General features: G+C 37.5%; 8 protein-coding genes, 1 long non-coding RNA gene and 1 pseudogene across 18 annotated transcripts in view; 2 read left to right on the top strand and 8 right to left on the bottom strand.

Moving 5' to 3' along the window:
• Nucleotides 1–9041: 9041 nt before the first annotated feature.
• On the top strand, nt 9042–15717 carry LOC130733022 (uncharacterized). 7 transcript variants are annotated; one of them, XR_009017283.1, is made up of 8 exons: nt 9042–9776; nt 11200–11365; nt 12582–12716; nt 12835–12885; nt 13000–13849; nt 14365–14589; nt 15029–15117; nt 15225–15717. It is a non-coding gene; the product is annotated as an uncharacterized LOC130733022 (long non-coding RNA). The 7 variants fall into 7 exon arrangements; XR_009017285.1 differs by having other exon boundaries at nt 9047–9776; nt 12582–12885; nt 13000–13299; nt 13764–13849; nt 14456–14589; XR_009017279.1 differs by having other exon boundaries at nt 9049–9776; nt 12582–12885; nt 13000–13299; nt 13764–13849.
• A 40622-nt stretch (nt 15718–56339) lies between these two features.
• LOC130732984 (probable protein phosphatase 2C 10) lies at nt 56340–59654 on the bottom strand. 4 transcript variants are annotated; one of them, XM_057585013.1, is made up of 6 exons: nt 59493–59654; nt 59219–59357; nt 58358–58597; nt 57779–58055; nt 56954–57108; nt 56340–56860 (listed from the first exon to the last, which is right to left on the bottom strand). In XM_057585013.1, the coding sequence occupies exons 2-6, from the start codon at nt 59255–59257 to the stop codon at nt 56720–56722; spliced, it is 852 nt and encodes a 283-aa protein (XP_057440996.1). In that variant the 5' UTR covers nt 59258–59357; nt 59493–59654; the 3' UTR covers nt 56340–56719. The 4 variants fall into 4 exon arrangements, with proteins under 4 accessions (XP_057440996.1, XP_057441000.1, XP_057440999.1 ...); XM_057585017.1 differs by having other exon boundaries at nt 59527–59646; XM_057585016.1 differs by lacking the exon at nt 59493–59654 and having other exon boundaries at nt 59219–59474.
• A 10626-nt stretch (nt 59655–70280) lies between these two features.
• LOC130732968 (uncharacterized) lies at nt 70281–94557 on the bottom strand. Its single transcript, XM_057584993.1, has 4 exons — nt 94451–94557; nt 94220–94319; nt 93534–93585; nt 70281–72421 (listed from the first exon to the last, which is right to left on the bottom strand). Exon 4 carries the CDS (start codon nt 72416–72418, stop codon nt 71744–71746), a length of 675 nt encoding a protein of 224 aa, XP_057440976.1. The 5' UTR covers nt 72419–72421; nt 93534–93585; nt 94220–94319; nt 94451–94557; the 3' UTR covers nt 70281–71743.
• On the bottom strand, nt 72428–77137 carry LOC130732959 (uncharacterized). Its single transcript, XM_057584985.1, has 3 exons — nt 73075–77137; nt 72675–72983; nt 72428–72596 (listed from the first exon to the last, which is right to left on the bottom strand). The coding sequence occupies exons 1-3, from the start codon at nt 74055–74057 to the stop codon at nt 72527–72529; spliced, it is 1362 nt and encodes a 453-aa protein (XP_057440968.1). The 5' UTR covers nt 74058–77137; the 3' UTR covers nt 72428–72526.
• Nucleotides 94558–99013: 4456 nt separating the features above from the next.
• Nucleotides 99014–100825, bottom strand: LOC130739975 (uncharacterized). Its single transcript, XM_057592453.1, has 6 exons — nt 100779–100825; nt 100541–100673; nt 100253–100407; nt 99998–100115; nt 99699–99896; nt 99014–99577 (listed from the first exon to the last, which is right to left on the bottom strand). The coding sequence occupies exons 1-6, from the start codon at nt 100823–100825 to the stop codon at nt 99176–99178; spliced, it is 1053 nt and encodes a 350-aa protein (XP_057448436.1). The 3' UTR covers nt 99014–99175.
• On the bottom strand, nt 100547–110999 carry LOC130739969 (uncharacterized; annotated as a pseudogene).
• A 3755-nt stretch (nt 111000–114754) lies between these two features.
• On the bottom strand, nt 114755–117441 carry LOC130739961 (uncharacterized). The gene is made up of 10 exons (XM_057592440.1): nt 117283–117441; nt 116857–117166; nt 116621–116717; nt 116405–116526; nt 116227–116311; nt 115986–116115; nt 115722–115876; nt 115502–115619; nt 115182–115373; nt 114755–115054 (listed from the first exon to the last, which is right to left on the bottom strand). The coding sequence occupies exons 1-10, from the start codon at nt 117439–117441 to the stop codon at nt 114755–114757; spliced, it is 1668 nt and encodes a 555-aa protein (XP_057448423.1).
• A 5442-nt stretch (nt 117442–122883) lies between these two features.
• On the bottom strand, nt 122884–126031 carry LOC130739952 (uncharacterized). Its single transcript, XM_057592430.1, has 10 exons — nt 126016–126031; nt 125509–125672; nt 125159–125426; nt 124928–125024; nt 124700–124817; nt 124417–124592; nt 124184–124319; nt 123950–124104; nt 123449–123852; nt 122884–123325 (listed from the first exon to the last, which is right to left on the bottom strand). The coding sequence occupies exons 1-9, from the start codon at nt 126029–126031 to the stop codon at nt 123663–123665; spliced, it is 1320 nt and encodes a 439-aa protein (XP_057448413.1). The 3' UTR covers nt 122884–123325; nt 123449–123662.
• Nucleotides 126032–126435: 404 nt separating this feature from the next.
• LOC130732909 (uncharacterized) lies at nt 126436–129538 on the top strand. Its single transcript, XM_057584921.1, has 2 exons — nt 126436–126711; nt 129239–129538. The coding sequence occupies exons 1-2, from the start codon at nt 126522–126524 to the stop codon at nt 129289–129291; spliced, it is 243 nt and encodes an 80-aa protein (XP_057440904.1). The 5' UTR covers nt 126436–126521; the 3' UTR covers nt 129292–129538.
• A 13722-nt stretch (nt 129539–143260) lies between these two features.
• Nucleotides 143261–144179, bottom strand: part of LOC130739946 (uncharacterized) — a 5190-nt gene continuing 4271 nt past the window's right edge. Inside the window, exon 2 of the mRNA XM_057592421.1 lies at nt 143261–143560. Coding sequence (XP_057448404.1) covers nt 143261–143560 — 300 coding nt within the window. The remainder of the gene's footprint in view (nt 143561–144179) is intronic.

The following is a 144179-nucleotide window of genomic DNA, read 5'->3' as shown; positions in this document are numbered from 1 at the left end:
TACTTTTTGCATCGAATGTCGGAATGGAAAACTTCCTTCTGAAGAAAGATTGAAATCATCAAGAGAAATGGGTGTACGCGTGTAGAATCTTCATTTGAAGCTCTGAATAGAAAAAGTCTTCATTGGCGAGAAATTCTAGGGTTTTGAAATACCAGGGATTCGGTTTCGGCAAACTTCCGATGATTGGAATCGGACGTTCGTAGATCCTAGAGTTTCGCCTCGAAACGATTGTGATATATGGAAAAAGAGAAGTTCTAACATTTCTCTGAAGATTTTTGGAATTAACTTCCGTCGTGCCTAAAAGTGAAAATTAGCTATATACTAGGGTTTCTGACCTAGGTTTAAGCGTATAACGATCGTACTATAACTTTTATCGATCATGATGTAATCCTTTGACTTTTCCTGAACTTTCTCCTTCATAAATTTATTTCATTTGGTAAACTCTAGTTCAGGTTTCCCTTCACAATACATCAACCCTAATCGTAAATGGAAATCTCTTCCACTGATCCTAAGTTTAAAATCTTGGGTCTTACATTAACTAAGGGCATTCATGTAAAAAATTAAGTTAACAAACAAATTAGAATTTACAGTCTAACTATAAAAAATATGAAAAATGTTTATGACTCATGAACCAAGACTCAGTTAAGGAGAGAGTTATAAACCTAGCTATTTTATTATCAAGATGAACATTCATAATATAATAAGTCATCCCTATTTTATAGAGGTGTCTAATCCTAAATACATGGATTTAGAATTGATCATACAAACATAATCTGCCCATAAAAGTGGATTGGTCACCTAAGCCTGTAAAAACATATATCGCTATTATGAGATAAATAATACATGAATCGCTAACATGACGTAAGAAATACATAAATAGTGTGAGACCACCCATATATGGAATAGGGTGATTGAGTTATAATTAATGGTTCGCCACATGTGAGATAGCTCGCGTGATAAGGATTTGCTCGCCAAGTAAACGGGGTCACACGCCAGGTAGTAAGACCGCTCGCCTGGTAGTGCTAGAGTCGTCCAATTAACCAAAAAAATGTAAATATGAATTTCATTGTTCATATAAATTAAAGAAAAATCTAGGAAGTATGAATTAAGAAAGAGATAATTCAGTTATAGTTACTCTGTGAAAATATTGAAAAACATGTTGCACTTTCTATGTGTTAAGGAACATCTAAAACAACACAAACCAACAAAAGATCAAAATTTTACAAAGAGAAAGCAACAATACTCATAATAGTGAAATAGGAAGATGAAGATTTTGGATGTGAAATGCGAAAGTAAAATATAAAAAGAGCACATAGCCTTTTTCCTTCAAAGAAACTCACCTCTCCTTCCATCTCACAAATGCATTCTTTCCAACCTTGTCTCTCAATGTATCAGACCTTTCATTGAAAGCGTCAAAACATCCATCAAGTTCTCCAGAGGAAATATTTTATTTTTGGCACGGATAAAAAATAAAAAATATACAGATGGATGGGGTGGATATATATATTTTTTTAATGCAGATTTAAAATTGAATATGTATTCAAGTTAAGAGAAAACAAAATCTTGCATATTTAATATTGAATATGTATTCAAAGTTAAGAAAAAACAAAATCTTGCATAAAATATTAAATAACAAAATTTGTATATTTTTTATTGGTATGATATGAGGGTGACACATTTTTTTAATGCAGATTTAATATTGAATATGTATTCAAAGTTAAGGAAAAACAAAATCTTGAATATTTAATATTGAATAACAAAATTTGTAAATTTTTTATTGGGATGATATGAGGGTGACACGTGACAAAAAATTCTAGAAAAAAACCTTTCTTTTAGTATATTATATAGAATATAAAATAGATAGATGAGTCAGATAAGAGTTTTAAAAAGGTTTTTAAAAATTAAATTTACTTAATAAACTCGATTCAAAAAGTTGTTTTAAAAAACACAATTGAATTTCACTTCTTGCATCCATGTGGTATTTCAATGATCATGTTGTGTGGAAGGGAAGAAACGCGTTGGAGTAGATGGTGGGATATTTTTGTAAAAAAAATTGAAAAATGTTAGCAACGCTATCTTTAACCACTGTCTTTCTAACGTTCTTTCATTGATTAGTTGAAATTCATGTGAGGTTAACTAAAAATATGACCTACATAAATTACAAATAATTAATAAGAGAGTGTTTAAAAGTAAGTGTTGCTAACAGTCATTTTTAAAAAGAATGGCAAGATTGGAAGTGAGGGTGGTGAGAATAGGAGTAATGATATATACACACCTCATTTTCAAAACACTTCATTTTCACATTTTTTTATTTCTATCTCTCTCCTCTTATCATCTATCACATCTAATATTTTCTCTCTCTTACTTTTCCTTTTCTTCCTATCTCTCTCTTCATTCCACCTCTCTCCACCTCAGAGAGAGGTGTGGAGATAACATTATTGTGAGAATAGGAACTCCTCATTTTTTTGGTTGTCACATATAATATTTTTTATTTTATTTTTTTGGTCAATCATATAATATTTTTTAAGAAACTCATAAGTATTGGTCTCTAGGCCGTACTTTAGCCAAGTCCAAATATTGACCCAGAATCCATCTATCGCAAATAATGTTTTGGGCTGCAAGAATAACGTATAAAATAATTGAGGTGTGCACACCATATAAAATTACTAGTGTAAATGTTTAGTCTGGCCTAATCAATTTACAGCACCATGTTTTTTGACTTTTTCTCATAAACGCACAGTACTAGCGATTTTCACTTCGTGCAGATGCATTATGAGCTTTATATATCTGTAAGTTTAGGGGATCGAATAGATCCTCTAATATTAAATTTTCCGGTGTGTTTTCTCAAGTTAAAAATTGTGTTTATCTCAGGTTAAAAAAAAAAATTGTGTTTATCTATGTATTCAAAAATACTTTGAGCGTTCCACCTGCAATTAGTTAATGGGTTAAGCACCGCGGAAATTCACCAACTTGGTAACCAAAGGGGTGTTGGCGAAGGAGAACGTCAACGGCTATCGATTATTTCCTAGTTTCGATTTTGTTGAGGAAGCGGAGTATGATAATATCTGTCAGCCATGGCAGGGTTGTCTAGTTGTCAAACTGCTAGGCAAGCATATCGGCTATACTGCCTTGTGTGATAAGCCGCGTGCGCTTTGGAGACCTACAGGAGGTATGGAGGTGTTCTATCCAAGAACATAGAATAGGGGTATAGTACCCAAAGTGTGAGGAAAGTGATGTGAATGCTTAGAGAGAGAGGTTCTAACCGCTAGAGAGAGAAAGAGTAACTGATTTTCAATCTTGTTATGTCACAAATGAGCTAAGAGTCCCTTACATTTGGTAACCGTCCCCTATTTATAGGTGTCGAGTTGGGCTTGGCACCTCTAGTGTACCTTAATGGGCCAGTTGGGCCTCGGGGAGGGAGGCCCAAGTCTCAGGTGCGCCCTCGCCTGAGGCCAGCGCTCTTGGGCGAGGGACCCTGGGGTCTCGCCCAGACCACAAGTTCAAAAGACACCGAGCTCGAAGCATGAGAGCTAAGTGTGTCTTTAAGCAGGAAAACTAGGGCGAAGGCCATAAGAAACTAATCAACGCTAAATCCTAAAGCCTAAAAACGAAGATCAATGGCCAACACGGCTTGGTGAGTAAAGCTTTTAAAATCTACATCTCAAACTTTTGTTGTGCTCCTCTTCTCTAGGCGGTCTGAGTCCACAAGTGAGCTTGTGGCGATGGCATTTGGTCATCTCGCCCCACCATAGCTATGCGCGTGCTCTGAATCGTGACATTTTGACATGGGTCGAGCCTTCGCCACGCGTCGTGCCCTGAAGTGGTGCTAGGGTCAGAGAATCCACCGAATCCCAACTGCTATCTTTGAAAAGTCCTTTCGAATCACGGTAAAGCCTGACAATTTGAATTCAAACCAATCAGCTTCAACCGTTGTAACTTTTCATTTAATGCGTTGCCTTCGTTTCCCGAAATCCGCACCACAGTCCCTTAAGTAATCATTCCACCTTTGTCATGATAAGGCACGATTCCCCAACCGTTTCTTATATCAACTTTTAAATTCTCCTTCCTTCTCTTGCTTACCGCTTCTGGAATCCTAACACTTTGCTGATGTAACACCCCGGTTTCTCAACTGAGGAGTCACATTAGTAACCTAACAAAGTCTAAGGACTATTTCGTAATCCTAAGATAACACAGTAAATTTTTTTCCTTTTCAAAACAACTAAACACAGTTTAATACATAACAGTCTTAATTAAACAACTCGTTCCCGACATATAGTAATAGTGTCTTACAATAGCATAAGTAAGTTTCCAAAATAAGTGCGCACACTTAAACAGTGGCGAAAACAGGATTTTTGTAACAGAGTTTTCAGATAGCGAAGAAGACTCAAAACATAAACTACTAAGAGGAAACTATATAGCTTCTTCCATCCTTGCTCCGCCAGTTACTATCCCTTCTCCATCTCAGCATGGCTAAGCATCGCCAGAAGGCTCTTCATCGCCTAATAGCGTTAAGCGCCCAAATAACAAGTAGCAAATAGAAAGGGTTAACTCCATGCAACTACCACATATAAAGGAGAAAATCATGCTATTCAAATTTAATTACCTAGCATGGTAAATAAACGAGCGGACGAGAGGAGTTGGAGGTAGGTCCGTCTCGCCCTGATAGGTTGAATGCTCAGGAACGTGATCCGGCGGGGAAGCAACTGTACCTTCAGGGGCGGGATGTATGATGGCGTTTTCCTGAGGTGCAGACGAGATAGCCACCTCGCCCTCTGGGTCTTTTGGAGTAGCGATGGCGTCGCCAGACACGGGTTTCTTGGTTCTCTGGGATTTCTTTTGAGCGAGGGGCCAAGGGCCTCGCCGTCAGCATCTGAAGCCGCAGTACGTCTCCTCTTGCCCCTGTTAACGTTGAACTCAGGGGGAAATTGGACAACCTTGGCAACAAGAGCGCTCTTCAGTTCGGCTTTGGTGAACTTCATTTCTTTTGAAAAGGGAAAGCAAAACTTTGGCAAAATTAAAGGAAAAATGGCAGAATATATGTCGAACGACATAAGGGGGAAGCAGGAAAGGACTCGTGGCAAGAAGAGATCGTGACCTAAGAACTGAGGAAGGGTGTTTTCACGAGCAGCCTTCAGCAGTTGGGAGCATTCAAGGATGGGGACTTTGGCGAAGAAGCTGAGGGTGATTTTGTCTTCGTCTCTCAGCAATGCCTCTGACGTTTTGGGAACATCATGGGGGGCCTTGGTCCAATAAAAAGGGAAGCGGGCGGTCCTGTCCCGCAAGGTGAATACCTCAGGATACGAGGGACAGACCACTACCTGGAAGTACCGGTGAGAAAATATGTCTTTTGCGCTACTCTTGTAAGGGTGAAGACGTTGGCGCCTGGCGCGGGATTTCAGAGAAACCTTACCGTGGGACCGCAAAGACTTAGGTTCCACGACGTAGAAGTAGAAGAAGTGGGTGATTGAGGGCTCAAGGCCAACCGCGTCGCAGAGCATTTCGAAACACCTCGCAAAGGCCCAGGTGTTCGAGTGAAGTTGACACGGGGCGACGTTGACCTCCTTCATTACTTGGCAGAGGAACGACGAGAACGGGAATTTTATTCCGAGATCGAGGTGCAGGTATTCATAGACATAGAAGAAGTGAGACCTCTTATTTTTCGCAGCGTCTTCGATCCCTTGGTTTTGCCACAGACGGTATTTGCTCTTACAACCGCTGGCGCAGAGGATAGACTCAAGGGGCTTCTCGAAGCAAAGCCCACCGGCCCGACGAGCGAAGTCGGCGACAGATTCGTCAGTAGTATGTTCAGAGGGCTGACGGATGGCCTCTTGAGTAGGGCTATCAGAAACAGATTGGGGAACGGTGGCGAATACTTTGAACCAGAAGGCCTTAGCCGCCTCCTCGTCAAGGGGGATTCCATTGGTGGGAGGGGGTCAACCGGAGTCGCTCGTGCCGGGGTGGCGCTCCGGGTGGAGTTTCTAGCGTGACGCTTGGGCGGCGGAGCGGGGAAAATTAGAGGGAATGAAAAGCAGTGGTGCTAGAGCGACGGTTTTCTGAGAAGTTTTTGGGAGAAAAGTAAGGATGCAAAGAGTGGAGGTTTCGAAAGTGGTAGATGGTAGAGGAACATGGTTTTTATAGGAAGGGGGTGATTGTTGGAAGGAGACGCGTGTAAATCTCCTGTGGATAGTTGGTTGAAATCGTGGGAAAGTAGTGAAGAATCATGCCCCATAATGACGAAAAGAAATGATTACTTTGGGGAAGGACGCAGATTTTTGGGAAGAGCGAACGACGCATTAAATGAGCTGCAGCGGTTGATTGGCTTAAATCTAGAGGGACATGCTTTATCATGATTTGAGGGGACGTTTTGAGAGCAGCGGTTGAGATTCTGAAGATTCGTTGACCTTTGCAATTCAACCAACACATCATGTGTGACCCCCACGTGCCAGGACACCAAACTAACGGACGCTCGCCAACGCTAAATGGCGAGCAGGCTTGTCTTCGTCGCCACAAGTGCACCTGTGGACTTGAAGAAATTTGTAAAGGAAAATTTGTATTTACTTCACACCATGTTGGTGACCTACTATATTCCTCAGTAGACTTAACTTAGGCTAGCTTCTATTAATGTTTGTACCTTCATTCTTAAAGACACACTTAGTTCTCATGCTTCGAGTTCGGTGTCTTGTGGACTTGTGGACTGGGCGAGTCCCCTAGAGGGTCACGCCCAGGGCCGCCCGCCTCGTGGCGGTCACACAGGCTCATAGTTGGGCCTCCCCCGCAAGGCCCAACTGGCACAATAGGGGTAATTAAACTCGCATGGCCCAACCCCTAGCCTATAAATAGGGAACAACTACCACATGTAAGAGATTCTTAGCTCATTTTGCTCAATAACAAACTCTAAATTCAGTTATTTTCTCTCTCTAAGCGGTTACACTCTCTCTAGGCAGTTACGCATTTCCCTCTCTAGATTGTCTCTCTTATTGCAATCCCTTCACTCTAGGTATTATATCCAATCTCTTTGTTCTTGGCTAGAACAGGGGAAAACAAGGATTGGCTCCACCACTCCAACTCACGGGGAGTTAGATCTGTGAAAGCTGTGCCGAAGATCAAATAATCTCTTAATGAAATAATAATTAATATAAAATCATTCATGTGACTCTTTTACTAGATAATTTAAGCTTTTAAGATAACCGATTGTTTGACAAATGAGTTGATTTATTGTGAGCGTGCAAGAGATAAAAGAAAGAAAATAAAATATAGTTCTTTGGTCAGATAAAATATGCTCAATGTTACGATGGTAATAGACTCATACCCCCCAATTTATGTTTTGACTATTGAATCTTATGATTGCCAATTACACGTTTCAAGTTGCCAAACTGGAGAGAATTGTTGATGACGAGATCACAGTTTATCCCGAACACACAACTTGGAATTACAAAGAGAAGGACCAGTAAATGATTACATGTAAAGTTGTAGGGATTGGATCAGACGAAATTTTACTGAAAATTGAACCAATCCAAATCACAAATACTCTTAAACATTTACAACTCTTAATAGTACAAGTTAAAAAAAGAAGCATAACTGATGTGGTGTGTGTTTGTAATTACAAACGTTCAAATTGGGAAAAAAAAAACTATCGCTCCAATGACATAAGGAATATGGATTAACTAAAAGCACATTCAAACAACTTTGGAATATGCAATGACAAAAATATAATCACACTCATATTCATGTCATTGGAGTGAACTTATATCTATCAATGATGAGGTTTATCATTATTTAATCTTAATACACGGGAAGTCACGCGTTGTAGTATCTAGTTGTGCTAATCAATGACATAACTTATCAACTATATCAATATGAAGAAAAGGGATCAATAAATGATTACATGATAAAATCGAACGGGTTGGATCAGTTGAAATTTTACCTGAAAATCGAACTAATCCAAACCACAAATACAACTCCTAATTGTACAAGTCAAAAAGGAAGAATAACTGATATGGTATATGTTTATAATTACGTACGTTCAAGTTAACAGAATCACATTCTCTTATATGATATAAGGGATATGGATTGGCCAAAAGCACATTCAAACAGCCTCGGAATGTACGATAACATAAATAGAAACACACTCGTATTCATGTGCCTGGAGAGAATTTTTATGTTATCAATGATTAGGTTTATGTCGTTATTTAATCTTAATATATGAGCAGTCGAGCACTATAATAGCTAGTTGTGTTCATCAATGGCTTGCGTTATCAACTATATCAATACGAAGATAAAGGATCAATACATGATTACAAGATAAAACCGAAGGGATTGGATCGATCATGTGAGATGTTACCTGAAAATCGAATCACACGCAATCACTCCTAAACTTATATGACTCCTATTAGTACAAGTCAATCAGGAAGAGTGCCTGATAGTGTGTGTTTGTAATTATGTATGTTCAAGTTGATCAAAACACATTTGTTCCAATAACACATGCAAGATATATGAATTAGTTAAAAACACATTCAAACTATATTGAAATGTTGATGATGACAGAAATACAAAAACACATATTCAAGTGATGGAGAGAATTTATGTTATACTCTCTTCGTTCCTAAATATAAGACCTATTCCAAAAAATGACGCTTATTAAGAAAACATGTAAATGTATTAATTGTTGTATTTATTGGTTTTATTAAAAGTTAAATAATTTTCCTTTTTACCCTTGATTTGTATTCGGTAGCATCTTGAAACTATGAAAGCTCAATAAATGCAAGGTGAATAAATGGAAAATAATAATAAATGTTTCTCAGACTTTGTAAGAGGTTTTATATAAAGGAACACCAATTTTTTTTATTTTAGGTCTTATAAATAGAAACGGATAGAGTAAATGATTAAGTTTATGTCGTTATTTAAACTCAATACTTGAACAGTCCAGCACTATACTAGCTAGCTAGTTGTGCTTTAATGAAATGCCTTATCAACTATCAACAAGAAGAGAAGGGATCAAATATTGATAATGATCCTTCCTCATATGATATGAATTATCTTCTATCCTACAATTGAAGGTTTTCAGATCACTGTTCATGTACTATCTTTTTTTTTGTTACGGGAGAGGAGTGGGTTGGGCCTATTGAGTTATATGGTGGCCCCTTTCACTGCTATTCTTCACCTTCTCTTCTTTCTCTTCCCGTAGGCAAGCGTCAGCTGCTTACTTGCCGTCCCTTTGATTCAACGTGTTGCTGAGATCATAGCCTAATTTCTTGGATAGCTTGCTGCTTTCCTTTCACCTACTTCATCATCCTCTTGAAGTAGCTACCTCTGTTAGTAGCCCAGTTCACGACAGCATCAAAGGTTTCTGCCTCTATCCTTCCTCTTCCCCTAGCACTGTTCACGCGTCATCTTCCTCCTCACGTAGGCACTGTTCACGCGGCAGATCTAGGGTCCATAGCGTAGGCACTTATGCCACAGAGCAGAGACAAGATCTTTGTCTTCCTCTGACTGCCTATGCTCTGTTCCTTTAACCGTACCTCTGTAGCTAGGGTAGCGTGAGGGTTCTGCAATCGATGCTCAATTTCCAACTGGATCCAACTGGCGTGATTTGATGCATGCCTAAATTTATGCTTATAAATTGATCACTTTCTGATCTCATACGCTGCTCACCTGCTTGTGGTACTTCTTCGTGAAGGGCTCCCTCTTTCTGGTCTAAAGCAAGTGTTGTTTCTGCTTTCTGCTTTCTGGTCTAAAGCAAGAGAGGTCATTGCATGTTAATTCTTCACCAAGAACAGGTTTGTGCTCATGACCTCTGCTTTGGTTTGTTTTGATTATGCTTAAATGTCATTTTGGATAGGTTTGATAATATACATGTTATTTGGTATTTTATTTTGCTGAATGTCATTATTTTGAAATTTGGTTTGGTATGATAGTATATCTCATTTGAAATCTGAAATTTTACTTTGTCATGTTAGTTATTAAGAGCATGTACATGTTTTCATTTTCTTCATAGTGAAAGTATGCTGGTAACTCATTAAAACTAAGGGTGTGTTTGGTTCTAAGGAAGGGGGGGGGGGGGATTTTAGTGGAGGGGAGGGATTTTATATGTTATCATGTTTGGTTAAGAGAAGGGGAAGGGAGAGGAATTAATCCATTTTTTATTTGGTTCCAAAGGGGAGGGGAGGAATTTTAAAACATATTTACATTTAACCCCATATGGTGTCATCTTCCTACCACTGGCATTGAATACCACTGGTGTCGTGTCCTTCAAAATTGGGCATCACAATTACTACTAGCAAAGCAAAGAACCCTATCAAATGGTGAATTTAAACTTGCAGAAGACATGTATATATATATTTTTTCTTTGTATAAATGACATAGAAAGAAAGGGAAGACTAATCAGATGATCACATTTTCATCCTACATTTGCATAAATTAGGACTCAGGAGAATGGTTTATAATTTTGATGCAGCACATTTTGAAACATAACCCTGTTTTGGAATACTTCAATCACTTTTCTTTAGTAACTAAACACCACAAGGTGGGTTGGTGAAGGAGCTAGAATAAGCCACCAGCTGGTATCTTTTGGGCTTTAAATTTCAGTCAAGATTGTTCCTAGATTTTGTATTTCAATTTAATCAATATAATGAAAGAGGTTATCACTTAGAAACATCATGGTACCTTCTACATAGAGCTGCGATTTGAAGGCTATAGAGGTACCTTCTACTTCCCAAAGCCAGCTGTTAGTTATGCTTTACAGGTTGTGTCTATATTGTATAGCAGCCTCCTAACTCATCCTATCAGACATGTATGGTTATAAATTGAACAACTTAGTGTGAGGATCTTCATATGTTCCTTCATAATCGATTTATCCATTTTCTTCTGCACTATCCATCTTTGTTCTCCACTATTCAGTGAATCATTGTGATGGCGGAATCAGGTGGACATACGAATCCTATAAAGAGTCTTTGTCTGGGAAAAATACTTTGAGAACCAGGCTTAGAGTTCTTCGGATGTGGGAAATTCGTCCAGTGAGTGAACCACTGAGTCCATATTCCCTGCACATTGTTCTATTTTATGCTGAGGGTTTGAATGAAAAATCAATCTTTATCCATCTCACATCATTCCTTAATCAGTATTCCTTATAGCTTTTCGATAGATGTGTGTAGCTTTGTGTGGATTTGTATCTAATTGCATTTACTTGTGTTTACCTCTTAGTTGTTGCCAACAGCAACTAAAATCTGATGTTCTCCTTGGTGGGGATTCAAATGCAGTTGGGGAGTTATCCAGTAACCCAAAGTTTGACAGTGTCAGCCGTTAAAGAACACTCTAATCAGTTGTTGAATCATCATTCTCAGAGATTGGATCCAATAGACTAGCTTACGTAAGTTTCTCATTTTTCTAGGCAAATTTTTTCTTTTTTTTGTTTCTTTGATATAATAGTATGTAGAAGGAATATAGGGAGTACAATCCATGATGGCTTATGGAATAATTGCACCTGCAACTAAATGAGTAATTGTAGAAGAAAATAAAGCAGAAAGGAATAATGATCTCTAAAGCAAGTAAAACTTCTAAAGAACACAAGTGAAATGGATTGGTCTGAGAAATGTGGTCTCAAGGCTGTGCACTATCCTGAATTTTGAAGATGCCATGATTTATTCCAAGCTACAAACATAATATAATGCTTGCACATGCAGTAGCATGTCAAACATTTGGCCTGGATATTTTGCAATCAGGAACATTGAAATATTATAATGATTCTTTTTCTTTTTAAAATCATGTTTAGAGAAACTTTATAGTGTGTGCTTCTTGCCTTTGGCTGGTGGTGGTGATAATTTGTTGATCATATAATGACATTCATGTACCATGGATTATATTAGATATGATTGGCTTAGTGAGTAAACAACATATCCATCTCACGAATTTAACTCTGCAAGATCTTTGTGTCATGTCCTCAATTCTTTATTCTTTTTTTGGATTTTACAATCTTTAATCATGTAGAATCTTCTCAACTATTTGATATGCATGTTCATATGGTTTTGATTATTGAAAAGGTTATAATATGTAATTGTGATTTATCACCCAAAATGGGTTATTTTAATACTGATATCATTTAATGGGGTTTGATTTGCTGGTTTAGAAAAGAATTTTCTTCTTAGATGTTAGTGTGAGGACTCACAGTAACACTGGAGAGGAATTTACAGAGCATAGTCCCCTAGAGTGAAATAGTTAAGTTAAATTTTCTAAATTAACTATCAAGTGTAATTATTTGAACCTCATTAGTTTACATTGGTGTTTGACTTTAGGCATGTGTGCAGCTTGAAATCGTAAATTAGCTAGGTGGAAATGTGGGAATTAGGAACAACCAGTACCAGCAATAAATTTATGAACTGTGTTTGAGATTTTTTTTTTCATAAGATGAAATATATGTGACTTTTAGATTCTAAATGAGAAAATGAGAATGGGCATAGCCTATTTATAAGCAATGCATTGCGGATAATTGGGAATAAATCCATATACTTACTGTTGTAGCAATCTTCCCTACCCCATCAGTGTTCTATGATGTAGGGAATAGGTTATTATGTTTTTGCCTAATTCAGTTTCAGGTGAAGACATCAACTGTAATTGCTGGCCCGATTCCCAGTTGAAGGTTCTGGAAGCTTCAACCTCCCCTGCCGGCTAGATTGGAAACCTACGTCGTCCTCAAAAAACCAGCTGGGAAATTTGCTTTACAGGTTGGTTCATAATTTCTTGGGTAGCTTATAGCCTTGACTGGCACCTACTTCATAATCCGCTGAGAGCTAATGATGTCAAACTTCTATAAATTGGTCATCTTCCTTCCTGTTCTCCCAGAGGAAGGTATATTTTGTTTCAATGGTAAAGGGTAAAAAGCTTCAGAGTAAGGTAATTGTTATGTTCCAAATTGCTTGCTCATTTCCTTTATCCTCACCCCTTCCATATTTCCATTCTATATTCTTGCTCAATGTTTATAACCTAATTGCTTTGGTTTTCGTCCAGATGAAGAACAAATAGAAGCTAGGACTGAGTAAAATAGTGATTAAAAGAGCCTTCAGCTGTTGGCTTCAGCTACCTCCAGCCACAAAGTGTGCCAAAGAAGGAACAGAGGCAGGAGCTGAATCGAAACCAGGGTCCAAGTCACTAATTTGGTGTTGTTTACTTCTCACAACAGAAGAGGAAAGTTCCTGATGCATCAGACCCTCTTCACAACCGTTGAGTCATGGCTTGATGATTTTGTTTGCCTATTAGTTAAGCGAGAAGGAGCCAAAGTTGGAAACTGGGATGTTAAATTCCGTAGAGGTACTGTTAAAATTCTTTGAAGCATTTTGCCAACCATGGTTGGATGTTATGAGGGTGTGGGAAGCTGTTTTATTCAAAATACAATTAGGCCAATATTTGCTACTGTTCACATGTTTGGATCAGCTTATTATTTCACAGAATCAATTATGGCACGCAGAAGCTTCTCCCCGTAATTTACTCTGATTTAGATTCAATGGTAGAAGGATTTCTAAACATGTTATTAGGCGGTTGATCAGTTAGAAACCCCCACCCCCATATACTGTATTGTGCTGTAATCTATACATGATATGTAATTATAGCCATTTATTCAGTTTTCTACTTATAACATGTTTGGACTTTGAATCAACTTATTATTCATCAGAATTAAGAACACCGGTTCAGTAAAGAATTCAATACATTTTTCATGAGAACATCTTCTATTATATACTTTAGTTTAAACCCACCCTATTGACATGATCTCATAGAGCTTAACGCGACTGGATCCGAGCACGAATGGCAATCGTGAAGTCAGTTTTTCTATTTTTCTGTCCAATGGGTGATGTTGTAAAAGGTAAATCCCTACCACTGGATTTTCCTTGAATCATTGAGCTGTTTGGTTTTATTTACAAATTCAAATGGTAGTTATTTGCTAGATTTTATAAGTATGTTATTTACTTAGTGTTTCTTCTAGAACTCCATCTTTGAAATAATCATGGATAAGCTTATTTAAGTTCAACCACATCCAAATTACACTAAATACCTTTAATTTGCAAAATTGAATCACTAGCTGTGATTTTGATAACTAATATGGTTGCTTCTAACATGTCAAGTTTTCTGAAAAATGAGAATATTTTGGGGTTGAACCTTCATTAGTTAACATTCATGATTTCGTGATGTTCATTTTCTATATATGCATATCAAATTACATTTAAAACATTCTTCTAAAATCCTAAGAAAATCAAGTGAGGAGGTATCAACAAAACAAGATAAAACTGATGGATTAGCAGCCTGTAGGTGAAAAACTAAAGCATGTTGTTCCATTATTTCATGGTTTTGATAAGCTGCCTGAACTTGAGCTTTCTGCAGATGCAGAAGACCTGTGCTAATTTCTAAGTTCGAATGTGTATGGATGAAAAGGTGTGTCCACTAAATAATCATTCTCCACTTCTTCTACCAGATTTACCTAATGATGGTTCCTGGGAACAGACGAGAGGTTTTTGTAGCTTATCTACTTAATGGGAAATGAAAGATGAGAAAGGGGCATTATCATATGTTGAGTAGAGCTTTTGGATAGATGAGACACATATCAAGGTAACCAATGAATGTTTCTTTTACGGATGCTTTGGACATGAAGAAAATGTGTGGGATTCTATCTTTTCATTGTTGTGCAGAAATAGAGATAACATGTAGATCTTGTGTAGAAATAGAAATATATGAATTATCTGAAGTAAAAGCTTTTCATTATCATTCTTATAGATTTACATTTTCAGATCTTGATCTTCTTACTTGAAGAGAAGATCAAGATATCTAATGGGAAAACCTTAGACACTATTGGTGTGGATACTCAATTACTGCAAGTATGTAAATATTTATTTATTCATAAAAATTTTGCTATGTTTTTTGAACTTATCATCAGATATCATTAAGGCATTTGTTCATAGCCACTTTTACTTTGTCCTAGCAGTGCTATAGACTATAGAGTATAGACTTTAGTATCTTTCACTTATTTGTTTCTTTTCTGATGCTGAAGGACTCTGTCTTAAGGGCCTCATTAAGTGGAAACAGAAACAATCAATTGCATTTGCTGATTAGAACATTAGAAGAAAACAGTAGTAAATGGTATGGGATCAAACTTTCTCTTCCAACCCAATTTTCTCAAAATCTAACAGGATTATTTCAATTTCATCTATGGTAATAAAAGTAATTCCAGCTGTTGGTAACTGTAGGCGCATTGTTGTTGGAACTTGGAAACCAACCACTTACCATCTGTGGAGAGAATAAGGAGAAAATGAAGAAAAAGCAAGTTTGTGAACTGTATTTAGTAACTTTCGAATTGTGTAAATTCAGAGGATAGAAAGGATGTGCTAGGAGTTTATTTAGGACAAATGAGTAGATATGTTGATACAAAGCCTGAAAACAAGAATGGACAAGCCGACAAGTAAAGGAACAACACTATGAAGGATGGAGAAAACAACACTTACTTTTAAAGAACTTTTCTTTTAAATTTTTTTTTTACATTTGCACTTTATAGTTTCTATAAATTTATCCTTTAAATTCTAGAAAAGAGAAAATTAGCATGTCTTAAGTAAACTGGATCATCTCCATGAAAATCCCGTGCAGTTTTACCTTTTTTTTTCCTATTCTGTACGGGTGACATGCTGGTCTAGATGTTGTAGAAGAACAATTGTTTGATGATATTGATTGTCAAGGTGTTGTGAAGGATTTTGAGTAAGGGTGATGTCTAAGGTCTATCTGGATCATCAGCTATATTAAAAGATATTTTTTGGGTCATTTATTGGTGAGCACAATCATTCTGATTCATTTCCTGCACTCATTTCCTGTTGTGTTAAAAAAATGTACATTTTGAAGGAGGGTTCGAGCAGATCCAGGCAGCACTCCAAATAGGTCACTCCCATGCCCTCTATTTACTCTTCTCAAATACTTTCGCTGGATTACAATTACCACCCTTGAAAATACCATCACCCTTGAAATTATCTAATTAATTATGGAAGAACACAACTCACAGTTTCACCTGCTGAATTAAAAACCAAATTCAACCACCCACTGTCCACAATTTTTCATCACCCATCGTTGAAACTTGAAATTGTTCTTGAACAATTCAAATCAAATCTAAAAATTCATTTAACACATGCTTATTTGGTTCTAGGTCCTGCATTGAAAAAATGAAAGGGATGCATTTGACAAAGTAATTCATCAATTACAGGTGCTTCGCTGTGGTTTTGCAACTGCAGCAAAAAAAAAAACCACAACCCCCATAGCTACCCCAATGAGCCACAAGTAGCCCCATGAATTAACCTTCTACTTCAAACCCAAACCTCCCAAATACACCCATAACAGTAACCATCCAGATCTCCAAATCCCATATCCACCATCCTAGATTGAAACCCAACAACTCCAGCACCTGCAAACCCAGAAAATAACCAGAAGAAACCCAGAAAAATCAACAACAGAACACATCCACGGAGTGCATCTGGTTCCATGAGGGGTCATACCTAGGGTAGAGCCGCAGAGGGGCGGCTGGACTGGTGGACGATGGTGGCGTGGCGTGGTGGTGGCCGGTGGTGATGCGTCGTGTCGTGCGTGTTTGAATCTTGATGACCTAGTGAGAATGCGAGAGAGTGAGGGCGTGGTGAGCGTGAATCGTGAGAGGGTGAGAGCGTGAGTCTGTGAGTGTGTGTGAGAGAGAGGAGTAAGTTGGGGTCTGGGTGCAAATTAAATTTCTCAGGGGGTTCAAAAAAAAAACATAACAGGGGGTAAGTAGAATTTTTCTTTTTTTCAGGGGGTTCATCTGAACCCCCTGACTTGGCTGTGGGTCCGCCCCTGGAGAAGTGTATTACTAATAACTTTCATGAGAATGACGTGGGGGCAAGTGACCCTTCCACACCCAAAGTAGATCCGTTCCAGGTGATAATCTATCACTTTCACCACTTCTTTTAAGGTATATTTATCCAATTATTTTCATCAATTTATTTATCAATTTGAAATACATATTGGTATTACATATGTATACTTTAATACCCCAAAATACTCATTCAAGCTTTCTTTCAGCCCTTATATCATGTATAACCCCTTTCCTCACCACAAAACATCTGAACAAATATTTAATTCTTCACATCATTACTTTCATAAACCAACAAAAGTGTCATTCACATAACATCACATGTATGCATCATTATGCCATGAACATCATTGAAATTCTCTTCTGAAACTTGATGCCACGCATACCACCTCTTCACCATCTGGATTCATCGTTCCATAGCATTTAAATCCCCACATTATTCCTTCCACAAAATAACAAAATATTCATCATAACAAATATGAATGAATAGTAAAATTACTATTCACCATCATCATTATGCAAAGTAAAACTGAAACATTTTCTGCAACTCTGCACATCTCCGGCTCATGAATGAGCATCAGGCCTGCTCAGAAATTATGAGTTAATCACATTGCATGAAACTCCATTGGTGATGCAACATGTTTAAGGAGATAATTTCGATTCCTTGCTTAATCACTCTTGGCTCTATAAATTCATGAATTCTAAAGCTCCAGGGGTCTTAGGACACTAACCTTAACCTTAGACTCAGAAACGTGAGTGAGCCCTCAGTCCTCTCAAATTAAAGAATTGAAGCTTCAAAACTTCTCCTCTTCGATTCTCCCTTTTTCTCTCGTCCAAATCACTCCAAATCTGTTCCATTGTCTTTCTGGAAGTCCATAGTGTAATTCTGGGAGAAATGTGAGCGGTTCTGAGCAAGAAATCGTGAGGAAGCTAGAAGAAGATTCAAAATCTCCGGCGAATCTGCCCAGATTCCGACGAGAGTAAGTGACCTGTATCTGTCCTTTTCTCCCTCCTCCGATCGACCCACACCGCAAGACAACCACCATTCTCTTCCTGGAAGGGAGACGCATCAGACCATGCTCCTAGGTCCCTCAAAAACCATGAAAGACGCATCTCCGGTCATTTTCTCCGGCAAGCTTCTCGCTGGAAAAATTGTAGAATCATTTTCTGGTTCGTTTTAGCCATTCCAAACGTATTTTTAAGCTCTTTTTTAGCATTTAGGACATGAACAACGAATTTTTAGCGCCTGGGCATATCATTTTCGAACTGAACTAGGAAACTAACATACATGCCAAGTTTATCAAGTTCTGTAGCTTTCTGGACAGCTAGGAATAACCTGTGAGGTGTTCCTGATCATTAGAAATGGTATTAGGAAGGTTTTAGGGTCTGAAAGTTGAAGAGAAGGCATGGAAAGGAAAGTCTTGATTTTCTCTTATATGGCTTCCATGGGAATGACCCTTAAGGTGCTGAACAGCACGTGTTTGGCCCTGTACTTGCTGGATTAGGCTTCATGAAAAGAAATCAGACCTGAAAGTAAGAAGGAATAAGTTAGGCCTAACCTTTTGTATATAAAATTTCACTTTATTGCCATAATGAACACTAATCATGGTAGATTAATGGAGAAAATGGTTAGTTAATAGATTAGAATAGTTTGAATGTTGCTATGGCCATAATCAGATTCATAATGGAAAAGAAAAGTGCTAATTGTTGCTAATCATAATTTATTAGGGTTAATATAACTAATCAAGGATTAATTAAACTTAATTAAGTTAATTGATAATAAATAGTGCTAAAACCTAATCATGTAAGGGCTAAGTTAGATGAGATAATTAGATGATAGTAGACAAAAGAGTTAAGTAAAGGATTAGAAATATGCTTAATTGGGATTATTAGAGGATTGATCAAGGTAAAAGGCTAATGTTAATGTAATGATTACTTAAGTGTTAATGAAGTTAGATAATGAAGTAAGTAAGGAAATGGCAACTTAAGTAGACCATAATTAGTAAAGGAAATAGAATAGTTTAGTACAAGGAAAATGAATTAGGATATAACAACTAGTTTGTGTAAATGGCTAATGTAACCTAAATGTAGTTAACTATGTTGATTGGAAGTTTACTAAAGTACATAATTCAACCTAGATGACTGAGAATAATAAGAGGACATGAATAAAGTGTCTATATGAAGTAGTTAAAGGAACCTTAGGATAATCAACTAAAGTAGATAATTAAAGAAAAGTCACTTAATAAGTGCATATGCATATAGAACAAGTAGGAGCAAGACATAACTCAAGTAACATATGTGACATTGTATGAGTAGTGCTATAACATCATAAATCATTGCAGAATGAATGACTGTACGAGAACTTAATCAAGGAGATCGTCATTAGGCATCATAAAGGAAATGAAACCAAAACGAGGAACCTCCGAGCTTATATTCAATTGCATTGGATATCGAGGTCAGCGGAAGACTGAGTTTACCTGCATTATAAGGGCTTGAGTGTGGCTTTAGTGCATACTTTGGTTATGTGTTTGGTTGGATTATATGCTGATTGAATTGATTGTCTGATATATGCATGACTTGAATGAATGATTGCTATGATTGTTTGAATAACATGCTTAATGAATGTATATCTGATATGCCGTATGATAATACTGATTGTAATAAGCATGAATGAAGAAATGTCTGACTTGTTTGCACTGGATGTGCATGATTGTAATTTTGCACTATTTAGAAGGGGATTATATGTACATTATGGGATATAGTGGTACTTTAGGCAATAAAGCCTTTGACTTTGACCTTGGAAGAGATTGTGAAAGTGTGGCATAGTGATAGCCTAAGTCGAGGGAATTATTATAGTTTGAGCTCACAAGAATGGACGCTTATGCAACCTAAAAAGGTTTCTTTTGAAATAGTAGTTGTGGTCTTCAAGAGATTCCCATTTGAAATGTTAGGTAGACTTGATAAAACCCCGAAGAATAGGTTTACTCTTTTTGGTTATCGTTTTGGTTTGGAAAATGTTTCAATAAAGGTAAAAGTTGATGCATAGATGGACCCTCAATGATAATGCTTAGAGTTACCACGTACCAGGGACTAGTTGTCGACGTGAGTGAGGCATGATGTGGAATGGGACGCATCATGTGTCACAATAGAGTCGAGGACTAGCACCAAAAGGTGTGTCTCGTACCTCTCCAGGTTTTGAGGTACTAACCTTCCAGGGTGACGACTGAGTCTGAGGGGTATGTGTATGGAATTCATCTTAGTTATGAATATCCTTGAATGATAAAGAAGAAATAAGGGGGCGTATGTATTACATATGAAAACACAAGGAGCAATAAGGAGTAGGAAGGTGATGTCACTACCACTAGAGAGAGTGGGAATACAGAGACGCTAGTGGTGGCCTTGTTCAGAGATGAATAGGCCCGGGATTTACATGGTGGCACACCTCTGTTGTCGGTTACGACGTGGATTCATGAGGTCGGGCTGACAAGAAGTTTTAGGCAAAGAGTAGATTCGTGTATTTCTGTCGGAAAAGATACTAAGCGATCATTGTCCAGTAAAGAGTGGATTCTAAGGAGTGTCCATGTTCCCGAGACGACCTTCTGAAGCTAAAAGCTTCGGGCCCTAAAACACACATATGCATCCTACATAACTTAAAAAGGTCAGGCGAGAGACCCTCTTATCCCATGAAGCAATGGGGAAGAAGTCTGACTGAAGGAATGAGTAACAAGATGGTAAACACCTATACTGGATCATATTGTTTGTGTTTGATAACTTGCTTGAGATGATGATATAGTAAGTATGATATAATATTGTTGATATAATTGAATATGTGATAAGCTCATAATTGATGCACTTTATGTGTGTCTTTCTAAGCTTCATGATACACTTTTTTGTGCTTAATTGTTATGACTTAGCCATGTTCTGACCATTAGTGCTTAATTGGATTATTCATAGAAAAATGCTTAATTCTTTCTTTTTAGTTTTTATGACCCTTTGCACTAGAACATGTTTAATATGGAGCTAAAAATACCCAAATAGGGAGAATAATATGTCGTTGGAAAGATAACTCGAAGCCCTACAATGTTCATGTCTAGCACAATTCGATAGTCAGCCTCAAAATTGGTCAGAATTGCCTTGCAACGTTTCTATCGCTAATCCTGTGAGTCTGAAACAGTCTGCACTAAAATGACCATATCTTGGGCTACTGAACTCCGAATTAGGATCCGATTGAAGGTCCGGGAAGCTGACTTAAAGATATATAACTCTCAAGTTTACCTTGATTGAAGATTCAGACTTCTTGTGGGATCCGAGAATGCCTGATTGTTAAGCAACTTACTCATTTTTGTGGGCCCGATTTTGTGAAGATTTAGAAAAGATTTAGATAACAAGGATTGTTACTTGGAGAAGTTTATTTATTAGTATAAATAAGTGAGGTTTAAGCATTTGTTAGACCACACACCACAACACACCACAACACATCAACTCACCACCACACCACACCACACCACACCACCTAGGGGTGTTCGCGGTTCAGTTTGGACCGGTTTTAGGTGAAATCGAAAACCGATCCAATCAAAATTCATTGGTTCGGTTTCGATCGATTGTTAGCAAAAAAAATTCCAAAACCGAATCGAACCGATCCGATGATGAACGGTTTGGATCGGTTCGGTTCATTGGTTTCATAATTTTTTTTTGGTAAATATCATTTTCAAAACTTTAAATATATAGCAAATGTTGGTAAATCCGCAAGTGTACGAATCCACCCGGTTTTAATTATCGAACCACAGGGATTGTGAGTGAGTGAATCCAGCTTAAGCCTTGAGTTTGAAGGTTTGTTTTATTGAGATGATGAAACGTCGAAGTAGTAAAAAGGGAAAATAAACATAAACTCAGAAAAGAACATGCTTTGGATCCTTGCTCAACTAGCCAATTTAAGCACATCATTCTAAGCACATGAACTCATGGATCTGTCCTATTTGTTCTAGCCTAATCGACCATCTATCGATGCCTCGCATAGATGATCCTCTCAAGTCAAAAGATAGGCTCAATTTCTTGACAACCCAAACATTTACTAAAGGCACTAAGCATGCAATTCAGGCCAACAAACTTCAACCCTTCCTCTATTCCTAGTAGCAAGCATAGAAGGGGTAATCCTAAATTGGTTCTCTAATCTATAACAAACTTCCGTTCTGATTATAGAAAAGCATAAAGCAAGCATGCATACAAGCTTAGATTGATATTCAGAAAATGAGATTCAAGGAAAGAAGAAGATCATGTGGGAAAGAACTTAACTTAAACATGAAAAGTCTTACATGAAAACCAAAGCATAAGAAGAGAGATTAGCCAAGCATGGTAAGAACCTGAATTACAAGCTTGGAAGCCTTCTCTCACTCTCCTAGATGTTCCTCTCCTTCTAAACTTATGTAAAAATGGAATTGATACAAAAGAAAATGACTAGAATCCTATTTATAGGCAAAAAAACACGAGTTTGGATTGTTTCGGGCGCTCAGGCGCCAATAAAGCATGCTCAGCAATTAGCATGCTCAGGCGCCAATTCTAGCTCCAGAAACAATAACTCTAGCTTCAATTGGCGCCTAGGCGCCAATGGAGCATGCCTAGGCGCCAATGCACACTAGAAAACCTTTTAATCTTCTTTTTTACTCTTCTTTAAGCCTCCCTTTAATTCTCCAAGCCTCTTGACCTTCCCTCTTCAGCTGATTCAACCTGAAACCTTGATGAACAAGCTTGGAAAATATCTAAAAACATAAAGGTCAGTTTTGCACAAAGGCCCTCAAAACAAGTGGAACTTTCAATAACCTCTTAAACTAACCTAAAATGAAACTAAAGTCCTCATAAAACTATGAAATTACCTAAATGAAGAAAAAACACAAATAAAGATAAAAATGCATGATAATGCATGAAACACTACATGAGACTCAACAAAAAGACTCGAAAGAAGAAAATAAATGATCCTAAAAACAAGACTAAATCACGGTCATCAGCAAACACATATGATTCACAACTTAACAATGCATAAAAATGGCAAATCAACAACTCAATCATAGTTTAATCACAAATCCATAATTCATAATCAACAACTCAATCATAGTTTAATCACAAATTCATAATTCATAATCAACAACTCAAGTACTTAACAATGTAGAAATGCTAAAATTAGTGTTTAATTTTACTACCATTACAAATTAATAATAGAAAACAAAACATAATATGTCTAACAAACATAAAAAATATTACATTAACAATAATTCTTCAAAACATCATTTCTTTAATAATTACATATATATATTTAAATATTTTATAAATAAATATATATCATCGGTTCGGTTCACCGGTTCATTGGTTTTCAATTTTTCAAACCGTGAACCGAACCAATCTTCATTGGTTTTTATCGGTTTGGATCGGTTTTCAACCGAATAACAACATAAACCATCCGGTTGCTTTGGTTCAGTTCGGTTCGTCGGTTTCATTGGATCGATCCGATCCGATGAACACCCCTAACACCACCTCACCTCACCTCACCTCACCACCTTCTATCTCTCCCTCTTTTCTAGTACGAGTTATTAAACTCCCTAGTTAGTCTTAGGATTTTTAATATTCTCGTGTTTACAAACTTGAGATTCTGTTCTTAATGCAAATTCCTTCTTTATTAATTTTCTTCATCTCTATTTCTGATCTAGGGTTTGCTTACTTATGTAGTTTTAGAAATAAGAGTTGATGCATGTTCGCTTAGTACATGTTAGTTCGTAACTGTTTCTTAATCGCTTAGTTTAGGAAACTGTGAATTAATTTTCGCTTAGTTAATTAATTCTCAAGAATTAGAGAATTAATAAGGAAGAATTAATCTTTTGTAACCAATGAAGGTTTGTTGCACTTGAATGTTATAATCCGATGACTAACGCTTTCTCTCTTATCTGAATTAAATCTCTTTAAATTTATTTTTGCTTACTTTGCAATCAAATCAATTAAACCCCCTTTTTAATTTCTTTGTGTTACTCTAATATCAATTATTACTTCACTGAGTCCTCTGAGATCGATCATGGTGTTCACCACCTTATACTGCACTTAAAAGCAAAAATAGTTTGACACGCATCACGACAGTGCGTTCGTCAATATGAATTGTGTTTGGTCGACCGATATGTAACTCGGGTCAGTGCTACTGACACATTCATGTTCTTATATTATTGGTAGCTCACTCCCTCTAGTGGCTAACATTTTCAGGTAAAAGATAGAGATGAGCTTAGATCAAGTTGGTTGCTGTTTGCCGAAGCTATTAAGCCATGGTAGCTATCAATGGTTAGGGAGATAGGACTTAGTGAAGAAGCAGAGTTAAATGTAAGGATGTAGACTTAGGTTTCAGAGTGTTTCAGGATTGACGTTGTCTACTTGATTTTGAAGTTTAAAAAGGGATTATGATATTCCGCCTTAATCCCGATAATAAGTTGAGATGAGGTTTGAAAGTTTGATGTACTTAAGGAAGTTAGTCAAAAAAAAAAAAACTAGTGTCGTCTTCTTTCCGCTCTTTGAGTTGAAGTCGCTCAGGAAGGGGGAAGAGGATGTCACACCTTGCAGCTAACTTCACATTTCACTTTCCAACTCCAAACTTGAACTTCAACTGCTTTGGAGTAATTTCTTCACATTTAACTTTGTTCTTCCAACTTAACTTGTCATATCTTGTCCTGAGGATGAACAAAGAGAATAAAAAAGAAAAACAAAGATGTCACAAACCAATAGAGAAAGTGCAAAACATAGCACAATGAACATTTAGATTCAAGCATGCCAATCTTGCTAGTTTTGCTAATAAGACTTGGGTAATTGAAGCATCTATTATAATATAGGAATTGTGAAGTGCGCAATATAGCACTGCCACCTCATCATTTATATTTCTTGCAACGGTGTCAAACTCAGTATTTTTGTTGATATGTCACCATGTATTCTTCTCAAATCACGTAAATCTCACAAATCATCTATGTCCATCCCTCCCTATCAGACTTCATTCTCTTTCAGTTCTATGAAACGTTCCTATCTAAAAAATTATGCAGTTAAGCGTTACAGTACAACCATCTATATTCCAAACTTCAGTTTTTCCTTCTTATTCATTCTACTTACTAACTGTTACATCTACACCAAACTCAATTCTGCTCCCAACTTTATATTTTCATTTTATTCAATTCCTTCATTTTATTTAGGCTTAATTGCACTTTTGATCCCTTAAGTATCATGATTGTGCGATTTCAATCCCTAATCTTCAAAACGAGCGATTTTAATCCTAAAATTTTCAATTTGTGCAAATCAGGTCCCTCCGTCTGATTTCCGTCAAATAGATAACGGAAACGGCTGAGATGACATTTTTATTAAGAAAAAATTATTAATTTTATTCCACATAAGCATTAATTTTTTTACCCTTTTTTTTCCATCCATCTCCTTCTTCTTCAGCTGATAAAAAAATCTCTTTCTTCTTCAAGCTTCATCAATCCCTCCTCTCCTTCATCTTCACCAACTTCCTCTTCAACCACAAAAGCCCCAAACTCAACCCCTCCTCCTCTCCTCCCTCCCCCCCTCTTCACCACTGCAAAATCCAGAAGCAGAATAATACAGAAGACCCAAAACCCAAAAAACGTTTTCCTGAGTGAAAAAACCTAGAATGAAAAAAATCCAGAAATACAACTTCAACCCAGATCCCTCCTCTTCCCTAATCCCTCCTCATCTCTGCCCAGAATTGATCTTACTCCTCCCTCGACAGCAGAACCACCACCACGACACCATCTCCTCAGCGAGAACCCCCAACCTCCGAGCACCATCGCCGATGAGGTCGACCTCTCCATGTTCGCCGCGGGCCAGAGAGCACATCCCGTTGGCAACCACCGCGCCATCGGTCACCAAGCCTCAACCCAGATCTGCATCGCACTGCCTCAAGGCCACTGTAGCCCGACCATCGCTCTGCACCGTGAACCACACCATGAGGGACTTGTCGTGGAGGATCTTAGGCCGGATCTGGTGGATCTTGGGACCATCGTTTCCCATGTTCTCACCCCTTTCCATTGGCTACAGAGCCTTAGTCCTCACAAGAGGTTGCAGCCTTGGAATTGGGAATTTTAGGGTTTTTTAGGTGAGAGGGAGGGAGAAGATGAAGAAGAACGGTGGTGGTGGGGTTGATTTGTGGATTTTGGGGTTTTTTTTACAGTATTTAATTTTAAGTTTTTATATATGTTTTAATTTTCTTTTTATTTATTTATTACTTACATGGCATTCAAGTGGAGCCCAATGTCAGATCCACATCATTTAATGAGTGACACATATGCAATTTCCGTTATCTATTTGACGGAAGTCAGACGGAGGGACCTGATTTGCACAAATTGAAAATTTTAGGATTCAAATCGCTCGTTTTGAAGATCAGGGATTGAAATCGCTCAATCATGATACTTAAGGGATCAAAAGTGCAATTAAGCCTTTTATTTATATTCTATATGCTTCCACCAATCTAAAGCAGTTTTCTTACTACCATCTATTCATAATCATCACTACTTCCTTACCATAAATGATCTCTGTAACATCCCACACTCTAACCAATCAGGTGATGACCGTTAGTCGATGAATTAACCCTACAACACTACAAGAAATTTTCCATATACCAACGGCGGAAAACTGTAAGTAAAGAGTTAAAAACAGTAGGTATAGACCCAAAAACTTTTACCGACGGACAATTCATTTCGTAGACTTTGAGTCGCTATACCTACGAGAACAATTCTGTCGGTATAACTTTTAGCTACGGTTAAGCATCCGTAGGTACATACTTTAAGATATACCTACGCTTTTTTACCATTGGTATAAGCATTAGCAGGGACCCACAAATTCTCAATACCAACAGTTTAATTGCCAATGTTATAGGCTTTAGTGACGGTTCTATTTTCATTACAATAGAACTTTAAGATATACCAACAGACACTAACTGTCAGTATAAGGTATACTAGAGATACATAATTTTCCTATAGCCACGGTTTCAGTGTCGTTACTACAGAGTTTAGTAACAGTTTTGAAATTAAGATATACCAACGAAAATTAACTGTCAGTATAAAGTATACAACATATACATAATTTTTCTATATTCACGGTTTTGAAATACCCACGATTTATTTTATATTTTAATAACTCATTTTAAATTGCAATAATCACAATTATAGCTTTATTATTATGGGATTCAGTGGCCCTGTTGTTTTCAGAAGATAAAAGCACTAATACAATTGCATCTCACATTAAAAATTGGAAGATCATAACATGAAGTGAGACATTAAAATGGTTGTTATACATAACCATATCACATAAAAATTATCATTGTCTTGGAAATATCACAATACAACATAATGGATCATCACCGCCAAAAAGTACCATAGTAATATAAAGTACGCACATAAGTAGCTTTTCAATCAAAGATGCATCTGCCTCTTTTGTACATTTGCACGTCGTGGACCCATATCAAGCGCAAAAACATGGAGATAACATGTGTAAAATTTCACAGAAACATGGTGAATGAAATATGGGAGGGCAGTGCACAAAAACTTGGATATGTGCACCAAACCCACAAAAATGAGCTAACAAGATTTCTAAAGAACTCAATGAGGCTATTCAATTGAACAAAAAATTATTTTCTTCAATAAGGTCAATCAAACACTCACTCTGTTCCTATTTCAATTTCCTTTCAAGCATTGATGCGAAATTGTAAACCAGTGTAGGCTTTTAGTTAATCGTACAAGCCATAACACCAAACATTATTGCAGAGGTAAATAAAATTGTGATTCCCAAAGATAGCACTTTCTGATTACTTCTACTCAAATTAGATATAGAATAAAAGTGAAAGAGAGACAAGAAAATGGAAATAGAAAACTTGTATGACTTTCAAACTAAGATAGATAAGTTAGTACTTCCAAATAGAAAAATATGGCACACAAATATGGTGCAAATTTTAAAAAAACAAAGTATAGCATTAACTCTTGTATTCACCATGGCATGTTATAGCTAAGACATACAAACTTTGAGTTAGTTTTACCATTCTAACTTTAGCTACAATCATATCAATTATAGGAAACAGAAACTCTGGCAGGTAACAGAAACTCATATCAAATCAATATCACAAAATAGTATACTAATGAAATAAATAATCTGTAGGTATATGTAATATATACCCACAAATTTAAATCTGTCCCTAAAACAAATAGTGACGAATTAAAATATTGGTTAGTATAAAATGTTTATAGCCATGGTTTCAATTTCTTCAATCTATAGTCTAGTTAGATATATCATATCTATAACCACGGTCAATATTAATACTCACACTTTTCATCGTACAAGCGGTGATGGTTGTCGCAAACAAGAAGAGTCGCGCGCACAGAGGTGAAGGAGTCGCACGATCACATAGATTGAGAAGAAGGAACACTGCACGCACAAAATGGAAGAGTGGTGATCGTTGGTGGTGGAGTACCTGGTTTGGTGATGGATCAATCGAGTGCTAGGCTCAGCGTTTCAGCAAAGAGATAGTAAAGATTTTTTCCTTTGAGCATATTATAATTTTTTAATGAAAAATTAGCCTTTACCAAAATAAAAGACGCTCAATTGTATATGCTGAAGGGGGGTCGAGGCTTAGTGGTGGTCTTTGGTGGTGATGTACCTGGTTTGGTGATGGATGAATCGAGTGTTAGGTTTTGTGTTTCAACAGAGAGATGGTAAATGATTTTTTTTTTTCCTTTGAACATTTTATAAGTTTTTAATGAAAAATAAACCTTTGCCAAAATAAAATGCTCTAAATTGTGAAAATTTTGGCGGCCATGATTTAGCGACGACACAAGAATTCGTCAGCAAATGAAACCTATAGCCATGGTAAACAACTTTCTATTGGTATATAATGTCAATACCCACATACTTTATATCTATGACTATATAATATAGTGACGAAACCTATATTTGTAGGTATAGGTAATATACACCCACAACTTTTAAATTTGTCGCTAAAAGATATAGTGAGAAAATAAATGTCAGTTGGTATATAATGTCTTTACCCATTGTTTATGTTTCGTCACTAATGGTTTTACCTACCGTAATATCCATCCGTAGGTATACAATACCTAGAGCCACGGTTGCAAATGTTTCTATCAGTAAAAAATGTCTATACCCACATGCTTTATATCCATGACTATATAATATAGTGACAAAACCTACATATGTAGGTATAGGTAATATATACCCACAACTTTTAAATTTGTCGCTAAAAGATATAGTGACAAAATAAGATGTATGTTGGTATATAATGCCTTTACCTATAGTTTATGTTTCGTCACTAATGGTTTTAGTTATAGTAATATCCATTCGTAGGTGTATAATACCTATAGCCACGGTTACAAATGTTTCTATCGGTAAAGAATGTTTATACCCACGGTTTTCCTTAGTGTCACTAAAAATATCCGTTGGTATATGACAAATTTCTTGTAGTGGAACTAGGAATGAACTAGGATTATGACTCTAACTAAACCTGAGGGAGTATAAATATCTATATATATATATATATATATATATATATATATATATATATATATGATGCAACGATAAAACGTCGGTGTGACGATTAGATCGAACCGACAATCAAAAGTACCAAAGACATGGTCGTCATGACTCCCATTTAGATGAGTAACTCAAGTAGATGAGGATAGGAAGCTACTGTGATCGAATCTCTTGACAGTAGAAATACACTGTCTCAGATCGATCGATAGTCGGACCAACGAACCAAAACCCTAGTATACAATGTGTGTTAGTATCAAGCATTCAGAGGGGAAATATACTACTACTAGGAAACCCTTAATAATCAGAAATGATGAAGCATAGTAACCAATTTGTCCCGACTTGAAGACAAAATAAAATAATTGGCCAACCGGTGCCCTAGGTTACTATTCATCCATGATGACACACTACTATTCATCAATAGTAAGCACCATGATGACTTATAGTTCCCATAAACCCCTCCTGAATGATGCTTGGACGTGCTCAGACCTGGAGCAGCTTCTGGAGCCTTGTGATAATTAGGTTGCATGCAATTTCATAGGTGGTGCAACTTGGTTAAGCTCTTAATCTTGATTTGCTTAATTCAGCCACATACAGCTTATAAAATGGTACCATTTGAACCCTCTAAGCCTCAAGCATTCCATCCCAACACTTAGTTTCCTCAAATAGTGCCCAGAGAGCCCAGAGTGAGTGAGAGACCGAGAAGAGCTTCACAAGCTTCTTCTCTTCGATTCTCTTCATACAAGGAGAATTGGAGTGTAATTTTTGGTCCAATGAGTACCTGAGAGGGTGAGGATTCGATCTGGGTTAGTTTCGTGAAGCTTTGAGCTATAAAACCCAAAACCGAGAGCAACCTGCAACTTCGGCGAGCATTCCCCAGAATCCGGCGAGAGTTCCGACCTGTAACTCGACTTTCCTCGCACTCCAGACCTCCATAGCAGCACCCATTAGTACCAAACTCATCACCATAACCTGTAGACCAAGTTCCAGTGCCCAGAACACCACGACTGTTACGATTTGAACAACTCCGGTCGTCTTCTCCGGCGAACTCTGTCTTCTCCGGCGAAGTGAGTTTATGCAACTCGCTTATTTTAGCTCGTTTTCGATTCAAAACTTACCCTTAAGCATGATAGAGCATTTTTAGGTAGCTTTAGACTAGTTTTGAGCCTCGAATCATCATGAATTAATGGAACCAATATTTGAATTTTCAAACTCGAGCATGCTATCGGGTTGAGCTTTAGGCCTCGAATTAGAGTGTCAAATTGATTAGTTTATGCTTCTGGAACATGGTAGAGCCTTCAAGGATAGGTAGAAACGGTGATAGAGCTCTGAGGTGAAAACCCCCAATTTCACCTCTCGGCCGATTAAAAAATTGGCAAATTGAGGTAGTTACATTTCTTAGATGCTTCTGAAAATGGTTTAGTTGAACTCAGAACGTGGAAACCTTTAGGAATAAAGTATTAGAAGTTAATTTTAGCTTAGTTTGTGAATTTCTTTATTTCCAAGTAAGCTTTAGCTTAATGAAGTTTTGATTAAGTGAGATTAAGCTGGATTTTTCATAATCTGACCTTAGGAGACTAATCTGAAGTTATTAAGGACTCTAGGATGATCAAAGGAAGGCCTAATAATATTGACCAGAACCTTAGGAATTAGAAATGAACTTAGAAAGTAACTAAGTATAGTTAAGCTAGAATAATTAGTTTAATTAAGTGATTCTAAACCTGATTATGGGATAGAATTATTAGAGAAAAAAAATGAGTAAGGTTCAGAAGTCAGTAACTTAGGTTATAGATAAGAGGTTAGATTAGTAACTTAATGGATAAATAGCTTTTAGCAAGAAAATGGCCTAAGTTGCACACTAAGTTAGAAAATTTAGAATTGATTATGGATTTAAGTAGATGAATAAAAAGGGCATGATCAGGTCAACAAAGGAAATGGACTAAGTCTAAGAGTATAAGGGTAGTAAAAAGAAAATGAAATAGCTCATAAGTAGATTGATGCTTTAACTTCATAGATTTATAATAACTCGACCATAATCCATGATGCAGAGAGTGAAGACTCAGGCTCTCGAGATCAAAAAACCATTGAGTCACAGGTAAGGGGAGTTGGACAAGACCTTGTCTTGGTACTTGACGGATAAGTAACCGTTAAAGCGAAAGTAGACATATTATTATTTACTCGTTTGTTGCAAATTCTGTTGGATTATATGTTTGATGAAGTGATACTCAATGTTGCTTGTGATTCATGTTGTGAATTGCTTGTGGATGTTGCATTGCTGCATTACTAGAAAGGAGATGAAGTATATCATGGGATATGGTGATACTTAGGGAATCGGCCTAATGGCTCGGATAAAAAGAAATTGTCTTATGACCATGTAAAAATATTAAACATTTGAGGTAGGAGGGTATAGGGAAATAATTCACCGGCTGAATGTGTTATTGTTACTTAATTTTGACAACTTGACCTACCCAACACATGTTAGGAATTACCTTAGGGAGATAGATAATATTAATTATAAAATGGAATTAATAGATGATAGGTGACAACCTCCTTATCAAATCAATTATGAAAATTACATAACCATTACCGGGACGAATAAGTATTTCCTGCCTTAAAACCCAACTGCTTGATCCCCATGGATCTCACCTCTGATCACATTGAGGTGTACTTACTTGAAGAGTAAGGTACAAATGATTGTTTCTAGTCAGCTAGAAACTATTAAGAAGAATAAGGGGGCGATGGATGATATTTGTAAACAAACTCTCGGAGCGACAAGGAGTAGGAAAGTGCTGTCACTACCACTAATGAGAGTGGGAATACAGAGATGCCAATGGTGGTCTTGTTCAGAGATGAATAGACCCCGGACTTACACAGCGGTACACCTCTCATGTCCGTCCCGGCAGGACCCCTGAGGTCGGGGTTGGCATGAAGTTTAAGGCAAAGAGTTGAGTTGTGTATTTCTGTCTGTGAGCTACTGAGCGATCATGTCCGGTAAAAAGTGGAATGTAAGGAGTGTCCATGTTCCCGAGACGACTTTCCGAAGATTAAAGAAGCCAAGGCTTCGGGCCCTATAAAAACATACTCATCACATGATAAATAAAATAAAAAGGTTGGCGATGAACTCACCATTTCGCAAAGAAGTAGTGAGAGGTCAACTCGAAAGACGAAGGTATAGGCGATGGAACCTCATACTATGTGTGATATTGTGTGTGCTTGTTAACATGCTTGTATTTAGTAGTATGTTATCTTGAACTTTATCGTTTATTTGTTTGACATGTAGCATGCGCAAAGTCGCGTTTGACTCACCCTTGCATTATTTTTACCATAAAGCATATCACAGGTTAGACGATGAGTCTCTCTCCAGTGCTCGCCATTCACGCTGACTTTCCATCCCGTGCTGGCTGGTACCTTGAACCCAACACCGGGTTCTGCTTTTACACTGGACTGACTATGTTATGGTGCAGGGTACCTGGATTTGAAGAGCTTGGCTATCCGGTGACTATCCCTCTCATGTTTTCATTCTACATGCCGAGGCATGCCAGGAGATTCCGACCATCCGTTCCCGATCCACCGCCTCAGACCGGAGTAGGCCTTGATCCGTGTGTTGGTGTGGACCCCGTGCCCGAGGGGGAGCCATATCGACCAGTGCCGATCCCAGTCAGGAGCCCGCAAGAACTCTTTGCGCCCGGTCAAGCATCTCGAGAGTCAGTAGGTTCTCTGCCCCGGAGGACTGCACCATGCCTCAAGACCACAACCATGAAGAGGTTGCGATCACCGAGTTTTTCCAGGGATGCCCAAATCTATAGACAGCGATTCGTGAAGCCCGATGGGTTGGGAGAGAGAGTACCTATGCTAGTGTCGGAGGAGGGAAGCAGCGGAGACATGTAGGAGGATCCTGAGGAGGAGGAGATTGGGGGATGAAGTCGTCTGGTCCGATGATAGTTCGTATCAGTGTCTTAATTAATTATGTTTTTATTTGATGATGCCTTGTGGGTATATCTTCACTTGAACACTCTATTCATTTATGTCATTTGAACTCTGTAGTGGCCTAGGCCACGCATGTTTTGTGTGTGATGCTTTGTTTATTGCTAACTTGCTTGTCTTAGGTACACGGTCATCCATCTGAAAAGGTTAGAGGGGAACTCTTCGACTGTGAAAAGTCGTAGTGGTCTATGAGTCGACACATAATTAGGAATAGTAACACCAACACAAAAAAAAAAAATTGGGTCCTCGTTCACAAGTGATAGGAGTTGGATGAAGACATCACTTGTGAAAGAGGGACGCCACAATCTCATAATTTAATAGAAAAGCAAGATGAGTCAAATGAAACAGTTGTGACAAGGTGAAGGAAGCAAGTGACAAATGTCGTCGTAACACTCAGTGCTCCTCTATCTCAGACGGTAAGTTGACCTACTCTTTGTCTCATTTCCCATTCTCTATTTGGTTTTCTAAGAAAAATAGAAAATAAAATTATGACTTTGATCAATTTTGCATCTATGTTTTTTACCCAATTAATTTAAGACATATCCCACTTGATTGAGCTTTCTAATCCCCATAGTTGGAACATAAGCAAGTTCCAAGCTTTCTTTTCTATATGTCAGCACAAAGACTGTATTGGTAGAAACTGTACCAAGAAAATCAAGTGTCAGTATATTTCTAAATCCCAATCAGACTATACTATTTACAAAAATAGATATATGTTTATAATTTATTTGTGGAGGGAGAAGAGGACAGGTTAAGGATAAAAAAAATATTTTATAAGCGGTCATCACAAAAAAAGACATGCAATCTATTCCGGTTCTATGGTCATATATCAGTTATTTCCTATAGTCAATTCTTTTGACATGAACAAAAATAGTTGCAAGAAGACCAATCTTCCAAGATTCAACAATTTGTTCTTCATCAAAAGTGGGAAACCACACTTAAATTCATCAAATAGCCCCAACTTTGTTGTTATCAAATTTGCTAGGGCCACGATCTCTTCCTGGATAGTCTTTTTCTAATATTACTCCCTCGGACTGGAGTATGTACTCAAATGCATTGTTTATCAACCCACCATTATAGTCTAAGTCACAGGCTTCATCTCATAAAATTCCTTCCACTATTATGGAGTGCCTTGCTTATAACCCTTTGATTTTGACTAACTGAACTCCTATTTAAATTGATAATAAGAACTTAGATGGAAGTATTTGATAGATGATATGTATATTTAGCTATTCATTCACAGTTTTGCTAGGGGAAAAATGTGAAAAAAAAACTAAATTGTTTTCACCAAATCCAATAAAATAATTCCTATAAAGAAATGATTCATGATTTGGTCCAAATAATAGAAAGATTGTTTATGAAACAAAATTATTTAACACCTAATGGACCACCAATTCACTAAATTATTTTATTTTAAAATTATTAGATGTTAATATATAGCTTTTAAATATAGAAAAAACCATGAAATCATTTTCCCATGCGCATTGCACTGGTTTGAGTCTAGTAATATATAAATTCTGATGCTCGTATTGTAACACTGACAACACAACTTTTCTTTCTTACTCCTTGCTTGTCACATCAGATTTTTAAATGACGTGTCAACTCAGCTCCAGTACTCTTAATGATGTGATTCCTAACTCATTTAATTTAGTTATCTCTAATTGATCTTTGCCCCCCACATTCTGACATGTCATATTATTATTATTATTATTATTATTATTATTATTATTATTATTATTATTATTATTATTTCTCAACAATCTTACAAAGTCATTATATGTCCACGCATTGCGTGTGTCATATTTTAGTAATTTCTTAACAGAAATTACCAATGACCAAAGATCTGTCGGTATTAAGCTCCTCGGTAGTATTTACCAATAGTGTTTGAAAAGTGGTCGGTATTTTAGCATTGGTCATAGTCGTTTCTATATGACATTTGTTGTTCCTTTGTTTGGTTGTCTGCATTTTAGCTAAGTATGTGTGTGCCAACTTATCGGACCCGATGTTGTAACAACTTGCCTATGACATTTGTCCCTCAGTATCTGTTGTTAGTTGGTTATTTGGTTATCTGTGAAGCTTTGTTTTTCAAGTTAGGTTTTGCTGGAAGCTTCTGTGCGCCGTCAAGGGATATTCCTTGTGTAATCAAACCCGATTCAAGGGGGCTTGATTTGGAGCGATTTATGGAAGTTGGAATCTGCTTATTTACGAGGATCTGAAGCAGATTTGTTACTCGGTTGTTTTCAATTAACAACTTCCTGATTTGTGTATGGACTGTGTGCTCTTTCAAGCCCAATGAAGACAAGGCCTGGAAGACTATATATGAAGACTCAAGACCTAGTCTCGGGACAGAGAACATATTATCATATTAGGGTTTTCATCGAGTTCATACTGTTTTGTACTCTTAGCAGCTTTATGCAGTAGTTGTGAGCTAAGGGTGAGTGTCTTTCTGTGTGATCTTGAGATCTGTCTTTGTAACTCATACTTGAGTTCAATCACTGTGGCAGTGATTGTGAGAGAGAGTGAGAGGAGTTCTCATACTTAGGGGGAGATGTAACACCTCATTTTCCGATTAGTAGAATACTTATTAATTTATTTTAATTATTATTAGGTTATATAGTGATTTGAATAAATAAGTGATTCTACTATATAATAAAGTGATTAAGTGATTTTATTAGATAATTAAGTGAGTAGTTGGGAGTGAGGCCCATTATAAGACTATTTTAGGGTTAGGAGTGAAATAGAAAGAGAGAAATCAGAATTTGAGAATTGGAGGAGTTAACAGAGCAGAAGAAAAGAAGCGTGAAAGAGAGAAGGGGAGAAAAGAGAAGAAAACCTAGAATTTGATCCTCAAGAGGTAAGGGTTTGAATTCATGTTCTTTGGATTGATATGATAGTGGATAATGATAGAAAGCCTGATTTAGGAACCCTAGGATGCAGTATTTTCTAAACTGAAGGTGGATAGTTGAATTTAGGGTTATAAATTGTGGGTGCAAGAGAGGGGGTAGCGCACCGCGCATGGGGCTGCAGAAATTTACGAGCTCTTGAACCCTATTTTGAGCTGTGTTAATGACTGAATTTGAAGAAGTAGTCTTCATAAAAGTTGTAGCCCTTTCTGTTATAAAACGTTTCCCGCTGGTTTCACATCATTCCGACATCTGTAGCTCGAGTTATATGCGTTTTAGTGAGGATAGGTTAAGCTGTCTCGTTTCTCACGAACTGGTCTTAGTGTTAGATTTTTCCTGAATTTTGTACTTCGAATTTAGAGTTAACAATTTACAGGGATTTACAAAACGTGTATAGAAAACCATGATAAAAATATTGGATTTTTCTGAGTGTATTTGAGGTATTTAAAAATTCACCTAGGTTGCTGTGCAGTTTATAACCGTTTTGAATAAAATGAGTCATTTTAGGTGCAAATGTTGTTTTCGAAAAAAGATATGGTGCGCGCGCGTGGTGATGCGCAAGGCGCGGTGGTGCGCGGACATGGCGAGGGTTGCGCGCGAGGGAGGTAGCGCATGTAGGTAGTGGTGCGAGCAGTAGCGCGCGCATGAGGGGAATTGTGTGGGGACATGACGAGTTTTTGGGGAAAATTAGGAAGAATCAAGTTTTTGTATAATAGTTGCAGAACCTGTTATATATGAATTATATTTAATTTACATCTGTTTAATAGTTCATTATATGGTGTTATTTCTGAATTGATGTTATGTGTTAAGTTGTTAAGTTATTGTGATTGCAAGTTGTGTGATTGATAACATGTAAGTGTGTGTTTTGTGAAATTGGAGATGATGTGAATTGTTGAGCTGGTATGAATATGCTAAAATAATTAAGACTTGGAGATGGTCTGAATATGTATATGTTAGTTGAGTTTTGCACAATACACTGCATAGTAGTCAAGATGCAATGTTTGCTAGTTCTCGTGGAGGCTAGTGACTTGTCCCAAAACTGGAGTGGTTTTGAAGCCTAGAGCGAGGGCTTTATTGGTGGTTATCTGTCTGGAGTGGACGCTGTGATACCGCTAAGGATAACAACTTTGGTACCAAAGACATTTGCACGGGTCTCACTTGAGTCATATTTGTTATTGTAAAATTGCTATGTTAGGCCTTAAAGAGTTGTTGATGCTAATTAATGATAATTATGATATTTTTTGAGATTTGATGTTGTGGTAATTGGTGACAATAATATTTGATTAGTTGATGCTATGAATTATGGAGTATTGTCATAACTGTGAGATTGATTGATTATATTAAATTACATAATTTATTATTTGTTAGTGAAGTGTGAAGAATTTATGTGGAACATAAATAAGCTTTTACATTATTTATTATTATCTTTATCCATATGATATGAGTTCTCACCCTTCTGTTGGAATGATGTTCTATGCGACATCGCTCAGGTACCGAGGATAGTGGAGCTTCTCGCAAGGGTTAGTCGGAGGAGCTAGTCTTTTATAGGTGGTTTAGTTATGGGAGTCATGCTCTGTTATGTAACACGGGGAAACATTTAGTATTTTACCTGGATGTTAAGAGTTATTTCATGTACTCTTTTTATTTATTCTTGGATTATCTTTTATTTTGGAGTTGAAAAATAAATTCGCTGTGCTATGCATAAGATGTTATGACACTAAAGTTGGACATTTCTATATTTATTATGAGCATGATAGGTGTTTTGATTTATGTTTCCGGAGAATAAGTGTGACACCCTCTGTGTTATGCATTTTACTCTGATTTAAGCTATAATATTTATGCGGGGTTTATAGGGTGTTACAGGAGACCTAAGTAATATTCCACGGGTAGAGATAGGTATAAAAGGTATGTGAGACCTTTTATGTACAATTTCTCTATAATAGTGGATTATCTCTCTTGGGTGAAAACCCTCCAGACGTAGGTGATATTGCACCGAACTGGGTTCACAATTTCCTGTGTCTTTTAATTGTTGTTCAGTTGTTATCTTGTTGCATTATTTACTGAGTTGTTCATATTGTTATACAAGATGTCTTAGACATCTAGTAGAACATCTGAGTTACAGTTGCCAGAATTACAACATCAACAGTTGCGAAGTTACCAACCACACAGATCATTAGTAATATGTCGATTCAGACGAAAAAAATAAAACCATGGATGAAAGTGCTTCTTTGGTCGAAAAATTTTAATTTTTAATTTCTTGCGCTCTTCATTAAGGAAAATGTTGTGGGGCACGATCTTGGGCCTCGTGCACCACGCACGAAGCACTTTCTGGCGGTTTTAAACCGCCAGAAACCATAGCTTTTCCTTTTTTTTTTGACAGTTGTAATTTTGTGGCGGTTCAAAACCGCCACTAAATGACTCTCGTGCACCAGTCGTACCTGTTTTGTCGTACCATATAGCATTGCTCCTTCATTAATAGAACTCATTTATAGTTTAGTAAAAATTACCCATATTATTAAATAATATAATATTTATGTAAGACCTTTGACTCGATTTCCATATTTAGTCCTTTTATGAATCAATATAATAATATCAACTATATCCAAAATTAGAAAAATAAAATATTGAACGCTAAAATTATTTAATCAAAATTATAATTATTAATTATTATTCAATAAAAATATATCAATAATATATAAGTTATTTTTTACATATATTTATCACATTAATTATAAATAACAATTCAAAATATTTAGACACTTCTAGATTTTCTTAGAGTCTAGATATTCTAATTCAAGAATGATAACCTGCATGTTTATATAACACATTTAAAATGTATGTTTACATAACAAACATATAATACATGTTTACTATCTATATATGTGTTTATCGATATAATCTACAAATATTCATAACATTTAGTAAAATTAATATATGACAAATTACATTATATTTTCTTTTTCTAAAAATTCTTATTAATTAATTAAGTTTTTTTAAACAATGTATTTTTTTTGTGTAACCAAAAAACAATTTATATTTATGTACTTTGAAAAAGTTAGTTAGTTGCATGATTTATTGTTAGTTCTATTTTTATGTCAGCTTTTAATTATTAGCAAATACTATCAGTATTGATACAATTACTATTTTAACTTACCATTTTATAACTCTTTGCATTTCATTTATGTTTTAAAATATATATTATTTTACTGGAAAAAAAATTATTATATGTCGCGCAACGCGGGGGTCTAACATCTAATTAGTAATGAACCTTTCTTTATATTATGTAGAGTACTAACTATATGTTAAAAATGCAGTGAAAATTGAACATACCTTATCTATAACTAACATGGATGAATGCCTCTTCTACATCTCCACCATACTCAACAACATAAATTTTACTTCTCAACTAATTTAGAATTATAACAAAGACTAATATGAATTTGTAGCTCATCTTTACACCATCTTAAGTTTGTCTACAATGTAATCATTAAGGCAAAACAACAAGTATTAATTGACCATAACATTTCTTTTTCACAATGTTATGCATAAAGAGAATATAATGAAACCATGTTCCTTTTCCCTGAAACATTAATAAGAAAACAAGCACAAGCAAAATCAAAATTCAGAACTTTCCAACAACAACATGAGCAAAAATAATAAAACCATAAAAGATAATTTCCCGTGGTAAAGCTCTTAGTCCCATCTCTGGGATAATTACGAGTGATAAAGCTCTTTATAGAATCCACCATTTTTTCATTAACACTTGGGTGCAGATTATGTTGTTTGTCTAGTAGAATGTCGACTAGCAACTATCGTTGGTATAAATGAAGGAACAGAGGCGCAGGCTGAACTTGTACATCAACAGAACTAGAAGTAGTCTGGTAAGGGAAAACTTGCTCATGGAACAAAACATTTCTGGAAAACTACAATCTGTCTGGAAAACAAATCAAGCCCTTTGTGCCATGTTTATATCCTAGAAAAACACATCTTTGTGCTCTAAGATAAAATTTAGTCCTATGTGATTTAAGACTAGAAGCTCAGCAAAGACAACGAAATACTCTGAGACCCTTGTAATCAGCTGAGTTTCCATACAACAAATCACATGGAATCTGAAAGTTTAAAGTTGATGAGGCTACTCTATTAATGAGAAAAACAGCATGTAAAACAACATACCCCAAAATTTTTATGGAAAGTGTGACTGAAACAAGAGTGCTCTTGCTACATTGAGTATGTGATGATGCTTCCTTTCCACCCTACCATTTTTTTTTGGTGTCTCTCTACGACTTGTTTGGTGAAGAATTCATTTGCTAGAGTAGAATTTGTCCATAGAAAACTCCATTCCATTATTAGTTCTTAGCATTTCTACTTGCTTGTCAAACTGAGTTTCTGTCATATTGATAAAATTCCGAATCAATTGTTGGGTCTCAGACTTATGCTTCATAAGGTGTACCCATGTGATCCTGCTATAGTTATCTACTCTGGCTAAATAGAATCTGTGACCATGAATTGTGTTAGTAGAATAAGGACTCCAGATATAAAGATGTAACAAAGCAAACGGTTCTGCAGCTCTATTTACACTATCAGCGTACGATAGATGTATTTGTTGGGATAAGTGACAAATGTCACAACAATCAATTACATGAGTAGAAATGTAAGGAGATTTAGCATTCAGATTTTGAGACCTTTTACTGAAAGGTGCCCCATTCACTTACTATGGCGTGATTGTTTGTAGAGAATTATTCACTTGTGAGCTATGAAGCACAGATTCTAACACCGGCACCCGGATACGACACGACACCGGTACAACAATACGGCTAAAATCCAAAAAACAAAACACAGAGACACCACACACACACACACACACACATATATATATATATATATATATATATATTGATATTTTTTTATGAAGCTCATGTCATAAAGCTTAGAAAATTGTTTTGATATTTTCTTTGTAAAAATGCTAATTGTCTACAAAAAGAGTTAATATATATATATATTGGTTTTTACTCCTTTATTGATCATTATCATTTAAAATGTCTTTGACTCTCGTTCTTTAAGTGATAAATTAGGAATTTCTTCAAAGCTTCACTCTTAAAAATAATATGTTTTTTTAAGAATACAAGTGTCCTCGAGGTGTCTAGTCAAGAAGATGTGTCGGCTCAAGTGTCCTAGCCGCAAAAAAAACTTTTTTGAATCAGACACCGTAAGGAAGTGTCTGACACGTGTCTTGTAGGTGTCGTACGAGTGTCAGTGTCATGTCGGTGTCCGACATCGGGACACGCCATATGTGAGAGGTGTATGTGCTTCATATCTTGTGACTCGATTCTGGAATAACAGCTCACAAATCGCAATCGCAGGTGGAATGACAAATCCCAATCACAGATGAAATCACAAATCAGAATTGCAGATTGAATCACAAATTGCAATCACAGATGGAAATGCAAATCGGAAATCGTAGATGATGTCGCAGCAGAAGGTAGCATAACCCCAATAGTGCTTTGATACCATATCAGAGATGACAGAGAAAAGAGGAAAAGTAAAAAGCCAGTAGCTTCTTCATGAAGGAGAAGTAATTAACTATTTATTGCCCAGCTTGTGTAATATGTCTCTAATACTAAGCTAGTATTTAATTCTGTTATTCAACTCTAACAGCTAAGTAAGTATCTAATAAGTGTTCATGGCAGAAGAGTGAATGTTAAAAAGTACTAATATTTAATATTTATCATCACAATTTTCAGTACTTTTCAAATTTATGAGATTCTATACTTTTTCTCTTGTAACCAAAAAGTTTATGAGATTCTCTGTCATTAGTACTTTTCAAAATTTTCAATTACAAAAGAGATACCCCTCCGTTCCTTTTTATAAGAGCTAAAAAAAAATTTTGGTTACAGGAGGAAAATTTTAAGAGCCAAATTGAAATGCATGTTGGTTCTTTTTATAAGAACCAACTTAAAGTTTGTAGTGCATTAATTATTTTTTGACAAACTTACCCTCATTTAATTGGATTTTCTTTCTCTTTCCACTATACAACACATTAATGATCAATACAAATTTTAAGGCTTAATTGTACTTTTGCTGCTTGAACTATCATGATTGTGTGATTTCATTTATCTTCTTCTCCACTCACGAGTTTGAACCTGAAATGAACAAAAACCAAATTATGATATTCGAAGCTAGAAGCTCAAGCGTTGATAGATCCACTTAATCTTTAAAAACTTGGCAAAAGATAAATGAATTATGCAATAGAAGAAAAAGCAAAAGATATAGTGAAAGAGCATTCACCACATGGGATTTTGATCAAACTTGAAGTGTCAATGACCAAATCTACTTGAAACCAAATAAGAAGCAAAAATAAAGGTAAGAAAACCGGGAAAAAAAAGTATGGAGCAAAGGGGTACTTATACATGTATGGAATAACCGTGAAGTAGGCTGCTACTCTGTGCACGATGGTTACCAGTGGCTTCATCGTCACCATGAGACGTTGAATGATGATCGGGAGTGGATGTGGATCTGGAAATTACCTGTGCTTGAGAAAGTTCATTCCTTCACCTGGTTGACAATTCATGAAGCTCTTCCAGTAAATGTGAATAAGCTTAAATGTCACCTTGCTACTTCTGCTGTAACACCCCGATTTCCGGGTGTCACTTTAGTAATCAAAAATAAACTTTACGCGGAAAACAGGTAATTTTTTTTCGTTTGATTCCTTTTAAATAAAGCAATAGAAAATAAAGACATAACCCAACCACTAAACTAACCAATATACATCAAATATAGACATGTACAACCTCAGCTGCACTTCCACGTCACGCGCACTCGCAGTGACTCCAAAGTAGTGTGCTCGCAGGCAAATATATACAGATCCCAGAAGTGTGAGTAAAAAGTTTTAAGTACAGTCATCCAATGAGAAAGTCGGCCCCAAGATGGCCTCAGCACAAGACCCCTATAGTCCGACAGACTCTCTGTGATCCTCAGCAAGAGAACCACACAAAAAGCCATGCGTCGGGAACCTACCCTGTCCCAAAAGTAAGACGAATCAGAGCTCTACACAAAATATGACTCCTGCCTAAACCTACCCTCCCATTACTACTCACATATCCGAGTCCACAGCGAACTGAAGACGGCAAGTTGAAGCTCAGCTCCATGCGTCGTAGAACTCCCTCCGTCAGACGTCCACGCTCGTCAGTACGGTCCTCCAACTCAACCCTGATCCCCCCCGAGGGAGAGACCATCGAAACCCAAACCACCGTCGACATCTGGCAGCAGGCCGACCGCCCAAACACAAACATGAAACCAAAGCCAAGGCGCTAGGGTCAACTCACGGAATAGAGTAGATATACAAACAACATGTGATAAGGGGGTATATATATATGTTTATAGAATTATATATATACATTCCTAGCATGTTATTGGCTCTAACAATAATTCAGTAATGCAAACAGCACACAATTCCAATCAGGATGAATGTATGCGTGAAATGCAATTCAATATGATCCGGATAATTGTGACGCGTTCCCGTTCGCCACAAGTGAAGCATTCCTGTAACACTCCGATTTCGGTGGCGTCACTTTAGTAACCAAAAAGAAATGAATGCGGAAAAACGTGAATATATTTTTGTTTCGATAATAGAACCAAAGACTGAAAGAAACAAACTCCCAACAAAAGATAACAGAACTAATGTACAATAATAATTACAGCCCCCGCTGTGAGTAGCAACCTCGTCACGAGTAACCTCCAGTGACGGAAAGTAGAAAAGTGTAACGACCGTAGGCAATATATACAGACTAAAGTAAAGGTGAAGTGTCCGCAACACAAACCTCAACAACGAGAATGAGTTAGCCCAATCGGCCTAAAACAAGACCTCCAAGTCCAACCAACTCTCTGTGATCCCCGTAAAGAACCACACAAAAAGCTATAGGCGGGAAACTACCCTGTCCCCAAAGAAACAAATGATGTTCAGAGCTAAGACTCTACTCCTACACTAATCCTATCTCGAGAGCTCACACCAGCACTAAAACCTACATGCTAGCATGATCGTCGTCCGAATCTGAATCCAGAAACGACCTAGTCTATGTACACCATCCGTCCTCCTCTCGCGACCGCGATGCGCTCCTGTTCCAGCATCTCAACCCTAGTTCCCCCCGAAGGGTGAACCATCGTGAACCAGCCCGCCAAAGACATCTGACAAAGGGCGTAGTCCGCCAAAGCACACACAGAAGACGCGAGGGTCAACTCCAAAGAATTATGTAAGTAATATCACCAATAGATACAAATAAGAGAATAGCCACTTAGGCTTATAGTTATAGATAACATCCTAGGGTTGCATATTCCACAATGAATATAAACGACAGTAATGACAGATAGCATGCATCAAGTAGGATTAACAAATATCAAACACACTCAGCAACTAAGTTAGTATGCATGTTGCATGAAATGCAAATGACGGTTAACCCAGTTAACTAAATGCATTCCGGAAAAAGGATGGGCATCAACGGATCAGCCCTAACACCAGCCACGGTGGGACCATTTCGGCTCGCGTGCCTCTTACACCACACAAAGGTAGCCAGATCAGCAGTGAACCCGAAGGTCTGCCATTTCGGTCTGCTACTAAGAGTCGCCTAATAGCGCTCTTACGCGGAAATCCGGGTCTTATGACCATTTTGGAATCCACCGAGGTCCGAAGTTCGTCTCGTGTTAATACCTCAAAATGTATGCATGAATGCAAAGTGATTAGCCAAACAACGTCTCCGACCTCACTCGACACGTCGCCACGTGTTCTAGCTAACTTATTGTCTCTAACAGCATACCCTAAGGTAAAAGTCGATTCTGCGACAAAATACAATTAATCATAAAATGAGTGCAACCACTCACGATAACTCTTCGAGTCATCAATGCTCCCACGAAGTCTCACGCTTCAGTGGAGTCTTATACAATCACGAAGTCTCACGCTTCAGTGAAGTTTTATGCTTTCACAAGGTCTCACGCCTCAGTGAATTTACACACTTGCACGAAGTCTCACGCTTCAATGAAGTTTCATGCTATTCACGAGGTCTCACGCCTCAGTGAAGATCCATGCCTTCCACGAGGTCTCACGCCTCAGTGAAGATTCACGCATTCACAAGGTCTCACGCCTCAGTGAAGCTTCTCGGCTCATCCCTTGGATGGCTAAACAAACTGCTCAAAGAGCGAAGGAGTATCAACATACTCAGAACTTACAAATTTTCTCAACACTTGGATCTGACGACACTTCTCGTTTTCCAAAAACTAAGATTTGACTCCTAAGCTTTCCTTCGAGATTATTATCATTATTAAAAGATTTAAAGGTTGTTTAATGTCTTATGCGTTTTTTTCTTACAAAATAGTTTCCACTTTGTCTTATCGCAAATCTTATAAGTTCTCGGGATCTCCTAATCCCAAATGACTCCAGAGAATGTCTCGATCCATGAAAAACCATAACAAGGCCCGAATCTCATTCGTCCTATCAAACTTTCCCCAAAATCTCAAAATAAAATCGGCATGACCTGCCCGCTATTCTCACTACTCAGAATCACAGATATCAGTGCAAGGACATAATTAAATCAGCACAATCAACAAACATGTCATATATCAACACATTCTAGAATAATCACGTAGCACTTAGCATATAAAGCATGCATCACACATCCTAAATTACCCACTTAGCACGTACCATGTAATTCAATCTCAAAAGCAATTAGTAGATGAATCATCTACATTGTCAGCCGAAGCCTCAGAAAACATTTTTCCAGTCAAACACAAACAAGTGCGGAAACAGTAAATCAAGTCGAAGTATCGACACCTAAGCATTAACTAAGGATTCAGTGAGTAGCCCTCACTTGTAGATTCTCCAGGGTGATCTTCGAAAGTTCCTTCACAATCAATGCCTTGCTCTTCAGGAAATTCCTCAAAAGCACCTTTAGAGCAAAACCACAGAAATCAATCACAATGAATCAGAAACTCAGCAAACAATACTCACTAAGGTTACACGAAGTAGTATATACTCCGAGGTACGATAATCTAGCGCGAAAGGACAAGTTTTCGAAAAAGAAATTTTCCTCCTCCTCCTCTATAGCTCTCGGCCACTATTGGTAATTAGGTGGCTCGATTTTTCTTCGATCAAACTTGGTTCCTATGCTATCATTAGTCGTAACTAAGGGTATTCTAAACTCGGAAAAATTATCGGATCAAAAACTGTCGTAGGGGTATTTTGGTCAATATTTTTAGCTCAGAATTTCAAAACTGAAATTTCAAAAAGCAAATTGGATGGGGACGTCACCAACGACGTTTATGACGACTAATCCTACTAGCACTAAGCTAAGGCGATAGTTTTCAGCCCAAAGAACGAAGCTTTGCCCCAAAATGGGTATTTTAAGCAGAATTGAAACTCAACGGTAGTGTTTTGAGAATCGGCGGAGTATTATTCGCTAAACATACTAAGGAGAACGTAGGGAAGATGTTTAGATGGAAAAATGAAGTTATCAGGATAGTTTTGCAAAAACCTCAAAACTATGAGCAGAGAAAGACATAGAGAAAAGCTATGAAAAAGACGATCAGAGGTAAGGATTAGCGACTATACCTCGATACCTTCAAGTAGCAACTGTTGAATCAACGATCAAGCAAGAAATGAAGGAAATCTCTTCTTCCTCCTCCTTCAATGAAGCTCGCGGCCTTGGGAGAGAAAATGGTGAAGTTTTGCCATTTTTTCTCCTTTTCTTGCTATATATAGAGGTTGGAAAAACGCGGTAAAATGAAAGTTTCGCGAATCTGATTTTTCCGGCTTCATTCTCCGTGAATTCTAAGATAGGTTTTGGCGACATAAATCCAAAACTCAAAAGAGGTTTCCTGGTATTTTAGGTGGCTAATGCAAAGTCGGTGTAAAACTATTTTACCCGATAAGTTACTTTTTGCATCGAATGTCGGAATAGAAAGCTTCTGTAAGACCCAAGTTTTAAGCTTAGAATAAGTGGAAGAGACTTCCATTTACGATTAGGCTTGATGTATCGCGAAGGAAAAACCTGAACAAGAGTTTATCGGATGAAATAAATTTATGAAGGAGAAAGTTCAGGAAAAGTCTAAGGATTGTATCAAAATCGATAAAAGGTATAGCACGATCGATTCGCTTAAACCTAGGATAAGAACCTTAGGAAAAGACTATGTTCCACCCTTGGAACACTATAGTAATAAAATTTCCAACAATCTTCCACCCTTGGAACACTGTAGGAATTTAGTCCAAAAATCTTCAGAGAAATGCTAGAACTTCTCTTTTTCCATATATCACAATCGTTTCGAGGCGAAACTCTAGGATCTACGAACGTCCGATTCCAATCATCGGAAGTTTGCCGAAACTGAAACCCTGGTATTTCAAAACCCTAGAATCACCCGACAATGAAGACTTTTTCTATTCGGAGCTTCAAACGAAGATTCCACCCGCGTTGGCCCACTCTAATCGACGTTCCAAATCTTTCTTCAGAAGGAAGTTTCTGCATCCGAGGTCAAAATCAAAAAGTGCATAAAGTGCATTTTAAGCCAGTAAACATTTAAAACAAGCCTCGAAAACCAAAAATCATACTGATATTTCTTTGAAGAATTAGAAGATTCAGCGGGAAGAATATCGTGTCTAAAATACGTTGGAATCAGTAGGAAAAATCGGAATCGCGAAATAATCATTTTCTCGCGTTTTCAATTTCCTATATATAGGACTTCAGAAACTAAGAAAAATCACACCTTCATTTTCTTTCTTCTTCTTCTGCAGACCACGTTCTCTGGTCTTTCTTTTCTTTTTCTTTTCATTTTCTTTGTTGGTTGTGGGTGAGCTTGAGGGAGAAAGGAGGAAGAGATTTTTTCCGGTTCTTGCCTGATCGTTGCTCTGTTCGTTGCTACGCGTAGGCCTCGAGGTACTGATGTTATTTCTTTCTTCTGATCTTTAAATTCCATCGCTTTTTGTTATGTCTTTTTGTGCTCAAGTTTTGAGCTTTTTGTAAAACTGTCCAAATAGGTTGATTTTAGTGTCTAAATATATTCTCTTCGTACCCAAGAGTACTTCTAGCGGATTACATTTTGCCGAATGTCGCCGAAATGCTGCCGAAATTCATTTATGTAGAAAATACCCATTTTTGGCTAAAGTTCCGTCCTTTGGGCTTAAAACTCTCGACTAAGCTTAGCGTCAGTAGGATTAGTCGTTATAATCGTCGTTTGTATCAACCCCATCTAATTTATTTTTCGAAATTCTGATTTTGAGTTTCCGAGCTAAAAATATTGACCAAAATACCCCTGCGACAATTTTCGATTCGATGAATTTTCTGAGAGTTTCCCTGGCCTAGATATCGCCTAGGAATACCTAGGAATTGATTTAGATCGAAGAAAAAGTTCAGAAACCCTATTTTACATAGTGGCCGAAACCTATTGCTTAGGGTACCGTGTCCAAAAATAATTTTTGGGTCTCTATGACCTGAGCCATTACGTAGATCTTTTGATTGTCGAAATTTTGGCGCTGGTTTCGTGTCATTCCGAGTTCTGTAGCTCGAGTTATGCTCGTTTTAGCGAACGAAGTTCTGTTGTCAATTCGTGCCTTAAGAGGAACTCTGAAGCTTTAAAAGCTTTCTTTCCGGTTTCGATTAGCGTTATTAGATAGTGTTACTTCTAGTAGGGCTTGTGTTGATGATTGTGTTTCCTTGTTCTAGGTTCACAACTTCCATGCCCAACTTCTACTCACGAAGGTAAGGGTAACTCGGTTTTAGCGTGTCCTTGAGTCTTGCCTGCTTTTATCGCACTGCATGCGTTTGAGATGAAGATGTTTATATTGATTGGCATTGGATTATGATTATTATGCTTGCAATGTTGTATGCTTGCTTATATTGACTGTTTCTGAGGCTTGTGCCAATTGTTTTCTGAAGGCTTCGGCCGAGTAAACTTATTGAGACGTGTGTCTCCGTTTTCTGAGAGGCTTCGACCGTTTACTGGTTTCTGTCATTAAACTGAGTTGGTATGCAATTGAATTGAGTTATGTTCGTTGATAATAGGAATAACATGTGGTTACTCCGAATTAATCATTGGTTTGGGGATTGTTGTTGACTGACTTGGCATATAGGCTTTGGTCCTTAAGTGGCGATGAGGTGGGTGTGGTCCCACGTGATTGTCCCGTCTTTCGAGGCGTTATAAAGTGGCAATGAGGTGGGTGTGGTCCCGCGGGATTGTCCCATCTTTCGAGATGTTCTAAAGTGGCGATGAGGTGGGTGTGGTCCCACGCGATTGTCCCGTCCGGAGTGGCGTTAAGTGGCAATGAGGTGGGTGTGGTCCCGCGTGATTGTCCCGTCTTGAGAGACGTTGCTGATCGATCCATTTTGGTAGAAGCATATAGTTGCATTATAGGGAACTAACACCTAACCCTATATTGTTGGATTTTAGTTATTAGTTTATTGATATCTGATTTGATGTTATATGTTAGGTTGTCGATATTTGAATTGATGTTATATGTTAGGTTGTCGATATCTGAATTGATGTTATATTGTTGATATATGAGTTTAGTTATGTTGTTGGTTTATTTACCATGATAGGTAGTTAAATTTGAATAGCATGATTTTCTCTTTCATACATGGTAATTGTATGGAGTTAACCCTTTCTATTTGCTACTTGTTGTTTGGGCGCTTAACGCTATTAGGCGATGGAGAGCCTTCCGCTGAAGCTTAGCTGTTCAAGTTGGAGACCGTGATCGTGGGCGGTCGAGTAGAGGTGGATGAAGCAGTTGCTTCTTCCTTTTGCTGGACTATGTCTGAGTTTCTTTCCCCCCATTTGAAAACTCTGTTGTTTAAACTTTATCTCCGCCACTGTTCCAGTGAGCGTACTTATTTTGGAAACCTGCTTACGATATTGTATGACACTATTATTATATGTCGGGAACGGGTTGTTGAATAAAGTCTATGTTAAGTATTCAATTATGTTCAGTTGTTTCGAAAAGGAAAAAAAAATATATTGTGTTTTCTCAGGATTACGAAATAGTCCTTAGACTTATTAGGTTACTAATGTGACTCCTCGGTTGAGAAATTGGGGCGTTACAGCTTCCTTCTGAAGAAAGATTGAAATCATCAAGAGAAATGGGTGTACGCGTGTAGAATCTTCATTTGAAGTTCTGAATAGAAAAAGTCTTCATTGTCGGTTGATTCTAGGGTTTTGAACTATCAGGGTTCTAGTTTCGGCAAACTTCCGAGGATTGGAATCAGACGTTCATAGATTCTAGAGTTTCGCCTCGAAACGATTGTCGTATAAGGAATAAGAGAAGTTCTAACATTTCTCTGAAGATTTTTGGAATTAACTTCCATCGTGACTTTAAGTGAAAACTAGCTATTTACTAGGGTTCTGACCTAGGTTTAAGCGTATATCGATCGTGCTATACCTTTTATCGATTTTGATACAATCCTTAGACTTTTCCTGAACTTTCTCCTTCATAAATTTATTTCATTTAGTAAACTCTTGTTCAGGTTTTCCCTTCACGATACATCAACCCTAATCGCGAATAAGAATTTATTCACTTGGTATAAACTTAAAAACTTGGGTCTTACAATTCTCGTTCTTCACTCTTGGTGAACCATTCCCGTTATTCACCGTATGATGAACCATTCCCGTTATTCATCAATAATGCATTGGTGAACCATTCCCGTTATTCACCAAATGATGCAATGGTGAACCATTCCCGTTATTCACCATATGATGCATGATGCAATATGGTTAGCCAAACATCGAATCGTCCTCACAACACAAGTGTTTAGCCCAAAACCCAATATCAAAAACCCAAGAGTTAGTGTCGGTCAATACAACACAACTCGGACAACAAGAGTACTAAAGTACTCGGGAGTTTAGTGTCGGTCAATACAACACAACTCCAACAACAAAACCTAAGAGTTAGTGTCGGTCAATACAACACAACTCCAACAACAAAACCTAAGAGTTAGTGTCGGTCAATACAACACAACTCAAACAACAAGACCCAACGTCAAAACCCAGGGTTAGTGTCGGTCAATACAACACAACCCCAACAATAAGAGTACTAAAGTACTCGGTGACTTTCAATCATCACCATAGCTCACCTTGGTGGCTTTCCCAAATTCCCAGTAACTTCAAGACTTGACGACTTTTCCTCGTCTTTCGCAATTATTTTCCCCCTTTAGTTCCCCTATGATTATTCGTTAATAAAAATTATTTCGAATTGAATTAGTCAAGTTATGAGTTTATTTCTCAAAGTCTAGGTTTCCCAAAGTCTCTAGTTTTCAAAATTCTATTCATTCTAGGTTTTCCAAAAACCCTCCAAAAGAAGTTTCCCGGGGAAAGTCTAAGCATTCCAACGAATACCAACGAATGGCTAAGTCTCAAAACTCAAGTTTGAACTTGCCTAGGGTTGTTCATCCAACCCGAAATATCAAAGATCACCAGATCAATGAATCCCCACTCCGAAGTCGCTTCAGAACGCACCATTCAACAACATCTCAACATCATAAGTTATAGACAACATCATAACATCAGTTCATCATCATAATCAATATCAACACAAAGCATAAGTCGAATTTCTCGACGCCTATTATACAGTCATAGCTAATAAGTAAGTTGCCCTAACCTCGAGCTGCTCCAGTCTCGTGGTTACAATATCCTTCACAAGATTGCTCTGCAATATCCAAAGTCCCTTCAACTGAACCTCGGAGAAAACAAAGCAGAAATCCAAACAAAATCGATTAGCTCGATCACCATACAACACATTAACGATAGACAAAGCATTAAAGCTTCAGAATACTACAATCGAGTACGAAAAGACAAGTTTTCGAAAACGAAAAACTCCCCCCCCCTCACTACAAGCTCTCGGCCAAAAAGGAAAAAGGGCTCCGGCTCTTTTTCTTCGATCAAATCTGTTTACAAGGTAGTTTTAGGGTAAAACTAAGGCAAAGAAACTGTCGGAACAATTTTCGGACGATCGGATCGAAATACGGCTATTCAGGGGCATTTTGGTCCAAAATAAAAGCTCAAAACCTCAAAGTTATCAGTTCGGAAAACAAATTTGACAGCAATGATCCTAACGACTTCCGTGACAACTAATCCTAAAGGCATGAAGTCAGATTACGACTTTTCGACAGTAAAGTTTCGAAATGTGCGACAAAAAGGGTTTTGAAATAGTTTTTCAGATCTTGGACAACTCGATCCATATCGGCGAATACCGACGGAGGTTTTAGGCTCTTGGGCACGTAGAGAACAAACCCCAACAGAGAAATCAGGAAAAACGGACAGTTTTACGAAAAGCTCGAAACTTTGAGCACATAAACGACTACAGAAAAGCAGTAGAAACGATGATCAGAGGTAAGAATCAAGCTAGTTACCTCGATACCTTGAAGTAGGAACGAACTGCGCGAAGATCGGTCGAGTTTCGGCGAAAATCTTCCTCTCCCTTGCTCTCCACAATCCGCGGCCCCAAATGGAAGGAAAATGAAGATATTTTGATTTTTCAACTATTTATAGGCAGGTGAAATCGCGGGAAAATGAAAATTTCGCGATTCCGATTTTTGCAGCACGTTCACCGATGAATTCTAAGAGAGATTCTGGCGACAGAATTCCAGAACTCAAAACAAATCTCTGACATTTGGGAAAAACGATATCTAAAATCCCAAAAGCGGTGTAAGTTAATCTGTCCCGAAAAACTACTTTTTGCTGTGATGGTCAGACGACAAAACTTTGTTCTGAAGAAAGATTGGAAACGTCGAAACAAATCTGGCAACGCGGACGGAATCTTCGTTAGAAGTCCCGAATAGAAAAAGTCTTCATCCAGCGCTTGAATCTAGGGTTTCGAAGCAAAGAAATTAACGTCGTAGGACTTCCGAAAAGTGAATACTATCGTGCGTACAGTCCAGGGTTCCGAAATGAAACGCTGATTTAAGGAAAAATAAAGAGAACCTTTAAATTTTCCAAGGATTTGAAATCTCACTTAAAACGTTGCTCTAAGAGCGAAATTAGCCTATTCTGGACACGCTCGCCATAAGGCAGGTGTACAGACGACTCGCACTAATCCCTAAGCGACTACGCAACATTCCTCAAGCAATTCCTGAACTTTCTTCTTCATTAATCTTTCTCAAACATCAAACTCCTGTCACGCTTACACCGATTCTACGCGTGAGTCGGAAATTAACTTGTTCTGTAAATCCAGGTCTTACATCTGCCACTTGTACGCGTTGCTCTCCGGATATGGAAGATGGGCTCCATTGCTTGAGGGACTTCCCTCTCTCTCGCGCGAGTTATGGGGAAGGCTGGGTGCTTGGACCTGGCCAAACTTCTGGATCATGGACATTTACCGGTGGTTCAGGGAGCAATCGAGAGGCAGGAACGCGTTGTGTTTTACGGCTGGGGTTTGGGGAACTTGGATGGAGGAATAATGCTCTGTTGGACCCAGCACCTTGGTTGATTGACACATCCTGGAATAAATTAAGGCATGATCATGATGATTTCTCTCGGTTTGCACCTTTGACCATGGAGATTGATGACGGCCACTGACTCTGTAAGCGGTGGAGAGCTCCACCTCTTCACACTCTCAAAATTAATACTGACGGTAGCTTCCGAGAGGTTGAGCGTATCATGGGTGGCGGGGGGTTGCTCCGTGATAACACCGATGCTTGGAGGAGAGGTTTTACTTGGAGTGGCCTGGGTGGCAATCCCTTTACAACGGAAGCGACAACGTTACGAGAAGGCCTCCAACTCGCTTGGAATCAAGGCTGTAGGAATATCATTTGTGAAGTTGATTGTGCTAACTTGGTGACGGTCGTGAATCGTCCTGGTGCTTGGCGGTTCCATGAGCATGCTCTCTTGCTCCAAGGAATTCGAGACCTCCTAGATCGGAATTGGATTGCTAGATTGACTTGGGTGCACCGTGATGGTAATGTTGTTGCGGATTGGTTGGCAAAGAAAGTGACCTCAATGGCTAACCTTGGAGTTCAGCTTGTGGAGCATCCGTCGCCGAAGTTAGAAGTCTTGCTGCTGCATGACTCTTCAGCTTTGCCTTAGTTTCTGTTTCCTGTTTTGTTAGTTTTCCGAAGCACAAAAAAAATACCTGTAGTTTAAGCTATGAAGAAGATTGAAGGTCTAAAAAACTGAAGAATATTGAAGGTCTAAAAAATGAAGAATATTGAAGGTCTCTTCAAAGGTTCTTAAGATTCCCTTTGATTGAGAGTATTGATTTTTACAATTAAGTTTAGTGAATGCGGGAATGCAAAAAGGCAGTGAAATTGTTATGAAATGGACGGCTGTGACTGAATCTGGGAGAATAATTTGCATTTCTTACCAAAATAACCATAGTCAAGTTTTCAATGTAATATAATAAGTTGTTGAATTACTGTTTTATCCTCAAGGTTGCAACAACTTTTCTTTTATATATATATATTATTATAGATTATAGATTATAGATATGTAATTATTTTCTTTGAGCATAAGTATTTTCTGCAGAATAATCATGTTTGAGTTAAGAACATTTACAATCTGGTCGGCTAGCTCTCTTAGTAATATTTCTTTTCTTACACAAGACTTGAATTCAAGATTTTATTTAAGAAAAATCAAGTTTGTACCAACCTAGTCGTAGTTCAAATAAAAGATGAGATTTGGCTAAGTAACCAACCTAGTTGACTCCAACAATTATTCTAGGAAGTGAACATGTTCCTTAATACAAGTTCTTGACATACTTAAAAAAGCTCTTAATTAAACATGGTCGAGAGGTTTAGGTGGAACCGTGGAAGCAGAGAGAACTTGGGTGAAAGTGAGAACAGATTAGGAATTGGGCAGCCAAGGCTATTGCAATGGCACAAGAAATTAGGCAGCCAAGGCTATTGCAATAGCCCCTATGAAGATGGCCATGGCTCGCCACATGATTTGTGATAGCGGCCTGCTGGATTTTCGCCATGGAAATCCGCCATGGCACAACCACTTGATAGCACAATTTGACATGAGAAAAAGGATGATGCACTGACGGTGTAATGTTTTTTTACTCCGTCAACTAATCAGATTTCAAGAATGTGTCACGTCAATTAATGAAATTAAATAAAAAGAAAGAATTTCTTACACCCTTAGAATCTGATTGATTAACGACTTCACGGTGTAAAATATCTTTAGATATTAAACTCATTTGACATTAGATATTTTATTTGAACGAAAGTTTTTTTAGTAATTAATATTATAAAGTTTTGAATAAGGCATTAATCAGTTCAATAGTCGGTTTTGACTAGGGATGGCAATGGGTCGGGTAGGGTGCGGGTTTTGCCAAACCCAAACCCAAACCCGAAATCAAAAACCCACACCCGCACCCGCACCCGAACCCGAAATGGGTGGTGAACTTAAACCCACACCCGAACCCATTGGGTTTCGGGTTCACCCGACCCGTACCCACACCCGCACACAACCTCAAACAAACAGTTGAACTCGGAAACCCGACCTGAAAAAGACTGTGAAGAGAGCTATATTATGTAATGTAACATTGTAATTGCCATGTTACTGTTAAATTAATATGCAAGATGCTGCATATATTGTATTGCACAAGCAGAATACTTAGGTTTCACTTATACAGATCCGGGTTCGGGTAGGGTTCGGGTGCGGGTTTGGCCAAACCCAAACCCGAACCCGAAAGTGATCGGGTAAAACCCGAACCCGAACCCGAACCCATTTAACTCGGGTTTTCACCCAAGAAATCGGGTCGGGTCGGGTCGGGTGCCCATGGGTTCGGGCTTCTCTGCCATCCCTAGTTTTGACCCGTTTCATTTATAGTTCTCTTTAGTTCTGATATCAACTAGTTTTTTCATTCCAATGGACTAGTTACTTGACCAGTTCCTGGTTCTACCGATTGGACCGGTTTAATAACTATGGTAAATGCAATTGCACTACAAAACTATGGTAAATGCAATTGTACTACAAGTTTGTGTGACTAGATCATGGATAAACCTCAGAAAGGGCCAACTTGAGCTCCTCCCATTTGGAAAGTGGAATGAAGAAAAGGGGTCCGTGTCTATCAAATAATGTGTGGATAGGACCAATGTCCTTCCTATGTACACTAGCTATATTCGAATAAATAAGTAGAAGCATATTCCTCTTAAACACAGCCACCTTGTATCTTATGATGAATATAAAGACAATATACAAAAGATTATGAGTAGCCACACTTGACAGAAAGAAATCAAACATTCTCAAATGACAAAAATCTAATCAAGGAAGCAATTTTACAGCTTTACAAACCCTTCTTTCTCTTTTTTCTTAGGCAAATTACCTATTCAGAAGAAACTAGTATGTGATATGTATGTTATTTGGTCTTGGCATGCTATGTAGAGATATTTACCATATTATTGGTAAGAACTGCACCCCCGTTCAGCACACAGGGTTTAAAATGGTATCACCACCTGAACTTAACCACAACGCAAGATATATCATCTTTACTGTCCCTTTTTAATGCTTCAGCTGTTAGTTGCTTAGCTGCTTTCTGTGGGTCTCTCATTCTTTTAGCAATATCCACTGCCTCTTGATTAGCCATTACCTGGTTTTAAAAGCAAAGGGAATGTTTTTTCTAGTTTTTATATTAACCTTTAAAAACAAGAGTCATGCCAACAAAATAACACTTCTATTTCACCTTCCAAACTCCATCACTTGCAAGGATTAGAATATCAGTATCAGCATCTACATTGGTATTCTGTACATCGGGGTCTGATCGCAAATGTGACTTGAGACTCTTGTCTCCGAATGCACGAGAAACAGCTAGTTGTCCATTTACTCTAGGCACATCACCTTGCATTAACATCATTAATATTACTGTAAGCATCCACACAATGCCAACTTTGTGCTGTGATAAAAATAAGCTCACTTATATCTCAAGGATGCAAATAAACCACTATATTACTGTACAAGAAGTGTCTGTTATTTCATAATTAGGTACGCAAATGCGATAACTCCTTGCAGTAAAGGAAATTTTGCAGTTGCAACTCTTTGATATTAGCATATGAATATAGCCAAGCTCGATTAATTTTTGGGAACTGGGTTTGATGAGGCAACTATCCCAAAATCTTAAGCTGTTGGGGTAAGACACATGAATGGTTTCATGTTATACTTCTAACACGGTCTCTCATGTAAAAGGAAATAGAATAATTAGGGGAAAAACAAATCAAACTCTAGACCACTTGGTCATAGAGGCTCTGATACCATATTATGAACCAACTAATCCAAAAGCTTAAATTGTTGGGTTAAGACACAAATGATTTTTATATAATACTTCTAACACAGGGTTTCGGTAAAATGAAGAAAAGGATTTTTCCTACTGGACCTTAATTTTATGGATTGCTGAGAAATCTGTAAACAACTGTTTTTTCATTCATAGACTTCAGGAATTACTCCTATACATCCAAACAAGAAACCAGAACATGAGACTCCATAAAATTGGAATGGCAGAAGCTTCAAGTACCTGGCAAGTTGGAGACAAAACCTCCTTTAGTCTCAATGCTGCCTCGTTCCGTGTTGGGCTCATGATCTGTACTCATTTGTACTGCTTGACCTTTTCTTGAAAGAACAGCTCTCGAGTCTCCAACATTTGCTATCCACAACCTTTGCCCATTGATCAATATTGCAGTTACAGCTGTTGATCCACCTCGCCCCAAATCAGAACTCTGTGACAGAATAGCCTGATCTGTGTTTTCATATGCTTTTGAGATAGAAAGAGTGGGGTCATTCCAAAATTCCTCCTGGTATATTAAATGAAGAAGTACAAGAATGTAATGTTTCCAATCTGAATTTTGGTACAACAATATCAAAAGGAAGCCAGTTGCATTTAAGATCCCGCTATGCGCAGGTATGAGGAAGGGTCTGACCACATGGTCTAATGTATGCAGCCTTACATTTATATTTTACACAAGAGAGGTTGTTTCTAGGACTTGAACCCGTGACGTCAGTCACATGGCAGCAACTTTTTGTGTTGCACCATTGGTCCAAAAATATCATAGAAGAAATAATTAGTTTTTACAACTCTCTGAGAGTAATGACACACCTCCTTTAGAATGTTGGAAAACAAATGTTTCTGCAAGTAGGCAGGCACTCGGTCTCCCAAGTGACCATCATAAATAGCGAATAAACCCAATTCTTTATCTCGTGTCTGCACAAACTTAGCAACATGATAATCCTCCATTGGATGGTTAGCTCTCCCTTTTACTAGGCTGAAACCATACTTTATTGAGCCATCATGATTTTTTCCCTTACCAGTGCTGGATGAAGAACGCGACGCTACAAGCTGTAAAATAGACAAATAGAATAAACCTGCCATAGTGCCACTTCAGGGGACATGTAAAGAAGCGAGAATGATTTGATTACGCAGAAAAGGCCACAGTTATTTCATTGACATTTGACAATCCCCTATCAAGCAAATAGATCCTAACAGAGTTCTTGGAGCAACCTAATAGATGATCACGGATGCCAAAAAAAAAAAAAGAACGTTTTACTTTTATCTGATGTATCATGTATCTAAACCTCAAATTATAGGCTAGCAAGATACAAACTTTGTGGCTTAGGTTAATTTTATTCTAGCAATTCTACAATAGGATCCAGACAAAACAAGTATTCTGTAATAAATTGCTAAGTGCTAACCAATGTCGACCGGGCACAGTCAAGGCACGGGAAGAATGAACCATGTTCCCTACATAATAAATTATAAGGCAATGTTCTTGATTTCATACCACTCAAATTTAGTATTTTATAGGAATATAAATCCCAAAAACAGAATTTGAGTTTTACCCCAAAATGAGTGATTAATACGAATTGAGAATATAATAGACTCATAATTCCATCAAACTCAAAAGACAGTGAATAATGTTTCATGTAAAAGAATCAACAAGAAAAGAAGTGACATTCTTACCTGAGAGTATGAAGACTTAAAACAGCATAGCTTATCCATGAAGAAAAAGAAAAGTTCCAGCTGCTTATTCAATGTTTTCAACCAATTGGGAAAGAAACCCACTTGCTGAAATCACAGACCTTGTCCAGAATCACAGACTCTGTGATCAAAAACAGAAAAACAATTGTCAAAAACAGAATTTTGAAAATCAACAGAAAACCCCAAAAAGCCATTAAACCAAGCAATAGTGAAGTGACACAAGGTAAAACTGATACATAAATGAAATTCAGCTCACTAATTCAATAAAATTTCAGAAAAGAAGATTCAACTTGGTAGGATGCTTATGTTTCGATAATTATAAGATAGTGTGAGACAGAAAGGAATCGTAGGATGCTTATGTTTCTCTGTTATGATATTATTATGCAACCGTTTCGGAAACCTTAAAGCTTCGCAAACAAAGAATTAAAAACTATATATGTTTCTGTGATACGAAGGGAAAAGGTGTCCCGGTGTCCCAATTGCATAGCAATTTCTTTTTCGCTGTTGAGTGTTGACTTTTTAGTCTTTTACTATATATATTTTTTTTTTTGTAGATCCATGAATCTCCCCCTACCCAACCCATATGTCTTCAGCTCCTACCACGTGAGATATCATACGTGGACGTTTTGAGTTAATTTTGATGCAATGTAAACTATTTGTTATTATTTTTTTTTTAAACATTTAGAAAACTAAACGTAAACTATACAATTAAGTCATTATAAAGGGTAAAAAAATATTGGAGGAGAGAAACTTCAAACACGAACGGGAGAGCTATCTCGGGCATCCTGACTAACAAGAGTGTTTAGAGTAGTGATAACTCATTGATTAGAGCGTCTCGGGCATCCTTCAACATTAGTGCAGGAGATCGCAGGCTGAGGCTAAGGCGACGATAGTTGAAGATGCAACATACAGAGATGGTGGAAAAGCTAACAAAGGATGCTGCAATTGCAACCTTGAGTGATGGCGCCTTAGTCGCCTTAGCCGCAAAGACCAGAGCTCTATTGGACCAATACATGGCTATATGATCTTTAGGGCATGCATCCTAACTATGTTGAGGATCTTCATGATCAACTAGTGCATGACTCGTCCTCTATCCGTACAATGCCATCACCATTAGAATGTTTTTCGTATTTAATTTCATATTGTTTTTTTATAGTATGATTTGAATAATATTACTTTATATCGATTTTTAATAATTAACGTTGTAGATATTATGTCATTTTCGTTCTATTGTTCTTTCCTGAGTTCAATTTTGATATCCAACTCTTATAGGGATCTAGCTTGCCTACTGTTAGATTTGCCAATTAAAATAATGATTTGATTTTTCTGAAACTTCTCGAAAAATGTCCATCTTTTCAGCTCATGTTAACCCCCAGAGGTCTTCCCATTTCCTTTTTTAATTTTGAAGTTCAAAAGACTTCTCTAAAATTTTGGTCGAAACAATCAAACACTTAGTATGAAAAACATCTTTGGCCTTTCTACCACTTTATACTCCCCTCATGGTTTCAAATTTAGTCAAAATTTCTTCATTTTCTCATTCAATAACTATGCTTAAATTTTATACATATTCTCTTCCTCTTTCCTTCCGTTTTCTGGTGAAACAAATAGATCACAAGGGAGGGAATATGCTCACCCCCAACCTCTTTTCAAAAAAAAAATATTCTCATCCCCCAACCCGGGTATTTTTGTGGTACATTTCACTTAGACTATAACATTACCTTTTCACCTTTCAAAAGCAGTTGAAATAGTCAAAGGAGACCATGTTTTCTATAATTGTTACTCTGTAATTTCAATATGCCATATCTGCAGGCTGCAATTTTTATTTTTTATTTTCTGTGGTATTTTTTTAAAAAAGGTGGGGAGAGTGTCTTTAATATTCAAAGTTTGAAGCCGTCCTTTTAATATTAATTCAATGAATGTATTATAATTTTAATCGGTGCCCCAATACCGTCAAGGTTCTAATTTAATGTCATAGTAAGCGTGCTCCATTAACCACTACCTTTCAAAATAGATCTTGCTCTTTCAGATAGTGCTGAAGTTTGCATCCGAAACATCTTTCTTTTCTTATATTTCTCTACCATGAAGTTCTTAAAGTTTTTTTTTTAACAAAAGTTCTTAAAGTTAAAAGAACCTCTTTTTTAAACGATTCTATTAATAGAACAATAAAACAGAAATCGAAGGAAACTATTAGAATTAGAGAGACATAACTCCACCCAAGAGTTAATTTGAGAGTTGAGGATTATTCTACTATTTATAAACACATGTTTGATTATATCTCTAGCTAATGTGAGACTTATAACACACCACCTCACGTTCAAAGTTGGACATCTAAAGTTTGGAATGAACATCAACACGAAGCCCAAATATGAGAGGTGTCCACAACAAATGGATCTAGTATATCCTTCGATACCATATTAGAATTAGGGATGTCTAACTCAACCCAAAAACAAGCTCGAGAGCAAAAACTTAAGTTGTTGGGTAAGAGCCAAATGAATGGTTTTATATTATATTCTAACACCCCCACGCAAAAGCCCTTTTGGCTGGAAGCGTGAATAATGCACAGACTCACCTACCATGTGCTTAAACTCCACATTTTATTAGAAAATGAGGGGCGGCAAGGATCGAACTCTAGACCTTTTGGTCATAGAGGCTCTGATACCATGTCTAATAACTAATTATTTCAAAAGCTTAATCTATTAGGTAATAGCAAAATGAATGGTTTTATATTATTTCTCTAACAAAAACCATTACATCATGCCAAACAAACGAGATGATATGACGAAACCTCTTCAACCCTAACATAATTATACATAGAAAGAGCTAGAGTTTTTAGTCAGATAATCCACAACACAGTTTCCAAAGCTACGAACAAAAGAAAAATCAAAATAATCAAAAGATGATACTAAAGTCTCCACAATTATAATTATTTTAATAACATACGAACTACCCTTCCTAGAGCGTTGCCACGCCAAAAAGCTTCAAAAAATCTGTCTCAAAACACTCGCCGAAAGCATAAGTCAGAAGAACAAAACATTGCATAAAATCAGTAACCTCGCAAGCATTATCTATGTGAAGACCCAAAGAGGATGCAAATCACCATCTCTTATAACCACGAGGCAAAACAACAGCAAGCACATGAGGGATGGTTTTCGAAACCAATTCACAAAATGGGCAGGCGTCATCAACCTTCAACCTTCTCAGCCTCAACAAGGCTCTAACCAGAAGAATTCTAGAGCACCCACACCGCAGTACATCTTTGCAACAAGGTAGAGCAGAAGAATGCCATAGAGATTTCCAAAAACGTGACGGTAGGTGTTGGTGCGTTAAGAAAGCTTAAAAGAACTTTGCTTTCAATTAACAAAAGGATTGTAGACAAGTCTATAAAAAATCTGAAGAGTGTATTGCTTTGCCTCCAAACCTTAGAGCAAACATGTCTATACAATTTGCAAAATGATCCTTTATATAATTAGAAACTCATAAATGATGGTTAATCTGAGGGCAGAGATCGTGCGGTTACAATGATGTACGTAGGGGGAATCGTGTGAAACATTTACGTGAGAGGAGGCAATCAGAGGAAAACTATTAAATGTGATCGAAGGGGGGTGCATCTAGATATCTGCTCTAACGGCTAGCCGACTTGTTGCACACATGCTCCGCCCTGGGTTGGCGCCCTAAGGTTTCTTGAGATGACTCGTGAATACTTGATCGGCCGATACCCTTAAGGGTCCACTTTCCTATTTCAACCTGGGATAATTCTGAAAGTACATAAATTCACATATATGCTTTTCTTTTCAAAAAATACTTAGTAGCAAGTAGCTGCCACATCCGAATCCTATGATATTAAAACCTCACTCGAGGCTTTGTGATTGAGGTTGAGGTTAAATTAATGTTTGACTTAGAACAGTGGCCCAACAATGGCCCTTATTCTAAACGTGGAATCCAATGCTTTGCTTGTAGGAAAGGGGAAGAAAAACAAAAACAAAAAAGAAGAAATTATTCTTCACAGGAGTCTTAAAGAGACAAATTAAGCACACTTTACAGAACACTCCCAAAATAGTCAAATGGACAATGGGCCAATGATTCATGAGCAGATAGGCTTTATGCCGGATTATATTTCTTGTTTCACTATCCCTAGATTCTCATTCTCTTGCCCCCTTATTATTAAGGATGCACCAAAAAACACTAATTGTCCACTAAACGCAACGAACATATGAGCAGCAGCACTTTTTATGCTTCTAAAAACAATTAGTAGCAGGTTTAATTTGTAAACATCTAAGAGAGGGTGAAAATGTATATCAATTTTTAAATTCTTAGACTTCTAATCAGGAAAGTACTTCACGAAATCATAATTTAATGCAACTAAGTACTAACCACAACTGAATGCAACGAATGATAACAACAATAAATTTATTAACATTGATGTGGCCTTCAAGGTTGGTGAACATTTGGGGTTGGAATGATGGCTCACAATCATTTGGGCGAAGGCGAAGTACTTGCTTCAGCTTTTGCGAAGCATCCCGATACTTTGTCAGTTCTGACTGAAGCTCTTGGGTTGCGTTGAATTGTCTTTGGAGCTAGGATGGCTTTCGTGACGTTGTCTTTGAGACGGATAGTGTTGTCTTACATGGAGTGTGGTCGCATTTGTGATGTGATTTGTCTTATCTAGCTTTAAGTATTCGTGATTGTATTCATGTTTCGGATTTTTATTTTTTATTTCAGTTTTTTCACAAGTTAACAACATACTTTATGGCTAAATTTTCAACGCATTGTTTTGTTTGGATAGATGATTGATTGGATGGTTTGTCGGTTTGACACATTTTCTTACCTCTGATGTAAGCTCTTTTATTATTGGTTGAATTTGAGCTCATTTCCTTTTAAAAAAATACCAACAATAAATAGACTAAATAAAAAATTATGACAATTAATCTTTAATGTGAAAACATAATCCCGCAATAAAAATAGAAATTCAATGCAATTGAAGTATGAAAAACTAAAACTAAACAATTTAGGTTTAGAAGATGAATTAAAAATTTATTGTTTCACCTTCCACCATTGAAATTTACTTACATATCTGAAGTCCCCGAATGATAGATCAAGTGATAAAAGTTGGGGAAATGAGTTAAGGAGGGGAAGGTTCAAAGATCAATCTCTGGAGGAGAAGTTGGCTGATAAGAAAAAAAACATGCATATCTCAAATCGCTTTCAGATTTTCTTCACTACTTTTCAAGAAAATTCTAAAGGTCTTGCACAAAGAACCCTCTTGAACATTACAAGAAAAAACATATTAAGAACTACTAAAAATCATCGATACTCACGAAAAACCGTCGGTAATGGAGTTTGACCGACATACACCGAGCATTGGGTATTTGATTACCGATGATTTTCCACAACTGTCGGTAATTAGTGACGGTTTTTAGCCATTGGTAACTACCGATGGACTTATCCGTCGTACTTACCGACGATCATTTTCGTGGGTAACTACTGACAGTTACCGTAAGTAGCCTTTTCTTAATTCTTTTTTTTTTCGGCTAGTCATTTTTCACTTCATCATCATTCCCTTCATCGTTCTTCTGTGTCTTCAAGATGCAAACCTTGCTCTAAGACTGACAATTTTTAATTACTGTTCACCGCACATTTATGTGACTATTTCACATAAGTGGCGGCTCAAAGTATTATGCACAATTACAATATATGTTAAAATTAAAATAATATTAAGTCAAATAATACTTATACTTATGAAGTATTCGCAAACCTCACATCTACCCATGATTGTTGATTTTTCTGTTTCATATCCATACTGTTGGTAGTTCCTTTTTTAGCGGGCCTAGGAAAACAAAGTAAACAAAACAACAAAGGCTATTTTATTTTTTAGTGGGCCTTAGCCCATGTTTTGTCTTGAAAAAGAAGTATTTGAAGATAGCCCAGCAACAATGTGAGAAAGAGAGGAGGATTTTCGAGCTCTTTGGTAGATTTTGTGGTACATCGTTTGTAGTGACATATTTAAAAATTTTATGCTATGGGGTAATATGCATGTAAAATTAGTAACAAGGAAAACATGACATATTACTCCATCTGTTTTAAAATAATAGTCTAGCTAGAAATAGAAGAAACACGTATATCAAAAAATGTAATTAATATTGCTAAATTTTTAAAATATATTATTTAATTTCTATTTTACCTTTTGTAGTGAATTTTTATCCATTCTCATTTATTCTTCTCCCAATGGCATTATTGTAATTCTATGTGGACAATTATTTGAAACAATTTTTTTCTCTATGTAGACAGTTATTTTGAAACGAAGAAGTATTATTAAAAATTTAAAAGGACATCTTAATTATTTTCTACGGGCCCGTTCGGTGGTCAGAATAAATGATAAATGAAAAATGTATCAATTTTAAAAAAAAAATACATAATTTTTTTAAATTTAATTTTCTAAATAGTATTTTTTAAAAAGTGATTATTTTATTAAACTAATTTTTTTTTATAAATGAGCTTATATTTTAATATTAACTAAAGTTAAATTAATTTTCATTAATTCATCTATATTAGTTTTTTCGAAGGGAGTCTAAAGCTAATCAAATTTGTAAACAATTATTACAAGATATTATTCTTTCAAAAATAATTTATATTTAAATTATTAATTATAATTATATAAGTATATAAATAATTTTAAATAATATCATATGATAATATAAATTAGTCTATATTTACTGTTAAAAAATTTATTATTTGTATATATGTGAGTAACATATTTTATTGTTAGTGAAGAATTATTTTGTAGATATAGATAACGAAAAATAATGTTAACTAAGTAGTAATAAGTGAGATAGTGAAAATTTAATTATTTTATATGATTAAATCCAATATTTTCACCATTTATAAATCAGTTTATTTTTCATTAAATTTATTAGTTGTTAAATAATTTTAACTTAACAATAACAACTAATTCCAAGTTTGTGCCAGAAAACGATTATGAACCTGCTGAGGATGTTGATTCTGGGGATGATGATGATTTGTGTTTTGATCAGGGGAGGGACGACCATGAAATTCCTGGAGATGAGTCTGGCGAACATGACGTCGATACTTTGGTGGCGGAGCAGCAATGTTTCACGGTGGTGGAAGCATCGGAATTGAATGGAATTTCGAATTTGAATGTGGAGTTGTCAGACACGCAAGAAAGGAGGCAGTTACAAGACTTGGTCGATTCAGGTTATATAGGGGAGGAGATTCAGGCGTGGAAAAAGGCTATAAATGAAAAGGAGGATTCTGATAAAGGGATTCAAATTTTAAACAAAAAGATAGAGAATCCACCTTCCTATAAGTATGCCCCAAAATTTGCAGTTACAGGTTATTCTTTTAATTCACAAGATTTAATTTTGGCAACAAATCTCTATAGGCCTCCTTATCCTGCTTATTGGGACCCAGTTTACCAAACGTGTTTGCCTGCACCTGCTAGCCATAATAACGTGTTTTTACCAGCAAGGGAGCATACCTGTTTGGCAAAAGCTTTTAATGAGAAAAACAATTTTCCAGCAACTTCACGTTTGAGTGAAACAAGGCCAACTTTTGTTCACACTTCAGCGCATCAGATAGTGAGGCAACAGGTCAGAACGGAATTCGTTGCATCTTCCCCGCTGCGTGAGTCCGGTTCGCCAGTGGTGGTTCAGAACTCGCCATCCCTGCCTCTTGCCTGCGCTGAATCTCCAAGTCCGCCTGTGGTGCTTTCTTCTCAAATGAACTCATCAAAGAAAAGTTCTCAAAGGGGACGTCCAAAGGGTAGCAAGAACAAACAAAAACCGTTACCTGTTGATTTTTTAGAGCCAATTCAAGGGGAGGATGGCGTGACGACGCGCGCGCAGCGCACTTGGTTGGTAGGGAAACAACTGGGTTTGAAGCCACGAGGGTCAGAAGCGTTGATGATCAAAGGTTTGGAAGCTCAAATTTGTATAAATCATCCTCATCTAAGTTGATATGCCAGGTCCTTGGCTCACATGGAATGCCCGTGGTTTGGGAGGATCAATGAAACGAGAGGCAGTGAAGAAGGCGTGTTGCACTGGAAGCCTGAGCTTATACTGTTTTAGGAGACGAAATGGTGTGACCAACGACGTTTTCATATGTGTCAATATCTACGGGCCACATATTGATGGGGAGCGCCATCTCTATATTGCTTGGCTGATTTGCTGCGTCTATGAGCACTTGTGGTTGGATTCTGGTGTCTTTATGGGCATGTATTGAATGTCAAATTGCTGGGGAATTTGGCTGTTGTCGTTGTGCTGGTGATGTTACGAAATTGCTACTGTTGTTTTGACTGGTGTTGTTAATTTTGCTGTTGGGCGGGCTGCTGTTTGGTTCTACTGACGTTGGTACATGTAACTTCTACTGTTTTCATGGAAGGGGCGATTTTATGTGTTTGATATTTTGTAAGGGATGCACCATTAGCTATCTTAAGGATGTAGTACTCTTTTTCCTTGCTTGGGTTTTTCCCACTGGGTTTTTCTTAGCAAGGTTTTAATGAGGCACATTCTTAAGATTTCATTTAGAGCCATTTTGCGGGGAAGTCATATGGGGGTTGTTTTAGTTGACATGTTTAGATGCTTGCGAGATGCATTATTTGTACTTTGTCACAACCTTGAGAATCTTTACTCTTGGTTATTATTAATAATATTACTTTCATTTTCAAAAAAAACAATAACAACTAGTAATTGATAAGTAATAAAACTAATATTTTATTAAAATCAAAATTTATATTTATTAATTAATATCATTATAAATTATATAGAATATAAATATTGAAATTCATTTTGGGTTATGGTAATAAACAATAAAAAACTGATATCCTATCCTGTCATGGTAATTTCTATCCTAGCTCCCCCCCTCCCCTTAGGATTCGTTTACACATGATAGATAGGATATGATAAGGGACAAGATAGTGTTATCATATCTAGTTGACACAACAAACAACATATTACAACATGATAAGATTATTGTTATCCTATCTTGTCCACCGAACGCGACCTACAATTTTTGATATTTTCAAAAACTTTGCACAATTTTTCATTTTCAACTATGTGAAGTATATATCTCCATATATAAGTAGCTGAACGATCAAATATATCTATCTCCATATATATAAGAGCAAATATACCATTGAATTTTGTGTTCTCCACAAGCTTTATTTTAAGATTACTAATTCCACTCGGTCCTAAAAGTGCACTATCAAAGCATTTATCCATGAAATAATTATCAAACTGATTGATTATCCAGTGCAAAAGCAACTGATAAAATGACACTAGAGTAATGCATTACAACTAAATGGAAGAAGAGTAGAAGACCAATAAACAATGGCAAACAATTTTGCATACCAACCAGGAATAACTAAATGGAAGACCAACCAACGAACAATTCAACAGCCAGGCTTGGGCAATTGCAACAGGGAATGACACTATTGGTCTTTTGCAATGATACTAGGTGAAAGAGACTATGGAAGTAAAAGGGCAGAGTGTTGGGGGTATGGGCTTAAACCATGATCTGATGGTCATGTATCGTTGAAAAATAAGGGAATGATGCATGATACCATGGATATTATCCGTGAAAAACAAAACTACAACACTTAAAATAAAAGTTGAAAAGGTTTTAACTTTGGGAAAAATTACAACGTGAGGGCTATTTTCATTGGGTGGGGCAACATTACACACTGGTAGACTAATAGTCTAATACATTATTACACTACAAGAAAAACAGCATTTAGAGGCAGCCATTCTGCGGCGGTTCCAGGAAAACCGCCGCAAATTGTAACACTGCGACAGTCCTGTGGCGGTTTAGCCAAGTGCTTAGTGGCAGTCTACTTTCAAATTCTGGCGGGTTTTAAGTATTTTGCAGCGGTTTAACCATTGATCCTGTGAACGATATAAACATGTATGATTAAGAGTATCTAACATGTCAAACTTAATCATAAATGTAAAAAAATTGTACTTCATAGCAAGTATAAAGAGTAAAACACCACAAAAATACATAAATTCACCCCAAAATGACACTAGAACCCAACCCCAATTGAGCACTATCTGTAAGAAATTAAACAGGAAAATACCATTTCCAAGCAAATTGACATTCATTCACCATCACATATCAATTTGGCAATTCAGCCATTGATTAGAAATGACATATAAGTACAAATACATGAATTGACACTAAAATGACACCAGAACATAACTCAACCTTAATCGAACACTATCTGGATTGAATAAACAAGAAAATACCATTTCTAAGTAATTGGGAAATCCAGCCACTGATAAAAAATCACATATGAATTGACATGAAAATCAGAAAAGCAATTGAAAGAGTTGAACCTTAGCAAAAGTAAGAATATAAAATTATTACCATTTTAGTAAAATTCCCAAACAAAGCTGCCAAGTTTGCAGCGATATGTCCTTCCTTCATTTGCATGTATGCAAAAAGTACAGTTTGCAACGTCTTGATATTTGTTGGTCAATTCGCAAGTGCACGAATACCTCCGGGTTTTAAATTATCGAACCACAGGGATTGTGAGTGAGAATTATTGATTTAAGCCTAGAGTTTGCAAGTTCTTAAAACAGTAAAATTCAGAAGTTGGTTTTGGGTGATTGTGACAAAAGTTTTGCAAAAGAGCAATGTTGAAAATGATGTAAATAACAATGATGGGAAATTGCCTTGGGTGTTTGATCATCTAATCCATTTTAGTCCACCTATCCTATGCATGTGAATCCTTGATTCCACTCTTGTTGTTATAGCCTATGTACTTACTAGTTGATTCCTCATAAAAGTAATTCTCTCAAATTGAAAGTTAAGCCCAATTCCTTGCGTACTTAATCATTCATAAGAGGTATGATAGCATAATTATTCAGGCCAACAAAACCCTACCCTCACTCTATTCCTAGAAGCAAGTATAGAAGGATCTATTCCAATTCATGTCCCTAAATCATAACAAATTTCCATTCTATTATAATCTAGCCTATAGCAAAGGTGCACCAAAGCTAAACATGCAATAAGGAATTGAAATACAAGATTGAATCAAGACTCATGCATAGAGATAGGATTTAACAAACTAAAATTTCATAGAATCTCTTAACCCAAAGCAAAAAAGGAACTAGCCACTCATGGCTAGTGAATTCATAAAGGAAATGTAAAGAAAACCTGAGAAGAAATACAAGTTGGAAACCTCCCTTGGTCCCAAAGTTCTCCTCAGCTCTCAAAACTTGATCAAAAATGAGTGAAATGACAAAATGTATCACAGAAATTGGCCTAAGCCTTTTTTATAGGCAAAATGAACGAAACTGGGCGCTCAGGCGCCAATTCAGAGCGCCTGAGAGCCAATTGCATGTTGAAAAACATGCTCTCTGACCCTATTGGCGCCTAGGCGCCCCCATTCCCAGCGCCTAGGCGCTCTAGCTCGCCTGAAAATGACTTTTTGGCTTCTGAAACTCCTCTTTTCAATTCTCTTTATGTTCTTCATCAATTCCATGCTTCTTGGCCTTCCTTCTCCTTCAGTTTCTGCACTCCAACCCTAACCAACAAGACAAGGAAGATTCTAGAAGCTCCAAGAGCTCATTAGCACAAGAAGTCCCTCATAAAACACAACAAAACCATGCAAGTCCTAAACTTTACTTAAAATGCAAGAAAACTACCTATAAAACTACCAAATTACCAAAACGAAATAAAAACTAAAGAAAAGAATAAAAATGCATGAGAATGCATGAAACACTACATGAGACTCAACTAAAAGACTCAAAACAACCAAAGAAATGACCCTAAAAACACTACTAAAATAGGGTCATCAATATTCTCATCTGAGGCGGCTATCTTAGTCTTTAGAGAATTAAGTTCTTCATTTAATTGAGTAGATTCAGCTGAACTGATGGAGTTCTTCATTTGTGTGGTAATGGATCTAAAGGCAACACTATGAAGAGCTCCTACACCTAGTCCTCGCACACATCTAGAGTGATCTGACCCCAAAACTTTGGCAAGGACGTCATTTTTTGAAACCTCAGAGAAATCAAGTGTTTGACTTAGCTCTTGCTCAACCAACACTTGCATATATTAAAAGGAGCAATCGGAGAAAGCAACAACACAAGCAAGGTTATTCACGCGTACAATTGGAGAAAGCACAACACCGCTAGACAGCCCCAAAACCAGTACAAACAGCAGTAAAACAACATAGGTTCATGGTGCAAACAGCAGCAAAAACGACAGTAAAACAACATAGAAACATGGTGCAAACAGCAGAAAAATAGCATATGATCATGGTGCAAAAACAGAGCAATAAACCAGAGAAATCAGCAACAAAATTTGAATGGTGTGTTCGTTCATCACATTTTATCTTAAACACCCATATTATTCAAGACAAGCTTGATTTGACAGCTCCTATATCAAATAACAACCAGTAGATTTGTTTTATGCATTCAAAAAAGATCTAAACATGGGACATTTGTAACTTACCCCTACGGATCTTGCATCCTCATTAACATATGCAACTCAGGATTCTAGATCATAATCCTGATGTTGATCTTGATCATCCCTTAAAGGTATAAATTCATTATCTACATCATCTCTAGCTAATGTCATTGTGTCATCTTCATTTGATATTAAGTTGCTCAAGTCTTGCTCTTCGTATGGCTCACTTTCAACTTCTCCCATGTCATACAAATCCCTTGGCATCATATGAACCACAAGACTCCAACCTTTATTAACCTCCTCATCCACATAATACACTAACTTTGCTTGTGAAGCTTCAATATATGGGTCATGCTCTTCCCTTTCACCAGTGTGAATACATTGAGAAAAGTTCACTGAAGAGAACTTCCAAGCGTCCTTTCTGAATCCCCTATCACGTTTTGTATCTGCCCATTTACACTTAAAAAGGACAACTTGAAAACAACTATAATAGTTCAGCTCAATTATATCTTCCAGTTTTCCATAGTATGGCAAATCAACTTGCCTCAAATTTGCATTAGCACTACTTGCAACACATGGTGTTTTTGAAGTCAAAAAAACTCCACTATTTTGAGTTTGTAGACCATCTTCACTATCTACCGTTCTAAACTTGAACCCGTTGATGTTATATGCACTGTATCTTTTAGCATGTTGCATTGGACCTTTGGCTAGAAACTTCATTTCTTCTGAAATTGAGTTTGTTGTGTTTGGATTCATCACCTAAATAACAAACAATTAGTTTTAGTAAAAAAAAGGTTAAAACTAAATATTAAATTCATTTTCAACACACCCGTTGAGAAAACCAATTTGCAAAATCTTTAGCAACTATCTTTTCAATCTCAGTAGCTGAAGGTGTCGGCTTCTAGTCCTCCTCTTAATGACTGCTTTAAATTCACTAAAAAAGGTTCCATGTTAATATTGCATGAATATATTCTTATTCTCATCATCACATGAAATTTGTCAATATACTTACTCGACATATGGCTCAACCTTCGGACAATTCAGCAACAAATATCGATGTGCTTGTATTTTTTCTAATGGGGTCAAAGTGAAAGCTGATGACCTTCCTACTGGTCTACCTAATTGAGGATAAATGGAGGACATTTGAGAAGTTCCATTATTATTTGGATTATCATCAACACGCCGACCTCTAGTCATCCTTGATTCAACACCTTCATATCGTGAATACACATTGAGGGTCTCTTCAGCTAAGTAAGCTTCACATATGGAACCTTCAGGTTGTGCCCTATTTCTTACAAGAGACTTCAAATGTCCTAAAAACCTATGAACACAAAAGGTAATAGAAAAATTAGTTACATACCTAATAATCATATAAAAGAAAAAAATGAGTTAATGCATAAAAGAGAATTAACCTTTCAATTGGATACATCCAACGATAATGAACTGGCCTTCCCCACTTTTCTTCTTGAACAAGATGACAGGTTAAATGGATCATAACAGTGAAGAATGATGGGGGCAATAGAATTTCCAAATGGCAAAGGGTGAGCACAATCCTCTGCTGCAACTTGTCAAGATCAGAGACATTCAAGCTTTTAGAACACAATTCTTTGAAAAATGAGCAAAACTCCACCAAAACCGCAGTCACCTCATCAGGTAACACATTACGTATAGCTAATGGAAGCAAATGTTCCATGATAATGTGAAAATCATGACTCTTTAACCCAAATATCTCAGATTTTTCTTCATCAATGCAACGAGATATGTTACTTGAGTAACCATCTGGCATTTTTTCATTCTTCAATGTTGATAGAAATATCTTTCTTTGTTCTTTTGTCATTGTAAACAATAAAGGACGAAAATTTTCATTTTCATCAGGCCAAAGAACTTCTTTTATGCCCATATGTTGTAGGTCTTGGCGAGCCTTGAGATGATCTTTTGACTTTTCATGTTTCAGCATTGTATATAATACATTTTCACAAGCATTCTTCTCGATGTGCATAAAGTCCAGATTGTGGCGTAAAACATTATCTTTCCAATAAGGAAGATCAAAGAATACACTCTTCTTTTGGCATTGATTCAACACATTTATGTCATAGTCAATATCTAGTTGCTTCAAAATTTCTGACCTAGATAATAACTTTGGGGGATCCCTTTCTTCAATTGTGCCATCAAAGTGCCTCACCATCGATCTAAATTTATGGTCCCTCTCCAGAAATCTCATGTGACCCATAAAACAATTTTTTTGACTATATTTCAGCTGGCAAGGGATTGTATCAAAGTTACATGTTGGACAAGCATATGCAGTATAAGTGTTCCACCCGGATAGAATATTAAGTCCTGGGAAGTCACTAATTGTCCACATAAGAGCTGCTCGCATTCTAAACACTTCATTCATTGATGAATCATAGGTTTCCACACCCTCACTCCATAGCTCATTCAACTCCTTGATTAAAGGTTGTAAGTATACATGTAAGACCTGGATTTACAGAACAAGTTAATTTCCGACTCACGCGTAGAATCAGTGTAAGCGTGACAGGAGTTTGATGTTTGGGAAAGATTAATGAAGACGAAAGTTCAGGAATTGCTTGAGGAATGTTTCATAGTTGTTTTAGGAGTTAGTGCGAGTCGTCTGCACACCTGCCTTATGGCGAGAGTGTCCAGAATAGGCTAATTTCGCTTTTAGAGCAACGTTTAAGTGAGATTTCAAATCTTTGGGAAAATAAAAAGTTCTCTTTATTTTTCCTTCGACCAGTGTTTCATTTCGGAACCCTGGACTGTACGCACGATAGTATTCACTTCTCGGAAGTCAGACGACGCTAATTTCTTTGCTTCGAAACCCTAAATTCAATCAGTGAATGAAGACTTTTTCTATTCGGGACTTCTAACGAAGTTTCCGTCCGCTTTGCCAGATTTGTCTCGATGTTTCCAATCTTTCTTCAGAACGAAGTTTTGTCGTCTGACCATCACAGCAAAAAGTAGTTTTTCGGGACAGATTAACTTACACCGCTTTTGGGATTTTGTAGATCGTTTTTCCCAAATGTTTGAGATTTGTTTTGAGTTCTGGAATTCTGTCGCCAGAATCTCTCTTAGAATTCATCGGTGAACGTGCTGCAAAAATCGGAATCGCGAAATTTTCATTTTCCTGCGATTTCACCTTCCTATAAATAGTTAAAAATTCAAAAATATCTTCATTTTCTTCCATTTGGGGCCGCGAGTTCAAGGAGAGGAGAGGAGAGAAAATTTTTCGCCAAAACTTGACCGATCTTTGCGCAGTTCGTTCCTACTTCAAGGTATCGAGGTAACTAGCTTGATTCTTACCTCTGATCACTGTTTCTACTGCGTTTCTTTAGCTGTTTCTGTGCTCAAAGTTTCGAGCTTTTCGTAAAACTGTCCATTTTTCCTGATTTCTCTGTTGGGGTATCTTCTCTACGTGCCCAAGAGCCTAGAACCTTCGTCGGTATTCGCCGATTTTGATCGAGTTGTCAAGGATCTGAAAAACTGTTTCAAAACCCTTTTTGGCGCACATTACGAAACTTTAATGTCGAAAAGTCGTAATCTGACTTCGTGCCTTTAGGATTAGTTGCTACGGATGTCGTTAGGAACATCGCTGTCAAATTTGTTTTCCGAAGTGTTAACTTTGAGGTTTTGAGCTTTTATTTTGGACCAAAACGCCCCTGAATAGCCGTATTTCGATCCGATCGTCCGAAAATTTTTCCGACAGTTTCTTTGCCTTAGTTTTACCCTAAAACTGCTTTGTAAACAGATTTGATCGAAGAAAAAGAGCCGGAGCTCTTTTCCTTTTGTGGCCGAGAGCATGTAGTGAGGGGGGGGGGAGTTTTTCGTTTTCGAAAACTTGTCTTTTCGTATCCGATTGTTGTATTCTGAAGCTTCAATGCTTTGTCTTTCGTTAATGAGTTGTATTGTGATCGAGCTAATCGATTTTGTTGGATTTCTGCTTTGTTTTCTCCGAGGTTCAGTTGAAGGAACTTTGGGTTTTACGGAGCAAGTGTGTGAAGGAGATTTAGACCACGAGACTGGAGCAGCTCGAGGTTAGGGCAACTTACCTTTTAGCTATGACTGCATGATAGGCGTCGATAAATTCGACTTATGCTTTACTTTGATATTGATTATGATGATGAACTGATGTTATGATGTTTTCCATAACTTATGATGTTGAGATGTTGTTGAATTGTGCGTTTTGACGCGACTTCGGAGTGGGGACTCATTGAACTGGTGATGTTTAATATTTCGGGTTGGGGAAACAACCCTAGGTAAGTTCAAACTTGGGGTTTGAGACTTAGCCATTTGTTCGTATTCTTAGACTTTCCTCGGGAAACTTCTTTTGGAGGGTTTTTGGAAAACTTAGAATGAATAGAATTTTGAAAACTAGAGACTTTGAGAAACTTAGACTTTGAGAAATAAACTCATAACTTGACTAATTCGATTCGAAACTATTTTTATTAATGAATAAACATAGGGGAACTAAAGGGGAAAATAATTGCGAAAGACGGGGAAAAGTCGACTTTTGTTGTGGGTTTTGGAGAATTGCTGGACACCAGGGGGGAGGTGAGCCACGGTGATGATTGAAAGTCACCGAGTACTTTAGTACTCTTGTTGTTGGAGTTGTGTTGTATTGACCGACACTAACTCTGGGTTTTGACATTGGGTCTTGTTGTTGGAGTTGTGTTGTATTGACCGACACTAAACTCTTGGGTTTTGAGATTGGGTTTTGAGCTAAACGCTTGTGTTGTGAGGCTGATTCGATGTTTGGCTAACCATATTGCATCATGCATCATTTGGTGAAGAACGGGAATGCTTCACCAATGCATAATTCGATGAAGAACGGGAATGCTTCATCGATGGTGGAGAACGGGAATGCTTCACCAATGCATCATTCGATGAAGAACGGGAATGCTGTTGGATTTATTAATCCAGCGTCACCCTTAGGATTCGATGGGCTTAACATCCCACCCCATGGCGCTTAACATCGCAGCCCCTTGAGGACTCTGTGCTATAAGGAAATAAAGTTGCGCCCTCACTAATAGCAATTGCTTTTGGCGTAGTGGTAAGCGCTTGATCCAATAAGTGGTATCAGAGCAAGGTCATGGGTTCGAATCCCCCGGCTAACACTGGGGGGGAGATTGTTGGATTTATTAATCCAGCGTCACCCTTAGGATTCGATGGGCTTAACATCCCACCCCATGGCGCTTAACATCGCAGCCCCTTGAGGACTCTGTGCTATAAGGAAATAAAGTTGCGCCCTCACTAACAGCAATTGCTTTTGGCGTAGTGGTAAGCGCTTGATCCAATAAATGCTTCATCAAGGATGAAGAACGGGAATGCTTCATCTAGTGAAGAACGGGAATGCTTCACTATCCGGATCATATTGATTGCATTTCACGCATACATTCACTTTGACTAAAATTGTATGCTATTTGATTTATTGAAGCATTGTTAGAGCCAGTAACATGCTAGGATTATTTATATATATATATATATATATATATATATATATATATATATATATATATATATCAACATATATATCTATACCCCATATCACATGTTGAGTGTATAATTACTTATTTCCGTGAGTTGACCCTAGCGCTTTGGCTTTGGTTTCATGTTTGTGTTTGGGCGGTCGGCCTGCTGCCAGATGTCGATGGTCGACTGGTTTTCGATGGTCTCTCCCTCGGGGGGGATCAGGTATGAGTTGGTGGACCCCGATGCCCCCACCGCTTGGGTGATCGATGTTGCGGGTCACCGAGCGACGTACCGGGGAAGGGTCATGGAGGACCAGACAGACGAGCGTGGACGTTTGACGAGAGGAGTACTACGACGTATGGAGCTGAGCTTTGACTTGCCGCCTACAGTTCGCTGTGGACCAAGTACTGGTCGAGGACCACCTGCACCACCTCCGACTTCATCTTCTTCCGATGACGAGGACCCTGCGGAGATCGAGGTTGTTGTTGCTACACCTGTTGCGCCACCTCCTGCTACTGCCATTGATCCTACCGACGTGGCGTTGTCCTCGAGGCTTGTGCAACCGAAGAGGGAGTCTGTTGCTCCATCTGCCTCACGTCGCTTCCCTTGTACTCCACCGCACGGCTACCGTGTGGATCCCCTGGTTCGGGTGGTGGAGGAGGTTATCCTTACTGGAGAGGTGGATGTTGAGACGGGCTTGACTAGGACGGTGCGCAGGACAGTTAGGAGGGAGGTCGTGGACTTGGACACCGAGAGGATTACGGTGGATTCAGACTCGGACTCCGACAGCAGTGGGGACAGCTACTCGACGAGCGACGAGGGAGAGGAGGAGGAGCTATGAGCAGTTCTGGGAGGGTAGGTTAGGCAACGTCATATTTTGTTAGAGCTCTGATTCGTCTTACTTTGGGACAGGGTAGGTTCCTGTTTTTTGCGTAAAGTTTATTTTTAGTTACTAAAGTGACACCTGGAAATCGGGGTGTTACATTGTGGTATCAGAGCTTAGTTGAGTCTTTCGGGAGTCTTTGGGAAATAGGTCTTCTGTGCTAGGTTGTGTGACTCTGCAAAGAGTGAAAATTGATTGTCTGCAGAACGATTTTTCGTTCTAATTGATTGCATTGTTACTTAATCATATGGAATAGTTTTGGTACTATCATACGATTAGGACTAACAGTTTCCTTGGGGTAACAGACGATGGTGAACACGAATCAACTAGCGGAAATGATGGCCACTATGGCTCAGGCGATGACTAATCAAGCGAATGACAATGCTCTGAGGCGTGCTGCGGAGGAAGCGCGTGATCAACACCAGCGTCAGAGGGAGGCGACTCTGGATCAGAACAAGGGTTTGAATGATTTCAGGAGACAGGATCCACCTAAGTTTTCGGGAGGTACTGACCCGGATAATGCGGATCTCTGGATTGAGGAAATAGAGAAGATCTTTGGTGTGTTACAGACTGCTGAGGGAGCCAAGGTGGGGATGGCAACCTTTTTGCTGTTGGGTGATGCTGAGTACTGGTGGAGAGGCGCCAGAGGGATAATGGAAGCAAATCATGTTGAGGTGAACTGGAATTCTTTTCGAACTGCTTTTCTCGAGAAGTATTTTCCTGACAGTGCTCGTGACGAGCGTGAATCACAGTTTCTGACTCTTAGACAAGGGAGCATGACCATTCCGGAATATGCTGCTAAGTTGGAGTCTTTGGCAAAACACTTTCGATTTTTCCGTGACCAAGTTGATGAGCCCTACATGTGCAAGCGCTTTGTGAGGGGACTGAGAGCGGACATTGAGGACTCAGTGAGACCGTTGGGGATCATGAGATTCCAAGCATTGGTTGAGAAAGCAACAGAGGTGGAGTTGATGATGTAAGATCAAGATTTGGTCATGTGGTACAACTCTATGTTTTGATGATAACAAGTATTTATTTGTGGATGAACAACTATGATACTCTAATGTTTGTCTTGAGTGTTTTGACAAACAGGTTCTGATTCTGACACCAGAAGATATATTCGTCAGAAGGATCAGAGGATCAGAGGATCAGAAGATCAGAGGATCAGAAGATCTGAAGATCAGAGGATCTGAAGATCAGAGGATCTGAAGATCAGAGGATCTGAGGATCAGAGGATCAGAAGATCAGAGGATCAGAAGATCTGAAGACCAGAAGCTCTGAGGGACCAGAGGCTCTGAAGGTTCAGAAGCTCTGAAGGTTCAGAAGCAGAAGTAACGAAGGTCAGAGGATCCAAGCATCCCTCTGACTCTGATCACCAAGCTTCACAAGTTCCAACACGAAGCATAACTCTGATCAGAAGTCAATGGTTAAAGGCAAATGTCTCTATCGAGAAGTACAAGAGCAGCGTACTATTCTGAAAAGCCTACCTACCAAGGTTCAGCCACAGCAGGTTCTGGAAGTTCCAGAAATGCCCTCCAACGGTCATATTCTCTCAACAGAAATATCCTTTGCACCTTGGACTATAAAAGGCTGAAGAAAAGAAGAAAGCTAAGTGAGAGAAATCAAGAGCTGCAATACAAGAAAAGATTCAAGCCTCTACTTTCTTCATCTATTCTTATTTGGTTTACACTCAGCTTATTTAGAAGCAAACCTTTGTAAACACCAACCTCAAACAGTTGTTTGATTTTCCTTAAGGGACCGGGTAGGTCAGTATCCTTAAGAAGACTAAGAGAGTGAATCTTAGTGGTGATTCCTTTAGGAGATCAAGGTTGATCGGATCCTAGAGAAGACTAAGAGAGTGAATCTTAGTGATAGCTAAGTCAGTGTATTGTTAGTCACTTGTAGGTTTCAAGTGCAGTTGTAACAATTATCTGATTAGTGGATTGCCTTCATTCTAAGAAGGAAGAAATCACCTTAACGGGTGGACTGGATTAGCTTGAGGGATTTATCAAGTGAACCAGGATAAAATACTTGTGTGCTTTTCTCTTCTCTCTATCTTTATCCGCTGCACCATCTATCTTAGAGAAACCGAAAAGATTTACTTTAAATCTTAAGGGGAAAGTTTTTATATTGAAAACGCTATTCAACCCCCCCTTCTAGCCGTTTTTCACACCTTCAGATGAAGAATAGAAGATTGAACAGGGCTGGAACAGGAGGACCGGTGAGGTTGACACCACAGAATTTTCAAGGAAGAGGAAGGTTTCAGGCGAGGAAGTCGTATGAACGTCCTGCGGGGAGAGGGTTTACCCCGGGATCGTACAAGCCGATGGCTGCTGCTGCTACTTCTGGAGGGTCGGGAAGCCGTACCCCAAACCGTGAAGTGACCTGTTTCCGATGTGGAGCGGTCGGGCACTATGCAAACAGTTTCACGATGCCACCAAGATGCTACAACTGCAATAAATCCGGGCATCTGGCTGTGGATTGCAAGGCACCGAAGGCTGAACCGTCTGTGAATGTTGCCAGTGGAAAGCGCCCAGTGGCGAAGGGAAGAGTGTATACAATGGATGGTGAAGAGGCTGAAGGAGCGGATGGATTGATCAGAGGAGAATGTGAAATTGACGGTAATCTTCTAACTGTACTCTTTGATTCTGGTGCAACGCATTCTTTTGTCTCTAAGGATTGCGTATAAGACTGAATCTGCCTATTACTGCTTTGAGTTTTGACCTTATGGTAACTACACTTGCTAGGACCCTAATTGCTAATGCCGCATGCATGCACTGTTCATGTAACACCCCGATTTTCAGGTGTCACTTTAGTAACCAAAAATAATCTTTACGCGGAAAACAGGTAATTTTTTTTTTCGTTTTCTTTCCTTTAAATCAAAACGATAAGGAAGTAAAGACAAAACCCAACTACTAAACTAACCGATATACAACATATATACATGTACAGCCTCAGCTGCACTCCATGTCACGCGCACTCGCAGTGACTCCAAAGCAGTGTGCCCGTAGGCAAATATATACAGACCCAGAAGTGTAAGTGAGAAAATTATAATTACAAACCACTAGGAGAAAGTCGGCCTCAATATGGCCTAAGCAAAGACCCCTATGGTCCAACTGACTCACTGTGATCCCTCAGTAAGAGAACCACACGAAAAGTCATGCGTCGGAAACCTACCCGATCCCAAAAGCAAAACGAATCAGAGCTCTACACAAAACATGACGCCTGCCCAAACCTAACCTCCCAGTGCCAAACCCACAACGATCTGAAGTCGGCAAGTTGAAGCTCAACTCCATGCGCCATAGAACTCCTTTCGTCAGACGTCCACGCTCGTCAGTCCGGTCCTCCATGACCCTTCCCCGATACGTCGCCCGGTGACCAGCAACATCGATCACCCAAGCGGTGGGGCATCCCGATCCTGCAGCTCATATCTGATCCCCCCCCCCCGAGGGAGAGACCACCGAGAACCAGTCGGCCATCGACATCTGGCAGCAGGCCGACCGCCCAAACACAAACATACAAACAAAGCCAAGGCGCTAGGGTCAACTCACAGCAATAAGTACATATACACTCAACATGTGACAGGGTATATATATAAGTTGTTATATAAGCATATAAGTAATCCTAGCATGTTATGGCTCTAACATTGCCTCAATAAACAAACAGCACACAGTCTCAGTCAGCATGAATGTATGCGTGAAATGCACAATATGAATCCGGATTTGTGACGCGTTCCCGTTCGCCACAAGTGAAGCATTCCCGTTCTTCACTATGGATGGACCATTCCCGTTATCCATCCTGGATGAAATCCATCCTGGATGAACCATTCCCGTTATTCATCCTTGGTGAACCATTCCCGTTATTCACCATATGATGAACCATTCCCGTTATTCATCATTTATGCAAGGTGAACCATTCCCGTTATTCACCATGATATGCACAGGTGAACCATTCCCGTTATTCACCCGATTGAATGCAACGTGGTTAGCCAAACAACGAATCGCCCTTACCACGAAAGTGTTTAGCTCACAACCCAATCTCAACAAACCCATGAGTTAGTGTCGGTCAATACAACACAACTCGGAGTGAGTGTCGGTCAATACAACACAACTCCATCCACAGAATACACAAGGGTCAAGTGTCGGTCAATACAACACTGCCCAAACAACAAGAGCACTAGGTGTCGGTCAAACAACACGGCTCCACAACACTCCCCAAGAGTACTAACGTACTCGGTGACTTCAATCATCACCATAGCTCACCTTAGTGGCTTTCCCCAATTCCGATATCTCTCCAAACCCACAACAAAGGTCGACTTTTCCCCGTCTTTCGTAAATGTTTTCCCCTTTAGTTCTCCTATAACTATTCATTTAGTAAAAACGTTTCGAATTGAATTAGTCAGGTTATGAGTTTATTTCTCAAAGTCTAAGTCTCCCAAAGTCTCTAGTTTACAAAATTCTATTCATTCTAGGTTTTCCGAAAACCAACCACCCAAAAGAAGTTTCCCGGGGAAAGTCTAAGTAAACCAACGAATCCCAACAAATGGCTAAGTCCCAAACCCCTCGTTTGAACTTGCCTAGGGTTGCTCATCCAACCCGAAACATCAAAGATCACCAGATCAATGAATCTCCACTCCGAAGTCGCGTCAAAACGCACAATCCAACAAAGCACAACATCACAACATCAGTTCATCAACATAATCAACATCAAAGTAAAGCATAAGTCGAATTGATCGACGCCTATCATGCATTCATAGCTAATATATAGTAAGTTGCCCTAACCTCGAGCTGTTCCAGCTTCGCAAACAAAGTTCTCCTCAAACAATTGCTTTGAGTCTTCCAAAGTTCCCCCAACTGAACCTCGGAGAAAAACAAAGCAGAATCCAAACAAAATCGATTAGTTCGATCGCAAAACAATACATAAACGATAGACAGAGCATTAAAGCTTCAGAATAGGACAATCAGGTACGAAAAGACAAGTTTTCGAAAACGAAAAACTCCCCCCCCCTTAGGAAATAGCCCACGGCCATAAGGAGAAAAGAGCTTCGGCTCTTTTTCTTCGATCAAATCAGTTTACAAGGTAGTTTTAGGGTAAAACTAAGGCAAAGAAACTGTCAGAACAATTTTCGGACAATCGGGCCGAAATACGACTATCCAGGGGCATTTTGGTCCAAAATAAAGGCTCAAAACTTCAAAGTTATCAGTTCTGAAAACAAATTTGACAGCAATGATCCTCATGACATCCGTGACAACAAATCCTAAAGGCACGAAGTCAGATTAAGTCTTTTTGACAATAAAGTTTCGAAATGTGAGACAAAAAGGGTTTTGAAACAGTTTTTCAGATCCTGGACAACTGGATCACAATCAGCGTTTACTGACAGAGGTTTTAGGCTCATGGGAACCTTGAGAACATAACCCAAGCAAGAAATCGAAGAAAACGGACAATTTTAGAAAAAGCTCAAAACTGTGAGCACAGAAACGACTTCAGAAACGCAACAGAAACAACAATCAGAGGTAGGAATCGTGTTAGTTACCTCGATACCTAGAAGTAGGGACGAACTGCACGAAGATTGGTCAAGTTTTCGCGAAAATCTCCTCCCCCCTTGCTCTCCACGAAATTCAGCCACAATAGGAAGAAAATGAAGGAATTTTTGCTTTTTGAGCTATTTATAGGCAGGCGAAATCGCGGGAAAATGAAAATTTCGCGATTCTGATTTTTTGCAGCACGATCACCGAGGAATTCTAAGAGAGATTCTGGCGTCAGAATTCCAGAACTCAAAACAAATATCTAGGATTTGGGAAAAACGATATCCAAAACGCCAAAAGCGGTGTAAGTTAGTCTGTCCCGAAAAACTACTTTTTGCTGTGATGCTCAAACGACAAAACTTCCTACTGAAGAAAGATTGGAAACGTCGAAAAAAATCTGGCAACGCGGACGGAAACTTCGTTAGAAGTCCCAAATAGAAAAAGTCTTCATCCTTCGCTCAAAACTAGGGTTTCGAAGCAAAGAAATTAGAGTCGTCGAGCTTCCGGAAAGTGAAACCTATCGTGCGTACAGTCCAGAGTTCCGAAATGAAACGCTGGTCGATGGAAAAACAAAGAGAATCTTTAAATTTTCCGAGAGTTCGAAAGCTCACTCAAAACGTTGCTTTAAGAGCGAAATAGCCTATTCTGGACACGCTCGCCATAAGGCAGGTTTGCAGACGACTCGCACTAACTCCGAAAACAACTACGCAACATTCCTCAAGCAATTCCTGAACTTTCTTCTTCATTAATCTTTCTCAAATGTCAAACTTCTGTCACGCTTACACTGATTCTACGTGTGAGTCGGAAACTTAACTTGTTCTGAAAATCCAGGTCTTACAGTTCAGTAGTATATAGAGATAGAACTTTTCATGCCAATCTAGTATGTCTACCCCTTAAAAACCTAGATGTAATCCTAGGGATGGATTGGTTATCCCACTACCATTGTCTTTTGGACTGTAGTCGAAAGAAAGTGGTGTTCCCAGACTCGGATCTTTTCGAGTATCTTTCTACTAACCACATTAGTTCATCGTTGAGCGAGGGCACTCAGAAGTACTTTTCATTGCTAAGTCTGGAGGGGACGAAGGATTCGGATGTTCATGGTATTCCGGTGGTTCGAGACTTTGCGAATGTTTTACCTGGAGATGTACCTGGACTACCGCTTGTACGCGATGTTGAGTTTGTGATCGACATTGTACCCGGAACCGGACCGATTTCGATTGCACCTTACCGTATGGCACCTGCAGAGTTAGTAGAGTTGAAATCTCAGTTGGAGGATCTTTCGGCAAAGGGATTCATTCGACCAAGTGTTTCACCATGGGGAGCGCCAGTGCTTTTAGTTAAGAAGAAAGACGGAAGGTCGAGATTGTGTGTGGATTATCGACAACTGAACAAGGCGACGATCAAGAACAGATACCCGTTGCCGAGGATAGATGATTTGATGGATCAACTACGAGGGGCTGCCGTATTTTCCAAGATAGACTTGAAGTCAGGCTATCATCAGATCAGGGTGAAGACTGAGGATATACCGAAGACTACTTTCAGAACACGTTATCGACACTACGAGTACCTAGTGATGCCGTTTGGAGTGACAAATGCACCTGCTGTTTTCATGGATTACATGAACCACATCTTTCATGAATTCTTAGATCGGTTTGTGGTGGTGTTTATTGATGACATACTGATCTATTCGAAGGACGCGAAGGAACATGAAGGACATTTGCGCCAAGTTTTACAAGTGTTGAGAGAGAAAAAGCTGTATGCGAACCCTTCCAAGTGTGAATTCTGGCTGGAGGAAGTCAATTTCTTAGGCCATGTTATCTCAAAGGAAGGCATAGCTGTGGACCCAGCGAAAGTAGAGACTGTTTTGGCTTGGGAGCAGCCGAAGACAGTGACAGAAATCAGAAGTTTTGTGGGTTTAGCTGGATATTATAGACGCTTTATTGAGGGATTTGCCAAGATTGTTGGACCTTTGACTCAACTGACGAGGAAGGATCAACCTTTTGCATGGACTAAGGCGTGTGAATCAAGTTTTCAGACACTGAAGGAACGGTTGACGACGTCACCTGTGCTTACTTTGCCACAACCAGAGGAACCTTATGAGGTCTACTGTGATGCTTCGTATCAAGGCTTGGGATGTGTACTGATGCAACATCGGAAAGTGGTGGCTTATGCTTCAAGACAGTTGAAGACTCACGAGAAGAACTACCCGACTCACGATTTGGAGTTAGCTGCCATTGTGTTTTCGCTGAAAATTTGGAGGCATTATCTCTATGGTTGTACTTTCACGATATTTAGCGATCACAAGAGTCTTAAATACTTGTTTGATCAGAAGGAGCTGAACATGAGGCAACGAAGATGGATGGAGTTTATCAAGGACTACGAGTTTACGTTGCAATATCACCCTGGGAAGGCAAATGTAGTTGTTGATGCTTTGAGTAGGAAGATGCATGTCTCGTCAATGATGGTTAAAGAGTTGGAGTTACTGGAACAATTTCGAGATATGAGTTTAGGTGTGACACCGTCTGAGGGAAAGTTGAAATTCGGAATGATCAGAATCGCCAGTGGATTGATGGAAGAGATTAGAGAGCAACAATTGCAAGATGCGTTTCTGTTAGAGAAGAGGAACTTAGTAATTCAAGGGAAAGACCCGGAGTTCAAGATAGGAACTGACGATATCTTAAGATGCAAGGACAGAGTTTGTGTACCCAATAATCCAGAATTGAGAAGGCTAATCATGGATGAAGGACACAAGAGCAAATGGAGCATTCATCCGGGAATGACAAAGATGTATCAAGATTTGAAACTGAATTTTTGGTGGCCAGGAATGAAGAAACAAGTGGCCGAGTATGTAGCTGCATGTTTGACTTGTCAAAAGGCTAAGGTAGAGCATCAGAGACCTACTGGTATGCTACAGAGTTTAGACGTGCCAGAATGGAAATGGGATAGCATATCCATGGATTTCGTGGTAGCTTTGCCAAGAACACAGAAGAGACACGATTCGATTTGGGTAATTCTGGATCGTTTGACCAAGTCAGCGCATTTTCTACCAGTGAGAACTACCTACAATGTGCAAAAGTTGGCTGAGATTTATGTGGTGGAGATTGTGAGACTACACGGAGTTCCGACGAGTATTGTGTCTGATCGGGATCCAAAGTTTACTTCGCACTTTTGGGGAGCTCTTCATGATGCGTTAGGAACAAGCTGAGATTGAGTTCGGCGTATCATCCACAAACTGATGGGCAAACGGAGAGAACTATTCAGTCGCTAGAGGATCTACTACGTGCTTGTGTGTTAGACAACAGAGGAAGCTGGGATGATCTTCTGCCATTGATTGAATTTACATACAACAATAGTTTTCATTCGAGCATTGGGATGGCACCGTATGAAGCTTTGTATGGTCGAAAGTGTAGGACACCGTTGTGTTGGTATCAAGATGGGGAGAGTTTGTTGATTGGGCCAGAATTGCTGCAACAGACGACTGAGAAGGTTAAGAAGATCAGAGAAAAGATGAGAGCTTCACAGAGCAGACAGAAGAGTTATGCTGATCAAAGACGTAGAACCCTAGAGTTTGAAGAAGGCGACCATGTGTTTCTACGAGTTACTCAGACTACGGGGGTTGGACGAGCTATTAAGTCAAGGAAGCTCACGCCAAAATTTATTGGACCTTACCAAATCACTCGACGTGTTGGACCAGTTGCGTATCAGATTGCGCTACCACCGTTTCTTTCCAACATTCATGATGTATTTCATGTGTCGCAGTTGAGGAAGTACATTCCAGACCCGACTCATGTAATCGAGCCAGACAATGTTGAACTGAATAATGATTTGACCTTTGAGGCACCGCCAGTGAGTATTGGAGATAGAAGAGTGAAACAGCTGAGAAGGAAGCAGATTGCTTTAGTGAAAGTGATATGGAACAACGATACGAGAGACGCTACATGGGAATTGGAAGACAAGATCAAGGAACTGTATCCCGGACTTTTCGCAGAACTCTGAGTTTCGAGGACGAAACTTTCTTTTTGGAGGGGAGTATTGTAAGACCTGGATTTACAGAACAAGTTAATTTCCGACTCACGCGTAGAATCAGTGTAAGCGTGACACGAGTTTGATGTTTGGGAAAGATTAATGAAGACGAAAGTTCAGGAATTGCTTGAGGAATGTTTCATAGTTGTTTTAGGAGTTAGTGCGAGTCGTCTGCACACCTGCCTTATGGCGAGAGTGTCCAGAATAGGCTAATTTCGCTTTTAGAGCAACGTTTAAGTGAGATTTCAAATATTTGGGAAAATAAAAAGTTCTCTTTATTTTTCCTTCTACCAGTGTTTCATTTCGGAACCCTGGACTGTACACACGATAGTATTCACTTCTCGGAAGTCCGACGACGCTAATTTCTTTGCTTCGAAACCCTAAATTCAATCAGTGAATGAAGACTTTTTCTATTCGGGACTTCTAACGAAGTTTCCGTCCGCGATGCCAGATTTGTTTCGATGTTTCCAATCTTTCTTCAGAATGAAGTTTTGTCGTCTGACCATCACAGCAAAAAGTAGTTTTTCGGGTCAGATTAACTTATACCGCTTTCGGGATTTTGGAGATCGTTTTTCCCAAATGTTAGAGATTTATTTTGAGTTCTGGAATTCTGTCGCCAGAATTTCTCTTAGAATTCATCGGTGAACGTGCTGCAAAAATCGGAATCGCGAAATTTTCATTTTCCCGCGATTTCACATTCCTATAAATAGTTAAAAATTCAAAAATATCTTCATTTTCTTCCATTTGGGGCCGCGAGTTCAAGGAGAGGAGAGGAGAGAAAAATTTTCGCCGAAACTTGACCGATCTTCGCGCAGTTCGTTCCTACTTCAAGGTATCGAGGTAACTAGCTTGATTCTTACCTCTGATCACTGTTTCTACTGCGTTTCTTTTGCTGTTTCTGTGCTCAAAGTTTGGAGCTTTTCGTAAAGCTGTCTGTTTTTCCTGATTTCTCTATTGGGGTATCTTCTCTACGTGCCCAAGAGCCTAAAACCTTCGTCGGTATTCGCCGATTTTGATCGAGTTGTCAAGGATCTGAAAAACTGTTTCAAAACCCTTTTTGGCGCACATTTCGAAACTTTAATGTCGAAAAGTCGTAATCTGACTTCGTGCCTTTAGGATTAGTTGCTACGGATGTCGTTACGAACATCGCTGTCAAATTTGTTTTCCGAAGTGTTAACTTTGAGGTTTTGAGCTTTTATTTTGGACCAAAACGCCCCTGAATAGCCGTATTTCGATCCGATCGTCCGAAAATTTTTCCGACAGTTTCTTTGCCTTAGTTTTACCCTAAAACTGCTTTGTAAACAGATTTGATCGAAGAAAAAGAGCCGGAGCTCTTTTCCTTTTGTGGCCGAGAGCAAGTAGTGAGGGGGGGAGTTTTTCGTTTTCGAAAACTTGTCTTTTCGTATCCGATTGTTGTCTTCTGAAGCTTCAATGCTTTGTCTTTCGTTAATGAGTTGTATTGTGATCGAGCTAATCGATTTTGTTGGATTTCTGCTTTGTTTTCTCCGAGGTTCAGTTGAAGGAACTTTGGGTTTTACGGAGCAAGTGTTTGAAGGAGATTTAGACCACGAGACTGGAGCAGCTCGAGGTTAGGGCAACTTACCTTTTAGCTATGACTGCATGATAGGCGTCGATAAATTCGACTTATGCTTTACTTTGATATTGATTATGATGATGAACTGATGTTATGATGTTTTCCATAACTTATGATGTTGAGATGTTGTTGAATTGTGCGTTTTGACGCGACTTCGGAGTGGGGACTCATTGAACTGGTGATGTTTAATATTTCGGGTTGGGGAAACAACCCTAGGTAAGTTCAAACTTGGGGTTTGAGACTTAGCCATTTGTTCGTATTCTTAGACTTTCCTCGGGAAACTTCTTTTGGAGGGTTTTTGGAAAACTTAGAATGAATAGAATTTTGAAAACTAGAGACTTTGAGAAACTTAGACTTTGAGAAATAAACTCATAACTTGACTAATTCGATTCGAAACTATTTTATTAATGAATAAACATAGGGGAACTAAAGGGGAAAATAATTGCGAAAGACGGGGAAAAGTCGACTTTTGTTGTGGGTTTTGGAGAATTGCTGGACACCAGGGGGGAGGTGAGCCACGGTGATGATTGAAAGTCACCGAGTACTTTAGTACTCTTGTTGTTGGAGTTGTGTTGTATTGACCGACACTAACTCTGGGTTTTGACATTGGGTCTTGTTGTTGGAGTTGTGTTGTATTGACCGACACTAAACTCTTGGGTTTTGAGATTGGGTTTTGAGCTAAACGCTTGTGTTGTGAGGCTGATTCGATGTTTGGCTAACCATATTGCATCATGCATCATTTGGTGAAGAACGGGAATGCTTCACCAATGCATAATTCGATGAAGAACGGGAATGCTTCATCGATGGTGGAGAACGGGAATGCTTCACCAATGCATCATTCGATGAAGAACGGGAATGCTGTTGGATTTATTAATCCAGCGTCACCCTTAGGATTCGATGGGCTTAACATCCCACCCCATGGCGCTTAACATCGCAGCCCCTTGAGGACTCTGTGCTATAAGGAAATAAAGTTGCGCCCTCACTAACAGCAATTGCTTTTGGCGTAGTGGTAAGCGCTTGATCCAATAAGTGGTATCAGAGCAAGGTCATGGGTTCGAATCCCCCGGCTAACACTGGGGGGGAGATTGTTGGATTTATTAATCCAGCGTCACCCTTAGGATTCGATGGGCTTAACATCCCACCCCATGGCGCTTAACATCGCAGCCCCTTGAGGACTCTGTGCTATAAGGAAATAAAGTTGCGCCCTCACTAACAGCAATTGCTTTTGGCGTAGTGGTAAGCGCTTGATCCAATAAATGCTTCATCAAGGATGAAGAACGGGAATGCTTCATCTAGTGAAGAACGGGAATGCTTCACTATCCGGATCATATTGATTGCATTTCACGCATACATTCACTCTGACTGAAATTGTATGCTATTTGATTTATTGAAGCATTGTTAGAGCCAGTAACATGCTAGGATTATTTATATATATATATCAACATATATATATCTATACCCCATATCACATGTTGAGTGGATAATTACTTATTTCCGTGAGTTGACCCTAACGCTTTGGCTTTGGTTTCATGTTTGTGTTTGGGCGGTCGGCCTGCTGCCAGATGTCGATGGCCGACTGGTTTTCGATGGTCTCTCCCTCGGGGGGATCAGGTATGAGTTGGTGGACCGCGATGCCCCCACCGCTTGGGTGATCGATGTTGCGGGTCACCGAGCGACGTACCGGGGAAGGGTCATGGAGGACCGGACAGACGAGCGTGGACGTTTGACGAGAGGAGTACTACGACGTATGGAGCTGAGCTTTGACTTGCCGCCTACAGTTCGCTGTGGACCAGGTACTAGTCGAGGACCACCTGCACCACCTCCGACTTCATCTTCTTCCGATGACGAGGACCCTGCGGAGATCGAGGTTGTTGTTGCTACACCTGTTGCGCCACCTCCTGCTACTGCCATTGATCCTACCGACGTGGCGTTGTCCTCGAGGCTTGTGCAGCCGAAGAGGGAGTCTGTTGCTCCATCTGCCTCACGTCGCCTCCCTTGTTCTCCACCGCACGGCTACCGTGTGGATCCCCTGGTTCGGGTGGTGGAGGAGGTTATCCTTACTGGAGAGGTGGATGTTGAGACGGACTTGACTAGGACGGTGCGCTGGATAGTTAGGAGGGAGGTCGTGGACTTGGACACCGAGAGGATTACGGTGGATTCAGACTCGGACTCCGACAGCAGTGGGGACAGCTACTCGCCGAGCGACGAGGGAGAGGAGGAGGAGCTATGAGCAGTTCTGGGAGGGTAGGTTAAGCAGCGTCATATTTTGTTAGAGCTCTGATTCGTCTTACTTTGGGACAGGGTAGGTTCCTGATGTGTGGCTTTTTGTGTGGTTCTTTTGATGAGGAATCACAGAGAGTCTGTCGGGTTATAGGGGTCTTTTGTTTAGGCCATTTTGGGAGCCGACTTTCTCTTGGATGACTGTACTTTTGATACTTTTACTTACATTAGTGGTTCTGTACATATTTGCCTACGGGCACACTACTTGGAGTCACTGCGAGTGCGCGTGACGTGGGAGTGCAGCTGAGCCTGTACATGTGTATATATTTGTATATCGGTTAGTTTAGTTGTTGGGTTATGTCTTTATTTTCTATTGCTTTAATTAAAAGGAATCAAACGGAAAAAAAAAAATTACCTGTTTTTCGTGTAAAGTTTATTTTTAGTTACTAAAGTGACACCTGGAAATCGGGGTGTTACAATACACCTATATTATACCCTGGCGTTTTTTACCAGGGATAATCATAGATAGAATTAAAGATGTCTGCTTCATGCATTCCCAAGGAGGACGATTGTATGATATTAGAATGACTGGCCATATGCTGTTCTTAGTGCTCTTTACTCCAAAAGGATTAAAACCATCAGCAGTTAAGCCAAGGCGAACATTTCGGGGTTCCTTAGCAAATTCATGGTGATTTTCGTCAAATTTCTTCCATGCTTCACCATCTCTTGCATGTCTCAACAATCCATCTGGGTTACTCGCCAAAGCATGCCATCTCATAGACTTTGCTGTTTTAGAGCACCTGAATAATCTTTGCAGTCTTGGTTTCAAGGGAAAGTAACGCAAAACCTTTGCTGGTAGGTTTTTCATACGAATAATTGTCCCATTTTTTCCCTTTCTTGGCTTCCATCTAGATTTTCCACAATGTTTGCATCTCTCCAAATTTTCATCTTCTCTCCACTACAACATGCAATTTTTCGGGCAAGCATCTATCTTGGTATAATGAAGACCAAGTTTGTGGATAACCTTCTTTGCCTCATAGGAAGAATCAGGTAGCTTTGCAAACTCAAATGCATCTTTTAAAAGATCAAGTATTAATGACATTGCCTTATCAATGACACCAGACAAGCATTTTATATGATATAATCTTAACAAAAAAGACAACTTTGAGTACTTTTGACAGCCTTCATACAATTGCTGCTGAACATCCTCAACCAAATCATCAAAATCTCTTTGGTCTTCATTTGGTATGGCGTCTCCAAACTCAGATGGTTCAGGTGAAGAGGTGGGTTCCACATCACAATTTCTCTTTACTCCAAACACATCATTTATCGTATCTTGTACTGGGTTTTCATTTTGTAGTGGCTCCAACCTTACTTGAGTGTCCCTTGATGTGATAGTTTCATATGTTTCACCATGCCATATCCAAACCTTATAATTTTTGGGAAACTCCTTGCAAATCAAGTGGTCACACACTACATCTCTACTTTCCCATTTTTTACAGTGACATTTAGGACATGGACACTTTATTACACCATTAACTGACCGCTTCTCAAATGCAAAATCTAGAAACTTATCCAACCCGTCAAGGTATTCAGTTGTATTTCGTGGCATATCAATCCATGATTTATCCATTTTAAAGACAAACCTGTTTTGGTCGTAAGGGTACACTCAAAAATTACAATTACACTAAGGCAGAAACAATCAAGATTGAAAAATATGCATAATAATTGATCAACAAAACAGAATAAGAATATGGCAGCACCATTGATCAATGAAAACAGAATCAGTAAAATTAATACAAAGAAAGAAACAAAATCAGCTCATATAGAGTATAAATTAAGATCAGTCTTCAAGTAGAATATAAAAAGATAAATGCTTAAGAAAAAACAACGCTACATTTCTATATTGTATAACATATTCACTAAATTAACTACTATTTATTTCTGTATCTAGCAAGAATCCCTGTCTACTGAAATCAGAAAGTGATAAGATTTCAAATGTATGAATACAGCTATTTGAGACTAGTCTAAATTTGTGGAGAAAATAACTTCATCTGAACTCCGCAAATTAAGCATATGAATGAGTATCTCTAAAAAACGTAGGTAATTCATCTTAAAGTTCCCCCAAATTGTGAAACAAACCTTAATAGATGAGGATTCTAGAGCTTCCTGCACTTTGGAACTTCTTGACTCCCTGCAAGAGATTTTAACATTTTATCAACAAAAAGAAGGGACAAAATATAAGAAATTGAAAAGGAAAAAAAATCTGAGAAAGGTGATAAAATTGAACTTGATAAATACATTCATAAGGTTTGAGGAAAAGATTTTAAGATGAAAAACTTTACTAACTCATGCACCAGCTGCATTTTTATATGAAATGTGACAACCAACTCATAAATTAGGAAACAACAAAATCAAAAAACCACATACACAAAAAACCCACAATCAGTGATGAAATCGAGATGTCTCTACAGTTATGAACATAAGAAAATCAATATATATTCTAATATAACAAGCTACATAAGATAACAAAACCGAACTTCAGCTATGGGCAAAGCTTAGTTGTGACTCAACTTAGGATCATTATCTTTGTTAATGGCTTTTTCCATAGTTATCAGGAACTACAAACCACTGTTCATTACTAAAATTAGCTTAGATTTTTACGAGGAATTTCTCTACCAAAGTACCAATTTTATACCAAGTGTGTACAAGAGACATCAACAGTGAGCCTCGTTTCAACATCAAAGCAGAAGAATGAACCTAAAATAGAGTGTTCTTATGCATAGAGTGTTCAGATCCAGACAAAAGTAGAAGATGCAAGAACTTACACAGAGGGTTCTGATGCAGAGAGTGTTCTGAATCTTCCAAAATAGAGTGATGAATCTCGAAATTCTGAATTCTTCCAAAATAATGATGAATCTCGAAATTCTGAAACAAGATGTAGATCAACAACAATGAAGAACAAGATGAAGATAGATCAACAACAATGAAGAACAAGATGAAGATATATCAACAACTATGAAGAACAAGATGCTTCAATTCAAAGCACTGTCACTCACCGATTGAACGATAGGATCTAGAAGAGTTAGGGATCAAAGCAAGGGTGGAAATAGAGCACTTCCATGGCGGTTCGAAGCTCTCCCCGTCGTGAATCAGAAGCTCGCTCTCTCCGTTCGTGAATCAGAAGCTTTTTCTGTTCGTGAATAGTGAATACGTATCGGGTTGAAATCCCTAAATTTATTCCTGAATTTTTTTTTCACAAAAATAATGGAAAAAGGAAAGATTAGTGGCGGTCTAACTGTGACCGCCACAAACTGCATGCCACTAAAATTAACTTTTTTGTAGTGTTCTGTATTTGGATGGTCTTTCGCATTTTTACCTAATTAGTTCATTTTATTATAGTATTTACATTTTCTTTCTATTAAAATACTCTAGTAAAAATTATATTTTGGTTAATTAAGTAGCGCGCAATGGGTACGAGTACAAGCTTAAAGATACCTAGAGTATGAGAATGAGTAGTACATGAGTGCTCTACCTAAACTATACCTATTAGAGCATCTTCAATGCAGGGTTCTTAGCTCTTATTTTAGAGTTAAGAACTAAGAACTAAGAACTTTACCATTGGAGGTGCTGACATGGACTCCTTAGTTTTTAAAAATAAGAACTCAGTTCTTAGAGCATCTCCAATGCAAGGTTTTTAGTTCTTATTTTGGAGTTAAGAACTAAGAACTAAGAACTTTACTATTGGAGGTGCTGACATGGACTCCTTAGTTCTTAAAAATAAGAACTCAGTTCTTATATAAGAAGTTTTACTTTTTGAGTTCTTAACTTAAAATATTAATTATTTCTCTCTCATCCAAATTACTTTATTACTTTATGAGTTTTATTTTATTACTTTATGAATATAAAAAGTATAAATAATGTGGTTGGTGAGACCAAATGAATAGTGGTAAGAACTAAGAACCAAGAACTAAGAACTCATGGTTGGAGCAAAATTGCTTGAGAGTTACTTAAACACATGTGACAATACGGGCCCACATGAATAGTGCTATGAACTAAGAAATAAGAACTAGCATTGGAGATGCTCTTATATAAGGAGTTTTGCTTTTTGAGTTCTTAGCTTAAAATATTAATTATTTCTCTTTCATCCAAATTACTTTTTTACTTTATGAGTTTTGTTTTATTACTTTATGAAAATAAAAAGTATAAATAATGTGGTTGGTGTGACTAAATGAATAGTGGTAAGAACTAAGAACTCATGGTTGGAGCAAAATTGCTTGAGAGTTGCTTAAACACATGTGGCAATACAGGCTCACATAAATAGTGCTAAGAACTAAGAAATAAGAACTACCATTGGAGATGTTGTTATCTATTGCCAATCTTCCTCTTATATTCTGCGGTACCAACCATATTTTTTTGTAGGACTCTCAGCAATGGGCATGATTTGAAAGTTGGAACATTTCAACACCCAACAAGCGTGAGTTATGATCCCTGCCAGTCCAAGGTCAAAGCTTTTATTTATACGTAGGGTGAAAAGTGTGCCACACCATACCAGTACCATTACCATGAGAGAGTGAAGTGTTTGAGCGGGACAATGACACACTCATGTTGCTCACCGACGCCGGTCCAATAAATTCGGCTACTAAATAATACTCTCTCCGTTTCTTAATATAAGAACCAAACAACTACTTCACACCTTTTAAAAAACTTAGCTAATTTAGATAATTGCATTAAATTTATTTTCAATTTATATCAACTTTCTAAAGTTACCCTCCACCTATTATTCTTAATTTTTATGCATCATTAATGCTATAGCAAGTGGAAAGAGAGAGAAATTCAATTAAATTAGGGCATTCTTGTCCAAAAAATAATTAATTCTCCACAAACTCCAAATTGATTCTTATAAAAATGACCACGTGTACTTTCTATTTGGTTTTTATAAATAAAAACGAAGGGGAGTAGTCAAAATCACATCACATACTACAAATAGGGTAAGGTCAACCAGACTTTTTGAATCATGAATCTCCTTTATGAAAACTCTCATGATTTTTTATTACTATCTATCATTGTATCTGGGCAATTTATATGAGAGGCTTGGGCCTTTCAAACTATACAAACACACTCAACGTTAATATATCCAAACGTCAATGTAACGTGCAACGACCTTTATGTATAGAAATACCGAAATGGAAATAGAATTCAATTGTCCAAGATAGGAGTAAAAGTCAGAGAAAAGGGGCAATGCCGGTGATTCATTGATCAGTCGACGTCATTTGTTGACAACACTACTCACATGAAAAAGGATTTGGCTCCTCAAAATATTTTGGTTGGTAAAATAAATCATCACAAATTGAACTAACAATCGATAAAATGGCTCGATTAATAGTTGTGATGACTTAATTTGCGCTCTACATTTCTACTTTAGAGGAATTAGACCTCAGGAGAAGCCAAACCATGTAGGGGCACATCAATTGGTTTAGATCCGTTCCTGACTAAGACAAATTCGAACCAATCAAATTAAATTAGTTGTGATTAGATTTCACGTTTTTTAACATTTGAATATGAATTGAACCAAACAGGAAACAGGTGATGTTCCGGTTGAATCGAATTGATTAAACAAATCCCTATTAAAATAATATTAAATATGAAATATAAAAAAATGAAAAATTTATTAAACAGTAATAGTAGAAAGTAATGCAAAATGGAGGTAAATAAATCAAGAGATTAATGAATATGCATTGTAGTGTAAAACAGTTTTACACTGACAGCTAATCACAACATGCCACATATATGAAATAATAACTTTCACCTTAAATTTCAATTAAAACAAGAATATATTTATTGACGTGACAAAATTCAATTGAGTGACTGTGTAAATAAAGTTACAAAGTTTATACTGATGGTGCACACACATTAAATTCATAAATCAAACAACAAATTATTGAGGTGAATCAACCAGCATCTCAAATGTAAGACACGTGAAATTAATCCCAATAAAATAATTGTTATATATGTTTGATTTCATGATTTGATTCGAATTTTATTTTCTCAAACCTGGATTCGAAATCAAACACATTGAATTCCTCTTTCCCGAATCAATTTCCGTCAATGAGTTCAATCCAATCCGATTTTTTGGCTTCAGATCGGTTTGTGTCGAACGGGTCAATCGATCCAGCCTGCGTGCAACCCTAAAACCAAGGCTTTGATATTCTTGAAACACGTGTATAAATAAAGGCTCACTCTGTCTGACTCTTCTCCCTTTGTAATACCAAAATTCCAATTCAACTAACCCAATCACACGTACAATAAGAGACCGCAAACAGTGCAAGAAATGAAGTAACCGTTTAGTCTAACCGTTATATAATGCTGGTGTTGAGGTTACTTTAACAAAGAGTACTCACTATTAGTATATTACTAGGATTCTTTAACCCGTGCGATGCACGAGGTTTTATCATTTAATTTTATTCGAAACACGAATAAGCGATTACAGAGTTTGTTAAACTTGATTATACTGGTTATTGAACACAGTTAATCCATTTGCGTTTGAACAATCTGCTAAGGTTCCAAACTCAAGTTGTTTTAATTGTTATCATTTGCGTTTCCACCTGCACTATCTTTTACTTTAGACACTTTTCTTCGTTGGTTTATCTTATTTCCGTCTTGTATACATATGTAAGAGGTGTAAAGCTAACCTAATCCATATGAAACTATATAATATAAGTGTGAATTAATAACTTAAATACGATATACATTATGTACATATGTTATAATACATATGTTGCCATGTACAAGCTATTAAATTTTTTTTTGACTGGTTATGAGGCTGGTTATGAGTTACTGCAAACTTGAGATGATGAATGAAACTCAGAGCATGAGTATTATAGTAGCATATCATGATATAGGACTTCATTGCTCTTATGCAACTTTGATCCTGTAGACGAAGAATCTACATGGGGAAGGGGGTTCTCATATCAGATGCTATATTCTTGGATGACAGATGATATTGTGTGGATAAATTAGTTCTTGTGTTGGTGGGTCATGATATTGCTGGGAATCCAATATATTACTGGACAAGGGAGTATGGAAGAGTGGCGTGAATATTGGAATAATAATAGTTGGGGGTCCCTTGTGCTTGAAGAAGCTGCACAAGACTTTATACAATATGACAAAATATGTTTTGAATCCAACGCTACTGGAGGGAGCCTTGACTTTCTTTGTCTATTTGTTATTTCTTACGTGGTAATTAGTCTTAGTTTTCTATCTTGTTTTTTGTGTTTTCTTCTAGTTATTGTTGTCTTCTTTTTATTTGTTTGTCTTCTCTTTCTTTTAGCTGTACTTTGTTCTCACTTGGGAGGGAATTGTTCCCAAGACTTTTATCTATCAATATACATATGTGTGTATATATATATATATATATATATATATATATATATATTCTACTTTAAAAAAAACACCAACATTATATTAACAACACATAACATACGTACAAACATGTAGTCTCACATACATGGCAGTAAAATGAAAAACACATACTTAGAACTTAGAAGAACTACCTAATATGACACACTTGAAACATAAACATGTCTCTTGGACTAAACAAACGACTTAATTGGGCACCACAACAGCCAAAATACTTATACCTAAAGCACTTGAAACATAAACATGTCCCTTGAACTAAACAAAGGACTTAATTGTACAACATAACATCCAAAATACTTAAACCTAAAGCTGGTGCCATAGTTAGATAAACTTAATGAAACACATAGAAAAACAGAATTTGTAACTCAGTCAACATATGCAAGATCATCCTCCAATTCAGCTTCATCATCTAACTCATCTTCCTCAGCAATTTCCATCATAGTACATTCAAAGTCATCATCTGCATCATCAATACTTTTGTCCTCATCCACTTCCACCCTAATGTTGTCTTCGTCAGCAGAAAGCACCAAGTTAGATGAATTCTTCTCATTCAGGAAACCTTCCACAACTTGGACATGATTACCATCCTCCTCAGATTCATCATCAAAGTCCAACACCAATTTCCTCTTCAATGGTTTGGGAAGTAAAGATCCAGTGCTACTTTCAGGCACATCTTCAAATGGTGTATTATAGGAAAAACCACCAACTTCCTTGTCTTCCAGCTCTTCATTGTTTTCAACACCAGTGGTATTGGTCCCAAATTGTGCCTAAAATGTATAAACAATGAATTAAGGTTCACCATGAGAAGCAAGCATATAAAAAACCATATACAAGAAGAAGATATGGTAAAATAAATTAGCAGCAAAAAAAAATGTTTCAGGAACACACATTGGCAGTTGAATCATTAGATTGTAATGCATGAAATAAGGAAATTGCTTCAGGATCCTCAGTAATGGCAAGGACATGGTAACATTCAGCTCCATTATATGTAATTCCACCATCATTACGTATTTTAAAAATAAGCTCTTTTCCAGGTATGCGATCTTCAAATTCTTGTGGATAGACAACATTAGAATCATCATCCACCTACAATTCATAAGTTTTCAGAAGTCAATAACTTTCACATCATAAATATAAGACCATAGTATAAACACATAGACAATAAAAAATAGTATTTCATGTCACACCTTAATGTTACTGACTAAATCTTCACATGACACACTAATCAATTGTTGTACTTCCCTCTCAAAGAGAACAAAAACAACATTATCGGAAGCATCAAAAACTTCAATCTTAACACGGTACCTGTTAATATTGAAACCAAGTGGTCAATGACTATTGTTGCAATATCACATAAATTAACAATTATGACTATGACAAAATGGCTTTTGAACATGAACATTAAAACAGTGGGTGAAAATAATAAAGATAGTTGAACTGACCTATGAATCATCTTCTCAAAGATCATAGAACACTTTGAACATTCAAACGCATCATTACGTAAATTCAACTCATTGTGGCATCTACAAGAAGGATAACACCAATAACCACCCTTTAAGACCGCAACAACAACAGCATGAACAAGAAATACACCTTGCTGTGAATAAATTAGGTTTGGATCATGTTAGACAAATATAACGATATAATCACAGATTAATACTGAAAAAAATAACTAAATATCCAAGTTATTATATTTAACACATATGTAATTAAACAAGATAAAGATTTACCTCTTTCTCCACTAAAAGCTCAGAAATTGTTCTCCTTGGGTAGAACTTCAGCACGTCAGCATTAAGATTCGCATACGCAATATCACGACTTATAAACTCAACAGGGCCATTTTGAAATCCAGCTTCTGCCAACCTAATGATAAATCAATTAAATGTCAGTCCAAAGAGATAATAACTAAAAAATGGACATAATTATATACCCTTTATTGAAGTTAGTAGAGGATAGTTATGATTCTACCTTCCAGCTAGCACAACTGATTCCTCAATAACAGGCTCAATGTACATTTTGGTTGCAGGTGGTATGCAATCAATGAATAGTCTCCCTGCAAATTGTTTAATAAACACATCAAATTATATAATTTAAATTAAATAAGGACATTCATAAAACCATTTCCTGCTAATCACCTCTGTGGGTGAAAACTTTGACAAACTGTATAACCATCATAGGTTTTTCTGTCCAGTTTGAAGACAAATACTCCAAAAATGTTTCCACATGTTCTCCTTCAAGCACACAATGGATATTTCCCCTGTGAATATTATAATTATCACATTAGGCCCACTAAACACTTCACACAAGCATGACAATAGTAACCCAAAAAAATTATTGTACTAATATTAAATACCTAAGGTCCTGGAGTTGAATCACCATCCTCTTAGTAATTTTTGAATTTCTGATGTAAACCTTCTCCTCTGATGCAGCAATGACCAGTCCAACAAAATCTAATTCAAATTTGCCATTACATTAAATGAAATATGAAACATAGATGAATGGAAATGTTATGGAAAACAACAACAGACTCGAAGCGGTGATTTATTCCAGTGTTTTAATGTGGGTATAAAATGAGTTCCTAACATTTGGTATACAAAATTTGTGAAGATTATTATTATACTTCTCTAAAAAAATTGCAACAAATTACATTCCAATGCTTGCACCAATATTACTACAGCAATTTGGCTATCATATAATATCATCAATCATTTACAGTAGTGACACCATGAATAAGATTTTAGATAACATTAAAAATATCAAGTTTTCAATAACACTCACCTATTACTTCTGTGAAGGTATCCCTGATAATTTTAATATGGCGTGTATCAAAGAAGGACCAGCAGTTTAAAGGAATAACACCATCCTCAGTGGTTCGAACCATCTTTGTGCATCCATGAAAAAAAAGCCTGCAGCTATGCCCGGTGAAACGCAGCACTCCATCATTAGGGAAGATCCTGAAATTTGATATCTTGTACACAGCTCCTTCAGCAATCTGATTCCTTATTGGGTGTCTCTTACAGATAGAAGCTTGTATTTTGACACCCTACAACAAATGCAAAGTCACACTATGAATGTTTAAAGAGGAAATACAACACATTGAAGAAGTCTACTTAACTAAAGAAACATTGTCACTAATTATAATGAAACAATGATACAATGAAGTATAGAGCATAAGTAACATATATTATTAGATTAGTCTACAATTCCTACCTCAGCACCAATAAGCACCATTTCCAAGCATGATGATTCAGATTCCAACAGCTCATCAGGATTTTTCCAGCAAGCAAGAACACGCACCTTGATATTCCAAGGATGATCATCAAGTGAAATTTGTTCCACTTTATCAAAATCACACCAAGCAGAAGGAGTAGGACGATCTGCAATATATTTTTTCCTGAGATAACAAAAAGGAAACAAAGTTTTAGGCAAACTGGACTTCATACTTAACACAACAACTGAAACTGAGAATAAGGTGCTAGTTTTGAACTCTTGTCTTAAACCTTTCACGTTATAGCATACAAAGGGGTAGATATATATAGCCTGGGAAGAATAGTATTTTAATCTGTGATATCTACCCCAAAATAAATGTCATTCCTCTGTCAATCAGAGTACAAAATAAGAAATCTTAAAAATCTATTCCGGGAAGATTTGTCTGACATCAGAAACTGATGACTTTGTAATATAAGGTACTGGAAAAATATGACCTCCAATTAGATGAGACATAAACTTGACTGAAATCTGACTTCAAATCAATTGCATTAAAGAAAGTGGTTGTAGAGATTAGGATTTGGAGTTACCTACTGAATGAAGAACTCTGATTTGGGTCAAGAGGAATGGGAGTTCACCAACTACATGGAGATACACAGGAAAGCCCTTTCTCCTCCAGCAAAAATCAGGCTACAGGAAATCAATAAATCATCAATTACAATCAACAAAGTCTCCTCACACGCAAAAGTACAAAACCATGGCTTACCGCTGACATCAAATTGCTATTCAAGAATTCAAATGAATTGAGATTCAATTGAAAACCCCAACGATGAATTAGAATCAGAGAAGTGAATGTCCATAGCAACCTATGGAACGACTAACCCTAAATATAGAGTTCAAACAGCAGGTGGATGTCCACGCGTCCTCCTTGCCCTTCACCTTATGCAACTACATCAGGAGGTGGCAGAATTTAGGAATGGGAGAACCTTGATCATAGATGACAACTCAATTTCGACACCGATAGCACAGAAAAAAACAATGATTCTAGGGTGCAGAGAAGGACGTGTTTGGTGATGCTACTTAATAAGAAGATATAGAAAATATCAAAAAACTGTTTGAGTATATTTTTATTTTTTATTTATTTAAAAAAAAATTGTTTTAGGTTTAAACAAAAATATATACTATCTAAATGGGAAGAAAATTTGTCAAGATTTCAATTAAATTCAATGTGTTGATGATATTGTTTTTGTGACAGCCGTTAATGATACACATAAATATGTGGATCCTTATCTTTTTAAAAAGATTGAGTATTATTTCCACACTGTAGACAAAATATGGAATGAACAAATTAAAACATTTATCTAATTTAATTTCTTATGGAATACAATAAATATATTTTTTAAATTATAACATTTTTTTTAAGTCTAATCAAAAGATTTCTTCAGTACACGTTAAACCACACCTAAATCAAAGTAGCTCAAATACATTGAAAAAAGATAATTTAAAATTTGGAGGCATTTTATATTAATATTTTCAAATAACAAATAATTCCAAAACTTTCAACTATTTGAGAAGTTTTTTTTTTCATAAGTCAAAGAATTGCATTTAAATTTAGCACAAGGGGTGCTAAGCCCATATACAAGAGAAAAAGTAGAGAAAGAAAAGACAAAAATCCAAAGAAACTAAATATTAAAGCCAATCCAATGCCTGAACTTGAACTTGAACTTGAAGTTGAACTTGAACTTGAAACTAACTTAAAAAACTACCCCGCAACATATACCAAATGTCGACCGTACAATTCTGCCTCAATTAACATCACAAAGAGGAAACAACTTATTTGAGCTTATCTGATTGCTCAAGCGCTTATGTCAATGTTTGGAATAGCTTATTCAAACAAGTAATGTCATATCGTATGTTATTTTGAAGTTATTTTCATAAGCTATTTATCATAACTAATTAAAAAGAACTTATGTTTATATATAACTTATTTTCAATTTATATCAATAAACTTTTTAAAATAACTTATGACCATAAGCACTTAATTAAGCTGTTTTCCCAAACAGGGTCTTAGGACAGTAATAATCAAATTCAAAAGCACTATATAGTAGAGGCTATAAAAACATATCAAAATAACCAATTATACAAAAACATAAAACATTACATAAGTCTAACATAAATCGTTTTAAATCATAATTTAACAAATTTAGTCATAAATAAATGTAGTGTTCTATGAGACTTAATCAGAGCTTATTAGTTATTTAGATAACACATTATCTATATGACTATAATGTGTTGTCGATTCTTTCAACCTAGATACACTAAGTAGTGTTTTAGATAATATATTTTTAGTCATTTTTCCAAAAATTATAATGTACTATTGTTATAATAAAAACCAAACATTTGTTTGAAGTGATCAAAATTTGACCCTTATGGAACACAATAAATAGATTTATCAAATGATAAGATTTTTCTTTATGTTAAAAAAAAAGATTTTTGTTTAAAGTGTAATTAAAAGGTTTGTTGACTACACGTTAAACAACACATAAATCAAGGTAGCCCAAGAACATTGAAAAAAAGTGATTTAAAACTTGGAGGTTCTTTTTATTAATATCTTCAAATAAGAAATAATTCTAAAACTTTTGACTATTTAATAAGGGTTTTTTATAAGCCAATGAATTGCATTTAAATTTAGCAAAAGAGGTGCTAAGTCCAAATACAAGAGAGAAAGTATAGAAGGAAAATACAAAAACCCAAAGTAAATAAAAATTCAACCCAACGCTTGAACTTGAACTTGAACTTGAACTTGAACTTGAACTTGAACCTGAACTTGAACTAACATCAGTAAGAGGAAATATATCCCTTATAGCCACAAACTTAATGGAGGAACAAACTTTGAATCAAATTTTTAAATAAAGAAAAAAAGATAACAATTTTTTAACTAAGTTTTGAGCATATACGAAGCTAACTACATGTAAATGATATGCCTGAAAGATGGCAATTCGAAATAATATTACTAACAGATCATACAAAAAACAACAACATCCTCTTCACTCAACAGTTGTATATCTTCTGAAAAACCTCTTTGAACACAATATTCTTGGTGCTATTACTTTGGGATAAATCTTCATTGCAAATCAATATTTTCAATCCAGCTCTAGTCTGCACTCGAGAAATTGCAACATATAATTGACCATGTGAGAAAACAGACTTCGGGAGATACACACCAACATGTGCCAAAGTTTGGCCTTGGCTTTTATTTATAGTCATTGCAAAAGAAAGACAAAGCGGGAATTGTCTTCTTGTAAACTTCAACGGCAAAGTTTGATCAGATGGCATTAAACTCATTCTAGCAATGAAAACCTTTTTTCCTACATGTGTCCCAGTGATAACTATTGCACCAATAACATTCAAGCCAAGATCTTCAACAATAAGTCTTGTCCCATTGCACATACCCATAGAGATGTCTAAATTTCGCATAAGCATAATTGGAGCACCTTTTTTCAAAACTAACCGGTGATCAGGTATACCAGAGGATCGAACATCATTCAAGAATTCAGTAGTTAACCAATCAGCCTCAATTCCAACTTCATCATCGACTTTCCAAATCGTATCTGAACTTAAATATACATGCTCTTCACCTGGAAAAAGAGACAAAACATATTGATTAACAGAATCAACTGCATCCAATGTAGGTGCAAGTATTGCCTTATCTCTATAATAATCTTTACATCCAACATTTTCAGTAAGATTGGGGTACATTTCATTCACTATGTCTGCAATTGGATTTAAAGACTTTTCAATCAACAACTCGGTAGGGATAGTAACATCAGCCTCCCCATCATCTTCATCTCCTAAATTACCATCTCCAATATCAAGTACCCACTGCGCAAATTGTTGAATTTCATTAGTATGTTGAGTGCCAGCGTCAATAAACAACCTCATGTTTTCAGTTAAAGTCAAAACCTTACAAAACCTCCAAAGACGAGATGAGTTTATTGTAGACATCACTATCTCAGCTCTAGAGCCCTTCGGAATAACAGGCAAGATTTGTCTGAAATCACCTCCTAACACAACAACTTTCCCACCAAAAGGTCTATCCATGTTAGCCTCATCTTTCGCATAATATCCCTTAAGGTCCTGTCTAAAGCTTCAAAAGCATACTTACTTACCATTGGTGCCTCATCCCATATGATAAGACTTGTAGCCTGAAGCAATTCAGCCTTCAGACTACCTTGAACAATACAACAACATGAGTCCTCATTGACATTTAGTGGAATACTAAATAAAGAATGAGCTGTTCTTCCACCTGGACGTAATAACGAAGCTATTCCACTTGATGCAACATTCAACACAATTTTCTTCTCAGACCTCAATTTGTAAGTCAAAGTTTTCCACAGAAACGTCTTACCAGTGCCACCATATCCGTAAACAAAGAAAAATCCACCATTCACATCATCAATGGCTGACAAAATTTCTTCATATATTGCTAATTGACCTTTGTTCAATTTAGGGAGTGCCTGAGCATGCATTTGTTCCATTTCCACTGTGTTAAAATTCAGCTCATTGAACATCAAAACATTGCCATATTCAGCTAATGTAGATGGATCAACAGTGGGCATGCCTTCAAAATTTTTTAGAGATTTTCCATTGATCAACAACACTTTCTCAATCTCCATTAAACAAAGATCTCGCAATCTTTTCTCATCAATCATCATCTCTACAAAAGAATAATCTAACTATTGAAGAAATTTAACAAATATAGCAAGTTGAAGTACAACATAATTGATAAAATATACCTGGACAATTTAGGTTTTTCTTTAGATCATGCAAAATTCCATCAGCAAGCATGAACCATGTTTGCTCCCATACCTTTGCGGGACTACCCATTGAGTTTGATAACAAGAGTCTTACAAATAACCCTCTTAAATAAAATCCTGAAGCTAGTTCATATGTCTCACATATACCATCAACAAATTGACGATCATCAGTCAATAAGCCCAAGGCACCACACGCATCCCTAAATGTACCATATGTGTTGTTCTTAACAACCGTAAGTCCTCATAACTTGTGCAACCCCTCTGAACATTTAATAGAAGTCTCATGTAATAAAGCTCACCAGTACCAGGAGGGACAAAATTCATTCTACCAATGGTGAAGCCTTGCTTTCTTGGACACCATTCCTTGTTTTCAGCATTGTACACAAATGCACTTGGAAACTCAGCATATATTAATCCTTTTCCATGATGATATTTCTTGTTTGCATCCATCCAAGCAATAAACATTGTTCTTCTATTTTTGTTTCTTGCAAGTACGCGGTCAATGTCTTCTCCATCTTTGAATATAACAACTTGCTTGTTGGGTAAATGGAACATAAGTTTTTGTACATGCGGCCATTTAAGGTGGATGTCAAAACGAAGAATTCTCCAAACAGCTTCACAAGGCGAAAGATATCTACAATCATAGTACTGCTTGATCTCATCTACCTCCTTGTTGTTATTATTTGATAATCCACCCGCAGACATGGACATTGTAACTCTATCAACTCCTTTGTTGATATATTTGAACAAGTATTTAATACAGTTGGATTTGTTGCAAAACTCAATGTTTATATGCGCCTTGTATTTCATAAGTAGCTTGGGATTATAGGGAACCACAAACCTGTTGTCTAGGTGCACACCTCTTCTAATTGTACTGATTCCAGTGTTCCTTCTTCTATATACAGGAAATCCATCACTATCAAAGGATGTGCTATTTGCATAATTTTTGGGAAAGAATTTAGTGCAACGTCCATTCTTCATGCAAGGAGATTGCTTCCTACTTGCACCACATGGTCCATGTACCATGTAGTTTGAAACAGCTTCAAACAATAATGGAAATTTTGTCGGATCTGGAAGTTCAGCACAAATGACAGAATCAATCATATCAATTGAATTCAACTTCTCACTTGGGTCAAGCCATAATAAGATATGGGCGTGAGGCAACCCCCTCTTTTGAAACTCTATTGTGTACATACCTATTGGAACAAAAAAATCAACTTATTAGCCACAATCAAAACAATTGAATTACAAAAACATGAAAAACTCTAATTCACTAATATAATAACTTGACCTGCTATGACTTTCCCAAAGAATTGACCCTTCTTGAAATCTGCCATAAGTTCATAAAGTTTCATATGAAATATTCTACAACTAATATCTGGACGATCAAATGCACATAGTCCAGAAGCAGACACAATATTATCAATCTCAGGCCACTTAGGATTACAGGTCATTGTTAGGAACAAATCCGGATATCCAAATGTTCTACAAATGGCCATTGCATCTTGGCAATTATTAAACATGTAACGTCTTCCACCAGTAAATGACGATGGCAACACAATTCGTGAGCCAACCATAGACGCATTCGAATCACCACGATCAATTGCTTCTTCAATTCCAGATAAAAAATCTTTCCTAATGGTTGCTTGATTCGTACGTATGAAAAACAACCTTTGTGATTCAATCATTGAGTAGCAGTCCACAACAAATTGTTGAAACAAACGACGTGACTTAAAGATTCTACCACATTCATTTGGCCTTTCTTGCAATCTGAATGCAACCCATTCTCTTAAAGAAATGTATTTCCGCTTTCTGGTAGAGGTGTTATTTAAACTGACTGCAAATGGAATCTTTTTATAGAATCCATCTTCACCAAATGGAAACAACATTGGGTATTGCAATGGAAGGAATGATGCATGATTCTCATGAATTCTTTGCAAAGAACCTCCTTGAGTGCGCAAAATAATATCACGCCCACATTCAGAGCTATCAAAATCACCAACGACTAAAGCAGCAACCTCATCCACACTTGGAAGATTGTACATTCGAGCATCTCGCGTACGATTTCTAAAGAGCCTTAATGAAACATTGCTCACCCCTCCATGCTCAACAAAATCTCGCACTCTTCTAAAACTCTTAGCTAAAACATTCTCATCATCAACCATCTTCATAATGTCTTCTACTAAAGTGGGATCAAGTGAACTTGTTGCAGACATTTGACTATAGTCCATAAGAAATAGGAAATTAATTATTACAAAATACCAAAATCATATCATCAAACTGGACCCAATTAATCACAACAAATCTCAAAAGCAAAATACCTGAAATAATTCATCCGATTGTGAACTTCATTATGTGTATCATATATATACAATTGAGCAAACTTTGGTGTACCACCTTCCTCGGGAAGCAAACTTCCAATCCGATGATAATTTTGCCCACTAATAATAAATTGAGGTGGGCCCCCACCATCATTCAAAGTTCGATCAATTTTGCCACCAAGGGAAGTGAAAGCAAACATACTATTATAGGATCGAATATGTTCAAGAAAATGTTTACTCCTTGGGTCACTGCCAGATAGAAGACCACACAACAGAATAGGAGGATTCCTTAAATAAGGAAGAGCAATTATTCCTTTCTTGCAACAAATAGCAAAATCCGGAGATCGTGGTTTTCTAGATTTCACTGCTCTTTCCTCATACCAAAGTAAAGCACCACAATACTTACAATTGTATTTCCTAACCCCAAAATCAGCATATTCTGTATAGTAAAATTAATAATTAACTATGGCAGCCAAATCATTATTGTGGTCAGTTCAAAATTAGCAATGTTACCTTGCAGTTCACTTGTCTGAAATTTGATATCAGATTCATCATAATCATTAGTGTGAGAATCACTTCCAAATTCATGTTCCGACCCAATGCTATCCAACCTAGATGTACCTAAAAAAATATAATTTACATGATATTGATTACTTTTAAGCACTCCACCAATTCCCTAATATCTATTACATTAAAGTTATGCCCCAATAATTGAAGCATATCACTTAGTGTTCTAGCCTAATTAAAATCACTATATTAGTTCCTTAGATACGATAATCTATGTAATTATTTATTTTATTTCAATCCTCCTCACATAAGTTAATGATGGAATTGGGCAAGAACTTGTAATCACTCTTAAATTGTCAAACCTCAAGCCAAATAGGAACATAGGAATTCTGAAAATAATGATATTTGTATATACACTTATGAAATATATAAAAAATGAAAAACCATTTCATATAAATGACTATATCCTCAAAATAATGAAAAGCCACATTATCCATTCACACAACACATGAAGAAAGTTGGTGCATCAATTTTCAATACAATTACTAACCTGTTTGGCCGCCTAAGTTAGTTTGTGTAGAATTAGAATCCGAGCTTGGACCAGGTACTTCCCATGGAGTCACTAATTTAAATAAGTAAAAAACCAATCACAAAACAAAAAAAGTGAATAAAAGACTACAAAAGAGCTAAACTAAATGAGATAGATCTCTAACAAAGACATCAACTAATGCCCAGTCCTACAGTGCATACTCTTTCCCACCTAAATAACAAATTATGCCTTGACTTGAGCACTACACTTAATGGTTATGACATAAATTGGCATCCACGTAGTGTCTTTTAAAAAAAAAGAAAATTGAATTAACCATGATATTAAATACTCCTCCATTAGTTAACATTAAAACAAGGAAATTTTGGTTCCACATTAAGCCCTTTAAAGAGTCAAAATGAGATTTGGCAAATATTAACTATAATATTACACTCCCTTCATCCCCTATTATAAATTACTTCTACCCAATCTTGTAGGATTAAGAAAATTAATCATTTCCTGTTAAAAAAAAATCAGTCATTTCCAATAAATTTGTTAAAATAGTTAAGTTTCCTAAACTACCCATGAATTTCTCTATCTAATTTTTTGTTTTTGTTTTAAGTCACACTATCTCAATCATACTAAATGATGAAGGTAAGTTTGGAAAAATGTATTAAATATTTCATTGGTATCATTAAATGGGTTATATTTTGGAACAATAAAATCTCTTAAAATATGACTTATAAATAAATGCGGACAGAAGAAGTCCAAAACTAAATAATTCACACCAATTATAATCACATTCATCCATTGTTTCCATTCCTCAAAATTTATATTTTCATCTGATTAAACACAATATTGGAATGAAAAAATGAATCTTTATAATTAAAATCATTTTCACCACCAAAGACCTAATTCAAAAATATATCACTTTGGGCATTTAGTCATATATCTATAACAAACTTAATGGCACAAACAGCACAAGAAAACATTAAAAGGGGAAGTGAAGCAATTAATTTCGTTAAATAACAGGCTACTTAGATGATCAATTTTATTAGGCCCTTGTTAATTGCTTAGCAATCATGTCTATGAGAGATGTGGTAAAAGCATCTCTACATTTCAATTATCTCCGAATAAATATAATTGACCCTCAAAAAATTGATTAACTACAACTAAAATATTTATTATTAGGGTACTAACGCATCTATCATCAAATTTTATAAAATTTGTTATGATTAACTACTTATCCTAATCTTTCAAAAAAAAAACAACATCTCTTAATCTAATCTAATGGGTTCTAATCACTAACAAATTTTAAGCCAAACATATCAAATATCCATTATTTATACCAAGTTTTTTCTGCGTATAATCAGCCCAAATGTTTGGGGCAGTAATGATGTTTTAAAAACAACAATTTCAGGCATACCAATAATATAAGATTGCAATGGAAAAATATAAATAGCACCGTAAAACAAAGTTACTTCTTTCAACTCTTGCTCTTTTGTATGGAGCTCTGGTGGTTGGTTTTTTGGATGTTGACCGCCGCTTGAATCTCTTGGATGAATGGTCCAATTCATTTGAGATGTCTGCATAGATTTGGGAACGAATGGATGCAATTAAAAAAATGAACAAACTGAAATTAAGAACTACAACTTTTTATTACCCTCAGTTTGTTACAATTTTTCAATAATTTTAAGAAATCATAACAGATAGGAATGAAGCAGCAAACCAATGGAGAAATACCTCTAAATGGTCGAGACATGAAAGGCAAGTTTGGAGGACAATGAAAAGTAGACTACTGAGAGGAAGATAAACACTGAACGAAAGTTGGCAATAGGCTATATATAGGCACAAATAACAAAAATATAGTAATAGATGGAATGAGGTGTGAAATGAAATATACACACCTCATTTTTTAAAAACTTAATTTCCATTCTTTTTATTTCTATCTTTCTTCTCCTATCAACTATCACATCTCATACTTTTTCTCTTTTATTTTTTCTTTTATCCTATATCTCGTATCATTACACCTCTATCCACCTCAAAGCGAGGTGTGAAATGAACATTATTCAATATAAACTTATTATTATTAATCCTAAATCATTCTTAGTATTTTAAAAGATATAAATTATCTACTCTAACATTTTATTCATGGACCTTCAATTTTATAACTCATATATTCCTCTTCTCTTATTATTATTCATACTCATACATTTACTTTAATTTAGTTTCCATCTCTAAAAAAAATTATATCATCTAGATATTACTCTCTTAGAATATTAATTACCAATATGAATACTTGTGATTAAATGATTATCTAAAACCTATTTTAATTATCATTGCATACAAGTAAGATTCAATTAGGATTATCATTATTTAATTAACAATAATTAGAGTTTTTGAATTACAATGTAAATACGTTTTTCACAATTATTCAATTTCATCCATTCATTTTGGTAAGTCATAATTATTTTTAAATTTTTTAATATTTAAAATAGCCAAATGAATGATTCTGATTAAATCACCATGTAAAACTTCTTACATATTAAGTGTATCGAAATTAATTTCTATAACAACTATGTTTATAAAATATCTAAAACCTAAAATACTAATATTTTTTTAATGGAAGGAAGGGAATTAAAGGGAAATAATACAAGCAACAAAATATCTATTAACTAAATATTTATAATACATAATTTTTTTTTCAAGAACACAATACAGATGTTGGCGGTAAAATGATGGAAAGCAAGTTTTTTACTTAAACAATTCATCCTTGATAACCTTTCCCATGAGAACTGTCTGACGTGATATGGAAAAGGTTGACGGCTGAACAGAAATTTCATAGCATTAAATGCAAGGATTTGAGTGACTTGATTTAAGAGAGTGAGAGAGTGCTAATTGACAGCAAAAAGTTAATAAAGTTACATGAACCAAATAAACTATCCTTTCATGATCTAGTCAAACAAAATGGTGATTTCTGAAAATACAAGTTCCTATCCAAATTGTGTAACTTAACAACGTTACCTATAATACTTTTTTTCCTAAATTGATTTACAATATTAAAATACTTAGTACATATCAAAAGTTAAATCTACTACATATAATGAACTAAACATTGGAATGTAAATGTACAAGCTAAGTAATTTAATCATTTAAAAAAATATTTTTGATATTGTTAAATTCATTAATTTTGGGGTTTTGTTTTATTTAAAACAAATTAAACTTTATTATGTTTTTCTTATAAAATATATACTTTATTATATTTGTCACCGAATGATAACTCAAGTGATAAGAGCTAGAGACATAAGAGTTAAGTGGGGTGAAGGGTCCTAGGTTCGAACCGAGGGTAGAATTAATTTACTAACATTTTTAACAACTAACATTCACCGATAAAAAAATAGATACTTAACTATATTTTAATGGTAATGCACCATTAGTATAAATTCTTTTTTACACATGTATCTAATGATGGGCAACCAAAGTAGAAATAGAGTTTTTTTTCACCACCTAAAATAATAAAAATACATGACAACATCTCATAAGGATAAGAAACCACCCCTAATAGTAGAAATTTTAGATTCAATGACAACACTTGAAGAATTAAAAAGAAAATAAATTATATTAAAATAAAAACTAACCTTCAATATAAGAGTATGACTTAAGTAACTAATGCTTCAATCAATATTATTTCAGTATCCCTTATATTAACCTCAATTTCTCACCTTCTTTCTTTGTCCAAGTCCTCAAACATAGGAATTTTTAAATATGATATCACCTACAATATGTACTATAAGTATTTTTTTCCTCATACCTATTTACTTGATAATATTTTACTCTCTCTACTTCAAAGACTGACGAATCCTAAATCAGTTTCAATAAATGAGTGTGACAAATAAATCCAATCAACTAAGAAGAATAAGACACATTTCAAAAAATCATTTCAGATTTAGTAATAGAACAAATGCTTATTTGTGTGTCTATCAACAGTTTTTTTTTTTGGAAACCAAAAAGCATATATTAATAAGGGTTAAAACCCAACACAGGGAAACAATTAAAACAAACTGAAAAATAACAACAGGGAGGCTGCCTAATTAGACTCCAGCATCGTAAAAAAGAAAACTAAATCTCCATCATACTATCCTGTTCCCTTCAGATTCTGTGGAGAATAAGATGAACCACAAAAACCTAGTGAAATATTCCTTGTACATACCACAGATTGAGGTACCCTTAGTAAGCTTATAATACAATTTTGCATACCAGCACAAAAACCAATTACACAAACCGTTGGAGTAGAGTAAAAACACAAACTAATTAACCAAACATAATATAATAACGATTAAAGATCATTACAGAAGAGAGTTCAACTGGTAAACAATAACTACATAGATTGGCTTCTGAATAAAATCCACAAAAGGCTTGGCAACAAAAGACAATGGACAGACATTGTTTTAACTATGATGAACATAAAATAAACACTTCCAACAAAACAAAATGACAACCTTCACTTGTAGAGATAGAAACAGTTAGCAAGTAAGACCAATCTATATAATTGAATACTAATTATTATCATTCCACAGTAGCAAGAAATTCCTCATGCACTCCTTCTTTAACTTGAATGCCATCAGGTTCCTTGCCATCACCAAATTCAGATCCATGAAATAATTTCCTCCTTAAAGGCAGGACACCAGTCATTGGAGTGACGCTGCGAGCAGTTGATTCCTCGGAAGGATAACCTTCAAACTGAGTTCCATGGTACTGCATATCACTCATCAGCTCATCTTCATCAAAGCTAACAACATTTTCTGCACCAGCAGCAGCTTCCACACTGTCTTCCTCCAGATAAGTGAAAGGAGGAACAAACTTAGACTGAAATAAACAATTTAAATTACAAGTTGATCAGATAAAAACACATAGTTATAGCTATATTTTCACTAATGACAACATAATTCAGTTGTGCAGATAACTGATTATGAATATAAGATGTAACCTGTACCTTCAATGGTGTAATACTTGAGCAGTTAGGAGTAAACAAGTCCATTGTTTCAGTATCAGAACAAATTCGAAGAACATCATAACAGCAGTGACCATTATAGAGGCTTCCAGTATCATTACGAATCTTGAATAAAACTTCTGCACCAACCAATTTGTCTTCAATCTCACGTGGAAAGTTGGCTGCCAAAGGTTGCTTAATTCAAGCAAAATAATAAGTTAGATCATTCACCAAATAAAATTGAATTACACAAGCAACATGGTGAAAGGGCTTAACTATGACATACATTATACACTATAGCACTATACACAATGATAGCTAACCTGAGATACATATACAAATTCTTCACAAGCTCTTTCAATGATCTGCATAGCTTCTGGATCACCCAAAACAAACACAGCACTTTCAAGCCCATCATAAACCTCAACCTTAACACGATACCTATACAAGTAAGATAGCACTATCAATTGCCATAGAAGTAACAAAATACCGATTGTTTTTTTTTCACGTAAAATCAAACAAACATTAAAACAATGAACTTGCCTATGAATCATTTTCACCATGTTCCTAAAACAACGACTACAACTATAACCATCGTTGACAGATTTCAGTTCAGTATAGCAGCGGCAAGAAGGGTATGCCCAGCCAGCACCTTTAATGACAGACACAATGCGAGCCCGAACAATGAACACACCCCTCTGTAGAATACAATAAAAGAGAAGTCCTAAAATCAGCACCTGATAAAATGAAAACCACACACTATATTCAATTCAACTAAAACACTCATCCAAACTAAATTTCAGCAACCTCCTTTGTGTGAATAAGCTGGGCTAATGTTTTAGCTGGATGCAAGTTAATAAAATCATCTTGCAAGTTCAAACGAATATCACGATACCCAATATATGCAACCGGCTCTTCAATTTCAAAGCCCCTAAATCTACCAAAACATAAAATCAAATGTCAAAATTCAATAAAATGAATGAAGGAAACATTAGGCTATGATATCAACTTGGAATAAGAATACACATATTTATTCAAAATGTTTTACCTCTCAGCAAAAGCTGACTGCTCTTCTACAATAGGATTCAGGTGAAGCTTGGTGACATTAGGAATACTTTTAACCATAAGTTTCCCTACAACAAAAGTTAATACAAATTATAAATAACAGGTCCAAATGATGATGCAAATGATGGAACTCATGAATTAATAGGAAAATAACATAATACCTTCAACATATTTAAGTGCAGCAAATTGCAGCCCAACAACAAATTTTGAAGTCCAATTAGAGCACAGGTACTGAACAAACATCGAAACAATGTCTCCGACAAATAAACAACGCATCCTCCCCCTGTAAATGAATTTGAACCATTGAAATTACAAATAACACCTAGGATTAGGCCCAAAAGACAAATTTAAAAGCACAACAAAGGGGAATGAACAACCCTGTGTCAACAAGTTCCACAGTAATCATTTTATGCATGGTATTATTCTTTATAAGCAGCTTCTCCTTAGATGCGGAAGAAACCAGCCCAGCAATATCTAGTTCACAACAAAGACAAATATACTATATCATTAAAGATACCAAAATAAGAAAAAAATAAAAATTTAGGTAATGTAGATAGTCAGGAAATAGCATTAGAAATTAATTATAGTTTACTTTTATGCAAATAAAACAAACCATCCACTGCTGAAATTAGAAATAACATTGATTGTGATAAGTTATAACCTATCAGGTAGGTAAATGTGTCAAAGTTCCTTCGAATATGCCCAATGTCAAGAAAATCATATCCATCAAAAGGGATACTTGGTTCCACAGAGGGGAAAATCAAAGTGCGAGAGTGCAAGAGCAGCTTGTAACGATGGTTTGTTACACGATTATCACCATGGTTGCAAGTAACCTGGAAAATTGAAAACTTATAGACACAACCAGGAACTATGTTCTTAGTCATTGGGTCTTCCTTGCATACATATGCTTCAATCTTGACAGCCTACATATAAAAATCAAAACAAAAATAACCTCCTATCAACATAATATAACAATAACTAATCAGCAGAATGAAGGAAAAATATAAGAAAGGGAGATTTTGTGTTCAGATAACTATACCTCACGGTCTATCAAAACCATGTTCAAGGATGAATGACTTGATTCCATCATATCTTCAGGAGTCTTCCACAAACCAATTACACGAACTTTAATTGTCCAGATATGTGGCCACAATGAAAGTTGGCTTAACGTGTGGAAGGGCGTCACAACAGGATCCATAGCTCAGGAACTGAATTCAGATAAAAGATATCGAGCAATAAGAAGAGGAAGAAAGAAATGCAAGTTCACTTCTCTTGTGGTATACTTAACAACTCTTTCTATGGTTGTTTATATAGACAAAAAAACTCTGGTAAGCTTTTAGAAATATCAATTAAAATAACAAAGCTTCATAAGGACTTGCTTGTGAATCAAACCATAACAGAGAACATGCTTGATATGAAAAGGACGACAATCAATTGTGGTGTGACATAACAGGAAATAAGGGAAAGGATTCATGTCACAGGATGGATATATCAATACCTCAAGAATGGAGCATGATGACTTCACTCTACATCTCACTTAAAACAGTAGAAGGTAGGTTGTAATTTGAGAAATAGATTGGATTTAAATTAACCAAAGGCACCATAACTTGAAGTGAACAAACGAACCAAACACCTGCGGATAGTACACCGTAATGAGGGTTTTTGTTTGAACTTACGCATGGAAAAAATCATCAATTGAAATTGTGATTTGAGAGGTCCAAACTCATGTATTGAGTATTTGTACTTCTACACAGCAAATATATATATATATATATATTAAATATCAACAAATTCAAATCAATTTTGTTAGTACACAGATAAAAAAACCAACTCAAAGTTAGATTGATATACCTTTTGATTTTGACGATGACTTGATATATATAGTTGTTAATGGAAATAAATATTGGAACAACTTTTCAAAAAAATAACAATAATATTTTATATTTAAGTAAATATCTCACTTTTTAACAAATACTCTACACAGGTTGGCCTATAGGATTAGAAAAACAGTATCAAAATATAGAATTTTTTATTTGGTAATAAGACAAATAACTAAATATATTTAAGGGTAATGGATATTTTTAAAAAAAAAATCAGCCATAAAAACTTAAGTAATATAAATATGAAACTACTATAAATATGCAAATATTGAAATCACTATCATGATACAATAACACATAAGTACCAACATGTCAATTAGATAGGATTCTAATAAAAAATAAATCAAACACATGTCACACAATGAAATCTCCTACAATATGGTGTGACAACTTCAATATATTGAGTGTGGGGAAAATGTGATTTTGGATGAAATGAAATAGTAAAGTAGGTTAAATGTATACTCCACCTTTTTGTATACTACCTCCTCAGCTACTTTTATAAGAAAAAAAAATTCAAAAACTATTTAATAACTATCAATTTATATTAATGTTTATGTTTAAAAAGGGTGGTCTAAACACCCTAAGAGAAAGTTTGACCCAAATAACACTTCTTCCAATCAAAATAAAGATAAGTTTTTTTTTTTTAACGTAAAGATAAGTTGCTATTAGTTATAATTTTATTTATTAATTTTTTAACAAAAATAACATTGACCTATAATATTGTTTTTTGTCAACATTAAATTCAAGATTAATAACACACACTTCTTATTTACATAAATAAGTTCCAAAATAACTCCAACCCCCATTTATAATGAGGAATACACAATAAAATAAAATATACAAATGGATTTTTATTTCAAATTAAAAGTGATCAAAAAATATATATATACCTATAATTCAAACGATAAGAATCAAAACCACTCATTAAAATGATTTCATATAAAAAAATTATATTTTATATGAAATAACACAAGAATCCATTCAACTTAAATTCAACTTAGATTTTTTGTTTAGGGGCACACCAATTATCCTATTTCAGAGGCAACCCTGTTTGGACCAAGCAGATACACATAAGGGTGAAACTGACTCTCCAACCGAGGGTTATTTCGATTCTTAAAATTCAAACCCAAACCTTTATAAACATTGTTATAAACAAGCATATTACATAATTGTTTAGATTAATCACTATAATCTTTTGTCTTAAGATTAGATTTAAATATATACTCTTGTAACAAAAACAAATCAAATATAAAAGAATATTATATTCTTAAAATAATTTCCTTAATCTTATGAAACAAAAATAATATATTCCCAATCTAGATAAGCATTCATACGTGCACTAACATACACAATCTAAATTGTGACCAAATACCTAATCAAATCAATTGTTGAAATATTATTTAACTTTCCACTAATTCATGCCTAATTTCAAAGCAATTTTAAAAATAATCAACCAGATTGGGTATCAAAAAGTAAGTGTAGATTTCAAAATAAGTTGGTTTCAGTTAGGCATTAGATAATAAAATAATATCAACATGGCTAAATAAACTACTTATAAAACCAGCAAATTCAACACAAGGATAACACACTCATACAACTGAATAGAATTGTGAACACAACTCTAACTTGAGTAGTTCTCCCACAAAATTCAATTTCTGACCATAACACTAAAGAAAACTAAGTTGTCCACGTAACACTGGAAAAGCTTGTTCACCAACTACTAATACTAACCCAAAATAACACATTGGAGTTAAACCAATAAGTCCAGACCAACTACATTCTCAAAATTCATCAACGCTATCCAAAAAACAACCACACACATAACATGATAAAGGACTAACATGTGAAAACATGAACACTGAAACTATTTGGCTGAGGGAGTCTCCAAACTTGCATTCTGTTTGCTGCAATAGAACCAGTTCTGTTGAACTCATCCCTGAGGAAATCGCACCAGTCTCCACCTATCTCACCCACCATCTCAGGCTTGACAGAGTCCTCTGCCACAGAATTACAAATAGGATGCCAAACAATCTGCCACTGCGTCCATGTACCATTTGGAAGGCACACCTTAATTTCAGATGGAAGCTTAGGAAAAGCACTTTGCTGAACACATCCTGGAATGATCTACAATAAACAACATCAAGTAAGGAACATAGCAAATTTATAACAAGCACAATGAAAATAATAACACAAATAAACCCCACCAGAGCTCTCTTCCCAGTCATGTGGGCAAGACTAATATCAGGCAACCAAACCAGCTTATGAAATTGAAGCTTGCTGACCACATTATCACACTCATCCTCTGTCACTAAATCAACAATATTTTTATCTTCACTGCTATGAAGGGATGAATGGTTTCCATCCAGAGAATTTCCTGGCTCCTCAACTTGTTGTTTAATCCTGTACTCAATCTCTCTCAAATGGCCATCAAAAATTTTTATGTCAAACCTAGATTCTCTACGGTAGGAAAATCGAATCCACACAATTGATTCCAATTGATGGACAACACGCAATTCTGAAATACCATCAGAAAATCTAGCCTTGTTGAATTGGTACTCAAACTTAACATTGAAAGTATTACCAACAGGATCTCGTAACTCCACAAAATCATCAAGTCCTGGCCCAAAATGATCATCAAATCGCCTTGGAACATGAATATGTACCTAATTAATGAACAAAAAAATTACATCAAACTATATTAATTTCCAACCAAATCATATCTCTAATATGTTAGATGGACCATGTAACAAATCAACATTACCATTCCCACACGCAGTGGTTTGACAAAGATCCTCTTATTGGAATGAGGAAATCTCAGCGAAAAAGGATGCATTATTACTGCACATCAGGAAGACAGTTTTAATAATATAGATTAATAATGAAAACAAAGGAAGAACTTGTTTATACAACACATAAGGAAGTCATGTAGCACCTTTTCTCTACTATAAACAACAGATACAATCATATGAAGCCAAAAAATATTAATTCTCCGAATCTACTATTTCACAAGCTAACAATTCATTGTCCAAAGTAGAGATCAAAACTAATCATACATGCAAAAACACATAGAACATTGTGATTTGGCTCTAAATCTGGAAAGGGAAAAACTTTCATCATTATGAATCTACAACACCCAAAAAATTAAAGATAATTATAAAATAGTAGGATGTTGATCCAGAATTTTCAATCCATCATAAGTTTTTTTTCACTTACTTTTCACTGACTTGGATACAAAATACTGTAAATTACAGAAGTAGCAGATCCAAACATTCCAGATTAAGGTGATGATTCAACAGATTACTGATAAAACAAATATAACATATATCTGCATGCAAGGTTAAAAAGAAAAAAAGGAACTTCCAGATACCAAAGCTGACATCCCCATTCACACATGCAACAAAAACTACAAAACCAGAACACATCCTTCAAATAAAGTATACAAACGAAACAAAAATTAACCAAATATTTATGAAACGGCCATGCAAATAGGCATTACAAAGGCATTCACATACATATATACAAAGGTAGAAACTTTTATGGATCACAGATAACACATGATGGGGAGAGGGGCCAGATTTGATAAAAGCAGTAAATTTCCTAACCCTTACTCTTGAACTGAAGATGGAAGACAGATAGCCACTTTGAGGGAGAAAAGCACAGACACCAGTAAAAGAGAAGTGATTCAAGTTAACAAAATAAAGGAAGAAGAGTTTAAATAGGAGAAACCAACAAAAAGACGAGAGAGAAAAAGAAGAGGTAACGTTGAATGTGTAAAACGGATTTCAGAATTTTAACAGTTCTCAGGTCTTATAATGAAGTTTAATTTCATGTGTCATTGAAATTTAGGATGTGATAAAGAATAATAAGTATTTTTTACTTAAATTAATAACCGAATTTCCAATTCCAAGACTTTTCTTTTTCCAATTTCCACAATAAAAAAAGACATTTATTATTATCATATAACACTAAAAAAACAAATAATTAGGATTTTAAAAAGTGCATGATTAATATATCTACCACACCTAACATTCAAATATAAATAAGGATTCTCAATTGGATCCAATTAAAGCTAATGAATTAAATTTTACCGTAACTTATATAAACAATTATACTAAAATAATAATTGATGCAATTAAGTTTTAAACTTCTAATGTTATTATAATTCTGGATCATAATTATAGATAAGGATGCATTTGGTTTTCCTAGGTAGATAGCATTAAAGAAGGAAAATCGTTAGCATGCTCCTAAGGACCTTTTGTCTCCTTTGTTCATTTTCCTATTATCCTTTACTGCTGGTTAACTGTGGGCCCTTTCTTTGTCATCTTATATGTACTCTAATACTTCCTTCAATATTAAGAACCTGATTGAAAGTTGTTTTCAAAAGCATTTAATGTGATGGTAATTTCCAACAAAAAAGTCTTCAAATTCACTTGATTTTATGATAATAAAATATTCAGGCTAAGATCTAGTGGATAGCCTACAACAAATAAAGAGAAACAAATGTAACAACTTGGAAACAAATTAACAACTTCCTAATACCTTTACTATTTTGAAATATAAACAACTACTTCTGTGAACACAAGCCCTAATTATTACCGGTATGGTTAGACCTATTTGGAAGATAAAATGAACAATAATTTCATATCATGCCAGTGCACATGTATTAATGTAAACAACTTAACAAATAAACAAAAGAGTCTGAAACTCATAACTTAACAAAATGTACATCACAAGTTATCATAAAAGTGCAAGGGATACAACATAAAGAGACTTGGAAATTGGAAATTAACAACAACATACTACATAACATCAAAATATAAATACTACTTATTGTTGCCCTAAAGTTGGAAAACATCCAAATACTTCTCAGATCACAGTCAAAGTGCATGTGGTGGGTTCACCACAATAACCCAACAATGCACAAATGATTAGCCAAAAGTCTGAGAAGCTCCAATTAAAACCAAGGCAACTAACTAAACTTCACATTCACAGCTTTTCCACTTTCGTTCCCCTCAGACGCATTTTTTTGGAAGGCTTGCTAGAACTTGCTTCCAATCCACTACCACTTCCAACTGATGAATATACAGCAGACCCATCACCAGGTAAGATGTCATCCAAAGAAATAACATTGGGGCCAAGCTGTGTTATAGTGTCAGAATTTTCAGGAGTTAAGTTTGATCCTTCAACATCACTTGATTGAACCTAGTAATTCAATAAATGATCCATGGTTAAAAACTTCATATACATATACATATAGTACTATCATTTTAAGAACAAATTGATAAAACAAACACATAAATTTTTTTATAGGAATAAGAAACACACATTGTTTGCAGTTTGAACATTCTCATTGTCATTAAAAGCTTCCACTAAAGTCTCATCAGCACATATACTCTTCACCTTGTAAGAATGATCATACTTTGAACCATGGTCAGCTAACTTTTCAACAATGAAAATCAGCTTTGTACCTATCAGACCATAAATTTCAGCAGGATATTCCCCATCTCCCATAACACCCTGCAAATCAGAATTGATAGCCTTAGTCCTTGGCTAAAGTAATTTTGGGTATACTTAAATGGTAGAAAATCAAAAAAATAATAGCTTTACTGGCCTTGGAGCTAACAACTAATTCTTTGCAAGTCTTGTTAATCAGATTTTGACAATCAGCATCAAACAACACAAATGTAGCAAGGTCTTCACCATCAGAAACCTCAAATTTCACCCTGAATCTAAGATCACAAATAAAAACTTCTAAAATTAACAATTGAAATTGTGAAAATCCACTACAGTAAGGAAAAAACCAAAACAGGACAATTTGATCAATACCTTGGGGTAACTTCAAATACATGGACACAGCAAGCAGAGCAAAAATATAGTCCATCCTCAGCTGTAACAGACCTATGGCAATGGCAAGAAGTATACCACCACTTCTCTCCATCAGTTAAGCCAACAATCTCTGCCATCACTGTGAACCTACCTTCCTGTAAAAAAATTAAAGTTTAAAAAATGTGATAGGTCTAAGTTCAAGGTGCATGTGCAGATTTAAACATGAAATATAACCTCTCCAGTACTGTGCAGTTCACCAATACTCTTCCTAGGGAAGAGAGAAACAGAGTCTTGATCAGTTGGAAGCCGACGAAACCCATCATCAATTTGTCCAATAGGAAGGTCAACATCAATATCATGCAATGCCAACCTTCAAAACAAAAATAAAGTTACGTTCAAATCATTCAAATAACACAAGTTTGGGATTGAAACAATTAACAAAAAAATAAATTTATGCAGCAAACTACCCATCACGAAATGAATTAGCCTCAGGCACATCAGGATTCCACATAAGTTTGGTAGCATTCATAACATTTTGTAGAACAACATCTCCTGCACCAAAACACACAACATAAGAACATCTCAAAAATGCTTGCCAAATTATAAAAGTAGGCACTGCCACATAAACCATTTGAATTTTAAACTAAAAACAAATTACAACATCTCTACAACTTCTCAATTTAAAAAAAAAAGATACAATACAGTTTCCACAAAATTTATACATAATGCAAAAAGAGAATAAATAATTACCCTTAAACGGACCTTAGCAAACTGAATAATTGCTACAGGCATACCATGACCTCCAACAGCTGCAAACTGCCTAACAATATCCACATATCGCCCAAAGAATGAACAATGGACTTTCCCCCTTATAGCAAAAAAATTAACTTTCAGTTACAAAAAATACCACAATTATGCAAATAATTACATTTAACCATTACAAATTTCGACCAATGAAAAATATTACATATTACATACCTATCATCAGTGAGCTCCAACACAATAATCTTATTAACATTACCACCCTTCACATATTGCTTTTCAGTAGATATAGCAGTAACCAACCCAATCATATCTGTCACCCAAATTATTCCATATTATGAGTACATATGGGCCAACATGTGCAAAATTTCAATTTTTCTTGCCAAATTATAAAAAGAATATCAACACTAAACAAAATAGAAGAAGGCTACAGATAAAATATCTCACCAACCAAAACATCTGATTCACCAAGGGTAGCAGAGATTTCTTCAGAGTTCTTGAAGTAGAAAGAGTTCAATGGTATGATATCAGATTGGTCACGTTCCACCTTTGTCCTACCATTAAACACAATCTTGAACTCATGTGGGGATGCACGATAAGCTCCATCATTTTCAACAACATTGAAGTATACTATTTTGTAAACTTGGCCCTCAACAATCAGCCTCTTGAATTTCTGGATCATGCCTTTACGTATGACCGCTTCAATCCTCATACCCTGCAAACCACACATTAAATTAAACAACTACTAAAGTTAATAACAATGTTAAATACTACTAACAACTTCAGGATGAACTTACATCAGAATCAACCAAGACCAAATTCATAGCATATGGTTTTGATGGTTGAGAAACTGGAGACATCTCCCATACACGAATAACCCTTACTTTAATCCTCCATGTATCCCTTCCACCACAAAGAGATTTCAATGGACTGTTAATGCCAGCAGTATGAGACATTGGAACTGTTATTACAGTAAGATGCAAATAAAAGAAGAACAAACAAAACACAAACAACAACTTATAACTCAAGTTGAAATAACCAAAGCAAGAGGAGCCTATTTATAGACAACAAAAGATCACAAATTGATGGAGCTCATTTCATCAGACTTTCATTGCTCGTTTTCAGAAACATCCCATTTGAACTGACAACACATACCAATCAAATTGATATATGGCAGAGGAAATCCATAAATTGACCCTAAATTTCAGTTTAAAACCCATAAAATTTGCCAACAAGTACATTTGCTGAGGCAAGAATACTGGGACAACAACGTTTGCTGAGGGAATAAATATGGAGCACATTACCTGCGTCAATCGTCATAGATATGGAAGCTTTTGTCACCCATTACATCAAATCGGAAAACCAGGGCCATAATCCTCCACGATTTGAGTGACATAGGAGAAAAATAGGAGAAAATGAGGAAAACCATTGAATAATGAATTAAAGTACCAATCGTGATTCACTGCTGACGGAAAGAGGTTGAAATTATGGAGAATTTTGAGGGTGAGAAGCGAAATTGCCGTGTGATTTGAGTTTTGTATCAAACGGTTGTATCTAATATATGTTACTTAGGTCAAACATTGTTGAAAAAACTGCCGTCTGTTTTGTTAAATTGGAGTTTTGTTTCAAATCTATCATACTGGATACATGGAGCCCACCTTGGAACCCAATTTAACAAAACTGGCCCAATTCTCATTACACCAAAAAAAAAAAACTGCAATTTGAAATGAACAGGAAAAACAGTACTCTTAGTAACACGGAAATAATATGTAGGAGATATAGGAACAAGTGAACAACATAGAAGCAGAGCATGGCGAATCAATTGGGAAATCTAGTGGAATCGATTAAGTCAAAGGTGAGGTCCCTGAAGAACAAGAAGAAGAAGCAGCCAAGCAAGCCTTACATCAAGATTGACAAGAGTGCCAGCGTTAAGGTCGAGATTCGCAGCAAAAAAGCTCGCAAGCTCATTGAAAAAACATTGAAAGCTGCTGATAATCCCGGCAAGACCACCCTCTCTTAATTAATTCAAAACCTAATGTTCTGTTTCTCTTTTTATTTCTTAACAATCATCCATGTCATTTTCTATACTTTAATTTACTTGATCTGTTCCGATCTCAGTCAACCAATATGTACATACTAGTTGTTTCTAGATCACAATTCAAATAATATGAATCTACATATGTAGCTATGCCTTATAGATTGGTTGTTAAATCTTATTTGTGTGCCTTTTGATTTTGATTATTTACACATGGTTTGATTATTAGATTGGTATTCGTATTTTTGTGTGTAAATATTCAATTTGGTGGCCGGTGGTTGGAGATGGTTTCTCTTCCCTGCAGTTCAAAATTGATTCCTGGGACAGCCGTCTGAAATTATTGTTTTTACTGAGGAATATTCATTTTTTTTAAGTTATCATCATGTAAGATAATTGATTCTCATATCCAGATGCGTTTAAATTTAAATTTTAAAGTCATCCTTCTTCACCTTTCCTTCTCGGTTTCATACTTCTGACCATCAATCTTTATGTCCTCCATTGCTGACCAGATACAGACCAATTAGAAATTTTTAATTAATCTTTTTTATTTATCTAAATTCCTAGAAATACACTATGGATATCACAGCGAAAAGAATACAGCCTTTGTCAAAAACGAGATTCTCGTGAGGTTAAATGCAAGGGGAAGCCTACAGTTATCAAAGTGGACTGTGAAAAGGCATACATTAGTTAGCTCGAGTTTTTCTGTTTTATATGATGAAAAGGCTAAGTTTTTGTGAAAAATAGACGGTGTGGATCTGAGGGTGTCTAAATTCTGCTACTGTATTAGTCCTTATAAATGGAAGCCCATGTGAAAAATTCAGGATGGAGAAAGGTCTTAAACGAAGGCATTCTTTAGCTCCGTTTTCTATTTTTAATTTTAGCGACTTATTCAGTAAGGCTGTAGCTTTGAAGAAGTTTGCAGGATACCGCGTGGGTGAAAGGGAAGGGGTACAAGTCTCAATATTGCAGTTTGCAAATGACTCAATATTCATATGGGAGGCAACACAAAATACTGTGGTGTTATAGATCTTAAGATGCTTTGAACTAGCATCTGGCCTAAAAGTAAACTTCTTCAAGAGTAAACTAGCTAGAACCTCTTTGGAAGATAGACTACTCCACGGTTTTGCTTCTCTCCTCTACTGCATAATTATGAAATTACTCTTCACATATTTAGGCATTCTCATTGGGGAAACCCAAGAAAGATGTTTTTTTGGGAACCTATAGTAAGTAAACTTGGGATTAAGTTGTCATCTTGGAGAGTGAAAGCCCTCTCATTTGGTGGGATAATATGCTTGATCAAGAGTGTCTTAACATCTCTTCCTCTATTTTATTTATCTTTCTTTAAAGTTCCATATGAGGTGGTTAAATGTTGCAAGAGTATAATGAGGAATTTGTTTTCGGAGGAAGGTGGATGTGGAAAATAAAATTCCTTGTATCAATGGGGGAAATGGGGTAGGCCAAAAGAGGAAGGTGGGCTGAGAATAATGAGAATAATGAAGGTCATTCAACAAAGCACTTTTACACAACTGGAGGGAGGTGGAGGCTACTAAGTGAAAAAGACAGCTTTGTGGAGTAGGGTTCTAAGAGATATAGACAAAATGAACCTAATAACGCATCTATCTGGTGGAAGAATTTACGCAAATCTTGCTTTCGAGATGAAGGCGTAGTGAGAACATTGGGAGAAAGGGATAAATTTCATTTTTAGTCTTAGAATGGGGTTGAAACAAGGAGCATTGCGGACGTGCAAAATAAAATTCCTTGTATGAAAAGGGAAAATGAATATCGTTCAACAAAGCACTTTTAGGCAAGTGGAGGATACTGAATGAAAAGGACAGCATCCCTCTGGGGGAGTATTTACGCAAATCTTGCTTTGGAGATGAATGCGTAGAGAGGACGTTGGGGGAAAGGGATAAAATATGTTTTTGGTATGAGAACAAGCTAGGACAAAGAGCATTATAGAAGAAAATTAAAAGATTTTGTAACCTGCCTCTGCAATAGAATCGTAGTGTGAAGGATATGGGAAAGGGGAGAATGGTGTATGGAAATGGATGCTTTTGTGGAGAAGGAAATAGTGGGAATTAATATGCTGCAATCTTTGATGCAAAAATTTTCATTTTTGAACATTGTTTTTCATAGCAAGGATGGTTGGGTTTGGACAACCACTGAAGACGGTAAATACACAATAAAAACAGCTTACTATTCGCTTCAGGAGTCGTAGAGGCAAAACTGCTCTCATTTTCAAATATGTTTGGGCTTTGAAAATTCCAATGAATGGGCGGTTTCGTATGGATGATTATGATGGAAAAGTTGCCACCGAGGTTGAATCTGAGTTGTAGACAGAAACACTTCGCATGTTTTGATCTATGGAGGAGGAAACATCTTTCCATATTTTATTCTCTTAATTTTATACTTGGCGAATCTGGTCCGAGTGCTATAATTGGTTAGGCTTTTATGTTGCACAAGCAATTGACCTTCTGATGCACTTTATGCAGGTAGCAATGGAATGGAAAAGAAAAATCTGAAACAAGCTTTGTGGACAACCTAAGCAGCAAGTTTTTAAAAAATAGTACTTTCGAGGGGGAGAAAATATAGATCCTACAATTAAGATCTTGGAATTGGCTTAAAGCCAAGTTGCAAGGTTTTAATTTTTCTTTCTTTGAATGGATGATGAATCCATCTTATTATGATATATGTATTTTGTATTTGGTTAGGCACCCCTTATACCTTTAAATGAACATGTTTGACTAATAAGCCAAGTTACTGATGTGTAAAACGAAATTTCTTGTATTAAATGGGAAATGGTGTGTAGGCCAGAGGAGGAAGGTGAGTTGGAAATAATGAAAGATCGTCCAAAAAGGAACTTTTAGGAAAGTGGAGGTAGAGGTTACCGAGTGAAAAAGACAGCTTGTGGAGTAGGGTGCTTGGAGATATGGGCAAAACGTACCTAATAACGCATCCATCCGGTGGAAGAATTTAAGAAAGGGGAAGGGATAAAACTGTTTTTTGGTATGAGAACTAGCTAGGACAAGAAGCATTAAGGAAGGAATTTAACAGGCTTTTTAACTTGTATCTGCAGCAGAATTGTAGTGTGAATAATATGAGAGAGTGGGAGATTGGTGTATGAAATGGAAGCTTTTTTGGAGAAGAGAATTTTGGGAGAGGGAAAAAACATGCTTAAGTCTTTGATGCAGATAATTACAATTTTCAACACTGTTATTGGTAGGAATGATGGGTGGGTTGGGACAGCCTCTCAAGATAGTAATTACATAGTGAAAACAACTTACTATTATCTCCAAGGAGTCGTATAGGCATAAACCGCTCCCCTTTTCATATCTATTTGTGCTGTGAAAATTTCATCGAGGGTTGGTGCTTTCGTACTGACGATTATGCTGGAAAGGTTATCACAAAGGCTGAATCTGAGTCGTAGACAGAAACACTTTGCTTGTTTTGCTATATTGAGGAGGAAAAATCTTTCCATTATTTATTTTTATTTTTATGTTGTGCGAATCTTGTCTGAGTGTTATAACTGGTTAGGCTTTTTATATTGCACTACCAGTGAACCCTCAGATGCACTTTATGTAGGTTGCAATGGAAGGCAAACGCAAAAGCCAGAAATAAGCTTTGTGGACAATCTGAGCCGCAATATTTTGGTCCTTATGGCTAATGACACTTTCGAGGGGGAGAAAATTATAGATTTTATTCAATTTAGATATTGGAATTTCCTTAATGCCAAGTTGCAGGGTTTTAATTGTTCTTTCTTTGAATGCATGATGAATCCATATTATTGTTTGAGACTATTGTGATATATGTAAATCGTATTGGGTTTTGTACCCTTTAGACCTTTAAAAGAATTTGTTTGACTAATAAAATTGCTTGTATTCAAGGGTACCCTAGTGTTTACGGTGATATTTGGTAAACAAACATTCTTCAAATTCGACTGGAAAAAGTTTAAGATTAAGGGCTTCTTTTGGGAAAACGTCTTGCCAAAGTGTTGTGTGTGGAACGTGATTTTCGACAAACAAATATCAAGGGTTGAGTTTGTAACTTAAAACAAATACTCAAGAGTACTGGAAACTGAATTTCATTAAACAAGGGCAAAATACACAAAGAAAGTCGAAAAACTGAAAATTACATCAAGTAAAGAAAATCGACAGAAAGTTAAATGAACGAAACAACAAGTCTGAAAGCATTAAATGCAGGAATGGTAAATGGCTGGTTCTGCAACATACTCATTCATGATCACGTTAGACTCCTAGAGTCTCTTTGATGCAGACATATGAGCTTTTTAGTGAGTTTTTGGAGTTGAGTTGGGAACCCCTTCTTCTAAATGATCTTCTACTATTTATAGCACTTCATTGCCTCACATGTCCTTGACGGTTTTCTTTTCTGCTGGATGAGTTAGTGGGCTTGGTGATCCACGATCTCTTACTTGCTCACGAAGCTTCTTGCATCGTGGGGGAGGGGTGTACCTCAACCGCTTGCTTGCATCGTGGGTGGCCATCGTGGGTGAAGGCACACACTTTCAACCGTTTCTGTTGCAGCGTGGGTACATGCACGTGCTAGTAACTGCCCGGTTTTCACGTAACTGCTTCGAGCATCATGTTTGTCGAATTCTGCCATCAACTTAACTTACATTTTTCTGGCTCCTCCGGAACCAAATTTCGACAAGCTTGTGTCGACAAACCTTAAGCCAAATTTTGGGTTAACAGATGCCCCCAAAAAATGTTGGTTTTCGACTACCATACTTGGAGAAACCAAGCATTTTTTGAGCTTGACAATTTCCATTATTTTAAATTCAGAAACTCAATCGTTTAGCGATCTCGGCCACTCGTTTCTTGGTCCAATCAACGGCTCTGAAGTTCTGACTGCTACATCCAGGTTTCGCCCTTTTTGCACTAGGGCCATGATTACACTTTCTGCACAAAACGTGGGTGATGGAAATTTATTATTAAAATAACCGTTAGACCTCAAGTCTGCTTCTTCTTCAGGTTATAAATACCCCATTAATGTTTCTTCCAAGCTTTTACATTTCCCAGAACTCAGAACTTTTCTTGGAATTTCCCAGCAACTTCTGCGTTTCTACCTTACAATTACTTCCGGCATCCTTCATGGCTTCCAACCCTGTCAGCGACGTGCCATTAGCCTCTGAGCTCAAGCTAGATGAGTCTAAACGTGTGCCCATTCCGGAGCCACCAAATGAAGCAGAGAAGAGGGCTATCTGAAAATCCCAGGTACTTATCCCTTTCACTGTTAATGGTACTTTTCGCGCCATGTTAGGACCTTTGAAAGAGGTAAAAAAGGGTAAACCTGATAGTCTTCCTAAAGGGCATGAATCTTTCCATCCTAGTACTCGAGGTGACGAACTTATTTTAGCTTTTTGACCTTCCTACCATATGCCCTTTCTTCCTGATCCTCGAAGATCCTTTCGCTCTGCCCCTCCTAGTCCTCATGCCAACAATGGAGCCTATCTCAAATGGCTCAATAGGGTTGAATCCGCAAGCGGGGAACAATGGAAAAAGGTAGTGATTTTAGACTTGATTCAATTGTCGAGGTCCCCTATCTTGTATAACCCGGCAATGTTACTTAGCTCGTTTTACTTTTGGGAGAGGGCCACCAATTGCTTTCATGTCCCTTTTGGCATGATCACTCCTACCCTTCTGGACGTGGCTGCCATAACTGGTCTGTGGCCAATAGGTGATGACTATCATTCCATTCTTGTGCCTACCAACCCAATTTTCATCCCAACTGCCAACATGGCTTTTAGTACCTTCGTCAAGAAACACGGTGCGTCTAGCGGCGATGTGTCTGATGCTGAGCATGTCGCTTTTCTCTTGTATTGGCTTTCTGCCTATGTGTTCTGCACCAAATCCTTGAGGATCCCCGCCAAGCTTCTGTCTCTTGCCAATCTGCTTCATGAAGGTCGACAAATCTCCATGGCTAGGCTTGTTCTAGGCGTGCCAATTTGTTTACGGTGATATTTGGTAAACAAATATTCTCCAAATTCAACTGGAAAAAGTTTAAGATTAAGGGGTTCTTTTGGGAAAACGTCTTGCCAAAGTGTTGTGTGTGGAACGTGATTTTCGACAAACAAGTATCAAGGGTTGAGTTTGTAACTTAAAACAAATATTCAAGAGTACAGGAAACTGAATTTCATTAAACAAGGGCAAAATACACAAAGAAAGTCGAAAAACTGAAAATTACATCAAGTAAAGAAAATCGACAGAAAGTTAAATGAACGGAACAACAAGTCTGAAAGCATTAAATGCATGAATGATAAATGGCTGGTTCTGCAACATACTCCTTCATGATCACGTTAGGCTCCTGGAGTCTCTTTGATGCGGACATATAGGCTTTTTAGTGAGTTTTTGGAGTTGAGTTGGGAACCCCTTCTTCTGAATGATCTTCTACTATTTATAGCACTTCATTGCCTCACATGTCCTTGACGGTTTTCTTTTCTGCTGGATGAGTTAGTGGACTTGGTGATCCACGATCTCTTACTTGCTCACGAAGCTTCTTGCATCGTGGGGGAGGGGTGTACCTCAACCGCTTGCCTGCATCGTGGGTGGCCATCGTGGGTGAAGGCACACGTTTTCAACCGTTTATGTTGCAACGTTGCAACGTGGGTACATGCACGTGCTAGTAACTGCCCGGTTTTCACGTAACTGCTTCGAGCATCATGTTTGTCGAATTCTACCATCAACTTACTTACATTTTTCTGGCTCGTCCGGAATCAAATTTCGACAAGCTTGTGTCGACAAACCTTAAGCCAAATTTTGGGTTAACACCTAGAAAATAAATTTGCTTGTATTAAATAGAGAAATGTGTGTTGGGAATAATGAAGATCGTTAAACAAAGCAACTTTAGGCTAGTGGAGGTGAAGTTTACTCAATGAAAATGACAGCTTGTGGAGTAAGGTTCTAAGAGATATGTGCAAAATTTACCTAATAACACATCCACTTGTGGCTTCCAAAATGAATGCCTAGAGAAGACGTTGGTGGAAAGGGATGTAACTCATTTTTTGTCTGAGAACTAACAAGGACAAGGAGCATTAATGGAGGAATTTAACAAACTTTATAACCTCTTTGCAGCATAAGTTTAGTGTGAAGGATATGGGAGAGTCGGAGAATGGTGTACGGAAATGGAAGCTTTTGTGGAAAAGAGAATTATTTCGGGAGTGGGAAAGAACATGCTACAGTTTTTTATGCAGAAAATTGCAATTTTCAACCCGGTTTTGGTAGGATGGATGGGTGGGCTTGGACATCCTCTCAAGACGGTAAACACAGTGAAAACAACTTAATCTTTGCTTCAAGGGAGTCCTAGAGGAAGAAATTGCTCCCCCTTTCAGATCATTTGAGCTTTGAAAAATCAATCCAATGTTTGGATCTCGTAGGGATGATTATGATGGAAAGGTTGTTGTAACACCCTGAATTTTAGGGCGTTATTCTTTTGCCCAAATGCGGAAATTAAATATGCCAAATCATTTATATTTGTTAAACATAGGATTTTTTTTAAACTTAAACTTAAAGCTTCTTGGAACATAATAACATAAATGATAAGGTACAAATGCACTCCATGTATAAATAGTTAATGCACATAAGTACATATTATGAAAAGGGAACACATAGTTTAAAAGAACATGTGCCCCACGGGCTCAAAAAGGAGAGTACGCCACAGGAGAAAGACTTTGTACGCAGCGCACTACCCATTATCTCTTGCAGGAGAATCAACAGCGAAGCACAATACCGCACTCAACCCAAAGTAAGCCCGAAACAAAACATAAGAAAAGAAAAACTCTATGATAGTACCCACAACTAAACCCAAACACACAGAGCTACTGAGACGACTCCTCCTCTAGGTCCCCCTAGGAGTGGTGATCGCCTCCTTCACCGCAAGAGTTGAAGAAACAACCTCATCAGAGGCCGGAGTACAACTTGAGGTGGTATCTGAACTCTTTGCTAAGGGTATCGCCTCAAGGTCAATCAATGCCATCCAGGATGGTGTATTCCAAAGTAAATCCCTCAATTGTCTCCCGTGTGAAAAAGATACGTCACGGTTGTTGTATCATGTCTCCTCCACCCGTCCTACATAAGTCAGACACCGGGACTAACAACAGATTTCCCATGCGCCCCTCAAATCTACGTCAAGAATACGGAACTCAATGGTCCGCCAGGGACACTAGGGAATCAACACATGCAAACTTAAGGCATGCTTGGTTTAGAAAAGAAAGTGAGAATAGAGAACATGTGAAGAGACAATATGAGAAGAAAGAAAGTGACGGTAATCTCTCTTCTCGTTTGGTTGAATATAAACTAATAGAAAATATTACTTTATGTATAAAACATATTTTTTACCTTCAATATGAAAAATAGTTAAAAATAGCTTTTATATAATATATTAAATGTACTTATAATATTAATTTTAATATTTAATATATATTTTATAATTAATCTATTTGATTGTAATTTTAATAACAAGGGCAGGTGGAGTTTCGTAAAGTAGCAACGAATCTCTCAATATCAACATTATTATGATTCATGACTTGGAATAACTTAAGTGTCTATGTCAAGGCTACAAGGTGTGAATTCCTTTCTTTCAACGATCCAGTCTGTTGAGCTTTAATTGCTTCAATCATTGCTTGCGTCTGGGCCTTCTTCTTCATCATCTTCTTCTTTTTAAGAGCTTCATGCACCCTCTGTAGCTTCACCAACCTCTCCTATACTCAAGGGTAATATGTGAACCTGAAGCCTGAGACGATTGAGGCTGGTGACTCATTTGTAAGGGAGTGAACACTCTCACCTTGTATGTAACGTGCAACCATGTTTTGACGCCATATATCTAATCCATTTTCTTTCCCCCACTCGTGTCAATCCGTATTCGAGTCTTGATGGAGGAGTCAATCTTTGTTGACCCTTATCCTTTGAGCATTAAGAGATCTTCTCATGATCTCTCTCCTCAAACTAAGAATGAAAAAATAAAAATAATGCTAAAACCTTAACATACATATTACAAGTTACTTAATGAATGTTGATACGTGCTTGTATATGGAGGGAAGACCTAGGATGAGGTTTTTCATTGAGAGCTTGTTGTAGTCATCATTTAAGCCTTTACTTCTCTATAAAGCTTGCCTAGCTAGTATGTCCCTATTTTTTGTATGTTCTTCCTTTTGTGTTTGTATATTGGCCTAAATATGACTTAGTACTTTTGTTCGTACTTTGAGTTGTGCTTGTATTTGAGCCTATATAAGTTAGTTTATAAATTTATATTGGACCTACTTAGTGATTGAGATTAGGTTAAGGGTTTTTATGACCAACCCATTAGATTTTGGACCAATATAGTGGTCCAAATAGAGGTTTAGGAGTTTTGAGCCAAATTGGACCTAACCAAACTCCATACATAAGGGTATTTTTCATTAGGGAATGAGTCTCCACTACAAATTAAGCCTCCTTTTTTTTTCACTACTTTTAGTCCTTTTGAAATTCACATATTTTGTGAGGTTTGAGAGCTTAGTTTCTCCTCCATGGTTTTCTCTTGAGAAAACCTATTTGAGAATTATCAAGTGTTCTAGATCACTTATTGAAATAAACAAAGATATCACAATAAGGGGGTTGAATTTTATTTCACAAATCTTTTCGCATACTTATTAGTTTTTACGATTTAACTAACTATAGCAAGTGCTGAAGAAAGAATAAACTGAAAGAAGATTCTGAAAGCTTGCATAGCCTAATAAGGTTCAACACCAAAGTGCATCATCTAGAATTTTAGCAGCAGATTAAAATGTCTTCAAGTTAAAATCAAACTTTTATAACAAGTTTTTCTTTCCCTTTAAGTTTAGTATATACAGAATACCAAATACAAAAGGAAAGATGATAAACACACACGATTTATATTTATTCACTCAAACCCTAGGCTACTTCTCGTCCCCTTACTCCTTTAGGATATTTCCACTAAATTCGCAAAGTTATAAGTATGTGACTCCTCCTCTACTTGACCTATCATCTCCAAGAAAACAATGAGTATTTCTTTGAATAGCTTCTCCCAGCTATCGCCTTATCAACAAAAGGGTGTAGATACAAACTTTTATAAGTTTTAAAACCAACTCAAGTTTCCAACTCAATAAATGAGAATTCTGACAGAGATTCCTAAAAGAATATGAAAAAAAAAAGCTTAGGAATACACTTTGCAAGAAATGAAAGAATGAGAGGTCAGATTGTTGAAAGAATGTAAAATTAATGTGTTCGCAAATTCGTGTCTTAATATGGTCACTCAGACACTTTGCTTAGGAATACACTTTGCTTCTATGTCTTCGTCATCCTTTATATAGTCACTCAGACACTTCTAGCCGTTTGAATCTTCTATTCTTCTCAAAATACGAACCTTGGAGGGAAAATGCCATTTGCATTAAATGCAAAAGTCTTGTCTTCTAGCAGATTGTACGAAAAGTTGAGGTGATTCGTCGTAACAATGTATGATTTGACAGCTGGAGACGAAGATGTCATTTCCTTGCAAATTTTCCAACGAATACAAAGTTACCGGTATTTGTCTTCCATCTTGACGAGGACTTAATCTTAAGCATGTTGACTATTAGTGTAATTTTAAGTGTTCCATCATGAACATTGAGATGAGGTATAGTACCTAAGGTGCAAGGAACGTGATGTGAGATTCCTCGAGAGAATGAGAGCGAAACCACTTTAGAGAGGGAAAGTAACTGAATTTTAATCTTGTTATTTCTCCAATGAGCCAAGAGTCCCTTACAATTGGTATCCCTCCCCTATTTATAGTTGCGGGAGTTGGGCTTAGCGCCTCTAAATCATTCTAATGGGCTAGTTGGGCCTCTGGGATGAAGGCCCAAGTCCCTGGTCCGCTCCTCGCCTTAGACCAGCGCTTCTGGGCGAGGGACCCTAGGGTCTCGCCCAGTCCACAAGTCCACAAGACACCGAGCTCGAAGCATGAGAGCTAAGTGTGTCTTTAAACAAAAGAGACAAGGCGACGGATGCGAGAAACTATCTAATGCCAAACATAAGGTACGGAAATAATGAGCAATTGCCAACATGGCTTGGTAATTTAAAGCTTAAAAATCTAAAATTTTGAACGCCTCGTCACGCTCCCTTGACGGCTTGAGTCCACAAGCAAGCTTGTGGCGATGATGCTTGATTTGCTTGCCCCGTCGCGGCCACGCACGTGTACTAAATCTTGAGATCTTGATTCGCTCAGGGCCTTCGACACGTGGCAGCTTAGGTCTGCAAAATCTCAACTGTTCCCCCGAAACGTCCCCTCGAATCGTCAAAAAACCTGTCAGTTTTGGATACTGGGCCAACTATCTTTATCCGTTTGCAATTTCCACTTGCTGAGTCATTTCCACTTCCCGAAAATCCGCAACTGCAATCATTTCTCCCGTTGTTATGGGGCACGATCTTCCACATTTACTCCACATTTTTCCAACAACTACCCTCAACGTCCCTTCACATGTTTCCCTCAATCATTATCTTTTGCTTATAAAATTTTGAACGCCTCGTCACGCTCCCTTGACGGCTTGAGTCCACAAGCAAGCTTGTGGCGATGATGCTTGATTTGCTTGCCCCGTCGCGGCCACGCACGTGTACTAAATCTTGAGATCTTGATTCGCTCAGGGCCTTCGACACGTGGCAGCTTAGGTCTGCAAAATCTCAACTGTTCCCCCGAAACGTCCCCTCGAATCGTCAAAAAACCTGTCAGTTTTGGATACTGGGCCAACTATCTTTATCCGTTTGCAATTTCCACTTGCTGAGTCATTTCCACTTCCCGAAAATCCGCAACTGCAATCATTTCTCCCGTTGTTATGGGGCACGATCTTCCACATTTACTCCACATTTTTCCAACAACTACCCTCAACGTCCCTTCACATGTTTCCCTCAATCATTATCTTTTGCTTATAAAGACGATGTTCCCTTTATCCCTTAACCTTTTCACGACACGCGAATCTCCCTCTGCAAACCACTGTTTTACTTTCATAGCTTCCCACGCGCCGCCCTTCCTTCCGGCGGACCTCCACAACGTTAAAGTGACCCTTAAAGTGACCCTTACTTCTTAAACCCCTTTTCGTAATGACACCGAAGCGCCGCTTGAAGAAAAGGACATTTTTGCCTTCCGAACGAGAACCTGGGAATCCTTGCCGGCCCCCGCTGTTAGGGCTCTGCCCGCCGGGACGATGCCCAACCAACCATCTAGCTTGGATCGGTGGTCATCCATTTGCGAAATTTCTTCAGAATCCAGTGGGTTTTGCCATGAGAAACCTCTTGACAACCTTATGTATTACGGCGTGTGCACAGCCGCCGAGCGCCCTTGACTCCGTCCCCAAGACAACCACGTGGGTGTTCCACACTTCTTCTATGCGTATGGATACATGTTCACTAGTTTGGGAATTAGGTTTCTCTTTTCCCCCTTCATCTGCTCCGTGCTTCATAGCATCAATGTCGCTCCCAGCCAACTTCACCCCAATAGTTGGGCTTTCCTGCGATGCTTTGAAATCCTCTGCGACGTGATTCAGCAAGAGCCCGAACCCTCCCACTTCTTCTATTTCTATCGCGTGTCCTCCCATCCGTCGCCACCACGTAACTGGGTTTCGCTGGAAGCTAGACCCGGACGTCAGCGCTTCAACCATTTTTGGTCCAACATTACCGTCGATTTGGCTCAGAAGTTCTTCAGGGTCGTGGTGTCCCATGAGTATCCTGAGGTTTTTACCCATAGGGACTGCACCGCCCGATTCCCCCTCCACTGGACCCAAGAGGTGCTCCAAGTAATTGACCCACCTGAAGATTCCTTAACCCCTGAGGACAAAGCTGTCATCAGCTTCTTGGCTAGACTCCCGGTTTTAGACTGCACTCGCGTAATCGGTAAATCCTTTCTCTTTATTTACTCCGTCCTCCCCGCTTTCTGCTAGCTTACCCTCGTCGCTCTTTGCTTCAGGAAAAATACGCCAAGCCAGTGAGGGCCTTCTGACCGCCTTTGAGAAGAAAGGGAACATCTCGTTCCCCCCCCCCCCGAATTAACTTGAAGGGTGACAAAACGTCCTTGTCAAAAGTAAGTGGGAAAAGGCCTCTCGGCGAGGAGGCCCCTCGCCCTTCCCCAAAGAGACCGCACTCAACGACAGCTGCATCGTCCTCTGGCGGGGAAAGAACTCCTGTTATCTCCGTTGCTTTTTATGAGTCTGAGGAGACTCCCAAGTCGAACCAGCCCAGCGAGCCTTCACAGATGGCTCCAGTTTCTTCGCCTCACGCCCGGGGCGGTTCCGTCGACAAGCCTTCCCCCGGTGCGAAAGTTACCCTACCACCTCCTGGTCAAAACTTAATGCCATCTGCTAGTGCTCCATCGCCCAGTCATAGCCCCGCCTTGCCTCAGGGCTCTGCAGATCGAGAGCCTCCATATTCTCTGTCCCTGACGTCAGCGCAAATTGCGAGAATGGATGAAGTGGTCAAGCAGCAAGGCTTGGTCAGGGCTTCAGAAAGCGCATTGGCGACGGCGCTCCACGCTTTTCATCATTATAAGCTGTCCGCCCAGGATGCCGAGGTGTTGCGATCAGAGGTGGCGCGCCGCCGCGCCCTCAACGCAGTATTTGTTGAGGAGCGTAAGGCGCTCCTCGCCCAACTTAATGCCAAAGAAACCTCGTTTTCCAAAGATTTGGCCGAGCAAACTAGCCGTGCTGAGGTTAGCCTGGAATTTCGAGACAGGAGAATTTCTGATTTGGAGAAGGCCCTTGCGAAGCTTCAGCAGGAGGTTCAGGAGGAATCCGAAGCAAAAGTGGATCTGGTGACCTCTAAGGATCAAGCCCTTTCTTCAATGGAGACTGAACTCGAACACCTTCGTGCTGAACTGCCGAAGAAGAATGAAGCTTTATCCACGATGAAGACTCAAGCTCAGCTCGACGCGAAGGCCTTAGAGGAAAGAATGAGGTCAGACGCCGCTGCCTCTGCCGTTTTTTAGCGCGGCCGTGGCTTTTTCCTCGCCAAAGCTCAAGTCCAGCACCTCTATCCCCAGATCGATCTTCACCAATGGGAGCATTCAAGAAGGTTACTCTCACTGGGTTGGTTGGTATCGACGATCCCCCAGGCTTTGTCGCTGAGCGTTTCCTGAATGAAGAAGATGTAGAGGGAAACGAAAAATGTTAGCAGTTTTTAGGTCGATCTTGTAACCACGATCTATTTTCTTGTTTATCTTTTAATGTAAATTCCAGGTTCCGTTTATGTACTGTCTTGCTAAATTTCATTCAGAACTTTTTTTTTCTTAAGCCTTTCTTCTCTGCCGACGCCGTTCCTGCCACGAGCTTTGGGCATTTGCACCGCATAGTCCTAGGTCGTGAACCATACGAGTTGTCCTTCCTATAGAGTCCTAGCCCTTGCACCTTAAACGCCTCTTCCCCAGATTCCAACAGAGGGTTACCATTGACCACCGGCGAGGAATACTTATGACTTTATTGCGAGTTGCATCATTTTCCAAGGAAAACTCCTCGAGAAACTGCTTTGGCAATAACTCCTGGAGACTGAACTTAGTGTATAAATGGTCGTTAACTCATAACAGTCTTCACATCTCATCTGTTTCCTAATTCAAACATCACAATGGCATCATTCAAAAGTTGTATTAGCGAGCTGAGGAAGAAAGCTTTTGATGAGGACCTCTATATCAACGTTTGGCATCCATAAGATCCTAGCGTCTACCAACTGACCAATCGGTTGCTGGGCATGGGTTTAAGCCCCGAGATGGACAACAAACTCAGAGGGTTCCTCGCATTTGTGGAGGTGCTCCAGGATTTGTTCCAGCGGGAACTGGACAATTATGCCGATATTCGAGCGGTGGAGGCTTCACTGAAGGCCGCGGTGGAGAGTCCTGAGAGGCAGGAGGTTCGTCAGAGTTTGGTCCAGTTGGAGTACAAGCAGCACTGCCTAGAGCTTGAGAAAATAGAGTTTCGTCGTCAATGTAGGATTATGAGAAAAAAATTCTCCGTTTTAAGATGTAATAAGAATGATATGAATAAAAGAGTTTTTTTTTTTTATAAATGCCTCTAGATGTATGTTGATATGAATGCAGGAGCAGGTAAATAATGAATGAAAAAAATGAAAACGGGTGAATAAATAAATGGGCAGGGCGAGTGGGTCGCCTGGGCTTGATCGCCCTAATTGGGCGAGGTGATCGGGCCGCCGTTATTACGGGCGGTGTCGCCATGAATTCCGCCTTTCGTTTCCTCGTCGTGTAGCACGTGTTTTCAGTGCTTAAAGCTTTGAGAGTGTGCCATGTATAACTAGGACTTTCGCTCGGTATTGGACCGAGGCTTTTGTTCACATGCATATTTCCCGTAAGAGCAGGTGTGGCCCCTCCAGCCTTATTAGGTGGGGTCTTATAGTTGCTCGGGGCCCAATGGCCATATAGGTTGCCCGAGACTTTCAGCCTAGTTAAAAATGCTCGCCCGCGTTTCGGGAAGACTTGACTCACCCATATTTCGGGGAGGTTCTTTGGATAAGAAGCTTATCCACATACGTCGCCAGCAGGGGCTACGGTCAGCGCCGGACTTTCCGGAGCGATACCCAGACATCAAGGTCGTGTTGGGATCGCCACCTACAGGGAATTTTTCCCACCAGGCTGCCGTCTCAGTTTAATAGTTAGGAGTATTGCTGAGAACATCCTTTTGTATTTGATTTGTATAAATTTTTACATCGAGGGATGCCTCGTTAAAAAACTCCCGTGTTGGAGAAAAAGAGTGCATCTTTATTTTTAGTCCTAGCTTTTTGGTTGTTTCCTCTCCATATCCCCACTTTGTGACCGTTCCCTCGATCTGAGTATCGTACCCAGTATTCCATCCTCGTCGCCCTGCTCGGTGCGCCGGGCTGACTTCGTTGGCCTCTTACTCCTATCATCTAGTTGTTCGCATTTCCTCTTATCCTGACGACACTGCCACTGACTATCCTTTCCTTCTGCCTCTCTCTTTCCTTCAGTCTCAGTTCGCCGACGAATTTCTCTTTTTCCTGCCTTTAAATCCGCCCCTTCTTCCCTCTCTTTTTCCTTCTGCGTAGGCGGGCTGAATGTGGGCAGCCCCCTGGAAGTAGTTTCCTTTTGTTCCCAGCTAAAGAGGTCAACGTTGTCCTCTACCAACTTACTCAGGCGCCGTTCTTGCTCAAGGGTGAGCCTAGGCTCAATCGCCAGTACGCCTCTACTGGTTGCATCCATGTCCCAGCTCTCTCCATACCGTTCGCTATCTGTACGAGTAAAAGATCTGTCTTGCCCTGCCTTCCGGGCCCCCTCGCCCTGACTTCCCCCTTTCTTCGTCCTATTCGCCTTTTTGCTGACCTGCCTCTCTCGTTTGCCCGCGTCGCCCTGGCTCTGTGTAGCCGGACGCTCTTGCCCGCCTTCAGCTACCTCAATCTCATGACATCTGTGTCCGTCGCCGGCTCCTCTCTTACCATAGTGGCTAAGGCTATTGCTGTAGCAGTTCATCGCCCCCTCTTGATCTACCACTATTTTTCCTATCCTTCCGCAGAGCAGTGGATACTTTATCGCGAGGTGGCCGTGGATATCACTGCATGGAGGCGATTTAAAGTGTTTCGTCCTATGATTACGTTATAAACTGCTACAACCCGTAGGACCAGATACCTTATCCTTAGGACCTCGGCGTCCTCGCCCACTCCAAAAACCGTGTCCAGCTCCACATAGCTGCGTACCCGAACCTGCTTTCCCAAGAAACCTACCAGGTTTCCTGTGTATGGCATCAAATCCTTGTCTGTCAGCCCCAACTGTCCGAACGCGTCCCCGTAGATGATATCTGCTGAGCTGCCTTGGTCCAAAAGCACCCTCTGCACATTGAACCCATTAATTCTTACCATTACCACCAATGGATCATGTGTATGGGCCTTGATTCCCTCATAATTTGCGGATGATACTACTATATCTGGGTGTTGGCACCCAAATGGAGCTGGATATCCCTGGACCGATGCCACCGCCTCTTCCCGCTTTTGCCTTGCCGCTGATGTGATGTCGCCGCCGTAAGGGCCCCCTGTGATTGCATTAACCGTTCTGGCTATCGTTCCTGTAACACCCCGACTTCCAGGTGTCACTTTAGTAACCAAAAATAAACTTTTGCGGAAAAACAGGTAATTTTTTTCGATTGATTCCTTCTTAAATAAAGCGAAAAGGAAATAAAGTCATAACCCAACCACTAAACTTACCAATATACATCAAATATAAACATGTACAGCCTCAGCTGCACTTCCACGTCACGCACACTTGCAGTGACTCCAAAGTAGTGTGCTCGTAGGCAAATATGTACAAAACCAGAAGTGTGAGTGAGAAAGAGTATAATTACAACCCACTAGGAGAAAGTCGGCCTCAAAATGGCCTAAGCAAAGACCCCTATGGTCCGACTGACTCACTGTGATCCCTCAGTAAGAGAACCACACAAAAGCCATGCGTCGG

Source organism: Lotus japonicus, chromosome 1, assembly GCF_012489685.1.
Source record: "Lotus japonicus ecotype B-129 chromosome 1, LjGifu_v1.2".
Lineage (NCBI taxonomy): Eukaryota > Viridiplantae > Streptophyta > Magnoliopsida > Fabales > Fabaceae > Lotus > Lotus japonicus.
The sequence above is the reverse complement of the archived record's forward strand: the minus strand, read 5'-3'. Positions and strand labels throughout refer to the sequence as shown.

Coding starts and splice junctions, on each gene's coding strand:
- LOC130732984 (XM_057585013.1), bottom strand. CDS start 59,257: ATGGATAAGCTATGCTGTTTTAAGTCTTCATACTCTCAG. Junction 58,598..59,218: donor TTAAGTCTTCATACTCTCAG/GTAAGAATGTCA, acceptor TCTATTTTACAG/CTTGTAGCGTCGCGTTCTTC. Junction 58,056..58,357: donor TTTCCAACATTCTAAAGGAG/GTGTGTCATTAC, acceptor TTAATATACCAG/GAGGAATTTTGGAATGACCC.
- LOC130732968 (XM_057584993.1), bottom strand. CDS start 72,418: ATGAATCCAAACACAACAAACTCAATTTCAGAAGAAATGAAGTTTCTA.
- LOC130732959 (XM_057584985.1), bottom strand. CDS start 74,057: ATGAATGAAGTGTTTAGAATGCGAGCAGCTCTTATGTGGACAATTAGT. Junction 72,984..73,074: donor TGGATGTATCCAATTGAAAG/GTTAATTCTCTT, acceptor TTGTGTTCATAG/GTTTTTAGGACATTTGAAGT. Junction 72,597..72,674: donor AAGGTTGAGCCATATGTCGA/GTAAGTATATTG, acceptor AACCTTTTTTAG/TGAATTTAAAGCAGTCATTA.
- LOC130739975 (XM_057592453.1), bottom strand. CDS start 100,825: ATGTACATTGAGCCTGTTATTGAGGAATCAGTTGTGCTAGCTGGAAG. Junction 100,674..100,778: donor TCAGTTGTGCTAGCTGGAAG/GTAGAATCATAA, acceptor ATTTATCATTAG/GTTGGCAGAAGCTGGATTTC. Junction 100,408..100,540: donor AGCTTTTAGTGGAGAAAGAG/GTAAATCTTTAT, acceptor ATTTATTCACAG/CAAGGTGTATTTCTTGTTCA.
- LOC130739961 (XM_057592440.1), bottom strand. CDS start 117,441: ATGGATCCTGTTGTGACGCCCTTCCACACGTTAAGCCAACTTTCATTG. Junction 115,877..115,985: donor AGCTTATTCACACAAAGGAG/GTTGCTGAAATT, acceptor TGTATTCTACAG/AGGGGTGTGTTCATTGTTCG. Junction 115,620..115,721: donor ATGGTGAAAATGATTCATAG/GCAAGTTCATTG, acceptor TTACTTGTATAG/GTATCGTGTTAAGGTTGAGG.
- LOC130739952 (XM_057592430.1), bottom strand. Junction 124,105..124,183: donor AACTGCACAGTACTGGAGAG/GTTATATTTCAT, acceptor ATTTTTTTACAG/GAAGGTAGGTTCACAGTGAT. Junction 123,853..123,949: donor GTATTTGAAGTTACCCCAAG/GTATTGATCAAA, acceptor TTGTGATCTTAG/ATTCAGGGTGAAATTTGAGG.
- LOC130732909 (XM_057584921.1), top strand. CDS start 126,522: ATGGCGAATCAATTGGGAAATCTAGTGGAATCGATTAAGTCAAAGGTG. Junction 126,712..129,238: donor GAAAGCTGCTGATAATCCCG/GCAAGACCACCC, acceptor CACTTTATGCAG/GTAGCAATGGAATGGAAAAG.